At 39.9% G+C, this 144,179-nt stretch overlaps 2 protein-coding genes and 1 pseudogene across 2 annotated transcripts; 1 reads left to right on the top strand and 2 right to left on the bottom strand.

The window, feature by feature from the left end:
* LOC133451270 (uncharacterized) overlaps positions 1 to 981 on the bottom strand; it is a 5,790-nt pseudogene extending 4,809 nt beyond the window's left edge.
* A 64,797-nt stretch (positions 982 to 65,778) lies between these two features.
* On the bottom strand, positions 65,779 to 136,927 carry stpg2 (sperm-tail PG-rich repeat containing 2). Its single transcript, XM_061730239.1, is given in 13 exon segments — positions 65,779 to 65,871; positions 73,967 to 74,082; positions 75,570 to 75,686; positions 102,229 to 102,318; positions 102,748 to 102,907; positions 117,135 to 117,242; positions 126,279 to 126,378; positions 127,709 to 127,821; positions 132,774 to 132,932; positions 133,026 to 133,064; positions 133,991 to 134,125; positions 135,709 to 135,753; positions 136,835 to 136,927. Coding segments are annotated over 13 exon segments (1,368 nt in total).
* Positions 136,928 to 139,345: 2,418 nt separating this feature from the next.
* bri3bp (bri3 binding protein) lies at positions 139,346 to 142,866 on the top strand. The gene is made up of 3 exons (XM_061729250.1): positions 139,346 to 139,710; positions 142,112 to 142,214; positions 142,408 to 142,866. The coding sequence occupies exons 1-3, from the start codon at positions 139,534 to 139,536 to the stop codon at positions 142,827 to 142,829; spliced, it is 702 nt and encodes a 233-aa protein (XP_061585234.1). The 5' UTR covers positions 139,346 to 139,533; the 3' UTR covers positions 142,830 to 142,866.
* The last annotated feature ends 1,313 nt before the right edge of the window (positions 142,867 to 144,179 follow it).

Raw genomic sequence — 144,179 nt, 5'->3', positions numbered from 1 at the left:
CTAAGATTAACTGCTAAAAATGATTTACCAAAAACATTCAGTTGTAACCAGAGGATTGATTGAATACCCAATGGCTATTTGTCCCGGTTTGAAATACTGTTTTTAAATTCTTTCTGAGTAAATTTCAGGTTCCTGTAGCTGATGTTGTAAAATACTTAATGTACACTACCGAAAGGAAATACAGTGCATCAGAACATAAATAACATGCAAATTTAACCACCAAATTTAATGAGGATTCATCATGCAAGACTGATAGCCACTCTAGAGAGCAGTGTGCATGTGCATGAACCACACAAAGATGGTGACAGACACACACGCAAAAGGTGCAGATGATACAGCGGCTATAAATGTGTCATCCGGCACAAAATACTTCTCATACAATGAGGCGTGTCTAGATGAGGTTTGCCAAAGGTTCTTCTCCACTGACTACAAAATGAACTGTGCATTCACAGCATAAAATGAAATTCATACCAAGCTTACAGGAATAATATCACTTAAGTTATCAAGACTTGTTACACATATGAAGTCTATACATCAGGACACCTCGTTAATGTGTCACAGGCATGAGCTATAACAGTGCTATGGACATGACAGAGGCCATAAACCTGTCCGCTAGTATGGGCAGTATCTCATAAAGTGTACTAGCCACTTATGCCTGGCTGCTGTGATAGTAACATATGTCAGTGCAGCTGTACCACAAAGTGTCAAATGTACTTGTACTATAAACTCAACGCATGCTTTGAAAAGTTTAAGAATCAAGTGGAGATTGGTATTTCTACAGCAAGTCTTTGTTTTCAGTTGCAGCTAATATTCAAATGCAACCACCAAAAGCAAGTTGATCTTTCATTCAAATTAAACTATTTAAATTCCCTGCAGCAATCGTGTTACTCTGGTTTCTCCGTCCTCGCCTTCTCCTTTGCCATCTCCCCCTCCCCCTGCCCAAGTGGGATTGGGTGAGCGGCGGGGTGGTGGTGCACCCATCACTGTCTTGTCTTTTTTGATGGTCTTTCACGTCCCGCCATCGGTAATCTTAGTCCTTTGGCCAGTCTTTGGCAGAATTTTATTTCTCTTTCTTTTATAGGGATCAATCAAATATGGCTAAACTGTCAAGAGGGCTGGTGAAGGAAACACACTCTCACACATAGCCATAAACACACAACAAGAAGAAGAAAAAAACAAAAACCTCTGTTGCAAGTTAAAATGCATATATGTATGTGTATATATATATATATATATATATATATATATATATATATATATATATATATATATATATATATATATATATATACATATATATATATATATATATATACACATACATACAGACAGTATAGACCAAAAGTTTGGAAACACCTTCACATTCAAAGAGTTGTCTTTATTTTCATGACCTATGAAAATTGTAGATTCACACTGAAGGCATCAAAACTATGAATTAACACATGTGGAATTATATACTTAACAAAAAAGTATGAAACAACTGAAAATATGTTGTATATTCTAGGTTCTTCAAAGTAGCCACCTTTTGCTTTGATTACTGCTTCGCACACTCTTGGCATTCTCTTGATGAGCTACAAGAGGTAGTCACCTGAAAAGGTCTTGAAGGAGTTCCCAGAGATGCTTAGCACTTGTTGGCCCTTTGCCTTCAATCTGCGGTCCAGCTCACCCCAAACCATCTCGATTGGGTTCAGGTCCGGTGACTGTGGAGGCCTCATTTATAAAGATTGCGTCCACACAAAACAGGGCTTGAAAGATGCGCACGCCACCTTCTACGCAAAGTTTGGGATTTGAAAAAAAAAAAACTTAACGGGAAAATGTGCGTATCTCTATGCAAACTTTGATCCTAGTGCACAAACATTTTGAAGATATGGGGAACTGGCGACGCAGACGGTGAGGTGGTGAAATGAAGCCAGATTGCTGTCATACTTTTAATGTCATCACATATCAGACTTATAGATCCATGTACACCCAAGCCGGCAGTGTTAAAGATCTATGTGTTCCGTAAGTTAGCAATTATGCCTGTATTTGTAGTAGACAGACCGACCCGCCGGAATCGCGGCATCCTGGTGCATATACACGTGCTGCCACTCACTCGCTTTCTTTTTGTTAGTGATGCCACTAATATGACCACCAAATAATGTCGTTTTCCTGGCCTCCACCTCATCCACAAGCATCTCGATCTCGGTCTCCGTGAAATTTAGTGGCACGGTGGCCTGGCTCGACACGTCTTTCATCCTGACGCACAGCAGTGTAGGAAATAGGCTGCAGGCAAGGCGCTCCGTCATGAAGTACTTTGCATTGACCATTCATGGTAGAAAGTGGGCGTGTAGAGGGCGGGATGTGAGGCGAATTCACCTGCGCAACCTTCCAGGTGGACTGTGATTTATAAAGAGAACTCTTTTATAAATGAGGCCTCTGGTCTCTAATCTAAGCTGCTGTTAACCTGCAATTTTTGAGGTTGGTGACTCGGATGAACTTGTCCTCTGCAGCAGAGGTGACTCTTGGTGTTCCTTTCATGGTGCGGTCCAGTTTCTTTGCTTGATGGTTTTTGCGACTGCACTTAGGGACACTTTCAAAGTTTCCCCAATTTTTCAGATTGATTGACCTTCATTTCTTAAAGTAATGATGGCCACTCGTTTGTGTATCCACCTGACTTCTGCACAACCCAACTGATGGTCCCAACCCCATTTATAAGGCAAGAAATGCCACTTATTAAAGCTGACAGGACACACCTGTGAAGTGAAAACCATTACAGGTGACTACTCTTGAAGCTCATCAAGAGAATGCAGTGTGTGCGGAAAGCAGTAATCACAGCAAAAGGTGGCTACTTTGAAGAAACTAGAATATAAGGCGTATTTTCAGTTGTTTTACACTTTTGGGTACATATTTTCATATGTGTTAATTCATAGTTTTCTACAATGTCAATAGTCATGAAAAGAAACTAATTGAATGAGAATGAATATATATATACATACATACATACATACATACATACATACATACATACATACATACATACATACATACATACATACATACATACATACATATATACTTGGTATTAACCATTAATACATGTGCAAAGAAAGGGAGAAAAGAAAAGAAAAAATCCCTGCAGTGGATGAGCATATGATCACTTGTTGGTGAAACAGACAGTTTTGTTGTTTTAGGGACACTTTATGAAAGCTAATTTGATAAGAAATGGCTCAGCAAATTCAATTTGTAAAGGAAAGAAAAAAGATTCTTCACTCCGAGTTGAAGAAAACAGAACAAAAATTGCATTCTCCAAAATTGCCAAAATACTTTATGATATTGAAGATGAAAATACCTTTCATGCAGTATTGGAATCAAAGTTTTATAAATACCTAATCCTTAAATGTAATGTTCACAAAAAACAGTATTGTATTTTCTAAATAGATGAATAAAAAGTTAAATAATGTTTTTAAAATCGAATTAAAGCAACAGAGCAAGAACTGACTGAACAAGTCAAGATGATTATGGATGCTTATTATGTGCAAAAGCTTGTTACTAATATTCATTGAGCTAATTTACTTCAATGACATCTTCAAAATGTGTTTTTAATCATCATTATAACTTTTATTCAATTCAGACTATTTAAACAACGATTATTATGTTCAGAATCCTGAGAACTGCACTGTTATTAATATTTATGGTTACACTCTGACAGTAAACTGAATTACTGCTGTGTAAAAGATAAATATCTTAGAAATGTGTCTAAACAAAATATAACTGCAACATAATTACATACTTTAAATGTCCTTCAACACAAGAGGTTTTGCTTATCAGCATTGTGTCATTTAAGAAAAGTAATTTTCAGGAATTTTAGGCCACATAAACCTAGACTGTGTTCATGAGTCATGAACAGCTGTGAAAGGCCCAATAAAAGCTGGCTCAATGAAGATGATATGCAACAGAGGATGCAATTGACCAGGAGAAGTGGTAAAAAGAAATAGAAAGTAGCCAACCCTGCATAACTATGAGATAAAATCTGGGAAAGAAGGCAGTTATATAAGCTATAAGCTGTGAGAAGCAGTCCTAACAAGCTCATCTTAAAATTCATTCCACCTCCATGTCAGAAAATAACTATAATAACTACATTTCTGTTTGTGCTTCTGGTGCAGTGGAAAAGACTTAAGCCGTGTTAACAACATTTTCTCATCTCTTTCTAAATTAAGTAATGGTTGTGGTTCAAAGCAATTGGTGTTTATCAGTTTCCAGCTGTTGCTAAGACACTGTTGAAAGGCGGCAAATTGTGGTCTATCTGCTCATCATTAACAAAGATATCCATATGCTTGCTCCAGATGCCCAATGTTTCTACCTCTCTCATTATCTGCTCTTTGTTTACGAGCTGGCAGAGTGGAAATCTTATCTCATTTCAGATGCAGCTGGAAACACTTGGACACTCATTCATTTTAAGTGTATGCTTCGCTCATTACAAACACCTTATTGTTTCATTATAGGCTAACAGAAAAGGGCTGAACAGAATACAGATAAATAAATAGATATATTTTTTAGTTTTTATTTACTAGTTATACCTTTTTGTCTGGTGCAAATAAAGTACTTCTTTTGGTATCTGACAAACCGGAATCTGAAAATAACAGCTTACAGTCAGGTAAAAAAGTTAGCAACCCTATTTTAATCCTTTTTTTCATGTAAAAAGCATACACACTTTTGTCGATGACGTTGGAATAAAATATTCTTTTAACCTTACTTGTGACTATTTTTAATGAAGAGAAGAATGGTAAAAGAGTAATATTTTTTATAGTTACCTTGTGCTTCGGATGGGTTCAACAAGTCCCAAAACAAACAAAGGTTCACTGAGACATCTTCAAATTCTGCTGGCACTTTCTGTCATCGAAATGGTTCAGAACACTCGACCAAAGCACTGACTCTTTTGGTCTGTCCATCTTAAGGCTGGATTATGGTTCTGCATTAAATCGACGCCAATGTTGGGCTACGCCTATGTGATTATGAAGTCATGTGTGATTATGGACTCATGGGGGATTATGAATTTGTATAAACTCATATGAAATGTGTGATTATGTGAACAGTCAGGCTTTGACCAGCTCAAGGCCTGGTTTCGGCCTTTGACTGAGACCAGGACCGAAGTTTTACGACACCGTGGCCAGACGGCTTGGAACAACGGAAAAACCCCATGGACACGAAGCTCAGCCAGGATTTGCATATGTGGCCCCTTGGTGATAAGGGACCACACTCTGATTGGACAAAAACCCCAAGCTGCAGGATGGAGCTTTGACTTCCTGGGCGCAACTATAAAAGAGCAAGGCCCCCCTCTCTCTGGCCTCTTCTCTCTTCTCTGCCTTTCCTCTCCCCTAGAGGTCTGCTGTAGCACCAGGAGCGACCAGCCAAGGGCCGACTTTCTCCTTTCGTGACCGAAGGAGCGTCCGTTTTGCAGCTCTGCACGAGTGACCCACGAGGTTCTGAGCCCAGACAGCCGAACCAATGACCCTGCATTGCCTCGACGTGAACGCTTTCGGACCGATCTGAAGCTGAAGGAAGCCAAGCTGCTGTGCCCAGCTGCTGTCCCTCATCCGCAGCACAGATAACAGGAGGGAGTGAGAGTCGCTTATCAGGACCACCTGCTGAGTGTTAACACCCAGCTGTTCCCCAAGGAACGCTGACCGGCCAGACCAACCCACTTTTTTTTCTTCAACTACAAATATCCACGTAAGAGGGTGTTTTGTTTCTGGACAGAGAAAACTTAGTAACACACTTTAAAAGTTAGTTTACGTTGTGAGCTTGATTGCTGATCCCTAAAAAGCGTTGCTGCTTGAAGCTTCATCTCCTCCATGTTCTACATCTTTAGTGTTGTTGTCTTCTTCGTTTAGATCACACAATCAAATACGTCACAGCAGCTTCGCTCCAACCCCGCCTACTTCTGCTCCGGGTGGTGAATTGTTATGGAAAAGAAACCAGGCCAAGTTGAGTCGAGCCGAGATGAGATGAGTAGAGCTGAGTAGGTACTAGTGTAAAGTGCCATCAGCGATCCTCAGGCTCAAACGATGCACATGAACTTCATTTGCACTTGAATGGTTGGACAAACATGCATAGCAACCAAACACAGCTCATCAGGATTTTGAAAATTACACCCATCTGCAAACTACATCCTACCAATGAAGGGATAACGCGTCACTCTACACACCCACCTGTGTTACATTATGTCATGTGGATAACGCGTCCTGACTCGTCGTCCCTCCCCTCAACTAGCCTTCAGACACAGGGGAGGCAATAACATACATTTTTCATCCACAGGAAATAATGAGGTCTAATCTAAAAAGACTATATTATTTATTATACAGGATTTGAGGCTCTATTTGCCTTACATCCTTCTTGACAAAATTTGTCCTTGCATCATGTGTCTGTTCTATGCTGAGTTTTTTTTCCCAATTTTCATTTAGTTACTTCCTTCCATCCATCTCTGCTTATAACGTTTTTCTACTGATTCTTGTTTCCTTTTGAAATGTACACTTTACAGTGCGATAAGAAGCAGTGTGTCTAGGTAGGCAATGGTACCAAAGAGTCGCTTTCAGCATTTGTGCCAAGGTGTGTTTGTGGCTCAACGACAGCAGACTGTTTGCATGAGAATGACACAGTCCTTGTGTGTGTTTTTGTGTCAATGCTAATATGTAATTATCGAAAAAATATGTGTTGTGTTTGGACTTGACAAAAGTAGCAATGACGAAGAGTGTGTGCAAGTGTATGCGTTCATGTGACATTAATCACATTCAGACTCCGAAAGCAACCCGCAGAGCACTGAGCTGGGAAGCAGCAAACCCCCCGCTGGAGAAAGAGTGAATGAGCAGGGCTGATAATGCCCTCTTATCTTCCTCACCACCCCCACACCTCCTTTTTCACCCTCTCAAACTCCCACATACCCTTTCCTCTCCCAGCACAACTTCTGCAGGGGGAGACGTTCTTTAAGTTGGATTTGGTAGCAATGTTTGGGAGGGGCTCTCAAGGTTCAAGAGGTCAGTCCCTTGACTCAAACAAACATACTTTTAGTAAACCAATGAAAACACAAGCAACAAGCCTACAAGCAACAATTGTGACACAAGGAAAATGGTGTGCATTGATGAGAGGAACGTCCTATGTCTGTTTGTTAAAGTTAAAGAAGAAGTGTAAAATTTAAATTAGCAAAAGATACAGTATGCACAACCCCATAAATACTAAAAGTCAATGTGTTGAAAAGTAAAGACAAATAATCAAATTAGCCAAACTAAAATGATAGAAATTAATAAACATCCTTAGTAAAATCAGAAAACTCATTGGTAGAATAAATACAGCACAAATGAAATGTACAAAGCTGTAACTGTGTCCAGTTCAATCATTGCTGGCCTTTTTTTGCTTGTTTGTTTTTTTTTGTTTTGTTTTATTTAATTTTCATCCACCAACTAAAATAAAAATACATATGTTGTTTTGGTGTGTTTAATAGTGAAAGTGGTATCTGAAAGGAGGCACTAGTGCCACCAATGGTGGCGGAGGCAAGCATACTTTGGACTATAAATTGATTCCATCTGCACACAAGGAGTCCACCAACATTTCCTACCTGAGCTTTAGCTGTAAAGGGGCGGATATACTTGCTGTTTGAGCCTGCGATTGCGTCCGTTCGTGTTCACAACCAGCTGCAACGTCGCTCGTGTAGTATGCGAGGAGAACACCTCGTACCGGCAGTAACCGATTGGGGGCAGTATGCAGAGCAACAGTTAAAAAAGTAATAAAATATTTGCTAGTAGTATAATAAACCAGCTGGTGGAATAAAGATAAATAAACAAGACAACAACACGGGTTGAAGAGGAGATCACCACACTGCGTTTCTTGTGATCTTATTAAAGAAAACAGCGCGATCGCAGATGGTTTGTCAGGTCGATGTAACAACTGATGATGAGAAACAGCGACAATATTTCCTCCGTTTCGTTTGACGACTTGTTACATGGGATTGTCCTGCTGATTCAGCTCAAAACCAGACACGGTGAGTCCGAGACCACAGCAGAGAGCTGGCTGTCATCCTACGCTACTGCTGATACTGTAGCGCAATTGTAAATCTGTAAATCTGTAAATAACCACTGTGCGTATCAGGTCCAGGGATTTAAAAGTTATAGTTGAGAGTTATAGATGAGAGCTGATAACATATAAAAAGCAACATAATTAGTTGCACAAAACCTTGAACATTAAGGTTTAAAGAAAAATAGAAGAGCATCATTGATAATATATATATATACACAGTATATATAAATATAACGTCTGTGTGGGCCAGTGAGTCGATACAGACAACACTCAGCAAATAAAGACTACACGGCAGACAATCATTTATTTTGATTGTCCCTTTTCCCTCACTTAGCAACTCTCTAGAGAGTCAAGAACAGATTTACACAATTTTCTTTTGCAATATATGTAATTGCACAGGTGTGCGAACTCTTTAATCTGTGGTAATTCTTTTGCTTCTCTTTTTTATCTTTAGAACATCATTGATGATTTGATTTTGATTGAATTTGGTTCTTGGTGGCTATTGGCCACGAAACATAATACAGACTCATTTGTGGTTCAGTTAGGCAGACTGTCACCCTCGGTTGCAGACAAAACAGCAAAGGCTTTTAATAATGCATCAGGCTAACATCAGGCTTAATACGATCTCTGAGACATCAACAATACACAATTGGAGTGTACAGCATCAAATCAGGCAATTTTTGATAAAAATTAATCGCTTCAAGCCTGATGAAGCTAATAATCTGCTGATTGTATTATCTACACCATTCCCCAAAGGAGATCTGCGTGTATTATAACAGTTATTGTTATGTTTATATCTGTGTGTGTGTGTGTGTGTGTGTGTGTGTGTGTGTGTGTGTGTGTGTGTGTGTGTGTGTGTGTGTGTGTGTGTGTGTGTGTGTGTGTGTGTGTGTGTGTGTGTGTGTGTGTGTGTGTGTGTGTGTGTGTGTGTGTGTGTATTTGCGTCTGTGTCCCATTATCTTTGTCATTAACCACAATAATGGTATTCATTGTGGCCACCTCAGGCTATGTTTTGAGGATCTCTTGTGCACACCGTAGTGACTGTCTTCAGGCTTGAGTCTCCCCCTAATTGGGAAGGGAATAGTTGTGGTGTGGGCGATCACACCAAAGCCCCTAGCTCATTGACACAAGGTTAAAGACCCATTAACTTGACCAGCAGAAAAATTGAGGAGGGTACAAAAAGGGAACTGAGTGAAAGAAAGAATGTGTGAAACGGATAAAGGCATACACAGAGAACACAAAGGCCCTCGTTGATGTGGCAACCTGTAAGCCCACTGGTACATTTAAAACTACAACCACAGAGCAGTAAGCAGCAATAATAGTGCTTATGTTTTGCATCTGTTCACATTTAGGGCTTTTTAGTTGAAATAATAGTTTTCCCCAGCTCAACTGAGTCTTTTCTAGGAAACTGTAGATACGTGGAACCAATCCCCTCTCCAAGCAATCGCATTTACTTATGCTAAGGTTTGATGAAATTCACCAGGGGTGTCTGAATATGTCTCCTTTATAAGACAACTGTCTAGAAAATTTCTTAACATTTGCTAAACATGCATATTCATCTCCTATTTTGATTGGAAACTAATCATTTCTGGGAGCCATTGCAATGGCTCACTACTTTGCTCCCCTTTAAAAAGACCTCTGATCCGACAAAGCATCTGAGAGCATCCTGGAGTTTGTTGTACTGGGAAATGTACTGGGCTATTGGGATTTCTTCCCAAAAATGTCAGGAGGAGTTTGGATATCAAACAAGACAACTCCGATTTTGTGTTGTGTACTGTACTTTGAGAATACATTTTGCAGCTGAATATGAGCACAGTTGGTGAAGTTACACAAAGGCTAACAAAGACAAGAATGTGAGTGAGAGATGAAATGAAGGCATTTTGGGGGCTCTTCATGTATAGGAATAATAATAAGGGAAAATATTAATACAAGCAAGGAGCTGGATGACATCAGCCCTTCACATCGTCATCACCCACCCACACCACAAGTATAATCTTATGTGGGGGGAAACTTTATATGCTTAACAAACCTTTAAATAAGAGTAAAACGTTCATTTAAAATCCATTCAACCATTGAGCATAACTGTGTTCTCTTTTTATCATTGGTCATTTCTTGGTATACAAAAATTAATTGAATATGAAAACATGCCACAGTAATCACATCTATATGTTATATGTGTACTTGTAAAGCATTCACATAAATTGACACTCAGTTCACACCCTCACAAAATTCATTCAGTTTGACCCCCCATGCTGAATGCAGAAACAGATCCTCTTCCTTATTTTCAGTTTTTAAATAACACTGAGATAAAAGTGAAGATGTGCAGAGACTGAAGGGCTGGGTAAACTAATTCTTTTTTAAGTTGAGCTTTTGTGAGTTGTCTAATGCTTCTTTCAATGCATAAAAAGACTTATAAAAAGGCATATTTATGTAAAGAGAATAATTAAGAAATGAGAAAGAGTTTCTAAGAGAATATCAAGCTGATATTGCCACTGTGGTGCCGCGCCTCTGTCTGATAGAAACTTTATTATCTGCTTTACGATCAGATGTGCACATTTACATGCATTTTACTAAAATTTCATGCCTTGCAAACTGGCAAGTGCAGCCGGCATGGCAAATTTTCTCCTCCTATGGATATATATTTATTTTCTACTTCTCATCTCGCAATTGAGTTTCTTTTGCCTTTGGTACTGCAGTTCTATTTCAACCTGTTCAGCAGTTGGCAGCAAATTTTGCTCCCCTGATGAGAATTTGTAGCCACAAAGATTATTTTAGCTCTCTAGAGTTCGTGCTGAGATTGTTTTTTGGGGTTCTTTTTGTCTCTCCATGCCCACACATCTTTCAATTCAATCCCTACCTTAAAGGTTACTAACAGCACTTTTAGTGGGAGAGGACTAGCTTCCTTTCAAAAAAGAAGCCATCGCTCTTAAGGACCAAGACTAAAGGGTAATTTCAAAATATACACATACACACAAAAACAGCTTATGTCCTGATCCTCTGGTCCTTAAAGAAAAATCTGATGGGTCGAAATTTCTGGTGCTCCAGCAAAAAAACTGCATTTTCAGCTTCTTTAAATAATTTGACATGACAACATCCCACTGTAGCTCTACGTTCTGGTCTCCCACATAGAAGCAGTCTGTTAACAAACCTCACCATATGCAATATCCGATATTCCAACATATTCTAGAAGAGCAAGTGCCAAAAAACAGCGAGTGTACCCGACATCTTAGCCTCTATTCTCTTTCACAGGAAACAACTGCATCTCAACAGGGGCTGGAACATTGACTCATAACAGAAATGGCCCCGTAATAAAGTCACAACGGTGCTTGAGAGTGAAAGGAAAAGGTGGAGAGATAAATATGAATATGAAAAGAAGGCCATGTTAGCAATGAGACTCAGTCTCTCGGCTCTGCCAGGTACAGCACACAGCTTGTCTTCTGGACTCTCCTGGTGCGAATGTTGCCAGAACATTCTGAGCCTTGTATCTTTATATTGCACTTTATTTTTCAAGTTTACCTGAGGATAAAGCACTGCGACACAATATTTTCCCTATAATTATTTAACATGCAATGAGCTTGGGTGAATTTTAAATTAATAAGCATTTAAATGTGCACAAACCAAGTTGGGATAAAACAAAGACAAAACAACATTCAGAGAGAGGCATTTAGGTTATATGTCTGTGCTAAATTATTACTTTGGTACTTAAAATATAATGCAAAGTTGGTTTATTTCTGGTGTCTAACAAAGAACTAACGCTGACCTGTATGGAGCTAGAACAGTCTCATAATTCACAAATGCACAGGACAAGCTTTACAAATGCACAGACCGATTTGCAAATACACACACCGTTTCACACGTGCACAGAACAATTCACACGTGCGTAGGACAAGATATACAAATGTATTTTTGATGCACACACAAATATAACCTGATTTACAAATGTTTTTTGTCTGTGAGCTGCGCTGTATTTGTGTGTTCTCATCATCATTGGTGCATCGGCAGGACTTGGAGTGCAGTCTCCTGACGGCTCTGGTTGAACAGCCCGACAAACCATCTCTGATCGCGCTGTTTTCTTTACCGAAATCACAAGAAAATAAGAACAGTGATCTCCTCTCCATCCTGTCTATTTATCTTTTATCTCCTGTTGGTGTTTATTTATCTTTACTCCACCAACTCGAAATATTAATCACTTTTCTAAGTGAACAACGCAGTTCAAACAGCAGGTGTATCCGCCCCTTTAATCTGATTGGTTGCAGATCCTTCCGTGTTAAAAAAAACCCATTTGTGGATCTAGTCACGTCAGGGGAGTCTCAAAACTCACACACAAATCCAGCGCAACTCACAGACAAAAACACATTTGTAAATCAGGTTATATTTGTGTGTGCATCAAAAATACATTTGTATATCATGTCCTACGCACGTGTGAATTGTTCTGTGCACGTGTGAAACGGTGGTGTGTATTTGCAAATCGGTCTGTGCATTTGTAAAACTTGTCCTGTGCATTTGTGAATTATGAGACTGTTCTAGCTCCATAGACCTGCACATAGTTACACCACTATTGAATGTTTTCACTTTTAATCGCAAGCGATTTAGTGAATCCACTGTGACTAAAAAGGCCCTGACGTATAGCGGCAGTCTGCCATTTAGTTGCTTCTAAGAACCACTCTCTGGGTCAAATAAAAGTTAGTTTGTGTTGTTGAGTTTTATGAGAAAAACGTGAAGCATTTACAACACACTTTTTCTGTAAGGGGTTGTTAAGTTGACAAGATTTTAGAACAGAATAGGATTCATTTTTATATTGCAATAACAATAAAATGGAACCAAGAAATCATTAAATCAAGCTTCAGTTACTCAAAAGTGTGTTCTGTGATGGTCTTACTTGCCCTGAGGGGACAGTACAGCATAAAAATGTATTCATGGGAAAAACATAAGGGGAGGTAGATTGGGGATGAAAAGGATATGAAAGATGCAAGAAAGAGGAAGAGATGCATTGAGCAGATGGTAGTGCTCTCTCAGGTGTACGAAGACCTGCCGAGATGTATCTGTTGCACAGACGGAAGGAGGCAAAGATGCATGGATAGGTAAATGGGAGGGACTGAACAGGAACCAAAGGTTGTGAGAAAAGCTACAGAACATGGAAGGGATAAACTTAAAACAACCTTAAAGGGAGAGGGCGGTACTGGCTGGCATTGAAAGAGAAAGTAAGAGGAGGAAAGGAGAGAACGGAAGCTGGCTGCAGCGGAGGGGCAGATGAAGGCATGGTGAGCAGGTTAGAAGTTGAGGTGAGAGTCAGCAGGATGCGAGGTGACCGAAGAGATGAAAGCCAGGTTTCCAGAGAGAAAGTTAGAACTACAGATCAGATCCTGAGTCGGAAGTGAGGCACTAGAGGAAGGAGGAGGAAGACGTTATGAGAGATGGTGTAAGCTTTTGAAAGGAAAGGCATGGCAAAAAGAGAGACAGATGAAAGACAGACAGACTGGATAAAAAAGAAACAGTTTAATTTTAAAGTGTAGAACACTGGTTATGTATAGTATGTAAAAAATAAACATTTTTGGCTTAGGTGTGAAAACTCATGCTGAACATTAATAAAGGGCAAATGTAAAGAAACCAATACTTTGTTAGTTTAAATACAGCTACTTTGAAAGCCCAGCTGAGGTGGTTCTGAAGCTAACAACTGATTGATAATAAAAGGTCAAATGTGGAGGTATATAGAGAGAATTATCAGTTAAAATAAGACACAATGTACATCATTCATGGCGTGAACAGAATTTATTTGTGCATAACTGTGAGCAGAGTAAAATTTACAATTATTTGGCATTCTTGAAAATGTCATATTCCCACTGCCTGAGGGTCTGAACTACTTGTCATCATTGAAGGGAAAATGAATTCCCAAGCTTACCAAAGTACAGTTAAAATGACTAATTTAGTGAACCCTTTTATCCAAATGGACTTACAAGTGTGGAACAACAACCACAAGTGAGAATAGTCTGGATTGCCTCTATGTAGCGGTGGCAGTGCCATACGACATTTCATGAAGGAACATAATGATTGTACAGCAGTATAAGTCTTAAGGATAGAGCAAGCATTAGTGACTGGAACTTTATTAGGACAGGCAAGGGTAGCCAGTGGAGTTTGGTGCGTATCAATGTGATGTGGCCCTTTTTGTTGGTTGAACACCAGACTTACCGCCGTGTTCTGGAGGATCTGCAGAGGTTTAACCGTGCATGCTGGAAGACAGGGGTGGACTGGCCATCGGGCATACCGGGCATTTGCCCGGTGGGCCGATGGTGATTTTGGGCCGGGCCGGGCCAAAAAAAAAAAAAAAAAAAAAAAAAATTTTTTTTTTTTTTTTTTTGAATTTTTTTTTTTTTTTTTTTTTTTTTTGGCCCGGGCCGGCCCGGCCCATTTGATTTTGTTTTTTACCTGACAACAACTGGTACCAGACTGGTACCACTAGATTGGTTATGGGCTGGAGTCAGGGCCGCTGCAAGGGGTGTGCAAGGGGTGTGCGAACCGTGCCCCCGCACGGGGCCTCGCACCCCAAGGGGAGGCCCCAAGGGGTCTCGCGCCCCAAGGGGGCCTCGCGCTCCAAGGGGGCCTCGCGCCCCAAGGGGGCCTCGCGCCCCAAGGGGGCCTCGCGCTATGGGCCGTTTTTTTTTTTTTTTTTTTTCAAATTATTTTCGTTTTTTCCCTTACAAATATCAACAGTCACGTTCCATTACAGACCTAAATGTGTACTAGTCTGTGCATATCAATAAATATATGTGCAATGATGCGCATGTCTGTTGTTCAACACAACTGATCAGACCAAGCGCAGACACGAGCTGCTCTGATCCAGACGGGTGGAGTTGGAACAAACTGTCACACAATGTCGAGAGAATGAGACAGAATCAGGAAATTTCCATCAGGGATGAAAAAAGAAAAAAAAACTAAAGAAAATGGAAGAGTTTAATGCCTCTCTGAAAGGCTCGTTTGATAAATTTGTTACAAAAATCACCGATCCGACCGGGTCTCAAGCAGCTGTGGGGCCCCGCGTCGAGGCAAGCCAAATGATGATGAGGCAGGGGAAGGTATCCAGTATTTTGCTAATTGGAGAGTTAAAATTGCGCATATAGACACCCGATCCGACCCGAAAAACCCAAAAAATTTCGCGCGCGCGCTCGCTACGCTCACGCGCAAGGGGCCCCCCCGGCCATTCCACACAGGGCCTCGCAAATCTCCCAGGCAGCTCTGGCTGGAGTAGTCACAACATTAGAGCGCGTGGCTTATTATTGATATTATTATTTATACTATTTGAAGAATGATGAGTTCATATTCAATATCTTATATATTCTATAAAACTAAATTACCATCTTCAAATCTAAGTTGCTTTTTTGACAGGGACAGTGGTGTTTGGATTGCTGATTGTCACCAAATTTTAATAATGCTGTGATTAATAGTGGGTGGGTGAAATAATACATCAATCTTTTTGGAGAAATGTTTACCTACAGTGATGCCATCGCAGCAAAGACTTTGTGTACATATATTGGAAGAACCCACTGTTTAGGCAATTCATGGTCATTAGTTAGTAAAAACAAAGGCAGCGCTGCATTCCCCCTGTTTAAAATAGTCAAATATGATGATATCAGCCTGAAAATCACAGGACTTATCTGTGGTGGTGAAAGAAGTCAGCAGTATGAATTTGAAAGATGTGTGAGCATCCCTTCATGATAAACAGAGGCGCATTCTGACAGCAGTATTTCACGCTGTCAGAATGCGTTCCCCCTGTTTAAAATGGGTTAATATATCATTGTAGATATCTGAAATGTTCTTTTTGACTAGGAAGAATTGAATTACAGATATCTGCAACACATATCCAGTCTAGCTATTAAATGTTAAAACGGCTTGCCATACAAGTTTGCTGGTCTACTCAGAAACAGTACTAAGTACATCTATAACGGGACTGGGGGGGATGGTGTAGGTTTAGGTTTATTAGACAAGAACATACACACCAACAAGACAGTGTACAAGCGGTGTCACAAGAACGTTTGTTTTCATTCATAGGCTTCATTTTCTTTCCATCAATACCTGGTGGGCCGGTCTAGGCTCAAAATGCCCGGGCCGATTTTTTGTCCCAGTCCAGCCCTGCTGGAAGAGCATTGCAGAAACCGAGGTATGAGATATCTCTCAAAACAAATGAATTTTGAAATGATTTTTAAAGCTGGACAGATTTGGATCGACAAGGTCATTTCATGAGAGGAATTTTTGTGACTTGTTTGCCTACCTCCCATATCCTGTTCCCTCCGACGGACCTGGTACCGGGTCCAGCAGCTGTATGAACCAGTTCATGTGTGAAAAAACTTATTCAAGTGCTGTCAGGGTATTTTCTTTCAACTGTTTCTCAAAAAAGAAGCCCTGAAGCCAATATGTCAAAACTCCAAGTACGTTTTTTCAGGAAAGTATTTGATTTATAACAACTTAAAAAAACATATGCAACAAATGATGGGGCCACCAACATGAGCAACACTCGCAACAGAACGCAATATCTATTTTTCTCCACCCCAACGTAGTGGGTATCATATGAAACTAGAAAAGCTACACTTCCAGATGATACCGAACATAATCTTTTCTGGGCCGACCACTTCATGCCAATCTCAAAACAAACCGCAAGCCAAAATTCACATTTCGCAGCCATCACATCAGATTGCCTGTTCATTAGGGATGGGTGGTATGGACTAAAAAATGTATCACGATAATTTCCGGCATTTATCCCGATAACGATAAAAATGACGATAAAAAAAATACCAATTCAACTCCACCTTTTCAACTATAAATCTATCTCGCTCTCAGATCCGCCATGTTTGTTACACAAAAACGTAATCAACGGGAATTTATCTTTCTTTCTTTCTTTCTTTCTTTCTTTCTTTCTTTCTTTCTTTCTTTCTTTCTTTCTTTCTTTCTTTCTTTCTTTCTTTCTTTCTTTCTTTCTTTCTTTCTTTCTTTCTTTCTTTCTTTCTTTCTTTCTTTCTTTCTTTCTTTCCTCCCTTCCTTCCTCCTTTCCTTGTTTCCTTCCTTCCTTCTCCCCTTTCCTTCCTTCCTTCCTTTTTTTCCCTTCCTTCCTCCCTTCCTTCCGCTCTCTCCTTCCTTCCTTCCTTCCTTCCTCCTGCTCTCTCCTTCCTTCTTCCCTTCCTCTTTTCTCCCTTCCTTCTTCCTTTCCTTGTTTCCTTCCTTCCTTCTCCCCTTTCCTTCCTTCCTTCGTTCCTTCCTTTTTTTCCCTTCCTTCCTTCCTTCCGCTCTCTCCTTCCTTCCTTCCTTCCGCTCTCTCCTTCCTTCCTTCCTTCCTTCCTTCCTTCCTTCCTTCCTTCCTTCCTTCCTTCCTTCCTTCCTTCCTTCCTTCCTTCCTTCCTTCCTTCCTTCCTTCCTTCCTTCCTTCCTTCCTTCCTTCCTTCCTTCCTTCCTTCCTTCCATCGTTTTTACCGGGAGATGACAAATTCTTATCGTGAGGAATTTTTTTGACGGTATATCTTGAACGGTAAAATATCGCTCATTCCTACTATTCCCACCAAAAGCAGTATATTTTATTTCCTTACCGTTTCGTTGTCATTTTCAGTCTATCCACACCATTCTTTGACCAAAATTAATGGCTTAACCCTTCATAGTAGTGAAACTGCTTTCATATCCTGCCGGACGGGGCCATTTTGTTGACTTCTCGTGGCTTTTGGGAATTTGACATTCTACATGTCGCAAGTTTTCAAACGAGATATTACACTTGATTGAACGAGACTTCATCCATCAGGCCTCTATCGTTGAGCCTAAACTCTGGAGCGCGGCAGCCATCTTGGATCAGTGACGCACAGTTGCACAGCCCATAGAGCAGCACCCACAGAGAGACCCGCACAGAGCACAGTGATTTCTGGATTGCGATTTTACATTTACGAAAACCTATCAAATCTATCATCAAATCATCAAGATAGGTATTTTATAGCCATATTCCCTTCAAAGAGGTAAAAAACACATTTGCCACATTTTGGCATAGTATAGGTAATATGTTTATCACTTGTGTAAATGCTGGCACAATGATAGGGGCCAGCTTCTTAGTCAAAAAAGATGAAAAGTTGTTCGCTGAGATGCAAGTGAGTGGTGGAGTAGAGGAGTAGTGATTTGAGGGTAGAAAATGGCTTCTTTGTGATTGTTTTTCTGCTAATTGTGTCATTATAAAAAGAAATGTTGGCTTTCATGTCAGCTGTAAAGGTGGATAAGAGAGTCTGTTAGCTATTGGGATCAGCAAGGTTGTTGGATTTATGCCATTTTCTCTCAGAGGTTCTGAGAGAGGTGCACAGCTTCTTGAAGGTGTCTGTTAACCATGGCTGGCTGGAGCAAGCCATTTTTGTGGATAAATGACATAGCTATCCAAGCTAGAGCTCAGTGTAGAACAAGGGGTTTTAGTGACATCGTTGACCGTGCATGCTGAGGAAGTAGAGCAGAGGTGACCACTTCAGAGAAGTGGGTTGGAGATAGTTTGCAGAGGCTGCAGCTGAATTACACCAGTGGTGGTGAGGTGGAAAGTTCTGGGAGACAAACAGTGAAATTAATGAAATGTGATCAGAGACCTGGAGAGGTCTAATTGTGAACACAATTAACGAGAAGTATGTGAGAACATGTGCTAAACGGAGGGTACAGCTGAAGCAGCAGTGTTTTCTGGTTTTATCCAGGTTTCAGTGAGTGCCAGTAGATCAAACAATAGATACTTATCATAGGCCGTAAGGATCTCAGCTTTTTTGATTGCTGACTGGCAGTTCCACAACTCAACAGAGAAGGACGCAAGTATGAGTGTTTTTTGTTACTTTTAGCAAGGGCCGAAGATAACAAGGATTTCTGCATCTATAGACACACTACTTTCTGGAAAACACAAGAACATGGTAATAGCACATAGCTAGAGGTGCTTGAGGTGCTGTAACAGAAAGGACAGTTTACATTGTCATACAGGATACAAAATATCCCACAGGATAATCTCAGGGCAGCTGGCTGTTTGCCAGCTGAAGCTTAGTAGGAGGTGGCTGATGCATCAGGACAATGGCTCTATACACTGAAGTAAGTTGACTCCAGAATTGTATCAGAAGAACAAAATCAATGTCCCAGTCAGAGCCCAGACCTTGACACTATTGAGATGCCACAGAAAGACCTCCAGAGAGTGTTCACAGCACACACCGTAATGTGTCTGAGGTGAAGCAATTATATAAAGAAGAATGGTCAAAAATTCCTTCTGAGCCTCGTGAAGCCCTGATTCACAGCTACTAAAAGCACCAGTTTGAAGTCTTTTCTGTCAAACTAAGTTCAACCAGCTATCAACCACTTACTTTTCCACTACCACTGTGAGCGTTTAATGGGTCTCTTCAATAAACACACAAGAAGTTATAGATTACTTCATTCATGTTATCAGGATGTTATATTTATCTGTTTGTGTTACTTAGATAAAGCTCTAACTCTATGTTAGATCCTCTAATTAAAGCAGGAAACCAAATAATTCCAAGGATTTCACATACTTTTCCTTGCCACTGCTTCAGTAGCAGTACTGCTCATTAGGTTTGAGTATGAGTAAAAGACAGAAAAGTAGTCAAAAACTCCAAACTGAAATTAAAGGTTGCATTTTGTAGCTTCTGAGTCGTCTCATATTTATGTCTTAATGCATTGTTACTTGTAACACCCATCCTTGCTGCTTCCTAAACATTTAAAGGGGCTAATTCCCATTTACACACCAGGCATCCAGGTGGTGTCAGTGCTCTCATTTAGCTCTAGAAAGTAAAAACATGGATTTTTATTTGACACATACTAACCATAAGAAGCTTAGAACAGTCCAGTTATAGGAAAAAATCTATGCAATATGTGTCATTACTTCGTAAGACAGGTCATTTCATGGTATGTGGCGTGAGTCTGCACAGCTAAGTAGCACAACACTTATTTTTTACGGTTATTCTCAGATTAGGCAGCTTTAAGAAGCAATGGCTTATGCTACGGTTCCATCCTGAAAAACTGCAAGAAACTTCAATTTATATTTTCTTCCTCATAACTCAGACATAAAGTACACTTGTGAACACACACACTAGTCACATGTTCACTTCATATATTCATCCCTTCACACTCAATATTAAGGTTATTTCATATACAACATGGATGCTTTGATGAAGCTGGGAGAGATAGCTTCTCCAGCACATGGCTGATTGAGATGTGGAGTTGAAGAGAGACAGATAAGAGGTTAGGGCCAGAGAGAGATGCCAACCGTATACAGCATGAACTTTACTCTCTCCGTTTTATGAATGCTGATGAAAACTGTGACCAAGGTGGCTATTTGAGCATTTTCTTAAATCTTCACATAAAACATAGCAAAAAACAAGACTTTGCCGCCTGACAAACGCTCACTCAAACACCAAACCTGTCACACATAAAAGCTGCTTTTGAGTGCTCATTGATTGGTGCCTCAGGGAAGCTGCCCCTTCCTATTAGCATCTTCATGACTTTGGAAATGTTTGAACACATGTTTTACCACCAGCAGTGTGTTTGAACATTTGAGGGTCTCTGCTTCACACATGCATAGCAGTGCTTCTGTGTGTGTGTTGCCAATATGGCTGGATTTTTCAGTCATTGGATTTGCACATGTTCACTTTTCCATTGTTCAAAGAACTTTAGAAATCCCCTCATGCTCTTAAGTTTGAGCAGAAGGCTTAAAAAAATCACTTTTAACCATGGAAGTTTAATTGTACTTTAAAAGTTTTAGTCAGACAGAAAGAATAGTGATACAGAGCATTATAATCATGACACATTCCAAGGTAAAAGTTAATGTCATAGTATTTAAGACTTCTACTCATAGGCTGAAAAACAATGAAGATGTACAGTGTCAAAACTGAATGTGTTGTATGAAAACTAATCCTAATTTATTTGGTTTAATTTAAGAAGTGTTGCTTTATCTGCCACTGTTTATTATGTGTGTGTTTGTGCATTTGTCAGGGAGCCAGATCAGTTAAAACGACAGAAAAAAAGAAGAAATGCCCCAGCCATATTTCAGTTCATAAAAATTCCAAGCGATGTATAATGTCCCCTGTGATACGAAAGGCAATAAGATGAAGTCTCTATTATAAGTAGAGTTTTTTTGGAAATATTTTGTAATGTGTCAGCATCCAGAGAGAGGGAAATATATTGTGTAATATGGAGTCCTTTCGAGAATTGTAGCATCATGAAGTCTTGCTGCTGTTAGGTAGTTGTGAGTGTGGAAAACAACTTATGTCTATGCAGTTCAAACTCAGTGAAAGAGGTGGAAAGATCAAAGTCAGGGAGACTTCAAATTACATCAAATACACATACGCACGCACACACACACACACACACACACACACACACACACACACACACACACACACAGCCATCTACTCCACCAGCTCCAATGAAATCAATTGAATTTTACAGGCCATGACTTCATTAAGAATCTCCTGAACCTTAACAGGGACATATGAAAAATATGTCACCTTTGTGTGCTTACGAACATTTAATTGGGTGTTGCTGTCACAACCAAGTCAACCAACTGTACCGTGTATCATGACATCTAGTACTACTGTGAGGAACCATGCTGTTATTTTTTACCTGGATTTGTCTTTTGAATCACTTATGAAACAAGTCTCTAGAACAGACTTCTTTAACCCTCGTAACATTGGAAAGGAAAAAAGAAAAAACATATTTCAGAGTGTTGCAGTCAAGTTTGTCTATTGATTACTTTAAGATTGGACTCCCGTAATTTATTGCCCCAAATTTACCCTGAACAGCCTCCAGCTGATCTACAATGCTGCAGCAAGAGTTCTGATGACGGTTTGTAGGACAGATGTTATTTCCCAAATCTTAACTTTGCTTCATTGGTAAATTCAGGATAGAAAATATTCCCCCCCCACACATAAAGCCCTTAAGGTCCAAGCTCTCTCACCTTAAGGAACGTATAGTTCAATATCATCCCAACCGATGACTTTGCTTTAAACTGAAGGTTTCACTTGTGGTTCCTAAAGTTTTCAATGGTAGAATGTGAATGAAAGCCTTCAGTTATCCTTTAAGAAGTACACAACACTTTCATATCATGCTGCATTTGCTGTACTTTGGAAGCGCAAAGCTGTAACAACAATTTAAAAGGAGGCCAATTATTGGGAGGTTTTGGACGGAGTCAAGTGTCAGACACCACCTCCTAAAAGAAGCTGTTATGAACTAACCTGTGAAGATATTGTTTAAAAGAGAACTTCTCTCCCATCTCTGTGTTTTTACTAAAGCATATCACCTACATTTCATTAAGGCTTAAGGAAACCACATCAACCTCTGAAGACAAGGCATGATATGTCTCATTTAAATTAACTTTCTGATTAAGCTGTTCACCAACTTTTGTTTCCAAGATAAAGAATAAACTTTCATTCTCAAAACTGAGAGCATAAGCTGAGCCACATCCACTCAAGTATAGTTTCTAATAGATTTAAAACTTAGTTTTTCATTCATGTTATTACAAAACAAACAAAAAATGCAGAGCATTAAGATGATGTTTTTTTGTTGTTGTTGTTGGGTTGTTTTTTTTTTTGTTTGTTTTTTAGCAAACTCCTACAATCATAAATTTATTACAATTTCAGCATCTCAGATTTTTGGTACCAAGATCTCACATGAGATATTTGTCCTTAAAGCTGCATTTTAGCATTACAGACTTTACACATTATCCCCTTAATAAACTTACATTAGCTCATACGTTACATTTACTCCTTGAATCTCCGGAATTTGGATGCTACAATGAAAGTTGACTCAGCCTTCTCTGATTATTCACCCAATTATTTGTTTTACTCAACAGCTAAATAATTGGAGAGCTAGAAATTATTAATTCACACATCCCAATTCTAATCACCCACTACATTTATTAGCATCTTGTGTCAAAATTGCAGCTTCAGGTCATTACCAACAATAACATAGCATTGACTGAATTTTAATTGTAATCAATTTACTCATATTAACATATTCTGTAACAAGGTCTGCCAATTATTTTTTGCGAAATGCACAAATGTTCTGTATAATGCACAAAAATGTGGGTAAAACATCCACACTTCCAAATAAAAATACTTTTTATTTTCCACATATCAAATGCGTATTGCTTTGACCTTCTACCGCAGATCCTCCTATTGCCCAGTACATGGAAAGATTCACTGAACTGCTGATCTCTGCACCACTGTGCCTTTTTCTACAAATTTGGATAAAATGTTGATATGGGTGGGAATAACTACAACTGCATGTTCAGCTCAAATGCATAGAGCCAGCTACATGAATGGCAAACTGAACTCCCTGGAGCAGTTTCCTTTGCTACAAACATCATTTGTACAGAGGGTGAATGATAAATATCTGTGCAGTTTGAATATGTTTACTGTATGTTTATGTTTGTAACTGTATATGTCTGTACTGTACTGTTACATTCCTGTTAACACTGTTGTTGGCAGAGAGTAAAAGAAAAATGAATGCACAATAAATTGATGTTACTGAGCCATGACCTTAACCAACATTGTGCAATTATTCAAAGAGGCCCAGTAAGCAAATAATTGGTTTCCTGGACAAAATGGGACAACCTCTACCAACCCACACAGTCACAACTAAGCAGCATCCTTCTCAGCTGTACACCTGAAGGTCACTGCATGTAAATGTGGTGGTGGTACAGTAATTAACACCACATACTGAAATACAGTTTAATCTGAGACTTGGGTCCAAATATAATGAACTAACACCCATGCAACTATTGAGAGTTTTAACATTAAGGCAATGCTGACCAATTGTAGGACTATTATAATAAAGTTTGTGTCTGGCACAGTATATGTGATGTTTTTATGTTCTTTTAAACAGCATTAAATTTGCTTGCAGTAAGTAAATTAGTTTCACAATATGGTGAGGTCAAAACCCCCCACCTTATATGCATGTGTTGGTTAACTTATTAGCTCTTTTCCATTACAGTGACATAACTGAAAAGAGTTTGTGGACTGTAACAAAGAGCTCTTCGTTACTATTGACTGATGGCTTTGGCCTTGTAAATATGGCAACTGGGTCTGTTTAATGTCACTTTTTAAGACATTTGATTAAGCACTCTAACAATGGCACATGGCACTTTCATTCGAATAGCACTTTATTGGCAGAATTTGCACAGGGCATATTTTCACAAAAATCTTATTTGAATGGAGATTGAACAGTTTATTGTGATGTGTGTTTTCTTCTGCCAGGGCCTGTAATGGATGATCTGCTTTACCTGAGGGTGAAAGGAAGTGAAATGACATTACTGTGTTAATTCAAGGGTTAATAATTGACAATACTGCTGTTGAATTTGTGTATAGGATAACATTAAATTACCTGCAAAGAAGAAAGGGGTATGTGAAAGTTGCTATGCATGTGTTAAATTGCTTTGTTCTTATCTTTCCTTTGTCTTCTCCAGGGTGTTCGGCCAAAAGAGTCCCCGGGGGGATGAACACCAATTTTAAAGATTCCGGGAGAGACCAGGTGACAGGATAGGTAGAGAGCGGATTTAGTATTTGGTGTGTATCTATATATGTGTGTGGTTTTAGGTTTTTGTTTCTTTTGAGGGATGTGATAGCAATACAGTAGTAAAGATAAAACTGTATGTTCATGACAAGCTGATTACATTGTCTGTGTGTGTGTGTGTGTGTGTGTGTGTGTGTGTGTGTGTGTGTGTGTGTGTGTGTGTGTGTGTGTGTGTGTGTGTGTGTGTGTGTGTGTGTGTGTGGAAGTGTCCAATCATGTAGACCAGTGATGGGGTATAAAACGCACCAGTTTCCATCTCTCCTGGTTGCTGGTCAGATCTCCTACCTGCTGTAATGTCTGTTGAGCTGTATTTGTTTTGTTATTTTGATTTTTTTTTGGCAAATAAATTGTCACCATATGGTACACCAGACCATTGCCTTTTGACTCTCCTTTCACTGCACAATCCAGCTGCTCAGGGTCATTCTAACATGGACACACATCAGTCATTTGCTAGCCAAAAGGACCCCAAAAGGTCACCTCAAAATAACCATTTGACCACTTTTAATGTTGTGCTGGTCTTCACACCTACCCGATTACCACAGCTAACCATTTAAATAATATCTAAACATGCAGATTTTCTAGGAAAAAAAGCAAAATCATTGTGACTTATTTTTGTGACTTGATCAATGAGTTCATTTTTTTTTCTTACCACTGCATGACCTCATCTAGTTTTGGCTCATTGGTGTATGTGCTAACATCTGAAACCAAAGGTTATTCTGTTGTTTTTTTTAACCCAGATGCAGCAAAGTGAAGGACGGACAAGGCTGTCTGAATTAATTTATGTCAAAGATGACAATTTCTCCTTTGATTCACTGTCCTCTTGTCACACCCTCAGGGGCACGTTAGCACATTTTAGTGTGAGCGCTTTTGTTGCAGTGTGTTGATGTGCTACCTGAGGCAAGTGTCAGCATCTGTGACCAGATTTCACCACCTCTGAGTGTGACACATTAGCCAGTGGCATCTAGGACAAGGACACTATCTAAGGGTTACATAAATGTATGAGAGTAGCGTGTGCACAGGTTTCTGCTCTGCAGCTTTACTGCAAGAGCATTCTTTATATCAGTCTGTACAGTCTGCCCCGCATTGATGTACTAATCACTCAGCATCTTCTCTGGGGCTCAGAAAGTGACACAGATACCAGCTGTCATGTAATTGTCTCACACTTAACACATTAAGTGCTCACTTGCTCGTATTGCTAGTTGAACTATGTGCCCTTGATTTAATGCTGGCTTTAACTGACATTTCATGTAAATACTATCATTAGCAATTATTAAACATCCAATTAAATATAAGCTTTGACTTCTTGTTCTGTGTGTAGACAAAACGTCTTGCTGTAATTAAACCTATGAGATTATGCAGCTGTGTTCAAGAAGTGGGACAGCAAGCTATGTTTTGTTCCAGTGACTTATCAGAACTATTGTATTAAGAACTGAAGTGCTCTGTAAACAATGGCACACTCGTAGGCGCATCAGGTGGTAACGGCTTAGACGTTGTGAAGCCAAAGTGAATATTTTGACTGACAGCTAATTGTTTTTTGCTTTTATGAACTATATTCTGCCTTTCTCAGTAAAATACGATTTGTTAATTAAAGATATATCTTTGAAATATCAAATTAAAAAATAAAGACGATTTGTAAAGACAGATAACCCACCGTAATTTTAAAAACACAAAATTGAAAGATATTATATTAAAGAAGTATGTAGGAAGAGCATAAATACAGACAAATCAAAAACCAAAACCTGCACTGAACAGGGATCCCTTAAGCTGAATAGGAGTCATTTGTTTGTCTTTTCAAAGCCCATTAAAGTCTGCTCCTCTTGACATTAATAAACCTCATTCCATCTGTTAAAAACTACCAATCTGAATTTAGAGCCTTCTGGCTGACATTGACCAACAAGGACAAACAAAACTACTTTACCAGCTTTATTCACCTTGAAATAAAGAGACCTCTCTGCTGCATATGCCTCAACTCTACCATGACTAACAACACATTCGGATCAAGCGAGATGCTGGCGGTCCACATAAACATCACCTGTTAAAGGCAAGCACTCGGCTTTAACTATCCAATAACACTCGCCAGAGCACACATACGAGTGCACAGAGAACACACTGGCTTGTATGCAGACCAAAATGTAAAAAAAAAAAAAAAAAAAACAATACACTGCAGAGCAAATACAAGAAAGAAATACACACAAAGAGACAAAAGCAGAACAGAATATAGTACAGTATTTGCTCCTGCCAGGTTTCAGTTACAGAGAAAGCCGGATGACTGGTGAGAGAGAATGTAAGTAGCACAAATGCTTTGCTTGAATTGAATAGATCAAAGCCGCCAGGTCTGAAGTAAAACCTATTCTGATCTATTGTTATAATGAACTGACTCTGTGAATGCATGTTCGGAGCATCAGAAGAGAGCAGAAGAGGAGACCAAAATGAAGGGGAAAAAAAAAAAATCCCAGAAACAAGCTGCAGAGAAGGCAAAGAGGCGAGGATAAGGAAGAGGATATGCTGGGCAGGTTAAAAGTGGTGTGGGGATACACAATAAAGACATCTAGCCTTGGAAGCTTTAGTGCTCCTGTGAGAGCGGCAGACACAAACAGCAAGAGGATTAAGTATAAACTTTAGACCTTTCTTCTGCTCCCTTGTCCTCTCCATTGCTGTTTTTATCACGTTGGGGCCCCTCTCTTTCTTTACATCTTTCTTTTCACACTCACTTGATGTTCATACTTAAAATTGCCTTCTTTAAAAAAAAACACAGCAAAGCTGCTTTTTCTTTTTCATATTCATCCTGGTGCACTTTATAATTCTCAATCCGACTGTCTCATAATACAGCCACATACTCACTTGAGGTCATAGAGATTTTAAAAACACAAAGAAATGCATCCAAAATAGTAAATACTGGATTTTTCAGACCATCAACTTCCCTTTTTAATCACCCCAAAAATATTTCTGTCTGACCAGGTATAGTAGTATATAGGGCTGAACGATTAATTGCATTTGCGATAATATCGCGATGTGATGAAACGAGATTTTCTAACCGCAAAGGCTGCGATTTGACCGGTCACGTGATCTGGTCACGTTGCCGGCAGGGAAAAAAAGTCAACAGTGCCGCGTGTCCGCGTGTAACCTAGTGTATCTACCATGGCCTCAGTGTTAGGGCTCGGCCAGGCAGGGCTTTATAAATATATGGGCTTTATAAATGTATTAAATATATGAACGCGGAGTCGGCGTGGCGAGGAGCTGCGCGCGGCGCCGAGCACAAGCGCGCAGTGAGTCGCGCTGTGAAGCCTGATTTATGGTTCCGCATTAAATCGACGCAGAGCTTACGCCGTAGGTCAAGCGGCGACGCACGCCGTACGATGCGCGTACCGCGTACCCTACGGCGATGCGTTGGTGTAACGCGGAACCATAAATCAGCCTTAAACCACACCTGCAGCTCGTCAGCTCATCAAGAGGAGAAGTTAAGGAGCGGGGCTGCGAGTTGTTCATTGCTGGTTCGTTTTGTTAACTCTGTGAGCTTTAATGGTTTGTTTGTTAGTTTGCTGGTGTTTTTTTTTTCTCTCTGTGATTTTTGAGTTATTTATGAAGAAGTTCTGAGTTCCCTGTGAGCAGTACTTGAGTTGAGGGGGGATGAAATAAAAACGGTCCAAATCATCCCCCCTGTAAAACTGCCATCCCCCCTTTCCATCCCTTATGTCATTTCATCAATGAATGTGGTTTTACTGCTATTTCAACATTTAGAGTCATCACCAGAAAAATAACACTAGAAAAATAACGTATTTGACAATTTTCACCTGTTTCAAGTAAATTTTCACTTGAAATAAATAGAAAATCTGCTGATGTATCTTCTTATTACAAGCAAAGAAATCTTTTTCCACTGGCAGATTTTTCTACTTATTTCAAGTGAAAATATACTTGAAACAGGTGAAAGTTTTTAGTTTTTTTCCAGTGATGAGTCTTGTTTTAAGTGTAATGAGATTTTTTTTTACTAAAATGAGACATTTTAACTAGAAATAAGACAAATATTCTTGTTAAGATTTTGAGTTTTTGCAATGATCCATTTTACTTATCCTGTGAAGGACAGAGTCATATTGATAAGTTCAGAAAACTGTTTTTTATTGTTGTGTTTTGATGTATTTGATGTAAGCCCAGTGGATATTTAAAGCTTACAGAAGGCTGCATTTAACTGCTGCTATGTGATTCCTGCAGTATTTCTGCAGGTCAGTGCTATTATTTGTTATATATTTTATTATTTGTAATCAGCACAAATTATCTGTCCCCATATGATAAAATCCACCATCCCCCCTGATTTTTTTTTTTTACAATTCGAGTACTGCCTGTGAGGAAGGTTTTTTGTTCCCTGTGGGAGTTTTTCTGTGTTTTTCTATTAAACTACGCCTCGTTTTGGCTAAAGTTTAACCCGGTTTGGTGTCGTGCGATTGGGTTCAGAGAGAACGACCCATGTGTAGACGTGTTAAAGAGGTAAAGGCACAGATTTGTTTTCTTTATTGTTGTAATCTGGGCTTTAAATAAATCTGGCATTGTTATTATAAAACAGACTGATTTATTGCTTGTGTAGTTGAAAAATACATGAGAACAGGACCTTGAAAAAATATTTGCATATTAAATCGCAATCGCAATATTGAGGAAAAAAATCGCAATTAGATTATTTTCAAAAATCGCCCTAGTAGTATATCATTTCACCTTGTCCTATGTTTATTGCTCTTGCGTGGGCAGTAATGTGGACCAGCATGTTGGCATATCCAAACTTAAACGTGTCAATTATAACTGGATACGGTAGAGAGTTATGATGCTCAGAGAACAGATCACTGGTGACTAACAATCTGCTGTAGGGAAAAGATGGGATTTAGTGTCTTACCCAGGGAGACTTCAACATGTTTTGTAAGACGTGCGTTACCCACTCATCCATGGCCTCCCTTTGACAGAGAGGTCAAGCATTCTCGCAAACTTACGATTCCAATTTTATTGTAAATCCACCAACCAAAAGTTTAAACCTGGGAGACAGTTTAGTAGGAGTAAGAGTTGCTAATCCGAGTGAAGAAAAAGTTTGGTCCAACTGTGAAACACCCCTCAGGCTTGACACAATTCCGGCAATGGGCCAAAGAGGAAGAGACAACCAAATGCTTCTGATGCACAAACAAGCACACATTTCTTCTTTTTTTTGACAAGAACAGCTTGTCTTAGTGACTAAGACACAAGTCTTCGCGGACCATTAACCACCTCCAATTAAAACATGAAGCAATATGTTGTTTTCCTTGCAAGAGGTTTTGGATACTCAGTCATCAGCCCACTGGGATGACACCTTGAGTTTATTTCTTCTTCTTCACCCTCCAGTCATACGCATATGGTTTTCAGGTGTTGTCATGCTTACAGTACATTAAAGGATGATCCAGACACGTTTAAAAGTTTTCTTGTCTGATGTCTATATATACACATAACATTCTATGACCACACATTTCTGCAGTTCTTTAATGAGTACTTTACGTAAATATTTTAAGAATGATCTCCACAGGACTCCGCTTTTAAGAGACAAATTATTAGCGTACAATAACCATGAAATGCCACAGGTAATTGATATATATATATCAATGATATATACAGTATATATATATACAGTATATATATATATATATATACAGTATATATATATATACAGTATATATATATATATATATATATATATATATATATATATATATATATATATATATATATATATATATATATCAATTAACTATTAAAACCTGGGAAGGATATAGTATTTCCGAATAAATTGGGGTTCATCATTGTACGGGGAGAAACATTATCCACAATTAGAAAATGTTTAAGACAACTTGCAAACCTGCAGAAGTTGAAATTCCAGCAGTATCCACATGCTAAACTTTAATATTTAACACCAACTGCATCTGTAAAGTTCCTTGCCGGTCTTGTTATATACATGTACAGTATGTAGTATGTGCCATGTGGAAAGAAAACTATGCTAATCTTTTCCAACCTTTCTTTTAAGGGTGTTGTTTTCAAACACCTAAATGATTTTCTCACATATTTGGTGATTTTCTTACATCTTTACATTTTATGGCTCAGCCATTTGTGAACACAGCTTTTTATACCAAATTGTGACAGCAGTCATATGTTAGAAAAAACTTGTTATCTTGGAATCCTGTCATCTGGAGTGAAAATCAAGTGATGTAAATATAAAGATTATTGCATTCCCAAATATTAGAGAGAAAAAAAAGGAGGGGGGGGGGGGTATTCGTATGCCTTTTCCACACCCTCCCAACTCTTTCTTCATTATTTTTAGCAATTCGTGTTGGCTGACTCTTTGCTAACAATTGTTTTGTTACCCACTCATGACTCATGTTTAATTTGAGTTTTATTTCACTTTTTTCAGTCTTTGCCATCTCCCTGGACACTTTCAACCTTTTGACACAAGGGAGGTTGCAAAGTTTTCAAAAGGTTTCAAAATCATAAAAACATTTGTTTCTAGATCTGAACTATGACACCAACTTTCTGAATTCATGGCCTTTATGGTCGCTGGTGGGCATGTTCACCTGACAATCCAGCAACACGTTGTGCCTGATGTTGTTCAACATACGGATACATCACAGCGATTTAACCATTAATCCCAGCTGTACCCGGCAACTTTTTATGAATACTACCAGTTAAACTAGTAATATTGTAACTGGCAGGTTTAAGAGGTGATCTCAAAGTCTCCATCACCATGATTTTCCACATAAAATCAGTCCACAAGCTAGGATACGGTCCTTGAATTCTTACGAGTTTACTCAGTTAGTTTCTTGGTTAACTGAGCACATCTCATGCTCTATGAGCAGGTGATTAGACTCCCAACTTCAACAGTGTCCCATTTCATCTTTCCACTCTTCATTTTAGGTAAGCAGCCATAAGCTGTTCTACAAATTCAATTATTAAAAAAGAAGAGTTCAGGAGAGATGCGTTTATTTACTTGATGAAAGCGTTGTAATTAGTTAGCTAAATGTCTGATACATAGCTGTATGGTATATCACAGAGTGATGGAGTATTTCTTATCCACTCCAAAAGTCGTGAAAAGAAAATTGATCAAGAATCTTAAAGTAGTCCTGAGTTCAGGTCAACGCACGTTGCAGTCGCATTTCCATACAAATGTAAACATTTGTTTTGACTTTTGTTCAAATTTTTGATCGAGCAACATCAATGAAGTATCAGTATCTTCGCCCATCCCCCAATAGTTTTGGCTTGTGTGTGGGGGTTTGGGCAGAAACGGATATCTATGTCCACATTGGTGATGTGGATCACACATTTATAAAAGTATGATCGGGATGTTCAAGGTTGTTCAAAGAATATGGAACGGAGCACAGCATGCAGTTCAAAGCCACAAGATGACATTAACCTGTGTGTAGGTGTGTGTGCGTGTGCATGCGCTTGTGTACGCGCAGCCTAATCTATCTCACAGAGACGATCTGGGAATTTACTCCACACAGCTTAGCTCTGCAGGGGTTTGTGGTGTGTACAGACACACTCCCTGCAGCACCACTGGTCATGATGAAGGAGGTAATTTGAAGTTACACTCTACCTGTATAGCTTAATATGCAGGAGAGAACTGGACAGTCCAAATATGTATAAATTGTGGATGAGAGAGAGAGGAAAAAAGAGCAGGAGAGCAGAAGGAAGGAATAAATATTAGTGAAAATGTTTTCTTTTTTAAAAAAGAAATAAACATACCACAACATGTCCTTCACCTCTAACACTTTAGCACATCAGACAGAGCATATTTATTCTGCAAAACAAAAAGCTTCAGGAATTGTGAAATTGTGAAGTCTTATGATTTCTTCGAGGTATTTGATGATGTTAACCTTGTCTGGATGTGCTGATTCACGTCACACATTTAGTGCTGCAATGAATTTGGAGTCAGATGGAGTCAGTAAGTTTCTGCCTGTATAGCGGTGCATGTAAAGCATAGTGAAGATATAGAAAAAAGTAAAGGAGAAAGTTGTGAACACAGAAGGATGGCTAAGGGTAAGAAGCAAACAGAACTTCTACTGAGCAGTAAAATGCTGCCAAGCATTCCAAAGATAAAATGAGAAAACGTAGTTTACAGATAGCAGGTATTATCTGAGATGGTTTGTACTGTAGGAAGGTATAGTAAGTTTGAGGTACAAACAGAGAGAGATCATCCAAAAAGCATCAGAGGATGAGGGAAAATACTGGCTTGATCACTGACAGTAAAAGCCATCATGTGGTTATGACCCTCATTTTGAAAGCAACTGACAGCCAGTGAAAGCAGAGTTGCAGGGGTAATGTTGGTACCAGTAGTGGTGAAATCTTTACAGCATCCAGAGCAGCAGCACAAAACAAACTCCAAACCAAGTGTATTCCTCTGCAGTCTCTGTAGAAACACTTAGGAATTCATTTTTCATCTTTCAGCCCTCATCTTTAGTAGAGAACTACTTGTTTCAGCTCTTTCAAAATCTATCTGTGTATCTACCTGTCCCAGGCTTATGGAGTGGGGTTTATATATGGCATGATAGTCGGAGCTGGAAGCCAACTGGTCAGAGGGTGACTTCCCTGGTCAGATCATTAAATTTGCCAGGTGCACAGCAGCACCTGGTGGGGTTGAACAATGGGTGGTCCCACATCAGCTTTTATTATTGCAAATGTTGTGTTGCAGCTGGTTGGGGCAGTAAAGGGCAGATCCCACTTCAGATCATTAATGTCCCCTGCACGGCCGCACCTGGGAGGGAGGGGGGTGGTGAAGCAGACAAGTAAAGGATATCTCACGAAACTGTTTCTCTCATCTTCGCTGACCTCCATCACAACTGATTATCTCCTTGGCACATTTTCACTCGAGCCGCAGGGTTGTGGATATAGATGACTGCATGGTTGGACATTATCACAAAACGCATTAATTTTCTTACCATGCAAGAGTACAGATGGATGTAGTGGTTGAAGGTTTTAAGGAAAATTCGAACGGGTCTACAGTCAGCTCTGGACTGCTTATTAGAAGCCTTTTCAGACTTTGTTCTTTGCACATGGATTGAATCATTTTTCATTTGGTGTGATACCAGATTTAAAGGAGCTTGAGGCTCCTTTTAAGAAATGAGACTCTCTAGCGCCACCCTTCACCACGACGGCCGTTGGGGGTACTGCAGCCAACAGTGAAGCCGGCACGGGAGAACGGGGAGAACGCACATGCAGCGTCATGTGACGTCACATCCGCAGCCCAGCGCGGGAAATTCGGGACCGAATTGCAGCACATTTTGCAGCACACAGCCTGTTCAAGGCAACGGAGGGATACGCTAGAGGGCTCATTCTTTTGGGTTTGGAACGCTTCATCTGACATTATTACTAGAAAACTTAAAACGTATACGAATTATTTTCATAAATTCTGCCTCAATCCTGCCTCAAGCTCCTTTAACAATTTTCCTCTAAACATTTAGGATGTCTTTATCCAACCCTTGCCCCAGTTTTTTTTCTTCCCCTCTTTATTTTCTCACCAATGAACAGAGGACATTAAGAGATATGAGTCGTAATGGTCAACTAAATGATGTAAACATTTCACTTCCTTGTCAAATTGTTCTGATTATTTAGCTTCTGATGAAACCACCAATGCAGAGGACTCAAACAGTGGACAACTAAAAGTAACATATTTGTGTCATATTCTAGTACTCTAAATCATATATTCATATTCAAATTGTCCTGCTGTCGTAAAATGTACCGCAAAAAGTACAAATATAAAATAATTATTACTTACATGCTTTTATGTCGCTTCCCCTTTTTTTCTGCTAGCTCCTTATTTGCTCCTTTATTTATTTATGTTTTTGCTGCTTTTGTTTTATTTATTTATTTTATATTTTGTTTTAAATCATCTCACCATAAAGGCTCTTGCGGAAGTTATTCATCCAGTCCTTTGTTTGCTCATAATGGCTGCCACTATCACTGTTTAAACTTGGGGTGTACGCACATAATTTACATGTCTATCTGACACGCAAGTTTGAGTGACCACCGGCACTGAATGCTACATGATACATGTTTTAGTGAACGGTGGGAGGGGAATGAGTGGTGATGAAAATGGATAGAGAAAGCAAGGGAAGGATAAGGGGGTGAAGAAAGAGAGAGACATCAATCTTCCCCATGCTCCCTGTGGTCTGGGGTACCTGTCCTGTTTTTGACATCAACAAAGCCAAGCCTTCTGGGTAGTAATCAATCAGTCACACTTCGACAAGCTGGCTGAGCTGAATGGTCTGTTTTAGTGCGAGCAAAAGCATGTGCATGCGTTCGTGCGTGCGTGCGTGCGTGCATGCATGCGTGCGTGCATGCAGCAGAGTGGAAGGGGTACATTAGACTGGCTTGGGATGAGTAGATACAGGGGTAATTATGTTCAAAGTGGAGGGACAAAGAAAGGCGAGTGAGATGTGACTGTCAAAGAAGTGAGATGAAAAAAAAGTAAAGCACAAGAAGTATGAATTGAGCAAAATGATAAACAAAGTGATTAAGGTGGCGAATATAGAAAACCAAGACTACTTCACTTAAAATCACTTATCATAATGTATGTATTTATCATTCTGAACAGTATCAATTGTGAAATGTCTATGATTTATTATCTTCACAATTGCAGGCTACTCAACCTCGACTTGCTTGAGCTTTGCACCGCTCTTTAACTCCCATTGTGGTGTGTAAATTGGAAAAAAAGAACCAGGCTGTAATGTGTGGCCTTAAGCCTGATTTAAGGCTCTCTGTTAAACCAACGCAGAGCCTACACCGTTGCTGTGACGCCATCGTGAACCCTTTGGACTTCTCCGTCACTCCATTTCACCACGGTGCAATACCCCCCGCAACGCTAGTTGATACTTTGTTTAGCTTCCGGCTTTTCCAGTCACAGTGTATCAAAGAGATAAGGACAACTATTATGCAAAAAAAAAAAATCACAGACACGAAGAAAAGATTGCTGAAAGTTCACTACTGCTTCGCGAACAGATATGCGTTGCTACCAAGCAAACCAATCACAGCCCTCTCGGTCTGCGTTGGGTCAGCGTTGCCTCGACGCGTAGTTACATTTTTTGGGAGGTACGCGTCAGGATATGGAGAGCCTCCCGCGTAGCCGCGTACCCTACGGCGTAGGTTTAACGCAGAACCATAATTCAGCCTTTAGTTGTGACAGTTCAAGAGTCTCCTGACAGACATCAGCAACACTGACAATTAATATTGATACACAATATTTAAACCACTTGTGATTCCTTTCCAAAACACTGTTGGTTTATTTTGTTTTGTCCACGTGAAGTAGATTGTTTGCTGGATTATGTACTTACTAGACCTGTTTTAAGGAGTTTGAACATTGCAGAAGTCAATGCAAGAAAACAATATAAAATTAAAGCTGCAAGCAGCGATGAACGGGCCCTCGCACTCACGGCCACCGTCCCCCATAAGCATATCAGAAATGACACCACCCACGACTTCCTATGTCAAACCATTCAAAAGTTATAGCAGAAAAAAGGGACGACCAATCAGAAGAAGGGGCGGGGCTAATTCAGTCCAATAAAGGTCAAGGACTCAATACCGAGTCCCACGACTCCACCCACGACTCTCTATGTCAAACCATTCAAAAGTTATAGCAGAAAATCGGGACAACCAATCAGAAGAAGGGGCGGGGCTAATTTTCACCAATTATGGTCAAGGACTCAATACCGAGTCTCATGACACCACTCACGACGCTTTATGTCAAACCATTCAAAAGTTATGGCAGAGAAAAGTATTCTAGGGGGCGCTGTTGAGCCGTTAGGCCACGCCCATTAATGCAAAACATGAAATTCATCGCCAGGCCTGGCTTGCATGCAAAATTTGGTGACTTTTGGAGAACTATCAAATATGGACCAATCAGATGAAGGGGAGGCGCGCGTTTTGGCGTCTAGCGTCGCCACGGTAACACTTTTGAAAGAGAAAAGTAATGCGGGTAGTCGCAGGATGGAGACGCACATTTTGATGTATAACACATCTGGGTTCACGATACGGTTCGGGCTGAATTAATTGCCGAAGGAATGGCATAAATTGCGCCAAAATTACACAATTAATTCAAAATGGCTGACTTCCTGTTCGGTTTCGGTCATGGCGCCAAGAGACTTTTCTTTAAGTTGCGACATGATACAGGTGTGTACCGATTTTCGTGCATCTACGTCAAACCGTATTGTGGGGCTTGAGGCACAAAGTTTTCCGGGGGGCGCTGTTGAGCCAGTTTGCCACGCCCATTCATACAAACCATGAAATATCAAATTTATCGCCAGGCCTGCCTTGCATGCAAAATTTGGTGACTTTTGGGGAACTATAAAAATATGGACCAATCAGATGAAGGGGGGCGCGGTTTTTGGCGTCTAGCGTCACCACGGTAACACTTTTGAAAGAGAAAAGTAATGCGGGTAGTCGCAGGATGGAGACACACATTTTGATGTATAACACATCTGGGTTCACGATACGGTTCGGGCCGTATTAATTCTCGAAGGAATGGCATATATTGCTCCAAAATTACGCGATTCATTCAGAATGTTCAAAATGGCCGACTTCCTGTTCGGTTTCGGCCATGGAGCCAAGAGACTTTTCTTTAAGTTGCGACATGATACAGGAGTGTACCGATTTTCGTTCATGTACGTCAAACCGTATTATGGGGCTTGAGGCGCAAAGTTTTTTCTGTCTGAACCAACCAGATGAAGGGTGGGCGTGCTTTTTGGCGTCTAGCGTCGCCACGGTAACGCTTTTGAAAGAGAAAAGTAATGCGTGTTGTCGCAGGATGGAGACGCATATTTTGATGTATAACACACTTGGGGGCACGTTACGGTTCGGGCCGTATTAACTGCCGAAGGAATGGCATAAATTGCGCCAAAGTGACACGATTAATTCAAAATGGCTGACTTCCTGTTCGGTTTCGACCATGTCGCCAAGAGACTTTTCTTTAAGTTGTGTACTGATACAGGTGTGTAGCGATTTTCGTGCATGTACGTCAAACCGTATTGTGGGGCTTGAGGCACAAAGTTTTCCGGGGGGCGCTGTTGAGCCATTTCGCCACGCCCATTAATGTAAACCATTAAATATCAAATTTTTCGCCAGGCCTGACTTGCAGGCAAAATTTGGTGACTTTTTGGGCATGTTTAGGGGGGCAAAAAGGCCTTCCTTTCGTCAGAAGAAAGAAAAAAGAAAAATTCCTACAGATACAATAGGGCCTTCGCACTGAAGGTGCTCGGGCCCTAATGATTTAAAAAATTTTAAATGCAGCCCGGGGGGGTGGTCAGGGGGTCAGTAATTGAGGCAGGAAAATACAATAACAGGAATGACAGAAACAACCACAACTAATGATTATTTATGGCGCTTTTAGTCCTGTCAGCCTGGCTCGGCTTATTTCAACTCGGTTTGGCGCTTTTCCACTCGGGGTCTAAGTGTGCCGAGTACATACTTTTCTGTAAATGCGTGGGCTTACTGGTTCTGTATCTTTTTTTTTTTTTTCTCTTCGGGCTGTATCTGACGTCATCACATTACATACCACAGATTGGTCAGGGGGTCGGCCAATCAGACGTCTGAGTCAGGATGTGGACATCAGTTGAAGAGCGACTCTGACGGTGGCTTCTTGTTCATTCTATTCAACCAGCAATGACAGCGCAAAAGTCTGTTTGTGATCCAACTCTGAGGCGCACATGTTCATAAACCGTGTGGCTGAGGAGAGAATTAAAAAGGGATCTAGACGGGTGATAAGGAACGAAAAGATCTACAAGAAGCTTTGTCAGTCCATAGCTGCTCACGGCTTCCAACAGACTTCAGCAGCGCCAAGACAAGCTAAAAAACAATAAAAAGCCTCTTCGCTTGAAGCTTTCTCTCATATTGAACATATGCCACAGACCAAGCAGCACATATACCATCTCCTTCTTTCTTCATTTCTGTCATACACTCAAGTACTTCAGAGCAGCTTCCTTCCAACCCTGCCTACTTCTGCTCCGGGTACTGGATTGTGATGGAAAAGAAACTCAGCCAAGTAGGTTTCAGTATCAAAAAGCGTCTTGGACGAAGAAGAACAATTTGTTAAAATGGTTGTTTGGTCCAACACTTTCTATCCTGCCTCCACTTGATCATTAAAAACACTTGGTGTGGAAATCCAGACTTCTGTGTTGAACTGATGCCTTAGAATAATTTTGGATTGCGGGACTAAGTTATTAAAGAGCATGGCATCCCCTCATGCTCTTTAGTTATTTTGGTATGCCACAGATATTTGTATGTTTCTAAAAATGAAGAATAAAGCTTGTGTTTTAGTAACAAGTCCTGTTTCACATTAGGGGCTGATGCATCATTAAAACTTTACAAACGTTTTCAGATTTTTATTATCATCATGAGCCATCGGTGGACATAAAACTTGAAGATTCAGAGACAATGTACCTTATTTTCCACATGTATCTGTATTTGGTGGTTGCAAAAGGAAAAAGTTACAAGAAAAAATATTTGTTCTGTTGGTCAATGAAAATATCACTTAAATGCATTGCGGTCATTTCCAGCCATTTCTTCCTCTAGAGTAGCTCTCCGCACAATGTAAGTCCATAATTATTTTAGATCAATAGATCAACGACAATAACAAGGACATACACTTCCAGAAAGTGTGAAGGTTGATGCACAGGCAGAGTTCAGAAAACATTAGCGTTAGTCTTAAAGTGTCCTCTGATTGGTCGAGTTCCTGTAATAATTTACACCACCCAGGAAAATAGATCTGATATCTTTTACTTGTTTTTAAATATCCTTTTGTCTCTTTTGTCAACTGTTAATGATTCCTTATTATCTTTTATTAATATAATATAATATTGAAATTTACTGGGTTTTAGTAAGTTGCATAATTATTTGTATGTATGTGGATTTGAAATTCTGCAAAGCCTTTTAAATGTGCTGCTGTTATCTTAGCCAGGACACTCCTTTTCTGGTTGAATAAAGTTGAATAAATGAATGAATAAGAACATGACGATATAAAGGAAATCCCTCTCTATTTTTTCGACAGACCCAGCAAAGTCCAAGCAATCTTAGCGTCTAAGACTTCCCCAGTCCAGTTTCTTGTGCAGTAAATAAAAGATACATCATGTGCACTCGCCATTTTCTGAGCCTCTGGTACATGCAAGATGATAATTCATCATTATAACACTGCAGATAAATCAGAAAACATGTCAAAGCAGGGGGCGCTGTTTAGTTCTGCAATATGCAGGCACCCCATATACAGAGGCCTCAGTCCTCGTGCAGCGCGGTCCAGGTACGAGTCCTGCCCTGTGACCCTTTACTGCGCCTCTTTCCCTTCTCTCTGGCCCCATTTCTGGTCTACAAACTGTTAAGAAAGGCCACTAGAGCTATAAAACCTTTAAAATTTTGTAAAAGAATAAACATGTAAAAGCAATAGATGGTGCCTTTATACAGCAAGTCAAGCTGGCATAAGTTATACCGAATAACAGAACAAGTCTCTTTATAACATTATAGACGGCCTAAGCTATGGTGACTAAAAAATTTTATTTGAGTTTTCAAATTCAAGGTATGTTACCTTCAGTTTTTTCTAACTACTTTAAGTCATGTAAGAAAATATGTCATAATTTCCTTCACACCGAGTTGGTTTTATTGAATTTACAATAGTTACACATGAATATTCAGTAACATGTCATAATGTTAAGAAGCAGTTAGCCAGAGGACAGAGAGTAGAAAGGAACAGCACTTTCATTAGACAATAACTACATTTTATGTACATTTTTCTTGGCTCTAAATCTTCATTTTTTTATTTTATTTTTTGTAGAATTATATTTTATTCCAGAGTAGTCTTAGATTAAGACACCAATAAAAGAAAGCCATAAAATGTGAAAGTTCCCCACAAATTAAGATTTTCCCAGTTTGTCCGTGCTCATTCGAGTTGGAGCCCGTTGAAAGATGTCAGTGTACATGTATTCTGAGTTCTCCTTTAAGCCCTTCAGACCCCCAGCTCTGCATCCCAGTAAACTGGCCATCGCAAATCATTAAAAATAACTATTGAATTAGCCCTACAGCTAGATCAGATCTAGCGTAATTCCTTAAATGCATTATGTTGATTAATCAGTTCTGCTTGCTGTTATAAAGTAACAACCAGTGCACTCAGAAATGTTCATTTCTTTGTTTTTTTCATACTAAAAGAAGCTCCACAGTCGAAGCACTAAATAACAGCTTGTTTCTCCCTCCTTTCTTTTTACAGTCACTCTTTCACTCACCTCTTACTTTTGATTGTGGCCCCATTCTGTATGTCAGGCTTCCAGTAAAAGCTCTTTATACCACTACCCCTGTCTATCTCATTATCTTCCTCTCCATCTTCTGATGCATTGGCTTTTAGGAATGAAAAACTTTGCAGCGCAACAGTGTGTCCATTCTAATGATCAAAATGACATTCGTTTTCTCTCTAATCACAGCCAGTAAAAGCCACTCACATGCTGTCCGTGTTTAAAGGAATGCTATTGTTCTCTGAATAATGCTGTAATTAGTGAGCACTTTCAAGAGAAAAAGCTCCCAAATCTTTTCTTCTAAAGAGGCTCAGTGAATTTGTGCCATGGAGGGGGAGCACTACTTACCCTTGTCAACTACGCCTTCAGCAGAAAACTAACGTGTCAACTTGTTTTTCTGAACCAAGCATCTTGGTTGTTACTCCATCACATACATACCGGATTTTCTCAGAATAAAGACCATGCCTTTATTTTCTACCACCTCTTAGGGGTACCAGGTCTTTCTTTTACATACAGGCATTTGTTTCCGATTCTAATTTATATTTCTACGGCGTATCATATGTTTTTCTACAATCTCTTATATTGGTGCCTTAAAACAAAATGTGTAAAACTGTCATAAATATATGTTTACATATGTCAGTCAACGAGAAGTCTGGTAATTGGTAAAATCCGAATACCGCAAAAAATCCTGCAAGGGGGCAGCGCAGCGGGTTTGCAGTGCTGGGCACTTCCAGTCTCACCGAAAAAATTAAATAGAAGAATAGAAGTTGAAGAGGAGTTTTGGTCAATGTGGCTTTTAGACAATGAAGAAGAGTGTAAGAGGACATTTTACAGCGAATGGGATTACATATTAATTTAAAAAGAAAACCAGAATTGTGTTATGGCTGCATGGTGGATGAATGAAGACCTGGAAACCTGCGACGGATCTGAATCTGATAACAAAGGAGACAAATCGGCATCATGAGACAAATCGGCAGGAAAATGAAATGTCTCAATGGAATGGATCTACAAAAATCTGTCAAATGTCATGGATTGACATGTATTTGTTGACCGTTTGTCAGTTCAATTCAATTAAATAATATACTTTATTAATCCCTGAAGGGAAATTTATTGTTATAGCAGATGATGATTTCATTTTCTTGAAAGAGTCATGCAGGGGGTTATAGCTGCATGCAGGATATCCTGTAGCGGTCTGTGTTGCAGGGGATCTGAAGGAGCCTCTGACTGAAGACAGTGTTCCTGAATCATTGTTTTGTGAAAAGGATGCTCAGGGTTGTCCATGATCTTCTTTTTATAAAGTATCATGCATTCCACAACAGGCTCCAGAGGCCTCAGAACAGAGTCAAAAAGGTCAAGTCAACGGGTCAGATGACAGCCCTCCCAGCAAAAGTACACTGAAAAGACGTTTAAAAGACAACTATGTCAGTCGTCTAAAGCATGTTTTATTTTTATGCAAGGATCCTGTTTGTGGACTTCAGCTCGGCGTTCAACACGATCGCACCCGCAATCCTCCACCAGAAGCTCACCCAGCTCACCGTGCCTGCCCCCACCTGTCAGTGGATTACCAGCTTCCTGAGTGACAGGAGGCAGCAGGTGAGGCTGGGGAGCATCACATCCAGCACCCGTACCATCAGCACTGGCGCCCCCCAGGGGTGCGTCCTCTCACCACTGCTCTTCTCCCTATACACAAACGACTGCACCTCAGGGGACTCTTCTGTGAAGCTCCTGAAGTACGCGGACGACACCACCGTCATCGGCCTGATCCGGGAAGGTGACGAGTCCGCGTACAGACGGGAGGTGGATCAGCTGGTCCACTGGTGCGGTCGGAACCACCTGGAACTGAACCCGCTCAAGACTGTGGAGTTGACAGTGGACTTCAGAAAAAACCCACTGCCACTCCTCCCCCTCACCATCCTCAACAGCACCGTCTCCTCCACAGACTCCTTCAAGTTCCTGGGGTCCACCATCTCCCGGGACCTGAAGTGGTCCACCCACATCAACTCCATCAGGAAGAAGGCGCAGCAGAGGTTGTACTTCCTGCGGCAGCTCAGGAAGTTCAACCTGCCACAGCAGCTGCTGATCACCTTCTACACTGCCATCATCCAGTCTGTTCTCTGCTCCTCCATCACTGTCTGGTTTGCATCAGCCACCAAACTAGACAGGCACAGACTGCAACGGACCATCAGGTCTGCAGAGAGGATAGTTGGGACTAACCTCCCATCTATCGACGACCTGTACCGGTCCAGGACCAGGAAACGGGCAGGTCGAATCTCTGCAGACCCCTCACACCCGGGACACAGCCTGTTCCAACTCCTCCCCTCTGGACGGCGCTACAGAGCACTGTACGCCAAAACCTCCAGACACAAAGACAGTTTCTTCCCGCAAGCGGTTGCTCTGATGAACTCCCACAAATAATAAGTCTCAGAGTAACCAAACACGTGCAATAAAAAATCATCCAGCACCCTCTTTAATAATCATGTCTGCCTCACTCTGCTGCACCCCTGCACCTCTCACTTTTGTACTTCCTTTTGTATAATTTTTTGTATTTTTTGTATAATTTGTCTGTTAAATTGTATATAGGTTATACTTATACTTATTCTTATTTTTATTCAGAACTATCCTTCTTTTATCACTACCTCAAACTGCTGCACCTTAAAATGTTAAAATGTTAAATGTTTATACTGTAGATAGTAATACCACATTTGTTTATTGTTTATTTGTTTATTGTTATTTTTTTACTACCAAAGAGCGAAATAACCGAATCAAATTCCTTGTTGGACAATGTTCGAACCTGGCCAATAAAGCTGATTCTGATTCTGATTCTGATTCTGATTTTGGTTAAATAGTGAAAGGTGAAAAGTATTTTGTAGACATGGAAATAACATCTAAATCAAGATGCCCACTGACCTCTAAACGTCTTTTTAAGACCAAATCTGGACGACGTCAGACGGGCTAACCACAGACCAATACTGATCGTATATTTTAGGGATAAATAAGGGCTATGATGGGTTGACCACAGATCCCCCAAAAAAAGATGTCCATGGATGCCCTTGTTTAGTGGGAGGCTCAAAACATTCAGGCACCAAGATGGTTACCGCATGTATGTGGTGGTCAGAACATGTTCAGAATGAATGAATCAAACGCCACTCCAGAATGATAGTATTCTGACAAAAATGCTTAACCCTGTGCAACAAAATGGTTAAAAAAAAGTATTACATATAACTGTAGAGCCATCGTTAAACCAAAATTAGCATGTTTTTCTGCATTTTCTAATAGTAGCATACCTGCCAAAACAGACCCATTAAATCTTTTTCGTTTTGCCAGTAGTATGCTTTCCCTCTAAATGCTAAAACAAACACAAAACTGCATTTATGTCCAGCAACTACTACTATTACATCTCAAGGGACAATTCTATTCAGTGTGATAACAAGAAGGGATGGTATTGCACCATATCCTGCAGGCAATATAAGACATCGGTTTTTGATAAACAAAGCTTTCTAAAATGTGATAGTAATGTATCATTATTAGTAGTATTACTGTAATTAATCTAATTTTCAGTGCAATGTGCATATCCACATAAAAATGAGGTCTTCCATGGGTATAGTGTTTATATTTTTCTGATGCATATTATCTACAGTACTTATTTTTGAATGCTGTTGCTTATGTCCATATTTAATTTCAATACTGCAGTAACAATTTGAATTTCACAACCGTGGGAGAAATAAAGGCTCATCTTCTCTTATTTTGATTAGACAAAATAAGACTCCTAGCCACGCTAAAACTGAGCTCACCACTGTTTTGCAAGACAGGTTAAAAAAGAAAAACATATAAATCTCAACCTCTTTTTGTGCCAAAGTTGTTGTTGTTACTTTCAGAGCTCCTATATTTATTTGATTTGCAACCCTCAGTGCATATTCAAAATTGTCAGGACCACCCGGTTGATGTGCATCCCATCAGTGACAATTACTCGTCATTTAATACCAGCAATTGAAACAGAATCAAATGAACGGAAACACTTTAAACTCAGTGAAAATTTAAAATGTTTTCATTGTGCAAATTTGGACTTTTGATTCTGTTACTTTTTTGTGCTGTAGATCTCCGTAGCTGTTGCTCATCCTGAAGTGAGTCTGCGTTGGATGGTGAACAGATGGCAGAACTGTTTAGAAGTTCACGTACTTTTGACATGGTGTGAAAGCCTCAGTTTCAAACTAGACGCTTCCAGCTCTTTCATATACAACCTTCCTATCTTTAGTGCACTGCAGGACTTTTGTGAGAAATTTATTCTGGAGCTCTTACATAAAAATTTAACTCTTTTCAGAGCGCTTACTGTTTGCTATACAATTTGATATATAACATTTAGAAGATGTTTGGCATACAGCAAACTGATCCTCAAGTGATATAGCAGCTTCTAATCTTTTGTTGTATACCAAATCTGTGAGGTTTTACTGAAACTGAACATGTCCTTTATCCTCAGAGCTACTAACCAACTCTTATCTGAAATATTAATTTATCAACCGACCCAGAGCTGTGGTGCTCTCATTATCATGAGCCCTGCAGGCCTATTAAAACACAACTACAACCAACCAAGCCTGTCTCCGCACCATCATGAGTGTCCCCATGTACAGCTTACAGTGAATGATTACCAGAAGATACCAGAAGTATGCATTCCTTTAAACAGAGCCTTGCTCACCATTTTAGATTGAATGCAGCTCTTTAGTTAGACTACCCATTGCATTTGGATTTGACATCACAGCTCAGACTATATGGGATATTTTTGGATGACGTACTCCCGCCATGGTCCTACAGGGTGTTGTATCAATCACTGCAACCTCTGTATTGAGTCATCGGGGTACTTAGTATTGTCCTTTTTTTGCTTTTTTGCTTTATTTCTAATAAATAAATAATGGCAGAATGAATAAAAGTTGTAAAATAAAAAAATAAAAATAAAAAAATAAAAAAATAAATAAATATATATATATATATATATATATATATATATATATATATATATATATATATATATATATATATATATATATATATATATATATATATATATATATGTTAGGGTTAATGTAGAAAAATGGCTATTTTGCAAAGTAGCCCGTCAATGTGTAAATTAGCCGGCAGGGCGGTGAATGTGTAAAATAGCTCATGGTGCGCGGACATCACATTTTTAATCATCTCTCCAGTCTCGATGCTCCGGTCAGCTCGAGCACATGTCTCCAGCTGACCCTGGCATGCGGTGGCAATTATAGCAATTATTCTGAGTCCAAATCCCATGCAGTATATTCCTAAATTGAGTATTCCAAAACGAATAATGCAAACTACAGATCACGTCATTGGCACCCCAGAATACAGCTTTGCCACCGAGGTGGCAAAGCGCAGTGGAGTGCACTCACCTCTACCAGCCTTATAGGTCTGGGAAATGTACTCGCAAATATCCAGTGTGATAGTCTTTGTGAGGAAAGATCTATTCCCACCTTCTCTTTGCCACCTCCAAAACAGACAAACAGTTGTTGCGTCTCTCTCATGGAAGGTGCGCTCCTAAACCCGAATCGCGCAAACCCGAAGCGGGCGCATGATGAGATGAGGCCTCTCCTCCTCCTCCATTTGCACAAATTGATTAAACCAAAACAAACTAAGCAAACGTAATTCATTTGGTAGATAGAGTCCAGCTACTACAGAATAGCCTACAGTTCAGTTGAATGGATGAAATTTGCGCTTCAAACCAGTCACTTACAGTCGCCAATCAGTGCAGTTGGTGCGTAACAGCCAATGGAAGAAGCCCATATGCTGCACATGCTTGTTGTTGCCTAACGTTACACTCCCTGAAAAAGTGTCGGGTCTGACACAACATTAAAATAGACGTTTTTCTACATTCACCGCCCTGCCGGCTAATTTACACATTGACCGACTAGTTTGCAAAATAGCCGTTTTTCTACATTAACCGTCATCAGACAGGTGTTTTTCAGCGAAAAGCTTTAAAAACCTGTGAACATTGTACATCAATTATTAGTACAAGAGCAACATATTCTGTGCAGGAGTTAGTAGAGACAAATATACTAAGGACTATTAGCCTTTAATTTGCCAGATGACCAGAAACATGACTCCATATCACCTTCTCTAAGGATGTGACTTTGTTTTGGTCATAACATGAGCTGCATTTAGGATATTGCATTAATGCATTTCCAACCGCGTTAGAGAACATGGTCTAATTGATGACTCGTGCCTGGATATGCTTCCCTACACCCCTGCAGAGACTGAATCTTTATTAGTCTTTATTAAATTTATGAAAATGTGTGTTCATCTTATGGATTTATTTTTAAACTTCATTTAAGCCTACAACATGTATAGTTAAAGCTGCAAAAGCTCTGCTAGGATTTAATAGCGCAATCATGGTCATAGCTTGCCCCGCAAAAATAACCTTATTAAAGTCAAGATGATCTGAACATTCTGATTACACGGCAGCTTATCATTCAGAGTAAGATCTTAATCACATTAACATCAAACTATTTCACAAATGTTCGTAAATATTTATAAATGTCATTATAAATAGAGCTTATGTTCACATTGACTTTGTACGTATGCATTAACTCTATAAGATTAATCAGTGACAGCAAACTCTCATTGATTATTGTATTTTTTGAGGTACTCATTAACCTAATCAACAATAAATACTTATGCTGCAGAACACATGTGCATGATGAATGAAAATGCATTCATATTACATTATAATACCAAATGTTTTATTTTTCCGTCATACTTATGGGCCTGGAAAATACAGCCATAACCTTCCACCTTGGTATTTACAGATGGAAAGGCAACATATGGCATATATCTGCTATAATTTTGTAAAATGAGTCTTAACCAGGCTGCTACTGGGTGAACAGTGGTAGGAGCAATCTAAGCACTCTTCAAGGCTGTTTTGACTGCCTTTCTGGAAGATGACATATTGAATATGTGAAGTACAGTAGCATTATTTATCGAAAGTTTAATTTGATCAATTTACTTATTACACTTCAGAGCTGAAAAGGGGCTTGGTTTCTTTTTGACTTGTATACAAGAGAGAAACAAGCACGACCTAAACAATATCAAACACCAAGAGAGTTTTAATACAGTAATACAGCTGTAATATCAAAAAGGTTGCATGAAATGTTGCCAATTTCATAGTTAATTAACACTTGTACTCTAATCTCCATCACAAACTAACTAATCAACTAAATAGGCACACACATTTTTTTAAGTACAAAGTGAGTGAATACATCATATTTCAAACAAAAACATCATCTATCAATTCAAGGTTTTGAACATGAAATATGTCAGGGATGTGAGTTATTCCCTGGTTCACGTTCCTGGTTTCATTATCACCACCAAAAGCGTGATTTTGTTTCACCGTTTATTGCCAAGTTCATCCTAAAGGACAATGAACAGGAACTAACAAGCAAATTCAATGACAGACTTCAAGTGCACCTGAGAAGAAAAACATTCCTGCAGACGACTAAATTAGATAATCAGAAAGGGTGGAATGAAAAACACATACATTATTTCACATTGTTTGAATGTCAAATCATGATGCATTTTGTTGGCTTATTATTTGAAGGTGCTTTATGTTTAAGAAAATGACAGTGAAGATATGTATGGACAAAGCAACACAACTAGAAGCACACAGAACACAATTTATTTGTTGTTTTTTGCAGGTATCATACAACTCAGCAAGTGTTAAAATGTACTAGGATGTTTTCCTTTAATTCTTTATTGCTCACACCTTCAAAGAACAACGTTATCCACTGGTTTAATATTATTTCAGAGAGGAATGGAGGAGCTTTTCTACCCTCTGGCTACAGATTGGGCTGACCTGACATTCCAGATACGTTCTGTTTTTATTTTCCTTTACTCTCTTACAGTTAACCTTATTGCTTGTTACGCCTACACATATTTAGTCACTACCCTTAAAACTCCTCCTCACCCAATGATCTGAAATGAAACTGTGCATCCACACGCATTCTGAAGGATGTAGGGATTGGGACATGCGTTCACCTCTCTGCTGCTTATTTTAAACTAATTAATTAATTATGCTTTTTTCTCCTAACTGTTTTTATCATTTCTATTATTTGAACAATCCTCTGAGCATCCCTAGGTTTTATCGGGACATCACCAGGTCTTAGAATATGGTCAATACATCTTTAAATAAACAAGAGTACATGACATTATACACTGTCCCATTATTTATTTTAGAAAAAAAATGCCAACTTGCAAAGGTCTTGTGCAATAAAGTGCACCTGTGCTTCCTTTATATAAATTAATAGGATAAGTAGCAGCCGGTACGTGCAACTACTTTCACTTGATTAATCATCAAGTGAAATTAAGACATCATTAAGTCAGCAGCAGGTGTGACCATCGGTATGAAATGAGAACTTTTTTCATGTTGCTGGTCTGGGGCATTCTGGTCGCTGTTTACAAAATGCCAGAGAGAAATCACATCACCAGTTATCTTAAGACACATCTGACACGAATGCTTAGTTATTGGTGCTAACTGGAACTATTAGGGTTGTGATGGTGTTAGGGTGACGTTTTGGGTCCTGTTTACAGTCACAGGACCTGAACACCACACAGTCAGGGAGTCAACCAATAACTGTTTACCCGTTTCCTAGAGCCATATGTGAGGCCATCTGTTGAACAGCTAAAGCTTGGATGAAATTGGGTCATGCACAACAGCAACGATCTAAGGCACTCCAGCAAATCTACAACAATGATGGAAAAAAGAGAAGCAAATCTAGGAGCAACATCGTCTCTCTAAAAGGCCAGACCTCAACCTCAATGAATTACTGGGCAGCACCTTGAGAGACCTGTGGACAACCCTTTCTCACAACCCTCACACAATCTGAAGCAGCATTACGAAGAGGAGTGGGACAAAAATAATCTACTGCAATATAAGACAGATGGTATCTCAAAGAACACAACCACAAAGTTATTTCTGCAAAAAATGGCTCATGGATGTTGTTCATGTAAGATTTTAATTTCTTATTTTTTGAGCTGCAATAAGGGCCAGATAGGCATTCTACCTCAAAGAGTATACTTTTTGCACATGACTGTACACAACATTTCTGACCACAGATACACTATGCATTCTTAAAAAGGAGACAGTTGACTTTTCACACCTTTTCAAAAAACAATGTAGCTGATGTGGATAATCACAGAATGAGCAGAACAAAACAAAGTCAAAATAACGTCTAATCAGGACACTGTTTGTGTTCATAACCATCACAATACGACCCTGCTACACTTGAGATAAAGATTTAGTGAGGACACAGAGACAAGCATAAACGCCCGCAAACAAAAGTAATCAGGTTTCTATTCTTTACCAACAAGTCTTTGTTAACAAAGACAGTCAAACACTAATAACCATGGCCTGAAATTAAATCCAGTGCCAATGAATGGCACTGCAGAGTATTCCCAATACAAATATAAAAGCCTGTTGGGCCAGCAAAGAATAACATGAAACAAATCAATAGCCTAATCACTTGTGTGTAGAAGCAACCTCTATGCAATTTATTTACATTATTTACCTAATTCATGAGCATTCATTTAATTTCAGCCCAGTACGAGCCTCTACCATGTTCGTTTTCTTCTTCTGGTTTCAGCCTTTCTCTTTAGGGGTCACCACAGTGAATTAATCTTTCATCTGACCTTGTCCTCTGTCTCTTCCACTCTCACACCAACTACCTGCATGTCCAATTTCACCACATCCATAAACCTACGCTTTGGTCCATTGTCAGCATCCTTCTACCAATAAATCCACTGTCTTTCCTCTCTTCATCTTAATTTGGTTCCAAACAGCCAGCCCGAGCTGTCCCGCTAATGTGCTCATTCTTAATCCTGTCCATCCTTGTTACTCCTAAAGACAACTTCAGCATCTTCAGCTCTGCATCCTGGCTTTTCATCTGTGCCATAATCTCCAAACCATCAACCTCGCTGGTCTGACCACCTTCCCTTCGACTCTTCCAGCTACTCTCTTCACCTCCATGGTCATAGTGATAGTACGATGAGCAGCAACTGATTCCAAATGTCTCAAAGTTGATTAAACATTAGGGGTGTAACGATACACTAATCTCACGATACAGTACGATACACAATATTGAGGTCACGATAACTATATGTTAAGATATTATAGCAGTTTCTTTTTAACAACCTTGAATGAGGAACTGGAAAAAAATGTCTTATATTTGAAAGACACAAAATACAAAACAATGCTGCGCGTTTGCCCTATTGTTACAGTTTGTAATGCACAATCTTTACATCATAACAAAGATTGATTCATGCTCACCTTATAAGTAAAAGTTCGGAGCTCAAAACCCCCCAAGAGACTCGTGATCAGGACCCGCAAAACGGTACTAGTTTCTTCTGAGTGTAGTAAGAGGTGCGGTCGTCACGTGATCCCGCTGCACCAATAGGACGCGCATTACTAGTAAACACAATATATTAATATTAATAACCCAATATCGCGCTCCAGTTTGTCACCTCCACGACACGTATCGTTACGTTTTTGTATCGCGAAATTTCATGGCACGATATATTGTTACACCCCTATTAAACATATACGTGTAAGTCGTGTGATAACAAAGAAAGCTATATCATGGGCAAATCACGTACCACTGTCCTTATGGCTTACAACCACACCCGAAAACAAGAACGGGGAAAGGATTAATTTGAGCCAAGTGCACATGTATATGGTTGTTGGGAATAGGACCACTAAGCAAAACCTATGAAACACCCAACCACCTGAAAAATGCCATTCACCAAAAGAGTCATTCATCAGTGAAGTTGAGGTGTATCTATATCGAAGTGATTCAACCTGGATCATTCTTTGATTTATTGGAACAGTGGGGCTTTTGACACTGTTATTGGTTGTCTCTGTTGTTGAATTGTGCTATATAAATACACTTGGCTTGCCTTAGTTGCATTTAAATTGCTGGAAACCACCACAGGAACCAGAGGCTCTGTAGAATTCCAGGGGACACATTTCAACCCCAAAAATGGCACTGGGAGAAAATTAATCCCAAAAGCTTCAAGGTATTGCTTGTTTAAAAAATGGTTACTTCGACAAATTTAATTTTGATTCAAACTTAAAATGTGGCGATTTTGTAGCTTTCAACTTTCGTGTACAATACCTTTTGTAACATTATATCAGTTTTTGGATCAGTGGACAGAAAAACTCAAAACAAGCAAGGATGCAATTAAATTTTAAAGATAATTTGCATCACTTACACTAACAATTATCCTCTTTATCAAAAGTTGCTGGAGGGATTAATGAATTACTTTTACTGCTGCATTAAAATACAGAAATCCCGGTTCCCAACACAAAAACCCTCTGCCACAGAAATCCCAGTTCTTTCCTTTGTTATAGACAGCAACAGTGTTGCATTTCCAGTCCTGTCTGCTGTCCATGCGAACATCAAAGTATTTATATTCCTCCACCACCTCAACGTCTACTCCCATGATGGACAAACTACTTGAGTTAGTCCTGGCTCTACTAAAATTCACAATCATCTCCTTTGTCTTGTTCACGTTCAAGATGATACAGTATATCCGACAACTGGAAGTCTGAGGTGTACAGCAAAGAGAAATGGTGAGAGTACAGTACCCTGTGGGTCTCCTGTGCCACCACCTGGTCAGATACACAACCATTCAGTCTCACAAACTGTTGCCTGTTTGTCAGGTGGCCAGAAATCCAGGTGATTGTGGAGGCATCCACCTGTCTCTTTTGGAGTTTCTTACATAGTATTGCAGGCTGGATGATGTTAAATGTACCGGAGACATCAAAGAACATGACTCTCACAGTGCTGCCTGCTTTGTTCAGATGGTCCAGAGGTAAGATGGCATCTTCATCTCCAACTTCTCAATGATAAGCAAACTGCAGTGGGTCCTGAAAGGTGCTTGTTTGCTTATTTAGGTGGGCCAATAAAAGTCTCTCCAGGACTTACATGATGTGAGCTGTTAGGGCTACAGATCTATTGGCATCAGTAAAAGATGGATGAGGGTACTGGGACAAAGCAGGTTCTCCTCTACAGCACTGGAACCTTCTCCTGGCTCAGGCTGAGGTGGAAGAGGTGCTGCAGATTCCCACATAGCTGATCCACTCAGGCTTTCAGGACTCTGGGGCTCAGATAGTCTTTGGGCAAAGGCAAGGGTACTTTTGTTTTGTTGGACAACTTAAGCTTGAACAAAACTGAGTTGTGCAACAGAGCAAAGACACCAAACTTGTTTACAAATCTACAACAGTAACTGAAAAAGAAAACCATTGAAATGAAACTTGTAGGTAGTTTAGTAAGCTATTGAACCACGGGGTGTATTTAGGTTTTAAAACATTTTGCTTAGTTTTTGCGAAATAAATAATTACATGGCATAATGTGTCATGTGACAAAATGATTGTTTATTATGCCCTGATATGTAATGTTTTGGAGCTGAAAGTGGGTATTCTTTCTTTACATGCGCATGCACAGATGAATCCGTGAGAAATTACAATTCAATCAAAAGGGACCAAGAATACAAGGCCATTAAATTAACCACACAGTATACATTTTGTGACTGTCTAGACAGTGTATTTGGAAGAAGCTTACAGTTATTGGAGTAAAGCTAAAATACAATAAGTGCAACACATTACAATAAAACTAGAATAATGTCGAAGAAATGGAAATACAGTATGTGAAAATGATAAACTACTTCTTTGTATCACATATTCCACCAAATGATTCGTAGTGACAAAAAGGGCCACATGTTTTAATAATCATCCAGATTGATTTGTGTTTTATTTTTCTACCTTAGCCCTCTCCTGTTATTCACTACTTTGCATGATTTGGCAACATACAATAATGCTGCCGATATCTGTCTGCGAATAAGCCTCCATAATGACATGGAAAAAAAGCAGAAAAATGTTAAAATTAAATCAGACATCTATTCTTGAACTTCAATGTATTGATGGGGAAAGACAGAGTATAGGAGTAGGAGGAAAAGAGAAAGGATGAGAGTGTGTGTGCACAGGTAAATTAAATTGAGAGGGAGAGAGAAGGGCCGGGCAGCAGAATCTAGAAGAAATAGAAATAAATCAAAAGTGTGAAAAAAAACAGCATGCTCTGATAAGATGGAAAAAGAAGTGAGGCAGGGGAAGCAGTGGGAGAGATGGTGTGAGTGAGCTCTGAAGAGGAAATCAGCTGCTTTCTAATGGGCGCTGATTACATCTCCTCCTAAATGTCAAGTACATTTCCATTTAAAGTGCCCTGCTACTTAAAAAGTCATGATGAGAGGCACACCCAGGCTACACACGGACACACACACACATACACACACACACACACACACACACACACACACACACACATCAAGAAGCAAACACTACAAAGCAAACACTACAAAGACAGAAAGCATGTCACATTTCTTCAAACGGACTTTGTATGTGGATAAATATGAACCAAGTGGCAGGTTATGTGGAGAAAACCTTTGTGTGAGAGTGTGAATTTCACTATTGACACTCTTAGCTTTATCCTTCATCTTTAACCCTCCTCCAAATCTGCTTGGAACCAATAAGACGTGTCCTCCCCATTTAAAATGTCTAGTGTCTGTTAATCAGATTTGACATAGCTGTGCCCCCGCAGTGACAAAACGTAAAAGATGGATGGGTGCCCAAAAGAAATTCCCCACTGCACTGAAGCAAACAGACCCCATAGATGGATGCAGCAGGTCACTGTAGTACACACATACTTTTATCAAAACGACCAGTGTCTTTTTGCAAACAAAGAAGTCTAACAAGCACAATCATACCTATATAGAAGCAGTAAAAAAAATCCCCAAATCATCAATTTGAAAAGTTTGTGCAAAACTGGCCAAATTCAAACTGTTACCCTTGGCAAAGGCATGCCATCTGCTCAGCAGCATGGGCAGAACTAAATGCAATGCCAATAAGATTGCAGACAGGAGTTACTACCAAGTGAGTGATAGATACAAACAAACAGGCCAGACTGCAGTTCATATAAATGAATAAATAAATATTTCCAACTCACTCATTAGACACTTACTTTTTCATGTCCACTATACAGTTTAAATGGTCCTTTTAGAAGATTTTTTTTTCTGACTACAGAACTTCTTCTTTTAAATGATGCTACAAGTGCAGTGAGCAGAAGCTACATAGGAAGTCATTTTGTACGCAAATAGTTCCCATCAATCAATGAAAACTGTAACATTGACTCAAAAGGCATGACACAACTAGGAAGTCCTTCAAGAATAAATGATTAAAATGATTAAAACTGTCTATTTATGTGAATAATTGCTGTTATTATCAGTCTTATCACACCACAGCCTACAGTACAAAATTGTGTTGGTGAAATTGCAACAAGAATTAAAGCTGCAAGCAGCGATGAACGGGCCCTCGCACTCATGGCCACCGCCCCCATAAGCATATCAGAAATGACACCACCCACGACTTCCTATGTCAAACCATTCAAAAATTATAGCAGAAAAAATGGACAACCAATCAGAAGAAGGGGCGGGGCTAATTCAGGCCAATGAAGGTCAAGGACTCCATACAGAATCTGATGACACCACCCACGACTCTCTATGTCAAACCATTCAAAAGTTATAGCAGAAAATCGGGACAACCAATCAGAAGAAGGGGCGGGGCTAATTTTCACCAATTATGGTCAAGGACTCAATACCGAGTCCCATGACACCACCCACAACTCTTTATGTCAAACCTTTCAAAAGTTATGGCAGAGAAAAGTTTTCTAGGGGGCGCTGTTGAGCCGTTAGGCCACGCCCATTAATGCAAACCATGAAATATCAAATTTTTCGCCAGGTCTGGCTTGCATGCAAAATTTGGTGACTTTTGGAGAACTATCAAATATGGACCAATCAGATGAAGGGAGGCACGCTTTTTGGCGTCTAGCGTCGCCACGGTAACACTTTTGAAATAGAAAAGTAATGCGCGTAGTCGCAAGATGAAGACGCACATTTTGATGTATAACACACCTGGGTGCACGTTACGGTTCGGGCCATATTAATTGCCGAAAGAATGGCATAAATTGCGCCAAAATTACACAATTAATTCAAAATGGCCGACTTCCTGTTCGGTTTTGGCCTTGGCGCCAAGAGACTTTTCTTTAAGTTGCGACATGATACAGGTGTGTACCGATTTTCGTGCATGTACGTCAAACCGGTTTGTGGGGCTTGAGGCACAAAGTTTTCCAGGGGGCGCTGTTGAGCCATTTTGCCACGCCCATTAATACAAACCATGAAATATCAAATTTATCGCCAGGCCTGCCTTGCATGCAAAATATGGTGACTTTTGGGGAACTATCAAATATGGACCAATCAGATGAAGGGGGGCGCGCTTTTTGGCGTCTAGTGTCGCCACGGTAACACTTTTGAAAGAGAAAAGTAATGCGTGTAGTCGCAGGATTGAGACGCACATTTTGATGTATAACACATCTGGGTTCACGTTACGGTTCGGGCCGTATTAATTCTCAAAGGAATGGCTCATATTGCTCCAAAATTACGCGATTAATTCAGAATGTTCAAAATGGCCGACTTCCTGTTCGGTTTCGGCCATGGCGCCAAGAAACTTTTCTTTAAGTTGCGACATGATACAGGTGTGTACCGATTTTTGTTCATGTACGTCAAACCGTATTATGGGGCTTGAGGCGCAAAGTTTTTTTCTGTCTGAACCAACCAGATGAATGGGGGGCGCGCTTTTTGGCGTCTAGCGTCGCCACGGTAATGCTTTTGAAAGAGAAAAGTAATGCGTGTTGTCGCAGGATGGAGACGCACATTTTGATGTATAACACACCTGGGTACACGTTACGGTTCAGGCCGTATTAACTGCCGAAGGAATGGCATAAATTGCGCCAAAGTGACACGATTAATTCAAAATGGCTGACTTCCTGTTCGGTTTCGGCCATGTCGCCAAGAGACTTTTATTTAAGTTGTGTACTGATACAGGTGTGTAGCGATTTTCAGGCATGTACGTCAAACCGTATTGTGGGGCTTGAGGCACAAAGTTTTCCGGGGGGCGCTGTTGAGCCATTTTGCCACGCCCATTAATGCAAACCATTAAATATCAAATTTTTCGCCAGGCCTGACTTGCATGCAAAATTTGGTGACTTTTTGGGCACGTTTAGGGGGGCAAAAAGGCCCTCCTTTCGTCAGAAGAAAGAAAGAAAGAAAGAAAGAAAAATTCCTACAGATACAATAGGGCCTTCGCACTGAAGGTGCTCGGGCCCTAACAAGTAATTCTCACCTGTCCAAATATGTTAAATAGGAAACACGTAAATATACATTATTTTGCTGAACAAACAAGTTCAAACAGAGCGAAGAGAAGGACAGAGAGAGAGTAATGCACTCTCTAAACAACTCTGAATTAACAGACAACAGCTATTGGATCTGAATGTAATGATGATTTTAAGTTATTGTTTCAAATAGCCATATTAATGAACACAAATTAGTAGGTTTACTAGGTGACAGCTACCTGCATGACTGCATATATGGTTATGGACTGTGCACAGACACACAGAGGCTCAAAAGGATGACTTATGGTTCATTTGTGAGGTGTCCAATGTCGCCCCCAGTTTGAACATCACACCTGTGACAGCAGCCACATGCAAGACTGGTGAAATTCTCGCTCTTGATAAATCCAGCAGTGCGGATGTCAAGGTAAGGGGAGAAAGAGGTCAGAAACTGACACGGAGATCAGTGTCTTTGAATTCAGTGCCTTTGTATGTCTTGACAGGTGAAGTATAGCTTTTTCTCTATTTCTGGACTGTTGTGTGCCTTATTCTTGTTTCAGCCAGTCATGCAGCTTATATTTCTTTCTAACCTGTTCTATGTTTTGTTGGCAGTGAATTCGAGAAAAAAAAAAAGAAAACAAAGAGTTGGGTAGAAGAGCTGCAAGCAGGTCCGTCTTCACAGGCATCTCTGCAACCCATCCAAATATATAAAAAAAAAAAAAAAAAAAAAAAAAAAAAAAAAAAAGGTACAGTTCAGTCAAGCAACTCCCACTCAGATCATTATTTTAACCATACTTAAGGTTATAAGCTCCAAACTCATCCTTCCCTACAGATAATGCCTACATTGAGATTTTGGGAGTGATGAACAACTTAACCCCCTGTCCTGACCCTCTGAGGTTAAGCCTCAAGGTGGATGGAGCGGTGGATATTTGAAGAGCAGCAAGCTTGGCAGTTGCCCACTGGTTGGCAAGACAGAAATGGGTACTCTTTGTTCTTTAAAAAGACGAATGAACTCGAGAGTGTAACCGGAAAGGATCATGCAGGGGGATGACATATGCCTGAACTAGTTGCCATATCTATTTTAATTTTATAAAAAACATCAATTGATGCTTAAAAGTAAAAATTCAAGTGTAAATTGTGAATTAAAGTCTGTGCATGAATTACATAGCCCATAGTCACAATGCACAGGGTAAAGACTCACCCTGATAGAGTCCAGTTATGGCCCTGTTAACATCAACATTTTTATGTTTAGCACTGAGTTAACGTCACAATTCACAGGAACGCTGACCAATGCATTAAAAAAAAAAAACATGAGGCTCCATTTAATGCTGTTGCAATACACTATAGTAAATATGAATCTTTAGATGGGCAGTATAATTTCCTGCAAAATAAATGTCACACAGGATTAATATTCATGACGGTAGATCATTTTCAGACCCGGTGGGCATTTTGGTGTTGAACTCACAGAAAAGCTGAGCCACAATGAAGGAGTACATCTATTGTCATAACATGACTGATGCCGTTTTGTTGGGTTGTTAAGACAATTACTTTTTTTTTTCTTTTCTTTTCTGTTTACATCTCCATCTCAGAAATGCAGTGTAGTGTTTTTTTTAATGCAGTGATTCATAGACTTGTTTTGACTTTGCAGCCACACAATATATGTTGTGTTGTTTCAGGTGAACTTCATATCATTTGTTGATATACATCAGTTTTTGCATGTGCTTCTTCAACACATTCTAAAAGAATCAAGAATTTACCTATTTGTAAGATTGTCATTCCCTCAACACAACACTTAAAAGGCATTTGGATATTGAGGATATAATGGAGTGAAGTGTTTTAGTTGTTATTTTGCCAGTATTACTATAAACATGTTTAAACAGTAAAAGGTTCACTGTGCTTGCATCTTTCATTTAGACATTCTTTGTTGGGGACACATAATACTACTACTGTCATTTAGCGGACGCTTTTATCCAAAGCGACTTACATCTGAGAGAACAAACTCATGATTTCGCCAGGGGAGCAATTAGGGTTAAGGCCTTGCTAAGGGGCCCAAGGTGGTTCATCTTGTTTGCCATTCCACGGCTGGCCTGGGTCCTCCAGACCCAAGCCTACTTCTGTAGCCACCGGACTACCACTCCCCACATCAGACCTGCAGACACTCAGTGCAACCCAGTAGCTGTATCTTAGTCTTCCACATGTGTTAATGTGTGCAAAATCCAGTTTTGCATCGTCTTGTTGAAAAATGCTGGAGAAGTTCCTGGGAAAGATATCATCTTTAAGGCAGCATATATTGCTTTAAAATCTCAATTAACTTTTGCACGGGCACAGATAAGACTCCATAGCATCAAACTGCTAGTTGTTAGTCATATTGTTTCTATGTTCAGCACTTTGATCAGTGGTTGCTGTTTTTAAAGTGCTTTATGAATAAAGCTGGCCTTGCTTGGTGTTCTAATCATATAGTCTGTATGGAGATTTTTTGACTTTGGTCCGGAGCACACAGCATGCATTTCTTCCAAAAAGGAATCCCAGAGGCCTCTGAGCCCAGAGGCATCAGCACTGCATCCATACATATTTAGCATAAGGCTTCTTTTCTGCACAGTAAAGTTTTGAGTGGCATTTGTGAAGTAAATACCGAATTTCAAGAAACATAAGCATCAAAAGTCCTTGACTGATGGTTTATTGTGCAACCAAGAGCAACAAATTTGCACAATATTTTTAAAGTGCCTATCTCAAGATATTTTGGATTGTTTAGTAAATCTAATTTCTTTGACTCATGAACCTTATCAAAAAACATCAGGCATCCATCAGCAGCTGTTTTGCACAACATTAAGAAGAGACCAGCAGCTTAGTTTAGTTTCAGGTACAGATGCAGGAAGCGGTTTATCAGCAGTTCCCACTGGCTGCATCTCTGTGTTGTTCTTCTCACCGTATCCTAATGAAGCCTCGCTGTCTCTTCTGCCCTTGTCAGCACTTATTAACCTGCACATCGATTCTTCTGCACTACTGTACATCTCCTTTAATTAAGGACACGGCTTAATCTGGCTTTCCACCAGTTTGTGAGTGTGCAGCTGTCATATCAAGATGATTAAGGCTAAGTATACCCAGATACATTTACATGTATTGATGAAATAAACTAAGGCCAGCCGAGGGTTGATAAAAACTCTTAAGTTTCACAAGCACTTTCCACATTTCAAGGAGATTTTTGAGGGTGCAATATTATGGGCTCAATCCCACTGAAAAAATAAATACACTAAAAAGAAGATTTAAAATCACAGATGCCCTTTGGCCATCTATGTCTGTGAATGTTGCCTCCTCATCTTCATTCCCAGACACTGCAGCGCCATAATAGCAGGATAACGTTGTTATAAAAATTGATAGACATAATACTTAATCAAGCTGAAACATCTTTTGCAAAGGAAAGAAAGAAACTGTGTCAATGATATACATTTCCAATCTTGTCATTTTGTTGAATTGAAATACTGAAATGCCTGTTGAAAATTATATTTATCACAGAATGTGAAGATTAATTACATGCATGGTTTGGTCATAAAATTATACATTTGCTAATAACACATTGAGATGACATATGTGATTATCTCCCAGAGGCGGTTCTTCCCTGGAAACAAACTGCAGCTTTAGCAGATGCCAGTAATTTGGATACCTTACGTGTATCTGAATCTCACAGCAACAAATTAAAGCTTTAAAACTTGACTCTAGTCAACAATTATCAGGAAATAGACAGCTCCAGGATTCTTCAGGGCAGTACATTTAAGAAGGGCTCAAAATTTAAAACTGCAGCTACATATATACGTATTAAAAAAAATTAAAATAAAAAAAAAAAATAATTAAAAAAAAGGTACCTTGTGTGTATATATAGTCATCCTAAGGGGACAGCTTAAACATGCACAATATGTTTTTATTCCACATGCTTTCAAAGTCAACAGAATAAGGAGCCACTTGAGCATCGATCACTTTTATGTCCTTGATCTGTTTGCATATTTTAGGACCATAAACAACGTGAATGATGTGCTGCGTAATGCTCCATAATCAAGATTTATTCAATCTTGGGCGGAGTATGGGCTAGAAAAGGAGATGTTCACAATCTGAGAATCATGAGGGACTGTTGTGGCTGTGTGTGCGCAATTGTGTATTTGTGTGCACCTTGTGATTTATTTGATTTAATTAGATCACCAATGTAAAACAGCTCGCGGGGGGGAAAAAAAAGTAAAAACGAGTGCCTAGGGAGGCATAAATAACACCATGCTCTCTTTCTCTTTCCTCTCTGCCTTATTTCTTCCTGTGCCTCCTGCTTTTCTTTTAACTCTGATCGTCCTCTGCCCATATGCAATCCCTCATTGTTCCCATCTTTTCTAGCCTTTTTTCCCTTTGCCCCTTCCCTACCCCCTCTCTTGCTTCCATCTCAATTTGGTCTTACATCATCCACCCTCTACTTCCCCTCTCCTCCTCTGTCTTCCTGTGATTTGCTCCCAAGTGAATAATGATGGGGGTAAACACCTAATTAAGCTAAAAGGCTCATATAGGAACAGTTAGAGACATGGTATACCATCTGACCTGTTAAACTCTGAATGCTTAGAGGGACATGTTGAACACAGCAGGACAAAGAGCCATCTAAAATAGGAAAGAGTGGGTTTAGTTGATGATTGCAAAGGTTATTTCAAATCAAATGACCAAATGAATTGCTTCAATAATATCCACCTGCAGCATCTATACTTACTGTAGCCGTTTTTCCACCATTGCTTGTATAGAAAGAACTGGACAACCCCTCTGTCACCCATATGTTTTCTGAAGAATGGTTTTGAAGCTCTAGTTGACCCATATTAGCAGACACCAACAAGATTGGCAGTTGGTTGGAACACAGTTATCTTACTCAGTTACCATTAGCTACAAGCTATTTTGGCCTAGCTTATGCCGCGTTCCATTTACCTCGGAAATCGGAACTGGGAACTGGGAATGGCAGCCATCTTGGAATGGTAACTCGGGGGTGGTGAAGCTTCTCCCACTTTCCCAGTAGGAAATCCCACTTCGAGGGGCGTTCCAGTTGAAAATTCCGACTAGGAACTAGGAAATTCCGACTTCCGAGGACAAATGGAACGCGGCATTAGTTCCTAATAATTTATAACGCTAATTAGCATTATATTACATTCATTGTGATCAAATCTATCCATTCATCCATCCTCGTTTCTGATGCCAATACTGTAATGATATCTGAAACAAGGACAGTAGGAGCTGAAAGGAGGACTACCAGAGCTCCTCCAGAGCTAGAATGCTCATTTGGCCTCTGGTGGGATCACTGATGCTCACCACAGTTGACTAGCCTTTGTCCTACTATCTTAACATCATAAAAAGCCATATTATCTTTAAAATAAGAATGATTCTGTTCGGTCCCTATTCACAGTTCAGAAATCAACCAATTGTGCTAAGTAGCTAAGGTGATGAGAGTTAGCCATTTGACAAGTTAGACTGCAATACAGTTGTCACTCATTAAAACTGCATCCCAAATAATGCATACATTTGTGCATACATCACTTTAAATGATAATTCCAAATTCAATACTTATACTGTTGTCATGGATGTAAAGTTTAGTCATGAAGACCAAAACCACAGGTTGTAAGTATATTCATTACACATTTTATCATGGACATCAATGATAACTGACTTGTTTTAGAGCCAGTCTTGTGGGCACTCGATGAACTGCAATTTACTCTATTCGTGCACTGGCTTCAGCTTTGAAAACCATGTTCCTTTTGCTTTCTACCCCTACGCTTTAAACAGGTAGGTACACTGAGCCACAGACAGCTGAATTATGGTAGGTGAACAAGGAAAGAACATATTTTGATTGGTCAGTGCAGTGGTGACCCTAATAGTGCTTTTGGAGAACAGGAACCTTTCTGAAGTCCTTACAGATTTTGGAGTGCATCGTCTCCTTTTCTGCATCCACACCACAGGAACTGTGAGCAAATATAGTTCTCAGTTTCTAGGTTACGGTATATCTTAAAAGATCATACTGCACAGCAGAGTGGATAATCTTAGAATGTAACAGAAGCCTTTTTTTGGCACAGTTGTAAAGTTATTAATCTAGATGCCTCAAGTGTACAGCGACTGATTGAGCTCATGAGGGGGAAACCAGCATTCCCAGTACAAAAACAAGTGCTAATCACTGGTAAAACATTTCCATAAAAACAAGCCTTTTTCAAAAGAGGAATGGGCAGAGTCTATATATGGAGGGATGCATAGATTTTATAGACATATATCATTATGACTGTTTCTTGGCAACAACAGTCATCCCTTTCACATATATCAGAAAGTGTTACCCCCAGCTGGGGCATGGAAAGTGGCTGGGCAGCTGAAGCTTCATCACTGAGAAATAACTTTTCAAAAGAATGACACCTTAGAATACCACTGGATGTCCCACTAAATCAGCAGGCTTCAACTTCAAAACAAACTTAATTAACAGAAATTGTAAATAAAATCTTACTTGGATAAAAAGAGAGTCCATAAATCACTATATCTAAGTAAAGACCTAAAGGGGTCATTTGAGTCGGGTAACATGGCTTTCTTTGTTGGAATGTCTTTAAAGGAAGTGGTGTATTGTTCCATGGAGGAAAATTAGCTTGCTCTGAAAAAGCTACATGTACTGTATATGAGCAAAAAGGTGCAGCTGTTCCAGCACTGACAATGAACAGAAAAGAGGCAAAGAATGTGTGCATTCTGGTAGAAAAAAATAAAAATAAAATTACACTGCTATATCCTCACATATGAAGGAGTGGTTTGCTGCTGTATTATCGTTTTAAATACTGTATAACCATTATAACTGTCAAACTGCTCTGACAAAAATAAAAAAGCAACCAGAAATTATTAAATTTTTTATTTCCCGTACCCCAGAATCACAAATATAATATATATATATATATATATATATATATATATATATATACACACATATATATATATATATATATATATATATATATATATATTTGCCCTGCGATGGACTGGCGACCTGTCCAGGGTGAACTCCTGCCTCTCGCCTGAAAATTAGGTGGGATAGGCTCCAGCAGACCCCCGTGACCCTGCAAAGGATAAGCGGGGATAGCGGGTAAAGATAATGCATGGATGGATGGATGTATATATTTTTCTAAAACTTTAGACTAATTTTCTAGTTGTTATTTACAAGGTGAGATGTTTTTATGCTTAATGCAGATATTATCTAATTAATCTTACTTCAATGTGAAGCAATAACTGCTTTTCCATATCCAATTTTAGGTAAACTTCTCGTACTTATTGTATCCAAATTGAACGGCTCTCTCGTCAACTGCTGCCCCTGAATCAAGAGGTCAAGACAGAATGCACCTGGTGCTTTTCAACTGGTGAAACCACCACCAATTAGCAGGATTCTCTGACTGACCCGCTCCCTGCGATGATTGTCCAGGGGTCTTTCTGTAGCAGCTGCTGGGCTTGGTGACGGCTGTTGTCCCATATGAAACTCTTTACTCCACTGCTGCTTTGCTAATGAGTAACTTTTGTCAAAGTGATTTCAGTTTATTTATTCTGCTTTTTTTCTAACTTAACACACTTTAAAGGAACTCGTCTCATGCACTGGTTTGCTGGCATGAAATGAAGCATGACATCTGATAGCCCTGTGCTCAGGAAGTTAAGATGAACCCTATGAGGGAAATGTACCTCTATTCACACAGCTACAGAATGTATTTCACTTTTTGTAGCCAATATGAACAGTAAAGTCCAGGAATATATGTTTTGCAAGATGTTTTTATCCAACATTGGATGTATGGATTGATACTCGTATGCTATTGACGAGATGTCCTCTTTATAAGCCCAATGCCATTGAGAAAGTTAAATTATTGATTGAGCACCTTTTTAATAAAGAGAGTACTGATGCACAAAACAGCAGAACTAGTTTGCATTATTAAAAATGCGGAATGAGGGCCCAGTCGGACAATATTATCAGGTTTCCTTGAAGGCCTTTAATTTTGGAAATCTGAAAATTCAGTTTGGAATTCTTCCAAACTGTTGCCTAAGAAATAGAAAAAGCAAAAAAGGTAATCAGCCAGAAAGTTGTTTTTTATGTTTAACAAGTCAGATTGTTTTTCCGCTGTTATCATTTCCAACAGTGAAACATAGGCTACTGTAAAAGACTGAAACTGAAAACTATTATGAGAAAAATGTGATTTTGACCTTGGAAACACACACAGACAGAAACACATAATATACAGAATTATTTACAGAAAAAAAGACAGGGAGTAGAAAGAATGCAGATAGACACTCAGTGAATTAATCGCTTCAGCAAGTCCTGCCATCACGGTTCAGTGCTAATGCAATATCTACATCTCATCACATTTCTGTTATTTAATTAATAAACATAGAAAAGGTTCAATTCCATAAGTTGACTCGTTGTCTATTATACATTCCACAGATATGGATATGACCATAAATATTCATGAAAAATCAGCTTTCCCCAGAATTTGAATTGAAATGTGATGGCTTTATGACTGAACCTTTTACCCCACTCACCTTACACTCCTGAACTTTGACCCAGATCGAGCTCCTCGAAGCGTTGGCGGCAATGATGGTGTGGTGTCTGACAACATGAATGCCCTTGAGGGCTGTTAAAGGCCCAGGGGCGAACGGGGGGCATCAGTGGGGACATGCCTTTCATTGAATGTGTCCTTCAGTAAAGTATTCATAATACCTGAACTCAACTGGAGTGACACAAACACAGTAGCGATAATGGATGTTGGAAACGATAATAAAAGTATTATGGAATGACAAACCAAAGTCACATCAATTTACATATAATGCTTTAAAAGATTCAAACAATAAAAAAACAAAAAATATAGATTAAAGGTTATATTAAAATATTAACAGCACATGGAAGTCAACAAAAATAAACGTTTCTTTTCTAGCAGCAATACTACATCACTGATCATGTTGACCTATAGCTAGATTAATGATAATCTATGTTTGTCCTCATATACGTTTTTTTTTTAAGTGTGATCATTCCTATGACGGACACGTTCATCTGAAGCATCATAAACCTTTTATTTTACCCTCCCTTAGTACTTCAACCATCGGCTCTTGTGTATTCATGATTAAACTAGAGCAATCAGATGCAACAAAACAATGCTTAGATAATGCAGCTGTTTCATTTCATATTTGATTTGGTTTTGTTAATGGTGAGTGCTAAGGAGTAAGGATGTCTCAATTTTCAAATGAATATTAAATATTCCTCGAGTTCCTCTGGTCACATGACTAGTTAAAGGGACTGAGACGCATGGAAATGAGTCATGGAGAGTAATCATGCATGTTTAAATGAGGAAACTGAGATTCCTGTGCCTGTGTGTGAATGTGGGCATGGTCCTTTCTGCTGACTGGCAATCATTACCCACGCCTCCGTATCATCAGCTCATCGGCACTACCCCAGTCTTTCCTTTGCTCTTTGCCAAACCGTTGTATATGCCGCATATTACAAACACTGGAAAAGTGGAGCAAAGAAACAGATAAAGAAAGAATGGGCCATACAGACGGCTGGGACACAGCAAAAGCAATTGGAGACTATAATTGAGCAGCTGTTCAGCATGTCATCAAGAGGGCCTCTGTGAAAATCTCGTGCAGGATCAGTGGTTATTATGGCTACCTTCAGGCTGCAGGTCTTACTGCTGATATCTGATGTTTTTGTGATACTGTTCACATTATAGTTTAAATGAGATCTATGTCAGACTCCAGTGTGAACTGGCCACTGCCAGAAATTACCCACATGCACAGAAGAACATTAAGCCAAACCAAGCCAAGCCAGCCAAGCCAACTTCATCTATAAAGCACTTTAAAAACAACAACCACTGACCAAAATAAGTTAAAGCTCATATGGAGTAGGCATTCCTTCATTTTATGGGCACATAAACCTGACAATCATCTGCATAATAATAGAAAGTAATTTTCTGCCTTCTAAGAATGAAAAGAAGGGGCAACAGATCCATAGATAACAGCCAAAGCCCAAGTATTGAGCCCTGCAGTACAAAACATGACAATGGACAATGGTAGGGGCACAGTGGCGCAGCTGGTAGTGCAGCCGTCTCCCGCCGGGGACGCTGTGGGTGCTGAATGCTTGTTAAGTTCCCCCATGACTTAGCGCCCACACCCTGGGTGGGGTTGGTGAAAGGGCCTTTCTGTGTGGAGTTTGCATGTTCTCCCCGTGTTCCCTTGGGTAGCTAATGTGAGCTACCCTCACAAAAACATGCAACAGCCCTGGGCTATACATGCCCCAACCTGCCAGCCGGGTCACCAGATGGGGTGGGAGGATCCGGCCAGAATAACGTGATCCTTCCACACGCTACGTCCGGCCGGAGAAACCCCATCGTGTCTGGTGAAAAGAAGCGGCCTGCTCACTCCTCAGGTTAAGGAGGAGACCTGAGCTCAGTGTAAGGCCCTCCCGGGGCTGGTAGAGGATGGCAATGCCCAGGACTGTCACTTAAAGGAGCTGTATGTAAGAGCAATAATAAAACGAATCATAAAATGACCCTGATATGTCAACAGACATTTAAAAATCATGTTCATTTCAAATACTTATGTCACTGACAACAGCACTCAAGCCAGGATATTCCAGTTTAAAAAGAGGAGTTGCAGCCCTCAACTGATGTTTATGTTGTCATTTTTTGTTTTGGCCTGAAGCTCCACCCTCCACCTATCTCCCAATCACCAAGTCAGTATTGTTTCTGAAGCTCCACCCTCCACCTATCTCCCAATCACCAAGTCAGTATTGTTTCTGAAGCTCCACCCTCCACCTATCTCCCAATCACAAAGTCAGTATTGTTTCGGCATCCGGGTTGCCAGCTCGGCTCTAATTATCGCAGCCATGGCAGCCTACGTTCCTGCTGCATTCTGCAGCCTACCTGGCAACCTCTGGTCGGGGGGAGGAGGGGGAGGGTACACGCCGCTCAACAATATTTTGAAAGTGACTGCAGTACCAGTTTTGGCCATTTCTTACAGGCGGCTCCTTTAAGCACTGGGTGATATAATGGGGAAAAAAATCGAGACAAAAAAAAAAAAACACAAAAAACATGACAATGGAGCATAAGAGGATCTCAAATTGTTTAGAATAACACAAAAAGTTATCTGAGCAAGGTACAAGGTGAATTAAAGCTGCAAGTAGCGATGAACAGGCCCTTGCGCCCTTGTGCACGTTGCTGCAGTGGAAGCGCTCGTATGACTTGCATGTAGATGTCTTCAGGCCTGGACATTTAGCGGATGACACCACCCACTACTCTCTATATCAAACCATTCAAAAGTTATGGCAGAAAGTAGGAACTATCATATATCAGAAGAAGGGGCGGGGCTAATTCAGCCCAATGAAGGTCAAGTACTCAATACCGAGTGACACCGAATGACACCACCCACATGTCTTTATCACAACCTGTTCAAAAGTTATGGCAGAGAATAGGGACTATCAAATATTGACCAATCAGAAGAAGGGGCGGGGCTAATTTGCACCAATTATGTTCAAGGACTCAAAACCATGTCCGATGACACCACCCACGAGTCTTTATGTCAAACCATTCAAAAGTTATTGCAGAAAGTAGGAACTATCAAATATGGACCAATCAGATGAAGGGGGGACACGCTTTTTGGCGTCTATCGTCACCACGGTAACGCTTTTGACTGAGAAAAGTAATTTGCATCGCCAGCCCTGGCTTGTGTGCAAAATTTGGTGACTTTTGGGGCACGTTTAGGGGGGCAAAAAGCCCTCATTTCGTCGGAAAAATAAAAATAACGAGAAAAAAAAAAAAAAAAGAGGAAAAAAAAATTCCTACAGATACAATAGGGCCTTCGCACTGTAAGTCCTCGGGTCCTAATAATAACAACAGAGATGATCCACCGTGTTGAAGTTGGCTGTCAAGTCTTAAAGGAATAGGCTCTTATAGTTCCATGAATCTATAGTCAGAAAGATTTAATTAAAAACCCCAAATGGCCTCAAAACAAATACAATATGTTAAAAGAATCAAGGTGGAAAAGCACCACTGGCCACCTTTTGGGGAGTGGGTGCTACATCTATACAGGGATATGAATGGAGGCAGTTGGAGACAGGAGTGGTGGAATTGTGGAACATGAGTGGCTTCAAACAAACACATTTAATTCAAGATTTCAGGATGTCAAGGCATGCCTTGGACTAAATCCGTCAGCACCTTTCAACAAGACTCTTATGCTAAGACCCTCATCCATGGTGACCCAGGTGATGTAAAAGTCAGATGAATTGCAATATGAGAGATCAGACTGAAACACTGCAAAACATCAGCTCTGTATCAGATTTAAAACCACATATTAACCCAAGTCTGTTTTGAAAAAATAAGATTTGATATCATTTGTGCTGCTTAGACTCATTCATTTAATCTGATTTCTTCCTCTTGCTTGCTGGCTTGCAGTCTGAACATAGCCAGTGAATAAATGAAGATACCCAAAACACAAGTCACACAAATTACGTGGTTACTGGTCCCTGTTCTTAACAAGATAAATGTGGAAAAACAAAAAAAAAATCTACAAAAAAACGATATAAACTTCAAAGTATGTCCTTAAAATCACCTCACACAAAAAAGAATAAATTAAAAAAGCCAAGTAAAATATTTGATTATGTCTTTTTTCACTCAAGGGAAAATGCATGGATACATGTGCTGCATGCGAACAAACTTAATCCACAAACCCCCCTCCCAAAGTAGCGCCTGAAGATTCTGGCCCCTCGATGATATCAAAGAACTTTCTTTGTGGCTTTCTTTCTATCTTCCCTCACTATGTCCCGCTAACCTCACAGTGCACGTACACACATCAATATGCTAGAGCTGCCACAGAAGGATTTAGGCAGATAGGCGGGGCTGCTCAGATCTCAGTATTGATCCTAATGGGAAAAGGGTTGCAGGTTCAACTCCAGGTCACCCTCAGGGTTACCCATGAGGTCGTGGAGATGGGGAAGAGCCTTTGGAAGTGACAACATCATTGGCATGGCAATGATGAAGGAGATTATGGGATGTTTCACTAGGTCAAAGATGGAAGAAGAAAAAGGGGATCTATGCAGGTTGGTGATTGGCGGCAGCGATTATGTTACTCAGTGCAACGTGAACAACTATGCAAGTTAAAAGGACACAAGAGATTAAATTTTTTTCCCACAACACACATAAGGCATACATGCCACACAGAGACTGTACAAGCCACATGGTATATAAAGCAGATAATACTGATTAATCATGCAAACAGCACTGCCTTTGTCCAGGTAACCATAAGTCCAAAGAAGAAGACTTTTGATTGTTGAGTTATTTCAAACTTTTCAGAAACTGACGAAGGAAAAAGAATGATTAGACTACTTTTTAGTAAGATACTGTAGAGTTTGATTTCCTCAGTAGGTCAGTCTTCAGGCTGCAATGGTGTTTTCCTCTGTCCCTGTTTGACAAGCAAGTTCATTTAAATTCCAGTACAATTTATTTTTTATCCCTCATTTATATTTAGTTTTTGTTTTTTATTGCAATATTTTTGTTGACCACTATGCTTTAATGTAGATGTGATTATTTTTATGGTCATTCAGTGCCACATTCTGCATCATGAGGCACCATCAGACACATTTATTGCTCATAAAATATTTTCTGCAGATATTGCAGATGATTTTCCATTTTGTTTCCTTTGTCAAAGGAGATCCTACTCCCAGAAAACTCAATAATTCTCCATGACCTCCCTTCTACCATTTTGTTGCCGCTTATAATGCTGATGCTGGCTGATAGTCTTTATACTGTATGTACTTGCCTTGTCTATCTACTACCACATCAGCCCCCCTTTTCAGTCAGTTTACTATACAACGATGACACTCAGCTGCCTGCTAAATAATGTGGAAATGAATAATTGATCAAAGCGCAAAAAAGTTGCTTAAAATACACTACTCAACTGTACAAAGGGGTCTGCCAGAGGTGGTCTATGTGTGGGTATTACAGTATAAGTGCATACATTATCACATAACATTATAGTGCCCATTTTCAAATCTGCCAAAATGACATAACTGGTCAGTGATGAATAATTGGTCAGTCAACTGACAAATACTACGGTAGAAAGACTAATTATGTCCATTTGAACATAATCAATGATCATATCTTTTCAAAGTAAGATATACTGAGTGTGGCTTTCGAAAATTACATGAAATGCATACACTGAAGTCACACAGGGATAAAAAAATAGGTTTCCAGCTTCTGAATTAGAGTTATTAATTAAATGAATTAATTAGTTCAAATCTGACTATGATATTACAAAATTACCAATACAGCTATCAAAATTGCATAAACAGCTTATGGTAGGCTACCATGTTGAGGGATAACAGTAACAATGCAGTCAATAAGAAATCATTTTTCAGTTTTTGTGATCACCCCAGCTGAGGGAAAATCCACGATGGTGCAAATCGCCACCCTTTACAGAAACGTGTTTAATGTTTACATTTGGTCTCAGGGGGGCTTAATTGTTTCACAGCCATGTTTTTCCCATTATTACACCAAATGAAAACAACTTTAGTTGCTGCGAACTGTAGCCATATTGACTAAAAGTGACATTGGCATTGGTGTAATGTCACTGCTCTGATGGTTTAAGGTTATGAAAAAAGAAGCATGTTTGTGCAAACTCCTGGGATGGATGGATGGATGGATGGATGGATGGATGGATGGATGGATGGATGGATGGATGGATGGATGGATGGATGGATGGATGGATGGATGGATGGATGGATGGATGGATGGATGGATGGATGGATGGATGGATGGATGGATGGATGGATGGATGGATGGATGGATGGATGGATGGATGTGGTCTGCTGCTCCACTGATTATATCAGGCAGCATATTGATATAAGTGTGTGCATTTCTAAGCAAGAGAAGAGAACCCATAGCTTATTTTATGACTAAGTAGAACACAGCGAAGGCTCTCTTTTGAGAGAGATTAATACTTGTTGAACTTTGACCTTTGGTCAGCCCGAGTCAGAAATACCCACTTCACCTTTTCCTCCTTTCTCCTATTACCTGCTGAGTGTGTGTGCCTGATATGCTCCACATATTACTTGTGTGCTTTTTTTTCTGTAAAATTCTAGACTGGGCTGTACTACTGGACTATTCTCTTTTGGTTGTTCTCATTACACAAGCAGATTTCTGAATCTGAAGCCTCTTGCTGTGTTAGTACACAGCTACTCTGGAGTTGTGACGTGAAAAGACAAACCTACTCATTGACCCAGGTGAAGACTCAAGTGTCTTACCCTTATCGTTGTATTAGCAAGCCACTTTTATTCATTAAGGCACTGAGGTTTGCAGCATACTAGAAGGGATTGAATTTCTACAATATGATTAGCCTCCACTTAGTCTAGAGTGGAAGAGTGGAAGATATTATTCTATTATATTCCCAAATTTAGAGAGATATTTTTTGATGTATTAAAACAGGGATTTTGATGTTTCATTGTTAGCATGTATTTGAAAAAAGTTTAAGAAACAGGGACAAAGCCCAGGCAAATCGAAGTGCTTTTATAAACGACTATGTGGACAATTTCTTTTTAAAGGGATTCTTACATTTACTTTTGGCTCTTGGCAGACAGAATAAACTTAAGACAACAACACAATCCATAAAATGTTCACCAGTGTAAGTCAGCATAGAGAAAACAATTTAAAAAAACACATAAATCTAAAATTGACACAGATCAAGCTCTGCTTAGGCTTCATTATAACTTCATGATGCTTCAACCAAATAGTTTCTCTGTCAGTAGACTATGGTAGTTGCATTCCTGACATGCCCGCTCCTCCCACGCTACCTCGGTCAGCGTCACCAGCCTTCTGATCAACGGTCCTGACACTACAACTCCCAGCATTCCTTAGTTCTGCACATGGACTTGTTGTGCCACAGAGGGGCGCTGTTTTAGGTTATCAAGAGAGTTATTAATAATTGTCCTTCGACAATTATTAATAATTAATAAAGTATTTATTACTTTATTAATTATTGAGGGCACCTGTGCCCTCGTCACCCTCATCCGTATTATCTGTTCTCCTGCCTACTTATACCCTGCACAATCCCCAGCTCTTCGTGTAGTATTGTTTGGTCCACGTTTCTTATGATTGTCATTATCTGTGGCTCGGCATGCATCTTTACACAGTATCTTTCTGATTAAATCCTACTTTAGTCACCTGAAAATTCCACAATATAAAATTTCATAAAAATGCACTCACTCATCTCAGTGTACTTTAATCAGGCAGGTCAATTGACAACAACTAAAAATTGCCTACAACATGAAAAGATGTCTCCATGAAGAAAAAGCATCAACCAGTACTGCGTTGTTCTCATGGAGAATTTATAAGAGCACATAAACATTTAAATTATTTGCATGTTTCTCTTCTTTACAGAGAATGAATTGTATCTTGCACAGGTCAAGGACACCCAGGGAAATACGACCGATTCTCAAAGGATTTAAACATCAATAGCATCAAACAGAGGCTATTGCATCTTTTGCACAAAACAGATGTATATACTGTATATATTTTTTAATTATATATTTTTTACTTTTTGATCCTTTTTTTCTGTATGTGTATGAATGTGTGTGTTGTGTGTACTGCTGCTGCTTAACTTGAATTTCCCCACTGAGGGATGAATAAAAGAATATCTAATCTAATCTAATGATGTTATTGGATAGCTCTGTACATGTTTCTTAGTTGTTAATACTGAATGTTAATATAAACATCGTACTGTCTAAGGGGAGTAAAATATTTTATTATTTTATCGATAGAGTGAGATCAATAGAGCCGTTACCTGATAAGTGCTGGGTCCAGGGTTGGCGTTCTTGAAGCTTTTGAATCGATCTTCTCTGGAGCACATCACACTCATGTTTGGGGAGGATTTCCAACTGGGGTTGTACTGGGCCGGCCCTGATGAACACAGAAACACACTTAATCACAAAAAATATAAAAAGATTTCAACCACAGTGTCAGTGTTTGCTGCTTTAACGGTAAAGGATTACTACCATATGTTCAAATACACAAAGAGGTATGCGTAGTTTGAAAAGGGAAATTCTACACGTTAAGATGGTTATGCTGTGATGCTAATGGAAAAAGCTTTACGGTATTTCCTTTAGCAATATGACTCATTGGGAGCCTTTGTTCAAGGTGTAGAAGACTAAAAGAAATGCATCAACAAGGAATCCATCTTTCTATGTAATAAAGATTCTTGTGCTGTCTAAAATACTATGATCTGGCCTCTGGTTATTCGACTATAATTCACAGCCCACAGCTGAACTCTTGCCTTGTATTTTGAACTACCAGAGCACGTGCAATAGACGTGTAAACAGCTTACTCACAGGTGCTGGCTGCTCTGTCAGACTGCAAAGACAAGAGGTAGAGTATAGCACAGATATGTGTATACATGCATTCTCAGTGTAGCACTGTCCAGTGTTTGACTACAAAGTGACTAGATTTGCTGGTAAATCTATTTAATATGAATGAGTAGAAAGCCATTAAAGGGGAGGAAAAGACCTCTGCAATGCCAGAAGTGGTGAAAATGGTATTCTGATACTAATGCACTTTGGACATGTGGAACTACTTACTTCCTATGAGGCTGCACAGGCTTACATATTAAAAACAAATACAAATCTTGAGCAGCCTCTAGTGTAACAGCATTATGTGTCACAGTCTCTCACTTGTGTATGTGTGCCTCAAAGATTTTGAGCAGTTTAATGCTCTTACCATTATCAGAGATGATATCACAGGGGACCCGGAATGATAAGGAATATAATGTTCCCTAATGCTCCATAATGCAGGCCTCTTCATGAATGCAAATTCATTATCGGACCAAAAGATACCATGTTTGTGTGTGTGTGCATGTGTATGCTATATGCTTTTGTGCACGTATCTGTTTCAGCTTGAGGGTGAATTAGTTTGTATGTCTGTGTACAAAGAAGACACACCTCTGCAAAGAGTCCAAATCTATTTATATGCAAATTCGTTTTTGGTTAAATGGTTAGGGTGCCTCATGGGTTGAGTCCCTTAATGAAATGGGGATAATCATAAATGATGTAAATAAGTAATGAATCTATCAAGTTTGAAAGCATTTTCAGTGGGAGTGTAAGTGAAGTAAATATTAGGTTAGAGACCCAAAGAGATGGCGGTCCACAGAAATGGAGCAAATCTGACTGCAAAATGGTGAAAGGTTCAGTTTGTACAGTTGTTCCCAATGTTCAACAATGAAACTAAAGAGGGGATAGACACCTCGACAAATGAATCGTGTGTGTGTGTGTGTGTGTGTGTGTGTGTGTGTGTGTGTGTGTGTGTGTGTGTGTGTGTGTGTGTGTGTGTGTGTGTGTGTGTGTGTGTGTGTGTGTGTGTGTGTGTGTGTGTGTGTGTGAGAGAGAGAGGAACACCTGGTATGTTTTGATCTCTTTGCAGTAAGCTATCACCTCGCGGCGCAGCAGAGAGGAAGCAGCTTTGTCGTTTCCTTGCTTCTTCACTTCGTGGTTCTAAGTAATGGCGACCATTTACTAGGGGTGTGCAAACAAGGGTACCTCACGATTCGATTTCGATTATTGGAGCTTCGATTCTTCGATTCTTCGATTATAACGATTGTCGATTCGATTATTGTGATTTTTAATGCTTTTTTCCATACAAGATTGATTTTGTCTTCATCTGTGGCTACATTTGTAAATAAATAGCCAATCAATTAACTCAGTTCCTCTAACAACACTCATTAAGTAAATAACAAGGTTTTTTTTTAACATTTGACATGTATTTTTCAAAGACACAAAATTATTTATTTTATGACTATGTAAACATTTGCTCTTTGACTTACTTAACTTTGACCAGGGAAAGCTGCACTTGCATGAGAGCGCCCTCTATTGGCGGGAAACACTGAAAACGGTCAAGCCCTGGATTTAATGAGTTCATTAATTCAAGTAAACAAGATATGTACTTCCATCAAATTTATTTAGTGTGAACATATCTGCCATATTTCAAGTGAACAATAAGAAATGTGCATTCATGAAAATGAAATGATTCAGCAGCTTATTCAGTCTGGAATCTGGATAGGATAACTTAATTTTTTTTTTTTTTTTTTTTTAATTAATCTATTCCAAATCGTCATGTGACGCATCGCGATGCATCGGCACATCAATGAATTGCACCCACCTCTACCATTTACCTTCTCAAATGCCTGTCTAACATTGTAGCAGGCGCAGGGAGGGGAATCCTAAGAAAAGAAAATAGTTTTAGGCCACGTCCACATTAATATCATTTAGGTTTCAAAATATAACACATTTGGTTATGACGACATCTGGTCATCATCATACTGATGAATTCCACCTTCAAAATTGGAAGAATTTTGAAACTTTATAATGTATTCTGTCATTAAGGATGCCAAGAAATAAAGCAATTCTATTTTGCACCATTACTCATCAGAACAGGTTTATCATTTTCTCATTTCAAAGTTCTCCACACTTCCTCTCTTGAGAACAGATCAGGACAGGAAACAGACCACTCCAGTACTGTCTTCTTTGTTACTCAAGTTTTACTCTGGTGAGCAGTGTAATTATGATACACTTATAAGCAGGTGTTGAGCTACACTGCTACCATTGATAAACTTCCCAATGGGACCTCTTCTCAGGTCAGGTCTTACTTTAAAAACCTTGGACATCTCAAGTACACAAAATTAAATTTCAATAAAATACAATTGCTCAACCCCCTTTTTGGCCATACATGGAAACCTTGGTCATAACCAGAGGTGGGTAGAGTACTCAGAAATTGTACTCAAGTAAAAGTACTGTTACTTCAGAATAATATGACTCAAGTAGAAGTAAAAAGTAGTCATTAAAATAATTACTTGAGTAAAAGTAAAAAAGTACTTTGTGAAAAAACTACTCAAGTACTGAGTAACTGTTGAGTAACGTCTGATTTATTTTATTATTTAACACAACCATTCAAACAGACAAAAGTACAAAATAATCATCTTCAGGCAAATTAAATCAATAAAATAATTTAATAAAAAATTGCTTAAATTAAAATAATCTTAAAGTAAATTCAAGTACTGTAATAATAAAATAAATAAAAAATAATAACAGAATAAAAAAATAAATTAAGCACAAGTAGCACAAAATGTCAAGCCTTTGTACTTTTTTTTAACCAGGCAGAACTAGAACAAGCCCATGAACTCATAGAAACTCTGTGTGTTTGAGTCTGTGTAAATGTGACAAAACATGCAAAAACTAACATTTTTCCCAAAGAATCACTCAGTGATGTCATGAGATTGACGCGTACAAAAGGGATAAAAGAAAAGTAACAAGCTCAACGTAGCCTAATGTAGCGGAGTAAGAGTAACAGTTTCTTCTTCACAAATCTACTCAAGTAAAAGTAAAAAGTATAGTGATTCAAAACTACTCCTAAAAGTACAACATTTCCCAAAACCTACTCAAGTAAATGTAACAGAGTAAATGTAACTCGCTACTACCCACCTCTGGTCATAACTGAAGGTAAAACAGACACACTTCACATATCTTCTAAATCCCGAGAAAAATTAAGAAAAATGGTGATGGGAGGAAAAGGTTGGGTCAGAGCAGAGCCGCTTTTCACTTTCATGTAACACACAATTAGACACCCAAAAGGTGGCGCGCACCCCTTATTACACAAGTGATGGGTTCACATTATAGGCTACAGACACTCATTAATACTGCCTAACAACCCTTTTCACTCATTTATCATCAGACTGCCCTCAGACAATCATGATTATTCCTGCAGCACTGTCGGTATACGAATGGACATACTGTACAAGGCAAATCATCTACAGTACATGCCAAAGCAGAACACACGCAGAGATATGTCAGCTTGCAGTTGTCACAACACTGTGTCTCTAGTAACAGAAATATGGGTGACCTTTTCCAATATACAAGCAATATTAGAAAAATAACCTCTACAAATGGTGAAATTAATAATTTCCTTGGCAAACTGCAAATAATCAGGAGCGTTTTCACAGAGCTAACTTCGTACATAAGAACATGTAATGGACCCAATTGTAGGAATTCTGACCCTAATTGGGCGAAAGATGTAATCCACTCTGAAACTTGCTCATCCAGTGCTGCTGAAGAATCGCAGTTACTGCTGATTTGTCTTATCAGTGGCTCACTGAATAATTGATGTTGAAGGCTGAATATAGCCTCATGATCCATTTATCCTGAACAGAGCAGAGCTGTCATCTCGCGACTGCTGTTTTCTCCTTCTTCTCCAAGGTAGCCGTCCATCTCTAATCAGTGCTCACCCAGGCCATTTAGCTTTTCATTACAGACACAGTAGGAGGAAAAAGAGACGAGCGCAACCTGCGCACTACAAGACAACCCCCTACACACACACAAACAGAGACAATTCATTTACATCCAGATTCTATGTGACTGAAAGCAGGTGTGGTATTCATAATTTCTTGGTTTTGTGTGTGTGTGTGTGTGTGTGTGTGTGTGTGTGTGTGTGTGTGTGTGTGTGTGTGTGTGTGTGTGTGTGTGTGTGTGTGTGTGTGTGTGTGTGTGTGTGTGTGTGTGTGTGTGTGTGTGTGTGTGTGTGTGTGTGTGTGTGTGTTGTGGTCGATTTAATACACATCTGGCACAGCCCTATGGTGCACAATTATGTCTGAAAAGGGAACGAACCACTGTTCCCAACAGTAGTCATCACCTATTGACAACACTCGGTTTGAAGTTAATTGCAAATCCTTGACATTTAGACAGCTCAGTACTTCATACACAGAAGTACATGTACGTACACAAACATATGTTTTCACTTGTCTGTCACATTGCCCTTGACGGGCTGAAAAATTAGAATGCATATATAGTGGAGTTGACAGATATATATTTGTGGCACGCATTCAGCTCGGGACCCAGCACAGCTGAAATTAAATATTGATGGGAACCCAGCGCCACAACAGATGTCAAAACTGACAGTATCTTTTATTAAAAATGGAGAAAGAAAAATTAGCCCCCACGACCATACGCTCAGTTTAGTGTATCAGGCGAGGCACTCCTGTCATGTGCAAAAGTTAGTACCTCGTCTTTAAATCATATTTACTTGCACAAATAAAAATTATCTACAACCACATTATAACCTTCGTCACCATGACATTATTATATATTTTTTTTAAACAAAAATGAAGCTAAATGAAACAAAAACAATGTGGGGAATACGAATTACGTTCTTGATTTAAGAGCTTGTAGATCCACTTGTAGCACCATTACCTTGATGCTGCAGTTTCCAGTTTAAAATCTCCCCCATCATTGTGTCATATTCTTATTTATTTCACTGAGCTTCCTAAGTCAAAAAATTCAGGAAATGTGTGATTCCTGAAATCCTTTTGTGCACGTATCATGTTTTATTTTTGAAACAATCTCATGGAATTTCTTGTTTAAACTTGTAAATAACAGTATGGGCACAAATGTTAAAGTTCCCGCATTTCTTTTTAAGAGAAATGTGAAAAGTGCATGAAGTCAAGTTGTAAATTGTTGAAAAACAAGGTTTTATAGTGAAAGAGGCTTTTGTATACCTGTCATTCATTCATAAAATGAAATGAAAAGGAAACAGAGTGCAAAAGGATAATTTACAGGTCTGCACAGGTCACGCTTTAAATCTGACACTAAACAGTAACTAGGGGAAGGAAGTTAGAGCATAAATTTGTATCTTTTTTTTATTTTTTTTAACTGAGAAAATCAGTTTTTTATTAAGTGACTGTTGCCAGTAGAGAAGAAAATCAACTTTAAATAGAGCAACTGTGCCATCTAATACTTTGTGCTGATACCAATATATAACTGAGACAGTTTGGAAACACAACTAAAAGCTTCGGCCTTGAAAATGTTGCTGGTTGCTTGAAGAAAAAAAACAAAAAAAATAGCTATTTGTGTGTAAGGGAGGGTTCAAGTGCAGGATGCATGTAGATGAAGAATAAAAGAAATAACTATTAATAAACATACAGGCCAGGATATCCAGAGTGCAAAATGAACCCAGAGCCCAGCTTCATTCTGATAAAAGGATAAAGAAAACCAGAGGAAATAATTAGGGAAGTAACCACAAATGACCAGGTGATTGTGTAAATCATTCACACCAGCTGCAAATAGGACTCAAAAACCATATTTATAATAAAACGAGGAATACAGCAAAAAGTCAGAAAACATGGACATCTATAAACAAAAAACGACTTAAACCAGCCGCCATTCCAAAACCAGACAACTGTTCTTTGCATTTCTTCATTCTTGGAAAAGGAGCAACCAAAACACTGAGAATTTAGCCATTTAAACCAGTCTTCTGCAATCCTAATATGCAAAATATTCTACAATCATGGTTTTGTTTTTCTTCCAGCACAGTCCACTGAAATAGCATTTCCACTATAATAAACCTCATATTGTATTGAAGTGCTTCTTAAGATTACAGATACAAAGTACATGGCCAACTTTGAAAAAGTCAAAATGAAACAGCGGTCCAAACAGCAAGTGAGATGTAATTTTCTTCTTACACGACTGATTTTATTTTGTCTAACAGTCTCTGATGCTGATGACTCAAGTGCACCTGATGGCAGGAATACTGATGATCTGGCAGCAAACTTAGTGACAGTTTTGACTAATAACCTGGCAAAGCTCATGGGATGCAATAGTGTGTGTGTGTGTGTGTGTGTGTGTGTGTGTGTGTGTGTGTGTGTGTGTGTGTGTGTGTGTGTGTGTGTGTGTGTGTGTGTGTGTGTGTGTGTGTGTGTGTGTGTGTGTGTCTGTGTGTGTGTGTGTGTGTGTGGTTGTGTGTGTGTGTGTGTGTGTGTGACAACCTTGAAATTAAAGTCTAATTTTGCTGCACTTTGCTCTACTGTGAGATGATGATGATGATCATGATGATCATGATGATGATGATGATGATTAATAATTTAAAAGCCACACTTTCATAAACAGTATTTTGTTGGGATCTGCCTCAATATCATTAAAAAGATTTGGTGGGAATAGGTGCAACTATATATAACCTGTACAAACGCCAGCAAATTGACATCTGTCCAAATGTGAGGTCTTGTAAATGTGATCCACTATGTCTGTAGTATTCTCACATTTGAGATCTGAAATTTCAGGGTTTATCATACTTGGACTTTCCAGTAGGATTGCCAGAGTACAGTCTTTTACTGAGGTGTGTGGATTGTTTGCAACTGCTTTTGTCTTACTGAAAGGCCTGGACTCCGGTAACCAGTCAACCGGTAATCCATGAAGTTGACATTTTGATGTGACACGTTGGTTGGTGGGTTAAAGTGGCAGCTTATGGATGTTTTCACAGTTTACACAGACAAACTTTTGTATAAGTCTTTAACACAATCTTGATAACTCCTGTTTAAAACAATAATGTTAATGCACTTCTATTCAGCATGGTTCATTAGTAGGCCAGTTGTGAAGCAAGTTGTGATTTCTAAAGCTGGTAACAAACAGATAAACTTTGTGGCTTCATGGCAGCATTTCCTTCATGAATTTTTGCTTTTCACCACCAATAACAAAAAAAAAACAACCAAACCATACTCCATTGTTGATTTTGGTTGAATAACCGTTGTGTGATCTACTACAGCAGTTTCTCACACAGCGGTGTCGTCCTGGCAAAACATCAAGAAATTAAGTCAACTGCTCGACAAATGCCTCAACCCAACTGAAACCTGTAAGACGGCAGCAGCATATAAGCAACATCACTTTATTAGTTTATACTTAACTTTTTTTTTTCAATAAAGTGTCACACGTCATTACTTTTCTCCATGACTGTGAATTTATCCTATGCTATGAAAGTGTATTGCATTCACTTGAAAAAAAAAGGGAGGGGGGGTTACCGAAACACAGGGTGGAAAAAATTAATACATAAAAATAGAAAAAAAATTAGAGCAAAATTATTTTTTTCCCAATTGAATGCAATACGCATCCGTACTGTGCAACAGAAAACACATGAATCATCTTCAAACATGAACAAATTTTTGTTTTTTGTTTTTCCTCCCAGAGTCACCAGTGTGTCGGTGTGTCATAGGTCCAGCTGGTGTCCCATCAAAGAGCTTGATAACCATCTGTCTGATTTTAGTGATGGAGGTAAGGCTGGTGTTATAAGGCTTTAATGAGGTTTTTAGACGGGTCCTCTATATAGATGGAATGACAGAAGGAAACCATATGGGTCCCATTCAGTTACTACTTAAACTTTATAGGAAGCAGTTGCTCTAACAGTTTGCTGACAGCTGCAACTTTCTGCTTGTTTTGTTGTCTTGTATATCTACCATTCTCCTTTACTTATTCTTTTTGTCCTTGCCTACCCTTTTGTGTTTTAATCTTACTTTCCCGTAATTTGAACTCCATCCTTCTTTTTTTTTCTTGCTCATCTTTTATCATACTAAATGTGCCATTTTTTATGAACCACAGTGAGTTTAAACCCTGATAGTTATCATTCCATGTCTTACTTTACATATCTCCCTTATAATTGTTTTAGGTAGTACCAGTTAAATTGAAGTTGATCAATCTTGAAGGAAAATTATATTTAAAAAACTCACCACTCACCCGACGGTGGTAAATCAGATTTGGTTGAATGAACACCCATGCTAATCCTGACGCTACACCTCATTGTTATGGCTCAACTCGCCATTTGGCTGCTAAATTCATCACCTGCTAGTAAACAGCTGTCCATAACCAAATACATACAAAACACACAGCTGCTGCGAAAGTGGGCACAAGGCCACATCTGCATATGGTTGCACATAAACTCACAAAAGTACTATGCACACAGCTGCTGGCCACAGCTGGCTCTCATACTTTGGACAGAGAATGCAGACGTATACCTGCGCACTGGATGCAGCTGGCTCACAAATGTGCCCACTTCATCAGCATTAGTGTGGGACAGAGAGAGCGAGATTAACTGGGAGAAAATAAAAGAGAACCTGGAGCACATGATAATCAGAGGGGAGTGAGGAGGCGACTAGAAATCGGAAAAAACCCAAAAAATAGGTTTAAGTAGGAAAAGAAAACAGAACTGTGGAGAAGAGGACAGTGGAAGTGTACATAAACCACAGCATCATCACATCTCACTCCCCATAATCGAATCTACAAGTAGAAAATACGTTTTTAAATGTGTTTAAACAATGATCTCTACTCTTTGAACTGTCACAGGTCTACAGGTATCAGCTGAAGATTCTATTATTCTCTGATGAATAAATACAAACAGAATCCAATGTCTCACATGTTACTTTCAAAAGCAGGTCAATACAAATAAGATTTGATGGACAGAGCATTGTTCCAATGTCGTGGATAGGAGGTGCACCTGAAAGACTTCATTAATCTAAATTCTAGTATTTTACATGAAACTCTGTGTATATATATATATATATATATATATATATATATATATATATATATATATATATATATATAAAGCTTCTATCGGGCTACACGTCTCTATACTCTGAGGTTTGCCTGCTGATTTAAACAGATAAAGAAACAGACACTACCTGAAAACACATAGGGGTAAATCCACAAAAGGATTGCGCGGCTTTTGCGGCCGCTAAACCGGTGCAAATGACACAAAAAAAGAGAGCGTCTAATTCACAAAGCACCCGCAAAGGGCGAATTGCACCACAAACTGCGCTGCCAAGCAAATAGTGGCATTGTGCGCCTGTGCCATTTGCATGCATGTAAATTAGGTAATATTCATACATTCGGCGCAAAATTGCCCCCTTTCTATGCAAATAAGCCTCATTGCAAAAAGCGTCTAATTCACAAAGGCCAGCGCTATTTGCCACACGAAAAAATAGTGGAGCAAATACCGTCTTTTCGAAGCGTGTATTAACTGCGCGCAAACTCACTCCCGCTCTGTCTCTGTTTCTCTCTCTCCAATATCATTCAAGCCTGTGTGATACTGAATGATATTAAAGGTGAAATCTACAGTCAGACATGACTGTACACACTCAGATCAAGTGGGGTTGTGGACTTATCTCGGATTTAAAAATAAAAATAACAGGACGGCGCTCAGGATTCATCCATACAGTAGGGGCTGCTTTATTACAAACAATTCCACCATATAAACATATAAATCTAGAATGTGTGTGTTTAACAGCTGACCTGTAGGTGTGTGTAGCAAAAACACAGAACATGAATTACCGTCAGATCCTTATCTGGGACCTCATCTATAAAGCTTGCTTGCGCACAAAAAGGGCCTGAAAGATGTGGCGACGCGCACTGTACGGTGCGCGTCGCCGCGTAACCTTAGCCGTATGCTCTGCGTCGATTTAACGTGGAACCATAAATCAGCCTTGAACAGCACTGAGGGAGGAGGGAGGAGAGGGAACGGGGCTCTTCGCACAGTGTCTTGAGGATTTACAGGCTGAGCCTACCGTTAGTTCTTAAACTGTAAAAAAAAAAAAAAAAACGGGGGGGGGGAGACAAAAGCATGAGTTTGAAAAGTGGGGGGGGGGACATGCCCCCCCTGTTCCCAGTGGAAATTGCGCCCTTGCGCCTCACAGCGTTTTATTTTCACTTGCTTTATTTTTTATTTCTGCAGTTTTCATTATGGACCAATCTGTGTGCTGAAATATGGAGAAATGGAGAACATTGGAAACAGCTCCGCTCACTTACTCAGACAAGGGCAAATTGCACTCAGCTCCAAAACTTTATGGGCGTGTTTGCGCCGGTATATCATTAGAGCAAAATCTTTTGGGAATAGGACCTTAAAGCGGGGCAAATTGCGGGCGCAAATTGCGGGCGCAAATGCGGCGCAATTCACAGCGCTATTTGCGGGCGCAATCTGTTCTTTGTGGATTTACCCCATACTGTATTAAGTCACATGTATCCAGTAGTATTTTCAAGTTTACTTAAATACAGTTTGCTATCTATCTTAAACCTGATTCAGCGAATACTCCATATGCTTTTAATGTGCAATGAAATAGTAGTAGAGTGAAGAAAAAATAAAATAAAAAGGACAAAGAATGGACAGCATTTGCTAATCCTTTTTTTAATAATTAAAATCATGGATTTTTTTAACCGTATGTTTTCATGCTCGTCTTTTCCACTGCATAAAGTGAGTACATCTTCTACAAAAACCTGGGTTAAACCTTTAGAAATGTACAATCATCTCATGTTTATCTGCCTTTTTTTTGGAAAATGTATTTTATTTAGAGGCAAAGGTTGCTTTTGAGGCAGGGGTGTTTTCCAGATCACTTGTTTTCTACCATGGAGACAGCAGGGAAGTAACAATAAACAGGACTTCACAGCAAGGCGGAGGAAAAGGACGAAGAGCAAATGAATTGCACTGAGCATATGTGATCTTTTCCTTCCAGCACTGACTCAGAGTATCTCCACATCATAAAATCTGAAAGTGCAACACAGACACATTTCCCATCTGTGCCCTATCACCATACTTGCTTGTTTTGCTGTCTCCTATTCTCTCCAATTGTTGTTTCTCAAGTATACAGACTCACTTTCTGCACTTATTCCCAAACCTCTGTGGTTTGTCTTTTACCATCTCCATTGTCCCCACTTTTCTCATCTTACACATTCCCATCCATCCTTCAACCTTCCCATGATGTGATTACACAGCATCAAAACTGACAACGCACAGTTGTTATCAAACATCATATTATCACATCTGAATGTGTGTCTGTTATTTTCAAGGAATATTTATATACTGCATTCCATTTCTATTGGCCTTTCAGAAATATGAAATGGGCAAGCTCAGAAATATATTACAGTTGTTCACTGAGCCTTCTTAAGTGATCAGTCTGCTCTGTAAATGGTAAAATCTTATGAGGGAATTTAATGCTGAATTTAATTCCTTAATTCTTACTCCTCTAATGAAAAGCTCCATTTTAAAATCCTGACAATAGTTTTGCACTTAGAGTGCACTCTATTGTTGTCTAATGGGAGCATTATATTATTGTGTTAATCTGTTGAAAATGTGGACTGTTTTATAATGTAACAAACTCAAATCCCAAGAAACTGAAATTTTACATTGACTGTTATTTCTTTTAACTATGAAACACACAACTCCTTTTTTCATATCCTTATGGGCGATAATCTTGTGTATTATTTTTTATTTGTATCACATGGGCAAGGGATTACTATGGGAAACTTTTTTTCTTTTGCTGTATCACCTGAAATAACACCAATGGCAATCAAGAAATGAAATGTTAACTATGTTAAGCAGTATAACTGATTATCATCATATGAAAAAGAACCCTTTGTTTTTCTTCTCCAGACACTGTCTGAGCTCGGAGGCACTGAGATGGACCATCACTCAGTGGAAACGTATTTAAATCAGTATTGAAGATCTTTTTGGAAAAAATGAGGGCCAAGTACTCTAGGCTGAAAAGAAACATTCAAACTGTTAGCAGCCACAGTTGAACGCTCTGTTATGGTCTGGGGTTGTAGCAGAGCCCTTGGCCCTTAGTTATATGCATTTCTGATGGCAGTGTTAATGCAGAAAAATAAATATTGATAGATATAGATATTGGACCAATGTGCGCTTCCTTCTTTTCCAGAGAAGTCCAGACGTTTTTCAAGACAATTCAAAAACCCCATTCTGCAATATTACACAGACATGGATGATGAAAAAGAAGATGTGTACGCTGGAGTGAGCTATCTACAGTCCTGACATCCCCAAAACAGAATATTAAGCGAGTTAAAATAAAAAAATAAAATAAAAAATGCAATGATGATGACTGTACTTTGTGCGTTCAGGATGAATCAGTGTGTTCACTTACTAACGCCTTGCTGCAGTGGGCTGGACAGCTAGTTTGCTCTGTTAGGAGTGTGTTTCCGGTTGAGTAAAGCAACTTACACACACAATTGTCCCGCTCTCGTGCTTTATAAATGTAACACTACATTTTTGGGTGAATGTGTTGCCGGCCTGAAATGCAAAAATAGATAAACTAATAAAATTAAGTTGACAAGTTGGGTTCATATTGTCTTCAAAGAAATACAAATAAAAGTAAATGAAGAAATCCCCACATTTTTCCATATATAACCAACTTTTTCTGATTTGGGTTACTGTTATTAATAACCTTTTTAAGCACCAAATAACAGCATACGATTTAAGGAAAAATGTTGACTTGCTTTTAAATGACTGTGGTTTTGCATTTAGTGCCAGGCAAAGGAGAATAAAGTGAAAGAGCTCAACAATTTTTGTTGTGAACCAAGGATTTTGTGAATTAATGAACACCTCATTCTCTCGAAGTCTCCAGTGAAGCTCTAAACTCTTAGTCTTGCACTTTTATGTCCATGTCAATCATCATCACACAGCTTTTTATTCACAAGCTCCGTCAGCTGTCTGAGGTCATTATATAATCAAATACCAGACCTTACTTAGATCCTGTAAAATTGAACGTTTCTGACTCAAATATCGTTAAAAGTATGGCAAATTAAGCTCAATTCAACTGACATGTAAAGCACAAAAGAGTAAAACCCCTAACAGAACAGACAGTGATCTAAATAATGGATTTCTAAACCTGAAAAAAGAGACATATAGTGTAAAGTAAAGTACTGAACCTGCAGCTTTTACTTCAGACATGTACTGTACTGTAAAGACCTAATCCGTTTTCAGACTCCAGCTGAAGACACAGAATCAGACAAGGCACTTGCATTATTTAAATATGATTTTATATATGGTACTATCAAAACCTTCCTCTGTACTAAGCAATATTTCAAACAAATGATTTTTTTCGAAGTCTAAAAATTGGGCAGATGATGTGAAACTCCTGGGTTTTTAAGTTAATGCACTGTTTAATTGCCACACCCAAAATTGGTGTTCTGGGTTTAAGTATAAAGGGGTATTCATGAGTATAAACTCAGTAATCTCAAATGTAACAGGAGAATTTCATCATCCTGCTGCAACATAAGTGTTAGCAGACCCAGTGTGTTTAGTTGCAGATATTATATACAGGCTGAAGAAAACAATGATGTGAAATTCTTAATTACATCAAAAGCATACAAAGACAAGTCATGCATTGATGCATCTGCATAAATTGAAAATATTTCAGACAAAAAGAATGAATAAGAGAAGAGGCTAGAGGAAACCAAAAAGATGTCCGTCCTGGTAGATCAGTCATACAGCAGTTGTTCATCAAATTTGGTCATTGTTTACTTAAAGCTAACAAAGTACTCAGTACAATTATAGTTAACTTTGTCTATGGCTCTTTAGTCATCTTTGGTTTGAACATTGTTAATTTATTACCTATTTCTGTCATAACGTTTTGTCAAAGTACCATCCTTGCAGTCGCTTTTTAATGAATTCCACATTAAGGAACCTGGCTTCCAGTTAATGAGTACACTATCCAGAAAAACACTTCATTAAACATACACACGTGAATATTCTCAGTGGAAAAACCTTCCACAGTTAGTCTCACAATCACTGAAAACAACATAATTGTTGCCATGATAACCCTTAGGAGGGAGAAAAAAATGTTTGTCATGGCAGAATTAGGAGCACTGCAGACTGAAGCTGCTGTTTTGCCCTTGGACTTCTCAGTTAATCAAATCAGTCTTCTTTTCACACATTTATTTAAAAACATATATCCTGATTTTAAGAAATGCAGCTTTACTTGTTTTTCATGTTGGAAAAGCTAAAGCGTACTGTAAATAACTTAAATCCACACACACAAATGAAGACAGCCTGACACACTGACATTCAGACATACTCAAGAGAAGTTCTTTTCATTTCACTATTTGTTTAGTTTTTTTGTTTAACTTTTTTAAAAACGTGTGCAGAGTAGAGTAACAGAGAAGCAAAAAGAAAGGGGGGAAAAAAAGGTCACTACGGCTCCTGAATATTACAAGAATAGTCATCTGCCCTCTAGCTCCTCATCAATTTCTTTCTTTTCTATCATTTTACACATATTAAGTGCTCAGGAGGTATTCTCCAGGGTTCGATGGCAACGATGCTGTCGGAAGCCTCGGGGTGGAAGTGTCACAAAGCACTTCTCGTTCAGTCCCCCAGTCGTCCACGACTGCATTACGTTTATTTGTGTCTACATTCATAAGTGCTTCTGAATGGAGCAGAGCATGTGTATACAAAATTTAAATTCTGTAATACTGAATCACTTTATATGTATCGTATGTTTTTTTTATAGATGCAATTTCAGTGTGTGCCCATGTCCATCAGTGGACCTATAGGCTTGAATCCTCAGAGGGTCTCGTATCATCGTCATCATCACCCTGACAGCTGACAGCAAAATCTATATCAAATCTATGAGACCATTTTCCTGTTTTTGTTCCTCTCTTGTCACCATACTCTCTTGTCTCCAACAAATAGAGGCTGCACCCATACATGCTATTAGCTGGCCATGGATATATCATAAAAATGCAATAAAAAAGAGACAAAAAGTCAATAAATGACAAACTCTGCATATTTTGCTGCTGCACATACTTGAGGAATACTTTGTCCATGATATTACCCTCTGCAATAGTCTGACTTTTGGCTGACACTCATGAATTATATTTATTATTAAAATATATTTCTCCTCTTATCCTGGTCTTATCTGTGATTCTGTAGTCTCAATCATTGTGTCAGTCTCATCTCTTTCATTCTCAGTATCATTCCATGTTTGCCACTGCCTTTATTCTCCAGAGCAAATGGATGAATCTACTCTTCATAGAGTTAAATGTATGTTCAGCAAACACTAATTATCTCAACGTTAGCTTATAAGATGGATAATAAGACATTATACATGGGAGTTCTCATTCCATCATCCTGCTGATTCTTCTATTCATTTTCATTCCTTCTTTAATGTGCTGTCTCTCTTGAGCCTGTTATGTGTGGCATCTTCTCCTTTGACCAACTTTTTTTTCTATTCATCACCAACATTAACAAGGATTTTCCTTGACTGCCTCTGTCCTCACCAGACATTCAGGGCCAAATATGTAATACAGAAGCTGATGTGCACCATTTCTGTGTTAATAACATCACCCAAAAAGGAGGCTCAAAACTCCGACTGAAGTCATACATCAGCCACCCACTTAATACATAGCAGTTTATCCTCATAGCACCAAAGCAGCCCTGAGCAGTCAGGACATGGACAAAGAAGACCTGAGGGTTACCTGGAGTGTCTGGTGTTGAGACATTGGAAATAGCTCTGAGTCTTGTAGGTAGCAGGGGGAGATGCTTCTGAACTGGGCTTGCCTACAGATTCCAGCAGATTGGTATGTGGGCAATTTGGAAGCTACTGTATGTAAATACCTCAGACTCCACCATGTTCTTTAAGCCCTTCCTAAACAATTGTTGTTTTTGCAAAGGTCCACAGCTGTGTTCCCAGGTCAAGCCGTTATAGGTAAGTGCTGCTACCTTAGTAGAAGGGCTCACTGGTTTCCAAAAACGTTTTAAGTTTGTAGCAAGTGTGGAAAAAAGAGAAAAGGTAGACTGTTAATTTTTAACAAGGTCACTAGCGATGGCCACACCATATTTTAACAGTTTTCCACTTAAACCGATGGGGGTATAACCATGGATCAATCTTTGTACTGTAAGATTTGGCACATAGAGGATGGAAATGTCTCCAGTTGCAGAATCCTTCCTTTTTCTATTTGTTTTCATTATTCTTTTGGCCCACTGCATATTATGAATCTTGCTTACAGTGACTGTTGGTGGCAACAAGTAATAAAAACCATGTTTTAATATTGTCAGCCTGATTTCATCATTCTTGTTCTACCAAGAGAGGAGAATGAGAAAAGTGCTTTTTATTGCAATTGCAACCGACATTAATGCAGACAAGTTGAAACTTGTTTGACTGGCAGACATTATTGCTTACATCGGTTACAAAGGACTTGCATGAAGCCGAGACTTTTATGAGCAAGAATTATATACTTTGAAATATTTAGATTTGTATTGAAATAAAACTAAAAAGAGATTTTTATTTACTGATGATATTGAAGGTTATGAAACATTTTGTCAAATATTACTAATTAAACTTTTATTAAAACTTCTGTTTGCAGAGCGCATGAACATGTAATGGAAAGTTTGAAGCTAATTTTGACTGCAGTGAATGAATCTGCAATGTGATACGTGTAAATTACCTTAAAGGTATAGTCTGTAATCTTATTCAAAAACATTTATTGTTATACTGGGTGAAATGGTCCTTCCATCCTGAGAGTAGCCAGTGAATAATGTGTTCAGAAAAAGGAAAGAAAAAAATCTGACCTCTCTGACAGCTTTAATCCTGTAAAAACTCTGACCAATCTGTTTTTTGCGGTCCGAATGGCACGGATTGGTCAGAGGACCAGAGGATTGGCAGGGGGGAAAGAACCAGATGCCAGAATCAGATGCCTTCATTTTAAGTCCCGTCCACGCCCTCCTCTGTCCCATGCGCCCTCCACTTCCCACGGGTCCTCCTCGGTTCAGAGTGTCCCAGTGTAACCCCCCCCCCTCCCCCCGCTCCTCCAGACGACTGGCAACCGCGGCCTGACATCGGAGGGCCCCCGCCGCTCCCGGCTTCACCGCCGGCTCGCGGTCGGGCGGTCACGTCGAATGTAACGGCTCGCCGTGCTAAAAAGGCTAAAATAAGAAAGCCAAAGTGCGATTCTGCAGCGCAGGTTGTCCGCTACTGGGGGATGAAGGCGTCTCCATCCCGGCGAGGGCGTAGAGCGCCGGTGCGGCTGGCGGTGCGGCTGGCGGTGCGGCTGGCGGTGCGGCTGGCGGTGCGGCTGGCGGTGCAGGCTCTGTTGCCACGGCTACGCCGTAGGGCTATGCCGTAGCCTATGGCGTAGGGTACGCGGCGACGTGCACCATTCTGCGTTGGGGTAACGCGGAACCATAAATCAGCCTTCAGTGTGTGCTCTGTGTGCTGTTCTGAACACTTCTCTGTTGTGCTCATTTTGCTGGGACGTCGGATCCCTCCGCCGAGACACAACTTTTGCGGTATGCGTTCATTGTTGTCTAAAAATGATGCGCAGTGCCCACCCAATCAGAAACAGTACAGATATTCTGTGATATTTTTTTATATTTATAAAAAAATAAAATTATAAAAAAATAAAGGGCAGGATGCACGTTTGGGTGGGCACAGCCCACCCCTGCCCCCCCCCCCCCTAAAACCGGCCTCGCTTACAGGTGAATGAGACATGGGGTAGTTTTGTTGAAAATGTGCTGTCCAAAATGTCCTGGAAAACTTGACTCCTGCAAATGCGCGTTCCCCAAAGTTTGTGGGGGCGTGGGTTTGGACGGAGCGCTGACGGGAGGGGGAGGAGAGGGTGGGGCGGAGGAGGAGCCACTTTCAAATCTTGCTAGCTCTCCAAAATCAAGGACTATACCTTTAATGTCCCGAATATTTTCTTTCTGAATTTCTGAAAGCTATGACAATTCAGTTAGTTAAAAATGTGATACCATGTTCTTTTTGCATTTTGCCTGATATTAGATAATAAATAAATAATAATAAGTTACATTTTGGAACAACCGAGGTAAAATTCAACCTAGTTAACTATGGTATTCCACTCGAACAGTAAATGTGAAACAACTTCTCTTACTAAAACAAAAGAGTATATAAAGAAGTCCCCCTGGCGGGTAAAGAGAGCTCACCCGGTGGGGCATTTCACCTCTTATCCAAAACACTTTCCTGTTATAGCAAAAGCATCAATGGTCGTCAGTCCCCACCTCTCCAAACTCATGCACTTTTATTCTTTACTTTTGGCTGACCCTGGCCTCTTCATTCTTGGTTTTCCATTTGTTTACCTTTTTAGTCTACTAGATTTTACTCCCCCATTTACAGTATCCTGTTATGCCTTCAACTTGTTATTTCTCTACCGGTTAACTGTTGCAGTTGCACCCACCTGTGTCATCTCACCTACTCCAGTACTGTTAAGGCTATGTGCCAAAAGGAGTCCAGTCATGGGTATAGTGAAACAGTCTGTGAATGAGTACTGTTCCAGTTTAAAACTGATGTGCTCTTACTGGAAATGACGTTGGCAACTTTCCCCATTATGGGAGATTAAAGTTGTGCCACCCTCCTCTTTTTTGACCAATTCCCCCACCACTTACTTGGTTGGGTATTTGGAATGTACTATGTGATGACAAAATCGTCACACACACATACCCTCAAAATAGTTAGTGTAAGGAGAGATATGTGCCCAGGCCTACATACTATCTGGAGCATCATAGTTTCCACTGCTAGACTCCATTTCCCATGCAGACATCTTTTTTGGACTTGGCTCTGGAGTTCGGCCAAACACTTTGCATCTACTGTACTGCTGAGGAACTTCACCTCCAGAATAATTTATAACCCTTGCCCCTTTAACTTGCAGCCTTCATCTCAGAGCATGACCTAGTGAGACCAGAGCCAGAGTTGGCTCTTGTGCATGCAACGCCACAGCCCCCTACATCCGTTTCTGTCCGCACTGATCCCTACATCAAAAGATGCCTCCCCCTGTCCATCCCCTCTGTTCTTCCATTGCCCCAACCCTGACACTTATCACTGTCTCAGGTGATGCCCCGCTAGAATCCATCCCAAAAGGCAGTAAATATCCTTGTACACTTGTCTTCAGTTCTTCGTTTGATGGATGCCAGAAAGAAATCATCAATTGGGGCTGACAAATCTATATCAGGACCACGACTTTGAAGCAAAGCATGGCTGGAGAGTTTTTCCCTTCCACTTTTGTCAACTTTAAATCTTGCCTCTAGTGCCCTGAGCGCACTTTTCTGGTCTAGTTGGTTTTTGCAGCATCTTCCCCACTCCTTTAAATTAGCTTGCCTGGCTTTCTGGCTGCCCTTCAGAAATGTCTAGCATGACTGTATGACCTCTGCATCCCTGCCAGGATCTGTATCAGATGTCGTCCTGGCTCTTTTGTCATCTCAAATTGTTATTGCTGTTCTCATATAGTTTATATTTTCTGCTTGCCATGATCTGTTTGGTAACGCAGTGTTTTTCCTTGGCCCTGCACTGAGGTTTGACCCTCTTATTTGGTTTTATATTTACTGTCTTAACTGAGGGTTAGAGTTTAACACAGCACTGACACCTGTGTGACATAAGAGGTAACATGGCTTTTATGCATCATTGCGATGATGTAAACGAATCTAGTTAAACCTGGAACTGAAGGTTAGGTTCATGTCTGTTGCTGTGTCTTGTTCAACTTCTACTTTATTTGTGCCCTCAAAGGGGCAATTGATTTTGCAGCAAAAGGAATATTAAAAAAAAAAAAAAAAAAAACATGCAACACTCATAAAAACCACACTATAAAATGCATGAGCACGTAAAAACACAAAGGCGCATGAAACCACCCGGACACAGAGAATCTAAAGATCAACAAAGGTCAACCTTGCATGAAAGACATAAATGGTCAACTGGTCTGGATTTAAAATCAAAGTGGCTGCGGGGATAAAGGAGTATTACATCTACTACTCCTCAGTCCCGGGAACCTGAACCTTGGGCCAGAAGGCAAGGAATTAAACTCATTTAACAGCAGGTAGGCAGCATCTAAGAGGGTGCTTCAAGCCTTTGACCTAGATGGATCTGTCCTCCATGTTCCTATCAGGTTGTTTTGTCCATCTAGCCCTCCATCCATTACCTATACTCACTTAATCCAGTGCAGGGTCATAAGGTTCTCTTGGAGCCTTTCCCAATGCACTATGGGCAACAGGCAGGGGTATACCCTGGACAGGTTGCAAGTCTTCATCTTGTTATTTCCTTATATATTTAATTTAAAACTGTCCCTTAAAGTGTCACAGCATGTAAGGAATTAGTACCTAAGCACAACCCTTCCTAACTTGATTAAATGGTCAAGATAAAAATCATCACGTTAGGTCAGCATCATGCGCATTACTGATGACATGATCCTATTATTTATTACAGTAAATATATTTTGATGGAAGAGAAATCAATTTTATATGAAAAACAATTAATTTCATGTAGACTGCACTCCAAAGAGTAAACACTTGACATTGCAGCATACTTAGTTTCCAGCCAGTTCAGCAGTGACTCAGCTGAATCTGTGAAGCCGCAGTCGTGTTCAACTTCAAGTGCAGCTGCAGTTTAAACCCGGACATTTTCCAGTTTAGGTAGAAATGTTAAAGGACAGCTACTTTAGCCAAATGTTAACCGGTAGAGCCATTACCCCAGCGTGTCTTCTGTCATCATATAACGCCTTCAGCTCGACTGTTTACCACCTGCTCCACGTTCCTAATTAACCCACCTGCAGCCACTCACCTCATTATTCCCCGGGGGATTTAATCAGCTTGATTTCTGCCCCACTTTGCTAGATCTTTGCAACTGTTTTCCCATTCCCTCTCAGCTACAAGGTCTTTTCATTCTGTCTTGCTTCACTGTATGGATTTATTCATTTTATTTTATTTTCATGTAAACAACTGAAAATGTGTACCTGACGGGGCACACTGTCAGTTCAGTTACTCGGTGTGCTGTTGGTCAAAGCACATAAAACCTTCAAATATCTGAATCCTCTATCACCTCTGCCATGAAATCTCAAAGAAAAGACGCAAAGCACCACAGAGGGTGAGAGAAACACAAGAACGCTCTGTCCCATCTATTATAGATGACCTTCTCTAAACACAACACGCCAGTTCACATAAAACTTGACAAGATTTTCAGACAAAAACTGACTGAACTCAAGGACAAAACCCCTTGTAACAGAAACTGTGCAGCATTGCATTCTTGGGCCAGTACAACAAGTTACATAGGAGAAATTAAACGGCTCCATGAACGCACGGCACAACCCAGGTGGACCACTAACCCTCAGGTCATGGATTAGTGGCCCGTCAATATCTCAAGAATTAGGGTCACGCATTCGAGGACAGTAATGGACATTCTGTACAAAGAAGTCAAATGGTTTGATAGAAGAGGGAAAGTACTACTACTACTACTGTCATTTAGCAGACGCTTTTATCCAAAGCGACTTACATCTGAGAGAACACAAGCGTGAAATCACATAGGAGGGTACAGTATGGAGTGCTGGTCAGACTGTTGTGAGTCCAGTTGGACACAGGCAAAGTAAACAGGAAAAACTAACATCAAACAGAAAATGGTGCCTGTATTTTGCAGACCATTAGGTGCATTATCAATGAACGGGTCAATTTTCATATATAAATTGCACCGGGTTATAAGGCGCATGATAAAACATATAAAGTGAAACAAAACGGTCAGCTAAGTTGAACTTTATTCAATTCATTCACAATAACTCAGAATATTGTTAAATTGTAACAAATACAGTAAAATACATTCACATTTTAAATCATTCGTCTTCCACAAATCCACGAATAAAAGTGGAGGAGATAAGCGTCGTACTACCTCCAGTTCTCTGATTGGTTCGTCGTTGCCAGTGATGGCACCTGAAGTTAGTGTGAGGTTGGAACAATGTTGTATTCCAACATTTGATTATAATTGGATGATATAGATTTGAAAATTGGGTTTACTCTAAAAACCTAACGTTGGCTAATTATAGTAAGGTAACATGGACTAGATGTTGGATGATGGTTGCTTGCCAGCACTACATAATTGGTTATCTAAAGTTATCTGACGTTGCAACCCATATCCAAGCAAGGACCGACTTTAGCAGCTTCATAATGTCTCACTAAAACATTTTGACAGATTTTTCAGCGGCGTGTATCACATAAAATTGGTCGGAGGTCAGCAATCACAACAAAATCATACATAAGGCACACCTGATTACACACTGCCGATGTTTGAGAAAAATTAAGGATTTTAAGTGCGCCTTAAGTGCGGAAAATATGGTATTTCTGCCCAGGCTGTTTCACTGTTTTCAACCCCCGGATTTATGTGACCAAAACAAATTGTATGTTAAAGAGGTACACAATCTACAGCTAACCAAAATACTTCTTATGGGTCAGGGATTTACATATGACTTGAATGGCGAGAAGAGAAATTTCATGAAGAATTAAAATAGCCTATAAGTATGATTTAAGAATCAAGAGAGAGTAATAGAAACATGGAGTTGAAAAGAGGGGAAGGAAAAAACTCAATATACTATTCATAACCATGTCTGCCTTCGTATCTGTCGTTTCCCTACAAGATGTCTGACTCTTTCTTCTTTACAGACAGGCAATCAGCTTTTATCAGAGCCAAACTTCTTACACCTCAAGTAGATGTACAGATCTAACAAATATATATAGTTGATGTCAGTTTGATTTACATCGTCAGAAACGCAACCACCAAACCACGGGATAAAAACCCATATCAAGCCAAATAAATCAAGTGATGCCTGTTGTTCAGCATATATCCAAATATTGTTTGACAATTTAGCTTTTTCTAGAATAGTTTTAACAATCTACAGATTTAAAATTCAGGGTCTCAACATTACAAATGATCAAAAACTGCAAATGATTGTACTAATGAACTAAGAGACACAAAACGTCACAAGTACTGAATAACAATAAGTCTGAAGACTTATTTATATATATATGTATGTATGTATATATATATACATATATGTATGTATATGTGTATGTACTGTAAGTAATGTGTATGTATGTCTATATATGTATGTATGTATGTGTGTGTGTGTGTGTGTGTGTGTGTGTGTGTGTGTGTGTGTGTGTGTGTGTGTGTGTGTGTGTGTGTGTGTGTGTATGTATGGCCTTCTCTTCACATTTCTTCATTGGAACTGTTTCAACATACATCCCAGTGGGAGGTTGTTACCAGGGATACGGTAAAGGCTAAAGCACAGCATGTAGATAACTGTTGCTGCTACATTTTCCCTGATTTTTCATTAACTGGTCATAAAAAAGGGGACTATGTTGCAAACTACATAATATGGCCTCAAACCTTCTCAACAGAGGTACTAACTAGAAAGAAATACAAATGCAGAGAAAACATAACAAACAAATTGGATGGAACATTGAGTTGCTAAAATAAAACTGCATTATTTTCAACCTTTTCAGTGTTTTAAAATTGAAAAACAGATGTTTTTCTTAATGTTTTTTTGTTATTCTAAATCAGATTTCACAAGTACCATGTACTACTTTGCTTAACCCTCCTGTTAGCCTTGTATACAGCCTTGTGCTTCTCCACCTCCATGACATGAGGTGCTGCTTTCACATTGAATGCCAATCATAGCTTTACAAACATGCAACTAAACTGGTATGTATGACTACTTGGAGGGGGGGTAGTATTCATTTATGGGATTAAATCAGCATTTTATTTCAGTTCAGGCATTTTACTGGCTTCCTGTCCAATTTAGGATTGACTTAAGGATTTTATTTTCGGGTTTGGTTTTAAGGTTTTGAATGGGTTAGTGCCAACTCATTTGTCCGAAGAACTTCATTAGTGGGCAAATGTGCTTTGTTAGTGGCTGTCCCCTTCTCTAGAACGTCTTTACACTTTCAAATAAGACTAATTTAGTTCTCTAGACAGAAAAATCCCAACCATTAGAGCCATGAACAGTATTATGATATTTTCCTCTTGTCTACAACATGATGAGTACCACAGAAAGTAAGCAAAAGCCTATCCCAGCTATCTGAGAGTAGACAGGTATCTCGTCTGCCACAAACCTTGTTCGCCAACATGTGTATATTCAATTATATTTTACATTACTTAATATATATTTCATTTTTCCACACACAAAAAGACCTCCCAGTTCAAGTGGGGAGTACCCGGGCCTTTGTCTGCTCGCCCTGTGCATGCGTGGGTTTACATACACAGAACAAACACTGCAAATTGGGTTAACTGGGGATTCTGTGTGAGTATGTATAGTTGTTTTTCTTTGTGTATTAATCTTTTATGTACTCAGGACATAAAAGGTATGCATCCAGTGCAGGATATACTCTCACCCCATGGAAGCTGGGATAGACTCGATCTTCTTGCAACTTAATTTTAAATCCAAAGTATAGAAACGTTTTGCACACCGGTTCTGCAGAAAGGTGCGTCGGAGGAGGAAAGCCGCAGCCAATTTTAAAAAAGAATGCCTTGAGAAAAGATGCCTTGAGAAAGGTCGATGACCGAAACGTTGGCCCAATAAATACTGTAGTTTGGTGAGAAGAACGTGTGCGGGAGTTTTCTTTTTTAAAACTTAATTTTAAATAAAAGTTGTCACCAGCAGACATAAGGTATAACTCGCAAGGCCTGTAAACAGTATTTCTTTTTCTGACTTTTCTTTTTTTTTACTTTGTAAGACACAGCAGGGTGCAGCATGGAATCAAGTGAACATCTTTAGCCGACATGAAGCTGGCTGTGATCTCTGAACACACTACATATTTCCCTATGGAGACTGATCATGTAACAGCTTAATGACTGATGGGGATGTATTTTCTTATTTTCATCTGTAGCACACATAGATTTCTCAAAACGCTCTTCTTTATGAAGAAGTAGCCATTACCCCCAACTCTGTGTTCTGTATGGTATCCAGAGTAATACTGGTTTCATGTCAGGCGGTTAATTGCATTTGCCTACTATCAAAGGTGCAAAACCCTGCCTGAGTAGAAAGCAAGAATGAAAGCCAAAAGGGCTTTGTGCTCCAACACAGATGTAAAAGCCACCGGGCATGCATGAGATCAAAGCAGTGCTGTTTTCAAACTAAGGAAGCATTATTTTCATAAGTGTCCTTCTAAATTCATTAAGATTTTTTTTAAATCATTCTCTGTAAAGAAAAAAGTGGTTGCTGTGAGATTTCAGGGTCAGTCAATGCTGGAATTCAGCGAGGTACAAATAGCACTTTCCTCTTAAGCATTCAAGTTAAAGGAAATCTGACTTTCCCTGGTGGATGTCCTCAAGAGAGATCCATCAGGAGTGAACCCACTGAACTGGACTTGTAAATCAGAGAGGAGTCCTCATCTCAATTATATTAAGCTACATATGTACCGGTAGCTGCTCCCAGGGCGCGTGCAGACAGTCATATATATAGTATAGCTGTAGTGCTTAGACAAGATGGGATATTGTTCACAATTCTGGCACTGTGTGTTTTTGATTAACTTCAAATGTTGGCTACTGTATGTATCACAGGTTGGACCCCCCTGTTGCCTTCAGTACAACTCAGGTAGGCTTCAGCATTGAAACAAGGGCCTCAGTGATCCAAGAAAATGTCCCCCACAAGATCACACCACCAGCAGCAGCCTGAAGCCTTGATACAAGGCAGGATAGATCCATGCTTTCATGCTTTTTATGACAATTTAATATGAAATCGAGACTCATCGGACCAGGCAGCATGTTTCCAATCTTCCATTGTCCACGTGAGCCTGTGTGGATTGTAGAATCAGGTTTGTGTTATTCGCTGACACGAGTGGCACTCACTGAGGTCTTCTGCTGCTGTACTCCATGTGCTTCAGGGTATTGTGTATTCAGAGATGGCATACCGCATACCTTGGTTGTGGTCTGTCCATCTCCCTCTGACCTTTGATGTCAACAAGGCCTTTTTATTCAGACAACTGCCACTCAATGGATGCTTTCTCTTTTTCAGACCATTCTCTGAAACTCATTAATTAATTCGCTAGAGCGTTGATGAAAATCTGAAGCCATGATGCATGGAAATCCCAGAAGTTTCTGGAATACTCACTTAAATCCCATTTTTTTCCACATTCTGATGCTCGGTTGGACATCTTCACCATGTCTACGTGCCTAAACGCAATAAATTGCTGCCATGTGATTGACTGATTAGCTATTTGTATTATCAAGTAATTGAACCTACATACATTATACTCTATATATACACACACACACACACACACGCTCTGAATAAAGTATAATTGTGACTCACTGACTTTATGAAGGGAGGAATAAAGTCAGAATAGCAAGTGAAAGGAGTACAAGAAGAACCAAAAGGAAAATGTATTGGATGTCTGATTTTTCCTTTTTCTTTTATGGATGCAAAAAAGTGGTGTTCATAAGGTTTGCAACATAAACCTGGTATCAGAGATAACAGAGAAATAAACTGAGACCAACAGAGTATGAGAAAATAAACTTGCCAGCAGTAATGGTGCCGCACAACCAGTGGTTGATTTAAAAACTGCTGTGTTCTGCTTTTTGTAGCTCTCCTCTGTCCTCTTTCCTGTCTGGATGAAAAGAATACAACACACACACACACACACACACACACACACGCACTTATACAATCGATATAGTTCATTGTTTTGATAAAACTAAAGTCAGGGCCTATACAATCTAATCAAAATCATAGATGGATGGATAAATAGACAGTCAGACAGACACACTCTCGTTAGTGGCCTGTTAGTGCATTCACAAATGCAGTTTGGTAATTTTAGTCCAAACAAAAAAATAATATTTCTAGTTCACATGAAACATCTTTATCCTACAACTATCCCAGTTTGTAAATGTCTTCAATTCGTCCAGAAAAGGCTTCTACTTGTGTGAAATTCCAAGAACATTTTATGTACCAAAGCCCTTTGAGGATTGTCTACAGTTTTCTGATGAAATCTGTAGAAAAACCAGTAAGGACCAGGGTTAAACTCTCAGTTAGCACCTCTCGAGGCTGTGTTGTGGATTCTCTAGTATGACTCCAAATGTGGGATTCTTCTTTTTCTCTGTCTCTTTAAAAAAAAAAAACCCATAGCTCAGTGTTTGCCTGCAGTATGTGCTGGTATTTAACTAAATCCATTCAGAATCAAATGTTCCTTCCGTCAGATAATTCTAAGAAAGGAAATTTCCCATCATGTTTTTCCATTGTCTAGAGCTGCTTCCTGTGATGAAGATAAGCAGGTTTCCGAATGGTTTCTTTTGTGTGTTGAATTTGTAGACAAGTGTATCATTGCACAACCACACCACAGTCTGCTACATCTTACTGCAGATTTAGTCTTAAATCCTATAAGCAGCAGTATTAAACAATTGTCTGGGTCTTCCAGACCTCAACTTGACCATTCAAGTTAATTACCATTATTAAATATATAATGACCTTAGGAAAGGGCTACTCTAAAAATAAAGGAGAAAAAATGAAGAAAAAGAAATCACTGCCTTCTTACATCTTTCTGAGTATGTATAATTCAGACGGCTGTAACACACTCTCCCTGGTGGTGCGGATAAAAATCTAAAGAATTAAAACTTAATGCAAGTTCCGTCTTTATGCCTAAAATATACATACATCATAGTGTCCTGGACCTAGGAACTTTACTGATTCTTTGTTAGGAAAAAAGTTGAACCAAAGCCACCCTTCCTGGATTTCTCTAGGAGTGCTTTATTAAAGTTTTCGTAGGCCATACCATGCTCGAACATGTTGTAGGACCCTGGACCTGGACAGAATGAACACTGGATCATCACCAATGATGTTTGTGAGGACCTACACCTTTTCAGATTTCTACTTTTTCAATTCTGTGACCATTTTTTAAAAGGCTCGACTCATAAATAACAGGTTTTAGTAGACAGTTTTGAATTTCACCGGAAGGCTTTTTGAAAGTTTTTTTCCTTAACTTTTTTATTCTTTGTAAACAAAGACTGGTATGGGCTACGAAACCTTGTCAACACATTTTTTTGCCTTCAGGATAACTTCCTATGTTGATTTTATCACTTATTTGCTTTTGTAAGAAATGTAGTCATTAAAAACAAGGGGTGCCCCAAAATAAGCACTCAAGCCTAATTAAAGGTTAAAAAAAAGAGGAACATCTGTGAACACAGGATGACAAGCACATACAACTGTGCACACAAAGAAAACATATCCTGACCTGGTGTGGAGTCTTCATTGTGCCTGAAAGTGAAATGCACTGCAGCAGTGCCAAATGGGTTTTTCTTCACTCCTGCGGTTCTCTTCAGCGACTCCAGAGCACAGCGCGGGTCATTATATGTACCAACAGGGGGCGACACTTCTTTCACAGGACCAAACCTCTAATCCAGAGAGATGCAGAGAGAAGTGAGAGGTAAAGGAGAGAGGGAAGAAACAGAGGTTAGGTGCATACAGAGTAGGGCTGCACGATTAATCGTTAAAAAATCGCGATCTCGATTCATGCTTGAACGCGATCTCATTTCCAAATGATGACGATTTAAAAAAAAAAAAAAAAATTTTTTTTTTTTTTTTTTAAAGATGTTTAAAGATGTTGTAGTCCTGTCATGGTCAACTATCATGTTGTCATGTTGTTTGTTATATTTTGTTAATGATTGTGGATTACATTTGGAGAAACATCTACCTTTCTCATCACCTGACACATATTGCACATAAATATTGTTAAAATTGTTATTGTTAAAATTATTTAAAGACAAGAGAGATGTTTATTGTTTTTATGTTCAATGTCAGCTGTTAAGACAAAAAGCAGCCAGAGGAATAATTTGTTGCCTCAGAACTACAGGATCTGTTACAAGTCCCCTTTCTGAAAGGGTGTTCAACTCAGGGAGGAACAAATATTGTTCAAAATTGTTATTATTGTTTAAATTATTCAAAGGTTTGTGTAAAGAAGACAAGAGATGTTTATTGTTATTATATTTTTGTTCAGCTGTTGCAAAGTTAAAGTAATAAGTGCAATAAATTTTATATTTGAAAAAAATCGTGAGAGAATCGTGATCTCAATTCTAAGCAAAAAAATCGTGATTCTCATTTTGTCCAGAATCGTGCAGCCCTAATACAGAGAAATTTCAGAATCCAAAGGTTAATGGCATCTATAGAAACTCAGCACAGTTCTCTCGTTATCATTTCTTTTAAACACTGTTATAGTCGTTTCCATCTTGCATCTTTCCACTAGATTTAATTACTTTTTAGGCCTGATGTGACTTTTTCTAATGGAAAATGCACTTGTTAATGACTAATCAAGGGGATTCTGGTACAAACATCACCTTTACAGCCCTGCAAGAACAAGACTTCTCTCTCTGTTTCTTTCTCTGCTAAAAAAAAAACACCTTCCTCAGCTTCTTTTCTGCTAGGTCAGTGAAGAAAAGCAGCAGCACAATTCATGAACTGCTTGTACATTCATTGTGTTGTCCTTGTGGTTTGTTAAGCCCTTCTCAGATGTGAGCTATACAATATTAATGGCTTTATCTCTCTGTTATAGGCATTCAATCCTCCAGACATTAGTTCATCACTGTTACTCGTTAATGTTCCTCACGGCTTCATTCAAACATGGCTGGATGTCATGGAAAATGTCTACAGGTGCACCGTCGAAGATATTATAAAATAGTACATCATATTGTGGTTTGCGGTGTACCAAGCAGGACCAGAGGGTTCTGGAAAGGCTCATCAAGATGCAGCAGTACATCACTGAAGCCCTGCTTCCCACAATCGGGGACATTTATCAGGCCGCCTTCTTCCCCTAAGATATTAAAGTAATGAACATTCCCTAAACACTGCACATTTTTCTCCTCCAACTCATTCACACTCACTGGAAGACTATTAATTAAAACACTTTTTCTGTGGGAGGGGGGTGGGGGGAAGGGCTGTTGTTTTTCCCACCCTCCCCCTGGCTGCTGGCGATGGGTGTTGAGCAGGTTGGTGGGGAGCAGGACGTTCACAGCCACATTAACCTGTTGAAGAAGTGGTTAAACTGATTTGCTCTGTCTGTGTTCCCCTCTGCTGTGCTGCAGCTTTTCTTGCAGCCTGTGATGAAGACCATCACGGGCTGCAAGACCTCTCTCATGTTGGTGGTACTCTAGTGGCTACAGAGGTGGGCTTGGTTCAATCCCCGGAATGGCAACCAAGATGAACCACCTTGGGCCCCTGAGCAAGGCGTTAACCCTAATTGCTCCATGGTGTGTGTGTCTCAGATATAAGTCGCTTTGGATAAAAGCGTCTGCTACTGTACTGTAAATGACAGTAGTAGTAGTAATTTCTGTTCCACCTTTCTGCTGTAGGACTCCTTGGCCTCCTGCAGGCAGACTTTCAGTTCTTTCTGTGTCTGCTTCAGCCCCTCACGGTCTCCATCTCTGAACGCCCTCTTTTTTTCTGTTGAGGATGTCCCTGATGTTGCTTGTGATCGAGGGCTTGTTGTTTGGGAAGCAGCGCAGGGTGTTAATAGGGAGGACCGTATCCCTGCAGAAGTTCATGTATTCCTTAATGCTGTGTGTGACTCCGTCATTGTCCTCACCGTGTGGCTGCTGTAGTGCACTCCAATCAGTGGACTCAAAACAGTCCCTCAGAGCCTCCTCTGTTTCAAGAGACCACTTCCTGGTGGTTGTGGGTTGGCTCTGGATCTTGGGCTTGTACTGTGGCTGTAGGAACACCAGGTTGTGATCCGATCTTCCCAGTCGGGGGAGGTCGGTGGCTGAGTATGGCATATAGGACCTCTATTGTCCCGTTTACCCTGGTGGGGCAGTTAACAAACTGGTTGAAATCCTGACGTGTATACACCAGGAGTTGAGGCTTAACCTCCAGCTGAAACTGTTTCAAACAGTCTACTCTCATTTATTTGGTTCGGATGCTCAGACAAAAAAAAAAAAAAAATGAAAAGGGGGGGGAAAAAACGTGGGGACGTATCTCACGTTTACATGCAGCAGTTCAATCGGGTTTCTGATCGTATAAGAGATCGTTCGGACTTTTAAACTGCATGTAAACACCTGAACCCGATCTACTTCGGACCTATTTCGGACCTATATCGGACATTTAGTAATCGGGTTGCAGCACCTAGATAACCCGTTCGCAGTCGGAATGTTAACGACATGTATACAGGGATCGGATATTGCAGTCTACTCTGCGCATGCTCGAGAATTTCCTCTGGGGGGCATTCACCCGGAAGTGAAAGGAGGACGGAGTCTCCCGACACCGGAGCAGATCAAAATAACGGTGAGTTGCTAAAACTTGTTGCCTTTTTTTCAAAGAATGTTTTGTTCTATATGTTCTGTAATGTTATGCACGTCACTTTGGATAAAAGCTTCTGCTAAATAACGATTTACCTGTGTAGCGGCCCGCTTGGATTGATCACACAGATGCAGAGAGCTTCGACTGGTGCAACTTTATTTTCTCTCCTCCTTTCGCCTGGCACCGTGAAAACTATATGTACATGGACAAAATAATATAAATCCCACAATACATATTATTTCCACGAATAATGAAGAGGAATTTTAACTTCACATAAAGAATATTTAGTAAACTCAAAAAAAATACATTTTACATGAATTAAACCTTTTAAACCGTTATGAATTTACTGTTTTTACTTGAATTAAAATAATGACAATTTTCCCGTTTGTTTTAAATAAAATTAATCACTCGTTATTACAATGATTCGCCACAAGTCTCTCTATACCTTCTTCTGCTTTCCAAGGGCGCTAAATTTGAGCTCAGCCTGCTTCAGCTATCCTCCACACACACACCTCGTAGTGACATTCCTTTCACGAGACATGTAAACAACAAAAAACACGGGGGGAACCACAATAAAATAACCTTTCATAAGTTTCAACATAAATGTGACAAATTAATCATTCGTTTGTATGTTTTACCAACTCTGTAGCAGCGTGAACATGCTGCCACGCTCGGCCGGGAACAGGACGTTAAGCTTCGTTAATAACGGAAGCAGAGGAAGAACGGTGCTCTTCAAAATAAAAGCATAAATTAAAACGTAAAATGACAGAAGTGCTTAATTCACACTGCACATACTCTGCTGCCATTTACAACCTGTACATTTACATTTAACCCTCAAGCGTGCGGGGGTGAGGGCTTATTCAATGTAACTTATGCTCATGTTATGTTTGACTAATGACTACCAATAACACATTACATAAATTATAACCTAATTCTGTGTTAAATGTGTTATTATCCAACTGCGTTCCAACTTTACAGTACTTTTTTGGGCATTATTGTCTGACTTTAATGAAAATGCGTTTATATTATAACACACTGATCAGATTTAATCAGAATACTGATTTAAAACCAATCACAGCTGTTTTCCTGGGTCAAAATGAACCCGGTGTGACTGTTTATAAATCAAAGTACCTATACACACTTTTAATGAAAGTAGTCATGATTATTATTTGCAAAGAACATAATATGGAACCAATAATGTGATTTTTCTGACAACTAGACAACAGAAATCCATATGTCTGACATAAAATGAATAAGATATAAATTATTTTTCATTTTTTATAACCCTCTGCAGAAGCAGCAACAGAGATAGGGGAGAGTCAACAGCAGCGATGGTAGAGCAGTTCCCCGCTGCAGAGGAACTCTGAGTTACCAGGTAAGTTCTGCAATATGCTGGCTGCAACCACCAATGCTTCTTTATGTTTAAACATATACCCACGTTAGGACATGTAATAAGTTTTACACCAATTCTGTCTTCAGAGACAAGTGCCCAGAGACCTCGTCGGAGGCAGCAGGGCCATACAGGTGATGTTGCCATCCAGCCCCTCACGGCCAATCACCTCCAACCACAACCGGAAGCGTACCTGGGGTACCATCATGCCCTCCCAGGACCTGGGGTACCATCATTCCCTCCCAGGACCTGGTACCATCATGCCCTCCCAGGACCTGGTACCATCATGCCCTCCCAGGACCTGGTACCATCATGCCCTCCCAGGACCTGGGTACCATCATGCCCTCCCAGGCCCTGGTACCATCATGCCCTCCCAGGACCTGGAACCATCATGCCCTCCCAGGACCTGGTACCATCATGCCCTCCCAGGACCTGGAACCATCATGCCCTCCCAGGACCTGGTACCATCATGCCCTCTCAGGACCTGGGTACCATCATGCCCTCCCAGGTCCTGGTACCATCATGCCCTCCCAGGACCTGGGTACCATCATGCCCTCCCAGGCCCTGGTACCATCATGCCCTCCCAGGACCTGGAACCATCATGCCCTCCCAGGACCTGGTACCATCATGCCCTCCCAGGACCTGGTACCATCATGCCCTCCCAGGCCCTGGCACCATCATGCCCTCCCAGGACCTGGAACCATCATGCCCTCCAAGGACCTGGTACCATCATGCCCTCCCAGGACCTGGAACCATCATGCCCTCCCAGGACCTGGTACCATCATGCCCTCCCAGGACCTGGTACCATCATGCCCTCCCAGGCCCTGGCACCATCATGCCCTCCCAGGACCTGGAACCATCATGCCCTCCAAGGACCTGGTACCATCATGCCCTCCCAGGACCTGGAACCATCATGCCCTCCCAGGACCTGGTACCATCATGCCCTCCCAGGACCTGGGTACCATCATGCCCTCCCAGGCCCTGGTACCATCATGCCCTCCCAGGACCTGGAACCATCATGCCCTCCCAGGACCTGGTACCATCATGCCCTCCCAGGACCTGGTACCATCATGCCCTCCCAGGCCCTGGTACCATCATGCCCTCCCAGGACCTGGAACCATCATGCCCTCCAAGGACCTGGTACCATCATGCCCTCCCAGGACCTGGTACCATCATGCCCTCCCAGGACCTGGTACCATCATGCCCTCCCAGGCCCTGGTACCATCATGCCCTCCCAGGACCTGGTACCATCATGCCCTCCCAGGACGTGGTACCATCATGCCCTCCCAGGACCTGGTACCATCATGCCCTCCCAGGACCTGGGTACCATCATGCCCTCCCAGGCCCTGGTACCATCATGCCCTCCCAGGACCTGGAACCATCATGCCCTCCCAGGACCTGGTACCATCATGCCCTCCCAGGACCTGGTACCATCATGCCCTCCCAGGCCCTGGTACCATCATGCCCTCCCAGGACCTGGAACCATCATGCCCTCCAAGGACCTGGTACCATCATGCCCTCCCAGGACCTGGAACCATCATGCCCTCCCAGGACCTGGAACCATCATGCCCTCCCAGGACCTGGTACCATCATGCCCTCCCAGGACCTGGTACCATCATGCCCTCCCAGGACCATCAAGCCCCTGTCTACCGCAATCTCTAGACATGTGAAGATATTTTGTTTTAGTTCAGCTTTTGATACCTATACAATTTGCACATACAAATGTTTAAAATTTGTAAACCTTTTTCAAATTTGTACATGTTGATATTTTGTTTAAGATTTGTATACCATTTTGTATCTGTTCATAATAAATGTAACACACCAACACTTATATCTAGCTCTTTGTTTGTAATAAAAGTGAAACACATAACTACAAATGAAATGACTTTATTCGTGGCATGAAATACAAGTGTGTGCTGTACAGCAAAAAAGATGAAGGAAGCTCTTACAACTGAAAACAAAATGCTAAAACAAGGGTCTGCGCAATTCACTATGGATGCTTTTGATATCAAGTTTCGCTAGTTGTCATTGTGTTTGACGGGGTATAAGATGACCTACAATCTAAAATATGAATATTTTAAATTAAAGGTCATAATGTTATAAGGACAGGTGAAACTCAGGCAGGCTAATTAATTATTGATTAGCAACCATTTAATTCAGTAAAGGACAATATTTATATTTATATATATATATATATATATATATATATATTTATATATATATATATATATATATATATATATATATATATATATATATATATATATATATATATATATATATATACATCACTTCCACTATTTATTTATTTTTTATTTGCAAAACACCTACAGTGCAACAGTTGAACAATAAAAGAGAGGAAAGAACCTGGCTGGCGCTCCTAACTTGTGTCTCAAGTAGGGCTGAACGATATGGACAAAATTTCATATCTCGATATTCATTCCAGATATCTCGATATCGATACGATACGATATGACTTCGGTTCGGTGAAAACCAAGCATTTTTCAGAAAAATAAAAACATCAGAAATCAAAAGAGTGCAGTTTTATTGATTAGAACTCACTGCCAGTCATCAACATTAACATAAAAACACTCAATAATAAATAATAATCAAAATATTTTACTGTAGCTCCGCTTTAACGATAAATAACCAATGCAGTTAGAGTTAGAGTTCAGTACATGTTATTGATTGGACGCTGCAGCTGAACGGACTGTCACAACATCACTGCAGTTTCATGACGGAGTGAAGACAGATTACAGATTAAACTCATGTTTCACTCCCAGGTTTCATATTTGATTTATTTTCTGTTTCAACAATTAAATATCTAAAAATGTTAACTTTCAATCTGATCAACAAAAGAACCAGAAACAACTTTCTTAATTTATTACTGCGCATGTGCAATCCCCCCATTTGTCCAATCCTTGTTTTTCAGTATCCTCCAACGAATAGGAAATAGAGAAAATAGTTTTCCACTCGCTGTTTTAATTCCCAATTTCGATTTTCAAACACATCAATTCATTTTTTATTATCAAAACAAAAGATGGGGAACGGATTATTTTGGTTTATTTCTCGTTTTTATAAACGGATGGACACGTCGCAATTTTCACCAAGCACGGCTTGCACAACACCTCGCTCTGGTCGTCGGCATCATCCTTTCTAAATCCAAAATACCTCCAAATAATCGAGGATGATTTATGTTTTGGCACAAAATTAGATTCTGCACCGCCACCGGCCGCATTATCTTTCGCACTCATGTCTCTTTTCTTCCGTTTGGATTTCTCCGCTCTTCTCCGCTCTCCGTGTGTGTGGCTGTGTGCGTCTCAGTCTCCCTCACTCCCACCCTCCTATGTTTGTCATTGGTTGGCTTCAGCTGTCGATCAACAGCAAGCATGAAATAAGCTTTGTGGTTGGCTGGCCGTAGTGGTGCGTTCAAGAGCAATCTTAAAAGTAATGTTTATGGAGACTGCTCGCGCTGTACAAGCAGGGCGAGTGGAAATATATCGTTTATATCGTTGCTTTTCCGTTATTAATGTCTTGAATGTTCATATCTCGATATAGATACGATAACGGTATATCGTTCAGCCCTAGTCTCAAGTCCAGTCCTCTTTCCCTAATAACGACACAATTGTCCAGTAGAAAACTTGTGACTTGTTTCCATTCAAGTAAAGTCTCCCGTTTTGGCTGGGAAACAACCGTATTTTATCCCTCTTTCCCTCCGTCCTCCCGTATTAGTATTTTCCCGTAAATTTCCCGTTTTATAATATAATAATTTTCGCAAGGTTAGTGGCAGAGGGAACAAACTCGGAACAACAAATCAGACCAGGTCGTCGTACAACATTCTTTTTGTTAAGTGGAGGTCAACCGGAGGTGGCTCTTTGTTGAAATGGTTACCATGGTTACAGTGCCACATAGCGTCACAGAGTCAGCCATGCTCTGGCCATTTATCCGATCTCTGAACAGCATGTAAACGTACTGACTGTCATGGATGAAAACCATGGAGGAAAAATGTTTGAATGTGACAGCACTGGTTTTTATTTATTTAACCCAATCTGTCAGTTTTCTGTGAGCAGCCCATCAGTGCTGCTGTGAGCACCTAGTCTCAAAGAAACTGCGCTGAAAGTGAGGCAGGATATGTTTTCGAGTGCGGCTTTGTTTTCTTGTCTTTGCAAAATATTACAGCAAAGCACCAAGGGGTCGTTTAGATGTGCCACTGACATGTTTACTAAGGACTGTAGCATGTTCCAGCATCCCACAGGAGGACAAGAGATTTCAAACAGGTAAAAGTGAAACAGGGGTGCTTGCAGTGCTTGGTAGCAACAGATGGTGTAATCCTGTGAAGGAGCACCTCTGCATCCCAGATATTCAACTGTTAGCTCTGAATTTCCATCTATGTTGTCTACTGAGAGAGTTGACCTGTGATACCTGCCAATGCTGCATGAGACGTCATCACCACAGTTGTTGAAAGGCGACGAATACAACGTTGCATACATGACTATCCAACAATGTCTCGTTTATTTGAATTTACACTGTAACAGTAAGATTTCCCTTTGAGGATTAAAGTATTACTCAATTCAGTTCACTTCGGTTCAATTCAGGACAACCATAAACACACGCAAAACACATCTGCACTGTTTTGAACAAATACAGTAGAAGTCTGATAATGTCACTCAGGATCATAACAGAGCACCAACAAAGATTGGCATCCAGATTGAAGCCACACTGCTAGTTTCTCAAATCCCATTTGTAGGTGGAAACAAGAAAAGTTACTCAGAGAAATAAAACAGAATCACAAACTGTAAGAAAACAGACAAAAAAAATGAACAAACAAGAAACAGAAAGCAATGAGTCACACAAACTATAAGACTAATCAACTCAATGAACAGGAACTGAATATCCTCAGTAAAAACATCCCCATTTAAAAGATAATGTAGGTATGTAATATCCTTTGACAGTTTGCTGAAACAAGAGTTGATTTAGCAAGTCTCCTTTCCAGGTTACAAATGCGTTTATTTGATAGCCTTTTGTAAGAACACAGGCAATTAAGGTATCACACTGGAGAATTTGCTTTTATTGTCTGATTCACTTTAACTCTGGACTTCTCTTCAGACTTTCACAAATGAAACATTCAGCAGGTTGGTAGTATAAGAAATGCAAGAATAAAATAATTTTTCTTCCTTCAAATCTCAGCATTGCCACGGAACCCGTCTTAATAACCGCATGCACGCACGCTATTTCTCTTGCTCTCTCTCTCTAGCCAAGATGCCTCCCCAGTTGATGTTCTACTATGGCAATGATTTTTAATATAATTTATTTTTTGGAACCAGAACAACCATTGATTTGTACTTTTCTCTTAAGCATGATGCAGCCTGTGGAAAATTAGTTTTGCGATAATGAAAATTCAGTTTGTAATGCACAGCTGAATTATCGAGCTTTTAAGCAAAGAGAAGACATGAAAGGAAAGGAGAGGCAACTGGAGTGGTAAAGCTGTAGGAATAGGTTATGAAGAATGGAAATCAACCCAGAGGAGGTGTTTGGGGTTGGAAATTGAGTGATTACTTCAAGAGAAGAAGAGAGACGGGTTGTTCTGAGGCAAAACCTCGCTATGTTATTTCAAAGTGAGTTGTAAAGCTGTGGTTTGTGGCCATCTGTCAAACCAACTCTGCCCTACTGGCTCTGGTAACATCTTAATGATGAGCACATTTTCTCCCCTCAGCTGACACTTTGTACTTTGATGGTCTTCACATGATGCAGAAAATATTTTTTTTTCTTCTTTGTTCTGCCTTCTGCTGTTCAATTTTCAAACACATGTATTAGGAAATACCAGAGGAATACTTAAGAAGATCATAGCCTGGTTCAAAATGTTCTCAATGCAATTTGACACCGACAGTATATCTTAACAGCTGTTAGTGCAAAATAATGAGGCCACAGTGTGAGAGCACCACAGCAGTAGTACAAGACCCCTCATTCATGTCTGGCACCAAAGACATCACTGACGAGGTCAACAAAATCTCAATAAAGTCAATCCAAACACACAAGTCCTGCCTGGGCTGCTCAAGAAATCTGAAATGCACATTAAATATGCTTCAACCTGTACATTCATCCTGAAGCTGCATGACTCAACATTCCTACATCCACCTACATCCAGTGAAGTAAAAGTTTTCACTAGATCTCAACATGAGTCAGAGACTGTTCCGTCACACGAGCCTAAACTCTGCACAAACGCAGCCAGTGTGCATGGCTGCCAAGTTGCAGCAGATGCTTGTTCAGTAAGTGGCAAATAAACAAAATTTACACAATCAGACTAATTCAATTTGCATGAATAAAGTGAGACGAGGGCAACGCAATGGTGTGGTGGTTAGCACTGGTGCCACACAGAAAGAAAGTTTTCTGAATCTCAGCTGTGTATTTTCTGAAGATACTTCAGCTTCTTCCTCCAATGCAAACTCTGTTGTGGAAAAATCTATTTTCCACAAAGATGCTTTGATATTAGGAAACTGGGATGTCTAAGGAAGATGAAAAGTAAGAAATGTAGGACTCTAACTCCCCCTCTTACCGTTTCCTCCCACCCTCACTACTTTCTTCATTCATTCCCCTTTTTCCTCATTTCCTCTCCAACCCTCCAGAGGATTACAACTGGATGGACCGGACTTGCAGGGAGACAAACATCTAAAAGAGCTGTAGTTCTTAGTTTTGCAGTTGAGATGATGACTTGGGATATATGTGCACGCGCGCGCACACAAACACACACACACTGTACATACATACAAACACACACTTACACACTGAGCATCTCTGATGACATTAGAGTGTCGATGCACTTACACAGCATGTGGCCAAAGATATCAGGTCATAGAAGACTGAAGTATGCACCTCAGAAGCTTACCTCTGTCCTCATAAAGAAACAATATACTTGTTCTATGTATAAAGCATCATTTCAGGGAACCTGAATTTGTGCACGGTGCACACAGAAATATTGCTTGTGCTCACATGTCAGGCAGCACCTGTGGAACTGTCTTGCATCTATATCCGTCTGCAATTGTAACGCACACACGGGAACGTCTGGATTTAAAATATGGACATGTGTGTTGGGGTGATAATTAAAACATCAGTCAGAGAGGTTCACAGGAATGAAACCGTGGGTTAGAGTCCCAGAGGACGAGAAGAGCCCTATTCCTGAAATGTAAAACTACACATTTTCAAGCCCTTCATCTTTGCTCCGCTAAGCCTCTTAATAAACTCCTCTTCAATCCTTCTAAAGAAACTTTCCAATTCCTGCACTTCAATTAAACAAGGAAGAAAAGCCTCAGTGCCACGAGTTACAACTGATTTGAAGTATTTCAAACTAAAATACAGTCTCTTTTGAGATATGGTGAATATGAAAATGAAATTAAGTCAAAGCATTATTTTCAATATACCATGACTGTTTTGCATGTGTATGGACCAAAGTGTATATTTGTGAATGAAAAAAAACTCAAATTAATAAGAGTCAACTTGTAATCAGCAGACTGGGACCAAGGGGTCCACACGAGTCGGCTTCAGAGAAGAAAAAGAAGTCAGGAAGAAGGAGCCAAAGGTCCAGCTAACTATTGTGAGAAGCTTGTGGGAGGATACCCAAAACGACATTTTTGTAAACGTTTGACTTTGAAAAAGTAATAAAAAATTCTCTAAGAAATTCTTTCTGGAATTTAGCAAATAGAAATAATCTGGATAAACCTAACAAACATAAAGCAGGAAAAAAAGTCAGTGGAAAAAAGGTTTTCTTTTTTTTCTACACACACACATACATATATATATACATATATATATATATATATATATATATATATATACATATATATATATATATATATATATATATATATATATATATATATATATATATATATATATATATATATATATATATATATATATATATATATATATATATATATTAGGGCTGGGTATCGATTCAAATGTCAAGAATCGATTCGATTCCGATTCTTAATATTCAGAATCGATTATCATGATTCGATCCGATTCGATATTGATTTGGCTTAGTGTTATTTAAAATGTTTTTTGAGCTGTTGCCTGAATTATATGACTGTAAAATAACTAGTGAAATAATAATTTCACAATAATTATTGTGAAATAACTAAGAAATAAATAACTCAAACAGGCCTTTCAATATCCATTTAAAGTGCAAAAAAAGAAAGAAATTGCAACAGTTCATGCAGTAAACAAATCATTTTAGCTTATCTAATTTATTCTGTCACCACGCACACATATTGCCATGAAGCACCTGGCATTTTTCAAAAGTGTCATGACAAACTGTGTGTCCGACTACTGGGATTAAAGTTCACCTGGCAAAAATGATGATGAAAAAAAAAATAAAAAAAATAAAAAAAATCGATCTTTAGACATAAGAATCGATTTTTAGGAATTAATATGAGAATCGATTTAGAATCGGAAAATCGATTTTTTCAACACAGGCCCAATATATATATATATACATATATATATACAGTGAGTGTACTTACGTAATAATGTGAGAGGAAGAAAAGTGATTGTGAAACTGAAACAAAACATGAATAATGGCCCAAGTCAAAAAAAGGACAAACAAACTGGGATGAATCCTTCTCTATTTCATCTGCAACCTCACATTGCCCCAGATGTGTTCAGCAGAGTGTGAATGTGTGTATGATACTAAAATTATGTTCTGGGTCTCTGGAAAGCGCCTAGAGACAACTACTGTTGTAATAGACGCTATATAAATAAAATTGAATTGAATTGAAAAAAACATTGCATAGATGCAATAGAGATGATTTGTATAGATCTCTACAGACTAAGAGGGTCATATGAGTTTTTTGTGTAAAAGCCCTCTTGAGTAGTCAACAAGACAAGAATACCACTACATTTACCTTTTACCAGGGGTCATTCCTTTTGTGGTTCTCTTAAAATGTTATACCTCCCTCCTTTGTCACACCAACCAACAACATATCCTCTTTTACTACATTTCAAAAGGAGGAGTCTTTGGTCTCCCCTTTCTCTGCCTGGCAGCTCCATGTCCAGCATCCTTCTACCAATATAATATACACCAATCCTTCCTCTTTACGTGTTTAAAGCATTTCTATATCTAACCCTGACTTTTTCTGTGATGTGCTCGTTTTTAATCCTATCAATCCTTGTCCCTCCCAAAGAAAATCTTAATATCTACAACTTTGCCACCTCAAGCAATGCTTCTTCTTGCTCAGCGCTGTTATCTCCTAGCCATCGAGAGGAGTTGCTCCCACCACTGCTTTGAAAACCCTTCGCTTTCCTCGTATTAATTCTCTTCTGTCACAAATAAAGCACAGCCCAAAGACTGAAATGGGTATTAAAAGCTAAAGATATTCATATATGACTGCCCACTGCTTAAAACAATAATACAATAAACATGTCCAGTATATTCATAATATGGCCTGAAAATGAATTAACATAAAATCAAATAATAAAAAAAAATACAAATGTCTGCTGTGATAATTCAACACGTAATTATACATTTGAGCAATAATAAATAAATATGATTTTACATGAGGAAATACTTACTTAGGAGAAAAAAGCTTTTTGTAAGAGTAGAGTTGATTTAATAGGCGACTGGAAAACCTTTTTGGGGGTTATAACTGAGATACTACAGCATAATAGCATTTACTACTACTACTACACATATTCTACTAACAAGAGTGTTGTTCTATATATTGCCTTGTAACTATGAATTTAGTTAGTTCTATTCCATCAGAGAAGGTGTTCTTGTGCAGCGTGCCCAGAGTTGTTAACAGGAGGAAGCATACAAAGAGATACTTCCGTATTTAAACAGAAATGGAACCAGAGACTTGAATGTTAGCAGACTTTAAAACAACTGATTAGGATGGGTACAACCTGATTCATCTGAAATAGCAGCATTAACTCAGGTATGTCCTCTGTACCTCAGTCTGTGAGAGGAAGGGACCGGTGCACTTTAGGAAATTGCCTCTGAATTGGTCAGACTTTTCAAATTGACCCCTGATGTGATAGTGAGCTGGACCAGGAACTCCCTGATGGGAAACAGAAAATATACAGTAACCAAAGGGCAAAAGAAAGATTGTTGTCACATGTTTTAAAGATCACTTTTTCATGTACATTGTGTATTTCAGCTAGATGAAAAAGAAAACATTAGAGAGTGAGGGAAAAGGATTTTTTAGTTACCTTATTTTTTTTTTTTTTTGGTCCTTTTAAATTCAGGGCATAAAAAGGTTCAGAACAGAAGACCAAGGAAAGACAATAAATAAAATTAAGCAATTGATGCTTAACTTGTGAAAAAACTGAAAATAGCTGAAACAAAATCCCTCTTCTGTTTCTGGTGTCTGGAGATTGACTTTGGTGAAAAACTGCACAACTCGTGTGTATTTATGCTTTTCAAGAAGACGTTTTTGCAACGTAAAACAACAGCACCAATTCAGTTATTCTTTTAACAAACCAGCTAACAGCATTTAACTTCATTTACACTTTCTCACGCATTTACACTCATCATACTCGTACATAGCTGTGTGCTATGTGTTGTGTTGCTCTGTAATTATCCTGCCAAACACAAGTCTGCTCTGCAGGTTCTTTTTTTGGCTGTGCTTCCACTCTCTGCGCTGATCTTCCTTTTCTTTATTTACCCTTTTATATGTCAGACATGACGACTAAAACTAAGCAGATCTTATGTGAATTGAATTTGGTTGTATCATAGCACAGAAACAACCCTGGTTAGAGTCACAAATGACCTTGTTATAGCCTATGATAATGGATTAGTGTCCATACTAGTTCTACTGGACCTCAGAACTGCTTTTGACACTGTAGGTCACAGCCTTTTATTGCACAGGAAAGAGCATGTTGTTGGGATTAAAGGGACAGCTCTAGGTTGGTTTAAATCATATCTATCTGACAGACAAACACCTAAACTCTAACTCATTAGATAGGAATATCTGTCTCCAGTCTCTGTCTGCCCTGACGAACATTTATTTAATGCCTTGTTAACGCCCTATGCATTCAACTCTGTTGAAAAGAGTGGTAACATGACTAGTTGGTCATATATAAGCTATATATGTTTTTTAGCATACAGTACATTTGCTATTATTAATAAAGGTTGTCAAGTTAAATGGCATGTTGTTATATGATCATTTTGTAGCTGATACATTTGGGATGGGGAGAGGTGTGAGGGTGTGGGGTGGCGGGCCTCAAAATAACATTGTGCTTTTGGCCTCAATTTGGTCAGGGGTGGCCCTGATCAGGCACCATTACTATTGGCCTTTTCGACTAGTACCTACTCTGCACTTCTACTTGCCACGCCCCCGTCTTGCGCTTTTCCACTACGGGCCGAGGCGGGTAAAGGCTGGCCGAGTAGATACTTTTTCTGTACTTTTCTGCCGAGGTTCTGAGTGGAAGGATCCCGTTATTCCGGCCAGATCCTCCCCACCCCATCTGGTGACCCGGCTGGCAGGAGGGGGCATGTATAGCCCAGGACTGTTGCATGTTTTTGTGAGAGTAGCTCACATTAGCTACCCAAGGGAACACGGGGAGAACATGCAAAATCCACACAGAAAGGCGCTTTCACCAACTCCACCCAGGGTGTGGGCACTGAAGTCATGGGGGAACTTACACGCACTTCAGCGCCCACAGCGCCCCCGGCGGGAATTGAACCCAGGACCTTCTTGCTGTGAGACGGCTGCACTACCTGCTACGCCAGTGATTCTTAACCATAGGGCCGCGGCCCACACTTGGGCCGCAAGCGCCATCTAGTGGGCCGCGAAAAAAAATCAGTTTTGTACGTGTGGGCCGCGGGGGCCGCGGGACTGCATAGCAACTCCCGACCAAATGAGGAGAAGAAGACCCTCAGCTAGCTGTACGTGTAATAGTAAGAGAAATGGTGTGTACCGTATTTTCGCGACCATTCGGCGCACCGTGTGGAAAGGAGCACCCTCATTTTTGTGTGTCATTTTTAGATTTAAAACATACATATGGCGCACCGACCCAAAAGGCGCAGTCTACAGAGCAGAGCTGCACACACGCGTGCCGCAAAACACGCCGGCCGGAAAACACACACACCCGCTGCAGAACGCACACACATGCAGAACGCACACACAAGCACACAAGCGCTTATTTAAAAAATAGAGCGGGAGCAAAACCTCTGTTTTTGCATTAAAGAGCTCCGCTAATTCAGCTGCGCCAGTCCGAATTTCCTCGGTGTCAGTCACTTTCTGCACAACAGTAAATAAACTTTTCATACCCCGTTGTGCGGATCCTCCACCGCGCAGAGCCCGTCTCTCCCCAGCGGGGTGGAGCAGCGCGCGTCACAGCGGCTTTAACCGGGAATGTGACCTGTTCGGACCGGCTAGGACCGAAGCCACCCACCTGTATGGGAGCAGGGGCTCCCGGGGAAAGACCAGCGGCATTTCGGCCGGATCTGCCCCGGGGATGGTGCGCCCTGGCCCGGCAAACCCGCGGCGGGAGCCTGGCGGCTCCTGAGCGCATCCTCTGCATCTTGGTTACCGGAGATCAAACCAACAGATTTGCCTGAAAATCTCGCAGGGTGAAGTTGATCCGACCTGGGACAGACCCCTGAAATCCCTGCTCCTAAAGCGGGTGGGAACCAGGAGAATTTGATCTGATCCAGCTTCGGGAACCTGGAAGTCGGGTTGCAGCAGCGCGCGTCACAGCGGCTTTAACCGGGAATGTGACCTGTTCGGACCGGCCGACACCGAAGCCACCCACCTGTATGGGAGCAGGGGCTCCCGGGGAAAGACCAGCGGCATTTCGGCCGGATCTGCCCCGGGGATGGTGCGCCCTGGCCCGGCAAACCCGCGGCGGGAGCCTGGCGGCTCCTGAACGCATCCTCTGCATCTTGGTTACCGGAGATCAAACCGACAGATTTGCCTGAAAATCTTGCAGGGTGAAGTTGATCCGACCTGGGACAGACCCCTGAAATCTCTGCTCGCAAAGCGGCCGGGAACCAGGTCATCGGACCCCGCTTGGGGAACCAGGAAGTCGGCTGCAGCAGCGCCCATCACCGCGCTGCTCCAGCCGCTGCTTTAACCGGGGAACGTGGACGGTTCCGACCAGCCGGGACCGGAGGAGCTCGCCTGCACTGTTGTAGGGGCTCCCGGGGAAAGAGCACCGGAATTTCAGCCGGATCTGCCCCGGGGAACCGGCGATCGGACCCGCAAACCCACGGCAGGTGCTTCCTCGGTTCCCGACATGCAAAACACACGCGCGCTGCAGAACAAGTGTGCTTATTTAAATAGAGCGGAAGCAAAACTTAGTTTGATTTTATTTTATTTCACTTTACACATCAAGCAAATCCTTAAACGTTTTCATCATCTGTTGCGCATTAATCAGCTCAGTGGAGTCTCATTCACGTCGCAACTCACGGGGGCTTCACCCGCCCCCTTCTCTTTTTACCATTCACATGGTGGCCGGCCTTACGTTACCGTAATTCAGGTAATAGACACGGCGCACCGTTTCTTAAGGCGCCCGGCACATTTAAAAAATAAAAATAAAAAAAAAGTTGCGCCTTATGGTCGCGGAAATACGGTATTTATAGAGAAAATCCTTCATTTTGCACAGAGTACGTTTAGATCCGCTAGGATCAGGGATCGATTACTTGGGTCTGCGCCCAGAGCGAGCGAGAGCGAGAGCGTGATCATTTATCCCGACGCGTCCCCGCGGCCGGGGAGGTCGGTGCCGCTCGGGCGGCTCCGTCGTTACTGCTGAAGGATTGTAGATGTAGATGAGTGGGCTGGACTGTTGTTCGGGCTCGCAAAAGCATCGGAAAGTGACACGGCTGCAGCGGCCAGAGAGCTGCGGGCTCTGCCTGGCCGTCTCAGCTGATCAGGTTCGGATGAAATCCGACACGCGCAGTCCTGACAACTTATTAATGTAAATAAAACTTAGTAAGTTACTTAGTAAGTAATTAGCTTGACTCTTACAGAGATGAGAAGCGTAACAGGTGGAAAGTTCAACCCAGAATGGACCGATTCATCCTGGTTCAGTCTTCCCACTGGGACAAAACCAGTGTCTCATACGTTCAGAGACCGTGGCGTTCAAAGTGCGAAAGTGAAACGCCACTGAAACAAAACACAAAGTTTTTCATCAAACATATCCACTCAAGTCTGAACAGAAGTCACAGAAAATAAGCTGACCATCTTAAAACATGTTTGGGTCCACATACAGCTGTGAAGCAGCTTTCTCCACAATGAACATAATTAAAACTAAATATCGTTCCAGGCTCATCAATGACCACCTTCTCATGATAACCTGACACCATCCAGCCCAGATTTAAAGTCCTGGCAGGAGAAATTAGAGCTCAGTTCTCTCACTGAACGACAGAAAGTGGGGGCATAAGATTAAGGGGAAGAAAGAAAAACTGCAAAACTGTTCAATTGTTAAGATGTGTTTATATTCATTTATTATAAAAATGTGTTGAGACAATTAACAAATTAACAAGGGGAAATTCAAACTGCTGGTAAAGAAATAAAATAAGATAGCATTTGAAAAATAAAATAAAATCTATTTCATTTTTAAGAGAAAAAAATATGTGTAATTGAAGTTACACATGTTAATGGGCAAATATGTACTTTTTTAATATAACAGTCAGATGCAGAAGTTGATAAAACTATGAGGCTACTTGAATATATATATATATATATATATATATATATATATATATATATATATATATATATATATATATATATATATATATATATATATATATATATATATATATATATATATATATATATTATGATATTCTGGACCTTCGCTTGAGTAAATTTTCTCTAAATGGACCTCTTAAAGTTGAATACCCCTGCTATACAGTGTTAATATTTAACGGGCCCCGGGCCACCCTGTACTGAAAAAATTGGGCCCCAAGGTCAGAAAGGTTAAGAACCCCTGTGCTACGCCACCGTGCCCACCTTCTCTTTCCTTTCTTGAGATCAATCGTAGTTTCCTATTTTGTAGAGTGTTGCGCTGGTCTGTCCCCTCCTTTTCTCTTCTGTGTATGTTTGCAGGCCGGAGCCTCAGGAGCTGCATGCTGCCCTTCAGTCCCACCATCTGACCAACCCAGTGCTTGCTTCCACCTGTCAGTATATATGTCTCTGTTGGATACCTACTGACATCCTGACCTGCAGTCCCACCCTCTGACCACCTCAGTGTCTGCTGTCTGTTTATATAGTCATCCCTGTAGTGCATGAACAATTAACGATGTATCAGTAATATGTACATAGAACTCTTAGTTCTCCTGCTCACGGTTAATTAATACTAATATCTTGTCCTTTGTACCTTTGACAGTGTGTCTGTGTCTCTCTTCTCTCTGTTATTCAACGTCTCTCTCCGATTTCTCTTTCCCTGCTCTGCCCAGCTGTCCTACAGCAGGAGGATCCCCCCTCATGATCCAGGTCCTGCTCCAGGTTTCTTCCCTCCTCAAGGCTGAATTATGGTCCTGCATTACACCAACGCAGAGCCCACGCCGTTGCCGTGACGTCGTCGTAAACTCTTCGGACTTCTCCGTCAGTCCATTTCGCCGCGGTCCAATACCCCCCGCGATCTTTTCCTGAAGGGTTTATCCGACTTTTCCGGTCACAGTGAATCAAAGAGATAAGGACTACTATTGTGCAAAAAACCAAAACAACAAAAATCACACATACACGAAGAAAAGAGCGCTGAAAGTTCACGACTGCTTCACTAACCAGAAACAGGAAATACGTTGCTACCAAGCGAACCAATCACAGCCCTCTCGGTCTGCGTTGGTCTGCGTCGCCTCGACATGTAGTTACAATTTTTGGGAGGTACGCGTCAGCGACCGCGTCAGCGACCGCGTCAGCGACCGCGTGAGGTGCGCGACGCAGCGCAACCTGCGGCGTAGGCACGGCGTCGATTTGACGCGGAACCATAAATCAGCCTTCAAGGGGAGGGTTTTTTTCTTGCCACTGTTTGGCAGTTTTTCTCCCACTAGGGAAGTTTTTACCTGCATATTGATAATGTAATAATTGCTCAGGGTTCACGTTCTGGGTCTCTGGAAATCCCCCAGAGATAACTTGTATTGTAATAAATGCTTTATAAATAAAATAAAATTTAACTGAATATAATCTTCATGAATACTGAAAATAAGGCAATTTATCAAGTTTGAAAATGACAAAGAAGAAATAGCAGGCAGAATTTAATAGCAGGAAATGGAATAATGCCAAATGGACCGATCACTGTGGATGCGTCAATGCAACAAAAATTGAAACGTAAACTTATTGCGCTTTTTTTTTAAGGATTCCACACTCTACCAGCTTTGACACCTCCACAGCTGTGAGATAATACACTCTCTGCCCTAACCCACCCTTGTTTTTAGGATTATGTTCTCTGATAACTCTGTGCTGGGTAGCTGCTGGGAAACTTTTCATATCAGAATTTTAACAAATACGAGATGGTAATGGCCTTCAAGAGAAGATCTCTGACCAAACAGATCAACATCATGGATGAGAAGGTTGATTTTACATAGCACTAAACCATAATTGATAAACTTACGCACAAAGCTGGAAAAGTCAACACACTGCAGAGATAACAAAGCTTGTAGTTTAACAGACTCCATAAACTCTCCTGTCAATGTATGCTGGAGGAAATCACTCCTATACCATGTTTGGACCAAGATATTGTATATCTTCAGTGGGTGTGGTATTAAAATCTTTCCTGAGGGTTCTGGTCACAAATGGACAGCTCTTAGCCCATCCGTTCACACCTGGTGCCAACATGTGTCTCCAACATGCATCCTGAGTGGCAGCTTGTGATTGGATCTCACTAACCCATCTCATATGTAATTGAACAGGTGCATGATCTCTGGCTGCAAAGACCAAATGCGTTACATTATACATGCAGGAGGCAGCGATACACTTTACTGCGACTATCACCAAGAAAAAGAAGAATAGCATCCTTCCTGCATGTCACATTGGTTTCTCAGCTTTAACAGCTGAACTGTATGTATATATATATATATATATATATATATATATATATATATATATATATATATATATATATATATATATATATATATATATATATATATATATAAAACAGCAATGGCAGTTGTTGGTTTACACGTTAATGTGACACCGTCTGAGTACATCCTCTTGCCTAGACAGAAGATGTGACCCAGCATGCATTTGTGTTTGCACTACTAAGAGAATGTGGTCCATATGTGACCCAGACCATCTTGAAATATGGCCTCAGTGACAGATCTCAATGCATGCTCAAATCTGTCCTGAGGATGTTACCATACTGTATGTACATAAGGTTGTCCACTGGATCTAAATACTACATTGGTACCATATGACACAAAATAGCTTTCTATAGTATGCTATCGAGACAGGACCACCATCAACCCATGAGAGGCCAACTGACTGCTGATCTCCAGGGATTAAAGGTGTTTGTTCTGAGTGTCTCCACTGTGGGAAATGACCCATCTGGTCAGTGCATGCATTCGAGTGCTGTGAGCTGAGGTGCCAGGTATTAATGATGACGGATGGGGGGGATGCTCATTGTGGGGGAAGGTGTCTAAGTAGTGCACAGTCTCATGAAAAAAATGAATACAAAGAGGACAAATATGTAAAATAGAGACAGGAAACCTGTTAGACTGTCATTTACAAGAACTGTGGAAAAAAAGAGAAATAAAAGAAGATGCAAGTGCCTTGATTGATCACACACACACACACACACACACACACACACACACACACACACACACACACACACACACACACACACACACACACACACACACACACACAGCCACCTTTTCTGATCAAATGCGATCCTACATTTTTGAGATCCTGCCTCACCCACTCCATGATCACTGAAATCAGGCATTACTTTTCCAGCACAGTCAAGATCATAGGCAGGTGAGTAACTCCCCACGTTTATCCCACTCAGCCAGTCTGGGACCGCAACTTATGTTTTACTGCCCTCTACGGGCAATAAAAATAAACTTATAGATCATAATTTCATAGAGAGAGGGGGGGGCAACAATTTTATATTTAATCGACTGTACTTGAATAAATCCGCAATAAATCCAACCTACTTACCTTGACTCTGTTGTCACTTAAATCTCAGTGCTCTATTAGCACTCACTGAATGTGCCGTTTTCTAATCCTACTGTAAAGAATCAATGTGAACGAAAGAGCAGAGAAAAGTGGGAAAGGTTGTTTTTGCTGTTAAAAATGTGTTGCTAATTCTGTTGCTCAAACTTATGACTGAAACATGATAACATCACATTATAAACTAAAACAGTTAAGTCTTCAAACCTGAGGATTGGCGATCCAGGTACACGAGAAAAGGATTTATATAGCCCTTTTTTATATGATACAATATTATGTGATTATGATAGTTTCAATTTACTTTATATTTAAGGTTTACTACAACAGAAATATAAGATAACATAGTAGCCACTGGGAATCTTTTCTCAGCAGATGAGTAACAGGTCTACATTATGTCCTTCTCATCAGGATGATGTGCCCCCTTTGGGTGAACAACGAGACTGTAAAACTACTTTCTCATCAAGTGATAAAAAAGAATCACAGTTTGGGTTTTTGTTTACTTCCTTAAAGAGAGAAGGATGTTAAAAGGACAGATTTGTGGCTTCAGGCAGTCCATAGGGAGGAGGAAAATGGGAACCTGTGGGACCCACTCTACCGTTACCTATGGGTTTGTGGAAATCACTTCTTCACAGATTAAATCAATGTATTAAAAAGTGATGCCTCATTTAATTGAAGCATGGAAGTCAAAATCAAATTCAATACTTGAATGCTTTGTTTTTGTGTGTGTGTGGGGGGGGGGGGGGCTTGTAGCTGCAAATTTTCTCAACAGCCCATTAAATAGTAAGTTGTGATTGTAGTTTTTTTTATAATCCATCAATATCAAATACTATTTTCTATTCTCAAACAAGAGCATTAAACCCTGTATGTGTCATAGTTCTCGTCTAATGTTACAAGCACTGGCAATGGCATAATAGCACCTGAGAAATGGCTGGGCTTACAATGTTTAGTCGGTTGCTCGCCCACACTTGCTTTCTTTTCCTCTTGCCTGGGCAGCAGTTAGTGGTAACGAGGGACGATGAGCTCGGTTCTGCCCTTCCCTTCCCTGTGATGAAAGCCTGTTCTGGGGACTCTGTGGCGGGCAGAAGCAGTGATAATTGAAGGCACAAATGAAGAGAGAAGATTGTTTTAAATGACGGAGAGGAAAGTAGAAGCGGGTACATAGAATATATTGAATTCCAGTTGCAGAGAGATATGCAATGAAGTAAACAGAGAAGATAAAGCAATGGCCGATAGGATCAGAGGATAAGACACAGAAGAAATAAACTGGACAAGACATGCTTCTCCCCATCATACAGAGAGAAACAAAAAATCCAAGAGGAAATGCTGGACTTTTTAAAGGATTCTACTAGTCAAGTGGGTCTTTGAGGCTCTGCCCGGACCAGACACATGGCAAGCACAAATGTTTGGGAACCCTGCTCAAAATGTGTTTCTATAAATGGTAAATAAGTGCAACATTAACTTTTTTCCAAATGGTCTACCACTGAAATCAAAACATATTCAATATTTTATTCAAGATCGTGCTGTTTAACAGAATATCTGACACAAGATATGATACTCAATTTTGGGGGATTTCGTTGTAGCCAGTAACACGGAGAACATTTGTTTGGTTTTGGTTCTAAATCAGCAAATGCATTTTAAATAAACCTTTTAAATATTAGTCAATAGTGAAGAAAAACATCAGTCCCATCCGTCCATCAGGCTTCCTAAAAGCACCTAAAGGGCCATAATATCTACAGAATAGTGTTTTTAAGAATCTCACAGAGCTGTAAACTTTTTACAGAAGAAAATATTTGTAAGGTGACATCTTTTTAGGGTGTGTTACAAAACAAAGCACTAACTCAATTTTAGCTTCAGGCCCTTTTCCCTTTTCGAAGGGATGAAATTGATGGAAATCAAACTGTAATCTTGCTTAAAATACTGAAGAATTGTCTTTTTTTGTTGTGTGTTTGTTTTGAGATTCTGACTAAGGATCTGGTTTCCTAGCTTTTCTTTCCCTCTGTACTCTTAAACGGTATGATTTAGTGTATTAACAGCTTCCCAAACAGAAGCACTTTGTAAGCCCCAGCCTGCAGGTCAAATGTCAATCATAATAGTCTGACTGTAGCATCAAAGTAATATTTCACACACACCTCAGTAAGAGCAGGAACATCTGAGATTAGATGCACTAGAGCAACTAATCGAATTAGCCCCATGGTTCTTCATCTGTGCTTAGAAATGTGTATTTTTGAAACTGATACTCCAAACACACACATTAAGGGGGCATCAAAAATTAGTACCTCATAATAACAGATTATGTTACACAACTGCTTAGCAAGGTTCCCATTATTCCTTGTCATTCATTTATTCTGTAAACTGTGCTGTATTGTGTTCAGTTGACTGAAAGGACGTGTGACACTCACATCTCCGGGAAATATTCTCCGGGACCTGGCCCTGCTTCCACTTTCACATCACCTCTCTTCTCTGTCATGTTGCCAAAGTGGACTCCTTTGTACTGAGCAAAACTCATATGTGACTGGTGAAAAAGAAAGAAGCAAGCGAGATTGATAATTAAATGAACATGAAATTAGAGAATATATCTGACTCATTCACGCTTATCTATTTTTCTATAACCGAGGCTCATGAAGTTGGAGCTAAATGAAATGGGTAAGTTCGGCCAAATGCAACTGTATATCAGACATCTAAGTGAGACCCTCTGTCCTTTCACATCGGTCTGAGTTTAACAGCTTGCTTCCTCTGCCTCCAGTTTTTCAGATAGGAGCGGTCCAGTTTCAACAAATGAAAGAAACAACTCTGGGAACACGCTGGCAAGCTGTCACCAAACACATCTTAAAGATACTCTGTGAGAACATTTCAGAAATATAAAAAGGACAGAATAGCATCAGCTAAAGTCAACTGACTATGACTGAATTTCCAGTCTGTAACTCTTCTACAGATATTAAATAAAGACAAAAGGTGATGAAAACAAGGATTCTATTCAAGAAAACTACATGAGTCAACCGCTGACTCATGGTAGTGACTAACCTATTAAAATGACTGCAGAAAAACACTTCTCCATCAAAGATAGAAAATGCCTGAAATGTCTTTTTAACTTTTCTCCTATTTCCTATTCAGTATGTTTAAAAAAATAAATAAAATAAAATAAATTCCACATTTCATGCAGACACATTCATTGTGATGGTATCAAGGCTCGAACCAAATTTAAAGGCAGAAATTGCCTATTCGTGTCAAGCAGAGCTTTTAAAGTGAAACAAAAACACACCTACAGGGTATAAACATGTCCATTCAGTACTGATAAAATGGAAAGGCAGGTGATTTATTATTTAAATGGGAATGGAAGAAGGCAACCAGAAAGAGCTTCTTTTTGTAGGCTTGTGTGTGGGCAGAACCCTGCAGGCTGAATCTACTGGTACTGTTTTCAGAGAATATATAATCTACACAACACAACTAGTACTGATTATGGGTCCTTCATTTCTAGAGCCAGCATCGTAGGCTCTTTTGCGGATTAAAAGATACAGTATCCCTGATACAAACTCCAACAATGCCTATAGGTTTAAATTATATATATATATATATATATATATATATATATATATATATATATATATATATATATATATATATATATAAATGTAATATATATGTAGATAGATAGAGAGAGAGAGAAAGAGAGAGAGAGAGAGAGAGAGAGAGAGAGAGAGAGATACCCAGTGTATGTACATTTTCGCAGGCTTAAAGTTATGCAAGGCTATGCAATTTCCCGTGACTGCGTGTAAACAAAGCTCTCGAAGTTGGCTCTGTCTTCCTCATTCTAACACCAACAGTGGTTAATCACACTATAAAAAGCCTCCCAGTGTGAGGTGACTAATAAGACGTATTTTCAAGTCATATTTTTGATTCACTGTTGTTTTCTAAAGAGCCCAATTGTTCTACACTTCCACACAATCACTTATTGGCGTTATGGAGCTTTTTGGCACCATCAGCCACTTGCCGTTCAATCATACATGATAGATAGATCGCTGAGTGATATGTGGAAGGAAAGGCGGGGAGTAAAAGGGTGGCAGGATTCCTCCATTTTTTGAGGCAGGATTTCCTCCCTTAACTACTGAATTAAATCTACTTGGTGAGCTCAAATTCAAAATAAACTGTAAAGCAGGCTATCTCTCAGCTCTGTCAGGGTGATGTATGCTGACTGGTTCGTACTAGAGAATGTAAGAGAATGCATGAACCTGCAATCTGTCTTGTTTTTCTCCACCAAGGTTTAACTTCATTTTAGTTTTTTAGTTTTTTTATGTAATTTTTCTTATTTCTTATAGTTAGAGTACATATAGAAATGAGTGACATAAACAAAGGGAAATTAAACTCTTCAAAATCTCCGTTCTCGGAGCGCAGGTTTACTCGTAGTTCCTAGAGTATCCAAATGTAGATTTAGAGGACGGGTCTTCTGCTATCTGGCACCGTTACTATGGAACCAACTTCCAATCTGGGTTAAGGAGGCTGACACCACCTCCACCTTTAAAACCAATCTTAAAACGATTCTGTTTAGTAAAGTCTATAGTTTATGTAAACTGTAGTGTGTTAGGGCCAGTAGTCATGGCTGTAGCTGCAGAACAAGACTAGAGCAGGTGGGACAGGTTAGTTTTACCCTACTGATGATGTGTTGTTGCAATAGTAGTAGAATAATATTGTGCCTGCTAAAGTTCAATCGCCACAACTCCCAACAGAAACCAGTGAAAGACCTCATGAAAAGAACTTACTGCAATCAGGGGAGGGTGCCAAACTTGTCACAAAAAATATAAACTCTACCTAAGGTCTGAGCTTTGACTGTCTACATCTGCTTGTAAAGTCATCCCTGTAGTGTGCACCAGCTAGCCATTGTCTGTGTCTCTCGTCTCTCTGTTATCCATTCTCTCTGTCTGTTCTCTCTTTTCCTACTCTGCCCGGCTGGTCTTCGGCAGGAGGGTGCCCCCTTATGAGCCAGGTCCTGCTCAAGGTTTCTTCCGGCACGATTAGTTTTTCCTTGCCACTGTTTGGCTTAAGGTTTTTCTCCCACTAGAAGAGTTTTTACCCGCCATAGTTTATGTTATGTTTATGTAATAATTGCTCGAGGGTCATGTTCTGGGTCTCTGGAAAGCGCCTAGAGACGATTTCTGTTGTAATAGACGCTATATAAATAAAATGTTATTGAATTAGTTGAAAAATTGAAAAACTGTTTGTATTAAACATAGCTTCATTGTGGATATTTTCAATTCAATCCAATTCATATCAGATATGCTGGTATGCTGCAATAGGCCTACGCTTCAGGGGGAGACCAACATGATCCACTGAGCGGTGCCCCTCACCCCTCCTTCTCTCCTCTTCTTCTCTTTCCTTTCCCCAGATCAATCCTCAGTTAAAGTATCTCATAACCATAATTGTTCTCCATTGTTCTGTTGTGCTGGTCTGCCCCCTCCTTTTCTCTTCTTTGCACGTTTGTAGGCCAGAGCCTCAGGAGCTGCATGCTGACCTGCAGTCTCACTGTCTGGCCATCCCAGTTTTTGCTTCCACCTGTCTGTATAGATGTCTGTTGGATACCTGCTGACATCCTGACCTGCGGTCCCACCCTCTGACCACCTCAGCATCTGCTGTCTAAATCTGTTTATATAGTTATGCCTGTAGTACACCATTTAACGATGTATAATATGTACATAAAAGTCTTAGTTCTGCTCACGGATAGTTAATACTAATATCTTGTCCTTTGTACCTTTGACAGTGTGTCTGTGTCTCTCCTCTCTCTGTTCTTTATTCTCGCTTTCCTATTTCTCTTTCCCTGCTCTGCCCGGCTGGCCTTCAGCAGGAGGGTCCCCCGTTATGAGCCAGGTCCTGCTCCAGGTTTCTTCCCTCCTAAAGGGGAGTTTTTCCTTGCCACTGTTTGGCTTAAGGTTTTTCTCCCACTAGGGGAGTTTTTACCTGCCATTGTTTATGTGATCATTGCTCAGGGGTCATGTCTCTGGAAAACGCTCAGATTACTGTTGTAATAGACGCTATATAAATAAAATTGAATTGAATTGAAAAATATTTGTTGGACATATTCCAGAGCCAACTGTGTCTTCTGAATACATTTACTTTTCAAGAATGTTTTCACTATAATCAGGAATTAGTGACTGAAATCTTTTGGACCTCTATGAAAAAATAATCTGTACAATCTGAAGTTATAAATACATTCCTTTTTTAATGAAAATGTAAACAGTCCTATTCATATTTCTCTATATTAATAGTCTTGAATTCAGGAGAAACTTGCTAACAAAACAATTATGCTCTTGGCAAACTTAAGTCAAAACAGAGTGAAAGTTATAGTTATTTTGCCCAATTTACCGTCTACTTGCTGAGATTGTAGTACAGGCCTGATATGAAAACACACAAAAGTGTTAATTATATATTGAAATCAAAAATACTTCAAATTTTGTATGCAAGGGTTTCTAAATATTTTGAATATTATGAATAGACTAGGTAATTTTTATTTTTATTTTTTTTTTAGATGTATTTTTTATAATTTTTCCTTTCTTGATTATGAGGGTGGTACACAGGTCTAAGAATTTCACCAGATGTATCAATTATGATACATCTGGCATTATAAAGTTGATAAATGGCTGAATAGATAGACCTGGTTGAGAAATGTTTGTAAATTATAAGTATCCACAGATTTTGTCAAGCAATCCTTTTTTCAGAGCAGAACTAAACCATTCAATGAAGGTGAGTGGATTAAAAAGATTAAGATGTGTGTGTGGGGGGGGTCCCCTCTCATTATCAGCCGTACGGAAAACAGAGGAGCATTTTTTATATTCATGTCTGTTGTCTTGACATTCAAAGGTTCTCAGACAACCATTCAATTCCATCTCCATATTTTTAAACTCAGCAAAAACACAGAATAAGAAAGTGTTTGCGTTTTAAAGAAAGGAGCGTGCCAGATGAGTGAACAGAGGACACAGACAGAACCAAAGGTTGAATTTTCAAAAGGAGATCAACAGAAGCTGAAAAGAAAAAAAAGAAGGAGAAAGAGAGAGCCATGGATGAATGCACTGCTGATATCCCTAAATCACAGCACGCCCCATGCCTGCGACACAACCTCGGCCAACACTCAAGGACGTTGTTGACTTCCTCTCGTCATTAACAGATGAAAAATGACTTAATTTGAAGTGAGACCAGCAGGAGTGTACATTATTTTAAGTGAATATTGTAATATAGCTTGAAGAATAATTACTAATGGCTCTCTTTGTTGGCATGTAAAATGGATGAGCATGGGTGTGCTGTGGCTTCTTTAAGGTGGAGCTGCATTCATTAGCTATGGAAATGGGTTTTGGGCCAATTCAGTGAGGTGAGGTGGGGGCTCAGTGGTACATTAGATCTACACAAATGAGGGTATCACATCCTCTGATATATGTGCATTTAAACTTCAACGCAGTTCTGCATGTGTGTATTTATTCTTACCAGTGGCAGATTGTAGAAGGCTGGCCCCAGGGTTGTGTCCCTAGGAGGGGGCTGCTTCTTGCGCAGCACAGCGTGGGCATCCTCCTCATAGCCATAGGCCTGGCCCACAGAAGGAATGGATGGAATACCTGACCGCCAAACTAGCTGCAGACTTTTAGCCTGCAGCCATAGAGAAGAAGCAGGAGAAGGGAAGGGAGAGTGAGTTAAAAAGTCAGAGTTTCTGATGGGAAAAAAAAAAATACCCTGGCTTACAAAGGAGCTGAAGATGCCTGAGGCTAGCATAGTATGAACCTGAGGGAGATACAGAGAGGGAGCAAGAGAGTGAAGGAATCTGAAGATGAGAGTTAAAGGAGGATAAGGAAGATAGAAGGAGAAAGAAAAAGTGAAGAGTAGAAGCGTAAAAGTGCAACAGGGACGGTATCGCCATCAATGAACTTCGTTAACAGAAATGTCATTGCAAAGGCTACTCCACTAACTTTCCATAGCTTTGAATAATGAGGCTTTCCAGATAATTACAGCAAGCATAAAAGCAGAGTCACTTTTTTCATGAATTGTAAGATCAAAGAACATGCATAAAAGATGGCAATAGCCATGACCTCAGAGGAAGAAGCCAGTGAGGTGCAATAATACGGACAGCCACTAGAGTCTGAGTCCAGTAGCATCCCACTCAAAACAATCTGTCATGAAACACCAAGTTAACTTTACACATTAGTGTCATAAGTTAGCTACATTAGTTATGTTCATTTGTTTTGAATAGTGTGCTGAAAATATGACCATATACAGAAGTAGATGTTAGACCTTAGAAGGAAGTTGTTGTGTTCAATTTTTTTATCATTACCAAACATAAAAAGAACAAAAGAATACATGTCTATTTTTTTGTTTACTTAAACTTTCAAAGCACAAAAGACACAATCTTTTACAAAAGATTCTTACACTTTTGCAATACTTGCTGTAGTAAATGTATGCTTACTAGACTCTTCTGGGTACATGTAAAACTGTATCGTAGTTGGGGACTTTGTGCTGCCTGGTGAGTCCTCATCAGGTCAAATTAAGAGTGCATTTTTGCATTTACAGTATATGAGAACAATTCTAAATGAATAACCCAATAAGTTAAAAAGAGAAAATCTAAAGCAAATCATTGCGTACAATTTACTTTGCTTTCATATTTTCGCCAATATGCCCAGTCATTTTTTGCCAGGCTTCTTAGCCTGTTCTACACTGGCTGTCCTGGCCTTGAGCGTGTTTTCTAAGGGTGGCAACACAATGTTGTCCCTGGGGCCGGGAACCTTTGATGTGACGTACTTAAAACGCGTGGAGCAGTTCTGAAGACTGTGGCCACCATGGATGTTTACCTAAAAAGACAACCGTTCAAAAAAGAAAGTTAGCAAAGACCAGATGGGACAGAGAGGGCACATATTTCTCGCCTCAACCCTCTGGGCAAATACTGGTGTCTTCTCTGTGATACTAAAGGAAAAATTGCATTGTAAGGTGAAAACTTAGGATAATTCTACTTTCCTTCTACTCCAATTCTTCAATTCTACTCCTCAGCCATTGTCGTTGATGTTATCAGCCAGCTCGGTATAGTTCTGATACAGGTCCACAGGTTTCATGAGGGGTAGGGGAGGGCTAGTGGGAGCAGAGCGTCTTGTTTTCATTCCTCCAGGGAGATTGTGACTGGAGCGGCCTGCCAAGCCGCACTGCCAAGGTCCGATTGTAGAATCAACAATTTCATTTAGGTCAGGCAGGCTCCAGTATTTTTCCGTCTGCCTTAAGTCTCTGGTTCATCAATGGCGACTCCAAACAGACGAATTTGTGGTCAATTCCCGCCAAGCCGAGCTTCCAACTTCTCCAAGGTCTTTTCCATCCTGTGAAGGGAAGTCATTGGCCATCCATGCCAATGACTTCCCGAAACCGCAGCTAGCCTGCGATTCTGCTCAAGAATCGCACCCAGCTTGCGATTTTGCTCCCCCAACGTTTGAGACTGAGCGTTGGTCACACAGCGTATCCTTTCAGTCACGTCAGGCAGCTCTGAAAGGTCCAGAATAGCTGTCAACGTTTTCCGAATTTGTCCATTTGCCAGGTAACCGCCAGCTCCAAAAAGCAGAAATCCTGTTATCAGAAATCCAATTATGAAGGCATCTTCAAGATCCTCAACCAACAGTATGGACTGATACATGATCCTCCACGTCTTCCAGGAGTCCATCGTGTATCCAGCAGCAAACGTCCCGTCGGGGCAAGAGAGCTCCCATTTGCCCTGTCTTCTAGCCGAGAAAATTTGGTCAATTGCACTGAGTTCAATCAATTTCAAACAGATTCACAATTACTCCATTGTTCAGGTACCAGAATGCTGAATCTGTGATCGGCAAAAATACACAAAGGGTGCGCCCGAAATCCTGTACTAAAAAGTATATACTAAAAAGTATACTTAAATTTGGCACACTTTTGTGTAAATATCAGTAATATGCATTAATTCGGACGTACTATTAAGAGCGCATACGTCACTTCCTGCCGTAGGGAGGAAGTGACGTGTCACAGCAGCGGTAGCTGCTCCGCTATTTCCCGTTTATTCTGGCCGAAAGAAGATGACGTTATATAATATCATTATATACGAATATTATAATATTAATGTTATGTAATAATAGTATTATACTTAATATTATACTTATGATATACGTATCACTTAGCAACCAAACGCTGCTGCATTGCATTGTGGGAAGTTTCTGCTCGGCTAGTGTCCATCAATCCACACTAAAAGAATTCTCCGGAATGAGTATGCATGGTGCACACTATTGAGTACGTTCTAATGTTTCGGACGCACTAAAAAATCTCGCACACTCATTTTGCATACTAATTAGGGTGGAAGTATGGGATTTCGGACGCAGCGCAAGTTCCAGTTATGTTTGTAAATGAAGGAGTTCACTCTGTCCTACAGTACCTTGACAGGGCAGTGGTCATAGTGCCCAGGTCTTGGGGAACTTTTCTTGAATTACTGACTCCTGAAAACCACTCAGTTATAGATAGAAATGGAGCAAATGGAGTGTTTTACTACGCTGGACTGGAAGACAGGTTTGTTTATTAAATTATAACGACACAGTCCATGGTTTTTAGAAACTGGTGACATGCCAGATCACTACCTGACTAAGGATTTATTTCCATTCCCAAATTTCATCCCACATCCTGCTTTATTTTCTTCTTGTCCTCACTCTGTTCGCTTCCAGCAGATACAGCCCTTCACGTTGCTTGTTTTCTGATTGATTGTCTGCTCCAGCTGCAATGATTACCCAGACCTGTGACTGATTACTCCTGCTCACGTAAGCCCATCTCTCCCACTTCCCAGTCACAGGTCGTCTTAGCCACGCAAGCAGTCCAGATATTCCCAGTGATTCTCGTGGAAAGAGTGACTCCGTCGGTACGGAGACAATAATCAATAAGCCAACTGAAAATGTACACAGTGGCTGAGGAGTTAAGGAACCCTGGTTTGAAGTTTCTCTGAGATGGTTTTCAGTCGATCAATCAACCAGGGGAAAAATAGGGCACAAAATAATGCCATAGAGAAAAAACTGAATCAAAAACAACTAAAAGTTGTGAAATTACTTTAAACAGCTGCAGGTTGAAACAACTGGAAAGGTTGTTTTAAAAAAAATACAGATACATGGAATTATATAATCATAAGAAGAAAATGTCTCCAAATCACTTGAAACAGAAAATACAGAGAAAGGCATGCAAACCACCAAACAGACACATTCAAATTCACTTTAGCAGATACAAAATGACTGGAAAGTGGTATTGACATAAATATACCAACCCAGTACAAAGATAGCAAATGATCATTGGTAGGCCTACAACAAAGTATTACAGCCTGTGACAGAGTATTTTGTAGTTATTGTGTGTGTTTGTATTAATCAGTGACGTTTGTCCTGTGTCTCTTTTCTCTATTAAGGAGTTTTGATTTCTGTTATCAGGGGCCTGTTATCCTAGAATTCATGCTGTGTTCATTTTTCTAATCCGATTTGTTTATGATATTACATTTGCCAGATTTAAAATGAAGACGTTTCTACTACCTGATGTTTGACATCTCCGCGGGATGACTTCATAGATCCGGGGCCAACAGTAGAGAGCAGCTCGTTGCTGTGATGACTCTGGGGCCCGTCCATGCTTGTTTGTTGTTTTTTTTTGGTGGGGGGTGGGGTTAACTCACCATGAAGAAATCAAGAGTGGCAGCTTATTAAACTTAATTCAAAGACAACATAAAGTCGTTTAAGAACGCCAATTGTAAGGCCTGAATTATGGTTCTGCGATAAATCGACGCAGAGGCTACGGCGTACCCCAACGCGGCGACGCACATCGTACGGTGCGTGTCGCCGCGTTCCCTACGCCGTAGGCTCTGCGTTGGTGTAACGCGGAACCATAAATCAGCCTTAGATATTACAAGTTACTTACTACTCTCTAAAAGGAATCCGCTCCGCTGTTGACGCGGCCTTTTTGAATATGCGTGGTTGGCTGGATATCACACATCGGAATCATCATCCGAGTATTTTATGAACTCGTCATATTTTTGCTGAAAGCAAAAGTTAATTATTATCTTCCATCTGTTCAAACGAACAGTCACGCATTTATCTGCCGTATTGGCATGCTGCACAAACAGCCTTGTCCAATTCCACCATCTAGTGGATAAGTCAAATATGCCCGATACAAACTGAACGCTCATTTTATTTTCTATCCTTTATCCATTTTCTACACCCGTTTTATCCTTTGAGGGGTGATGGGGTCAATTTATTTATTTCTGTGTATATATACGGCATGTTTTCCTTAAATGCAGAACTCATTCAGAAACTACCTGTAATCAAACAAATGTCATCGACATGTGATGACTGTTTTTGTGGTTAAAAAAAGAAACAAGGATGATCCTACATTTGGCCTTAATCCTCTCTTACCAATTTTTTGCGCCTTTGACAACTTCCTCTATCAGTGTTCATTCAATATTATCAAAGAAATTGATATTTTATGAATAATCCCATGTAAAATGTCTTCTTGTGGGAAATAACTTGGTCTGGTCCTCAATACATTGCTCAACATTTTATTTTGATACATGTAACAGAAAAAAGCTAACACTTTCACAAGGAAAATGAACTAGGAAAGCAAATACTGCGCATCTTATGGAAGAGGGCAATATCCCAGACCAGAGTGTAGATACAAAGCTCACTGTGCTTTCTAATTAATTGATACAATGAAAAAGTAAGTTTCAAAACCTGCGAGCATTTCAACAAAACCACAGCAAAAAATGATTTGCTGATTGTTTAAGAGTTTTGGTTTTAACAATTCAGTTCAATTCAATTCAATGTATTTGTATAGCGTCAAATCATAACAAAGGTCATCTCATAACGCTTCACAACACAAAAACAGAGATAAAGTTGATTAGATATAATACATCATAAAATAATGTATACAAACATAAGCATCAGAAGAAGATCAGCATCAGTGATAAAAGTGATCAGATATCACACATCATAAAATAAAACACAAGCATCAGAAAACATCAGCATCGGAGAAACAGAAGAACACATTAACTAGCTGACTCAGGGCATAGGATTTTTCGTAGAAGAAGGTTTTAAGCCTACTCTTAGAGGCAGAGAGTGTGTCCGCCTTTCAGACCAAGACTGGAAGATTATTCCAGAGGTTTGGGGTCTGAAATTTGAAGGCTCTGCCTCCAATTCTGCTCTTGGAGACTGTAGGAATCACAAGCAGTCCTGCATTCTGTGAACGCAGTGGGTCTAGCAGGATAGTAGGGGACTATGAGTTCAGAATCAGAATCAGAATCAGAAAGGGGGTTTATTGCCAAGTTTGTTAACACACACAAGGAATTTGTTATGGTGATTGGTGCAATACAGTAAAAATAAAAATAAAAAATAAAAATATAAAAGCAAACAAATATATGGAGATAAACTAAGAGATAGAATAAAGTAAAATGTATAACAGAAATAAACAGAAATGTACAATATGAGGATTAAAAAGTGCCGGATATGAATCTTTACAAAAAGTGACGTAGGATGACAGATGACAGATAAAATGTATAAACAGAAATGAACAGCATAGACATAAATGTACAATATGGGGTTTTTAAAGGTAGGCTTTGAGGTAGGATGGTGCCTGACCATTCAGGACTTTATAGGTGAGGAGGCGGGCTTTAAATTCTATTCTGGCTTTTACAGCACCGATATTAGTTGAACAAAATAAGGCAGATACCGTCAACCCTGACAAAAGAGAGGTCGCCACTTCGCCAGCAGAGGGCAGCAGTGAGTCTAAGATGAGAGTAACCTGCTTCGGTGCTGCTGGTGTCTTTACTGACAGTAGGACATGTTAAGAAAGCTAAGACAATGTGAAAGCAAATTAGACTCTAAACATGGGCCATGTCCCTGCATTACGTTTAAGTATGTTAGTATGTATTTATAAAGTAGTGTCGTTTGGGTTAAAAAATAAAGAATCATCTTTAGGCCTACTCTTTTAAGCCCCATTCGATTTTGTCCACACGGCAGCAGTACAACCGTAGACGGGGCGGGGAAGTGTGAGTTTACGAACCGTTCGTGAAAGCCTCACGAGCTGTCGCCACCATCGCAGCCAGCGAACTGCATCTTATTAGCAAGGTGTCCCCGCAAGGCAGCTCAGTAACCAGCTCAGTAACCAGCTCTGCCGTCCGTTTATCTCACGCACATCTTTTTTTATACACACTCGTGTTTGACACTTTTAGGGGCTTTAGGGTGCCATGAAAGGAGTCCGGTTTCTCGTGTTTTCCCTGGTGCTTTCTACGTGTTTGCTGTGCACGGCTGAGGCGGCCAGGAGCAGGACCAGCAACCAGAACAGCTTCCGGCGGGCGGCCAGCGGCGTCTACCAGACTCTGAGCAGCCTGTTCGGGGAGGACAACATCCGGGGCTTGTACAAGGTGAGCGGCGAGCCGGTGGGAGCCTTTTAAAAGCCTGAATTATGGTCCCGTGTTAAATCGACGCAGAGCCTACGGCGTATGATACGGTGTAGCCTACGGCGTAGGGTACGCGGCGACGCACACCGTACGGTGCGCGTCGCCGCGTACCTTACGCCGTAGGCTCTGCGTTGATGTAACGCGGAACCATAAATCAGCCGGACCAGATCGCGCCCGGGCCTTTGCCAACAATTGGCATGGATGCCATTTTGAAATATGACCCCTCAAAATGATAAGCAGCATTATTTTAAATGAATTAACATCCATTATCATTATGGTCAGTCAACCACAACAGTAGCACGTACATGTATATGAAGATTAACCGCTCAGTTATGTTTTTCCTTCTAAGGAACTGCTGGATTAATGGTCTGCTTTCATTGGCCCAGCTGTATTTCCTGCACTTAAAAAAAATCTAACGTTATTTCCTGCATTTAGCCGCCAAATAAAGTGACACATCTCAAGCTACTTGCGTAATGATCTCCAACCCCCTTGAAGTACAGAGAAAACTTAGAACTTAAAATTGAATCTGTTTTGAATGAATGAATGAATGAATGAATGAATGAATGAAGTTTATTCAATCATGACAACACAACACCAAAAAACATTGTGCACAGCATTGATATTTCACACAAAACCAATAATCATGTGTTGAACAATGACTGAAAAGGCTTAGGCTGAAGCAAACTGCTTATAAAAGCCTATCCTATATTACCAACTTTCTTTTTTTGGCTACCAACCTCCAGAAAACCAAAGAAACAGAAAAGCAAAGAAACAACAAAAGGCAAAGAAACAACAGAAAAGCAAAGAAACATTAACAGATAGTCAATCGCACTTATAAGCTTAAAAAATAGCAAACCATTTTCTTAAAAACCAAAAGAGAATGACATGTTTTTAAATTTATGTTGGCATCATTCCAGAATTTAACTCCAGTAATGGAGACACATCTCCTTTTCATACCTTTTTTAGCTTTTTGTATTGTAAAATTGCAGACACCTCTAAGATTATACGGAGTCTCCTGAATTAAAAAAAACCTCTGTATTGAGTCAGGGTCAGAGTTTCTCCATTAATTTGTCATTAAATGTGGTTTGATTTTCATCTAAGTCATAAAAATAGACAAACATGTGCTTAAGCTGATAAAACGCAGTTATAATAGCTTTTTTCATTGAACAGAGAAACCCCCCCCCCAAACATTCATGACACTGGAAGGAAAAAGACAAATAAATATCATTGTTTGTGTGTTATCATTTTAAAGGAATATTTGGCAGTTAAATCAAACCTAGACATATCACTAAGTGGTAATGTCTGTGAACTTTTGTTAGGAAGGTAATCAACATGAATCAAAGCAGTATTGAGTTGGAACTTAAGTTTGCGACAAAATGTTAACCCAGACGTCCAGTAGTGACATTAGAATAATTGCTCTGATGAGACTCAAAAATGCAATTTCCATTTAAGTGATAGTGTCGATATCGTCCTCATAAATGAACCAAAGTAAATTTATCTTTGTATGTGTAGGAAAAGTGTATAGCAAGGGCTGTTTGCACAGGAATATCCTTCAGCTTGCTGCTACATTGTCATGACTCTGTGCAGGTTGACTACCAATAATAAAAAGGAGGAGAGGTCATGGCTTCTGCTTCTATTGAGCTGCAATCGCCACATATATATTAATGACAAAACAGGCGTGCATTAATGTTGAACCCTTCTCCTCATGTGTTAAGAGTAACAGGGTTCCTCTATCAAGTTACCGATTTCATGTCAACAATGTTTCTAGGTTTGCAATTTCTGGATAAAAAATGAGAACTAGTGTCTTGAAGGGTTGTTTTTTTTTTTTTTTTTTTTTTTTTTTTCCCTTAATTCATTAAATAGCCAAGTCAGATAGAAAAGGCTTGACATGGGGAGTGGTAGTCTAGTGGCTACAGAGGTGGGCTTGGTTCAAGCAGGAATTGCAACCAAGATGAACCACCTTGGCCCCCTGAGCAAGGCCTTAACCCTAATTGCTCCATGGTGTGTGTGTGTCTCAGATGTAAGTCGCTTTGGATAAAACGTCTGCTAAATGACAATAGTAGTAGTAGACATCATGTGTATTGATGGAAATAAATGGTGGCATCTCTGTTAATAAGCAGATTTGCTGCTGTGGAGAGATCAGCGGCAGCGTGAAACTTCAGTAACAAAACACTGCTTTGTGCATCTCGTGTTAAACTCCCCATCAGCACTGTAACACTGACAGGAAGGACGTATCCCATATTTTGTCTTCTTGGGGTCACTTGCGATGCTGACACGATTCCCTTCATTTATCGAGTCTGAAATGAACTTGTAGTGTAAAGATGAGATAGACTCACCCTTTCACTTCCCATTCTTTTCTTGTCAGTTTTTTTCCAAAGCAACAGAGCGCTTTGTCCATGGGGTGGACTGTTTCCTGGACACCATCTGGAAGGTCTGGTCGGATCTGCTGGATGTAATGGGCATTGACTGTAAGTCTTTAAGCATATATCAATGTCATTCATGTGTCAAAGTGATGTAGACAGGCAGAAGGTGAAAGATATCGGGATGAGTCAGTGACATCTGAAATGCCCTGGAATATACTCTTCTTTCTCAGCTGCAAGTATTATTATTTAACTAATTCAATTTAATGTCATCTTCTCTTTCTCTCTGTTTTTCCTGCAGCTTCAAACCTCAGCCACTACTTTAGCGTCACGTCTCTTAGCGGCTCACCAGCGCGTGCACTCCTTCTGGTTGCCGCCATACTGTTGGCCTACTGGTTCCTCTCTATGTTCCTGGGAGGGTTCTTTTACCTGCTGCACGCGGTCTTCGGACGCTTCTTCTGGCTCGCTCGCGTCACCCTCTTTGCCCTATCTTGCCTTTACATCCTGCAGAAGTTTGAGGGCGACCCTGAGCGTGCCGTGCTGCCGCTGTGCTTCATCATGGCCGTGTACTTCATGACGGGGCCCGTGGGAGCGTACTGGCGCCGGGGAGGAGGTGCCGGTTCCCTGGAAGAGAAAATCGACCACCTGGACACTCAGATCAGGCTGCTCAACATCAGGCTGAGCCGTGTCATAGACGGCCTGGAGCGCAGCGGGGATCAGTAGACTCGCTGTAAGCTGCAGCAGGGATCCGTTTGTGGTGGGGGGAGGGAGGGGGGGAGGGTTTGGGGGCAAACCAGATGTATTTGTCAACATATTCTTACACACATCTGCAAAAACACCACTCTACAATTGGGTTAGGAGTAAACTAGATTTGAACTCTAGCTTAAGGCTTAAGATGATTTTTGTAATGAAATAAGTGGAAATCCTCAGAAGCATGGACAGTTAACTCGGAGCATAAACGAATCAAACGAATATTTTACTTTTGGTTTATTGCCTCAAGGATTTGGAAGGTTTTTCTATAATGAAGTTATCAGAGAGTTGTGTGGCCTAATTCCACACGTCTGAAAGGATTTCTAATTGGAGAGTTTTTGTCGTTTGCTGGAGCACCATCAGCACTCGTGCTAATATGTATATTTATGTCCTTGTGTAGAACCCAGGAGTCAAGACTTAGTTTGTTGACAAAAGGAAAGAAAAAAGTGTTATTTCTTTTTGTCTTTGAAGCTTCTAAAAGGAAAGTTTGGGGTGTAATACGTGGTTGGGACAGATACATTATTTCTAATGCATCAAACCTTCAAGTTATTAGTTAGTTGTCCACTGTGAGATTTATTTATTCCATTCCATCCAAAATGTGGAAATGTGTCAATCTTTTTTTTTTTTTTCTTCTTCATTCCAAGAATTTGACATCAGGACCTCTTTTTCTTGTGTGCATGTGTGCGTGCCTGGCGGGTGTGTGTATGTAAGTGCATGCATTTGTGGGCGGGCTTGTGAAATGGTAGCACTGCGTTATAAATCACCATCAGACACAGGAGCCAGCAACAACTCAGGGACTCACCCAGTATGTACACTGAACTGAAATTACACAACAAGCATATTAAAGTCATATCTTGGCCTCTTTGAGTCACCTCACATTTCAGTTGTGGGTTGTTTTGTTTAGTTTTTTCCCCTCTTTCACAGTACTTGTGCTTCTGCTTTGTGTTGCAATTGCGACGTTTGTGTGATGCCTGATGACCTCACTAAAAGTCAGTTTTTCAACCATACAGTTGACAGTTGCTCGACTCTACTATCTGAGCTCCAGTTACAACTAACAACACATGCATGTGTGAAACCATGTATTCTCAAGTCTTGAGCTGCGTACTACTGGCTGTAAATTGGTCTTGATATAAATACAGTTTCAGGATTAAATCTTGGATTGTGGGCTCGTGCCTTTGATCCTGTTTGGAGGGAGAAAACAAAGTGTGTTGTGCTTTTTAAATCTGATGTGGAAACCCATTTACAGTATTTATGTATGTTAGTATGTGATAATTTTTTTTTCAGAATATTTGAACAGGAGTGTAAAACCTTGATGATTGATTG

Source organism: Cololabis saira, chromosome 9, assembly GCF_033807715.1.
Source record: "Cololabis saira isolate AMF1-May2022 chromosome 9, fColSai1.1, whole genome shotgun sequence".
Classification (NCBI taxonomy): domain Eukaryota; kingdom Metazoa; phylum Chordata; class Actinopteri; order Beloniformes; family Belonidae; genus Cololabis; species Cololabis saira.
The sequence above is the reverse complement of the archived record's forward strand: the minus strand, read 5'-3'. Positions and strand labels throughout refer to the sequence as shown.

Excerpts from the sequence above, each read along its gene's own strand:
- bri3bp (XM_061729250.1), top strand. The coding sequence starts at position 139,534 with ATGAAAGGAGTCCGGTTTCTCGTGTTTTCCCTGGTGCTTTCTACGTGT. Across the intron at positions 139,711-142,111 it reads ACATCCGGGGCTTGTACAAG|TTTTTTTCCAAAGCAACAGA; the intron begins GTGAGCGGCGAG and ends TTTTCTTGTCAG. Across the intron at positions 142,215-142,407 it reads GGATGTAATGGGCATTGACT|CTTCAAACCTCAGCCACTAC; the intron begins GTAAGTCTTTAA and ends TTTTTCCTGCAG.